The sequence below is a fragment of the Diospyros lotus genome, chromosome 12, assembly GCF_014633365.1.
Source record: "Diospyros lotus cultivar Yz01 chromosome 12, ASM1463336v1, whole genome shotgun sequence".
Lineage (NCBI taxonomy): Eukaryota > Viridiplantae > Streptophyta > Magnoliopsida > Ericales > Ebenaceae > Diospyros > Diospyros lotus.
Genome location: NC_068349.1, coordinates 35,510,293 through 35,647,740, shown reverse-complemented (window position 1 = coordinate 35,647,740; position 137,448 = coordinate 35,510,293). Strand labels below are relative to the sequence as shown.

Genomic DNA, 137,448 nt, shown 5'->3' with positions numbered 1-137,448 from the left:
CTGAAAAGGAAATACATTCAGTGAAAAACGAAGAAGAATTTAATGTTTTAGTGATATAGTAATTAAATTAGCCAACCCCACCTAGTGGGATTAAGGCTTGATATGTTCTTGTTGTTGGCAACGGTAATTAAAGAAAGGTAGAGAACAAATCACCAGAAAGTATATGAGGAAGGAAGAAAATGAGAGGAAGGCATAAAAGGAACCGAACCGCCATCCATTGCATAGTCTCATTTGTAAGGAATTCCTTTTGAGATCAGCTAACTGAGCAAGATTTGTGAAGATAAACCAGTCACCAATAATGAAATGTATAAGCTTTTTCCTTTCTGCTACTAATAGTATTATGCTGGATATATTGACTGCGGAGCAAAGATATAGACAAACCACACATGTTAATAAAATATCTACCACAAGATTATCAACTCATGTCATGTATAAAATGCCAGAGGACAGGGGCGGATCCACGTGTGAGCTGCCCTGGGCTGAATTCCAGGGCAGCCCACAGCAAAAATTAATTGGTAGGGGTAAAATTTTTGATTATTTAGTTTTAGCCCAGCCCAAACTGAGTCCAGCCCACCCTAATTTTCCCAGCCCAGCCCAGCCCACTTGCCTGCAAACCCTTCTCATCTTCTTCCTCTGTCGAACTCGTTCTCGCTCTCGCTCTCGCTCACGGCTCACCCTTCGCTGCCTCTTGCTCTCTGCCTCCTCTTCTCTTGCTCGTCCGCTCGTGCTTGGCCTCGCTCTCTGGGCTCTCTCTTGCTCTCGCTCGCCCTCGCTGGCGCTCTCTCTTGCTCTTCGCTCGGGCTCGCCTCGGCCCTCTTGCTCTTGCTCGCCCTCGCTGCTTCTCGCCCTCGCTCTCTGCCCTCTCTTGCTCTCGCTCGGCCTCGGCGCTTCTCGCTTGCCTCTCGCCCTCCGCTCTCTGCCTCTCTTGCTTTCGCTCGCCTCGGCTCTCGCCCTCGCTCTCTGCCTCTCTCGCTCTCGCTCGGGCTCGGCCTCGGCCTTCTGGCTGCCTCTCGCCCTTCGCTCGCTCTGCCTCTCTCGCTGCCCTCGCTCTCTGCCTCTCGCTCCGCCCTCCCGCCCCGCGCCCCCTCGCTCGCTCGGCCGGTCGGGTTCGCCTTCTTGCTCCCCTCGCTGCCCTCTGATTCAGGTCTTCGCTTTCACCCCCCACCCCACCCCCCCCCCCCCCCCCCCCAAACCCAGATTTGCTTCATTTTTTTCCAGGTATGTTTTATCTCTTTCAGTTCCCCCAAACCCCCTCGCTGCCCTCTCTTGTTTTTTCCAGGTATGTTTTATCTCTTTCAGTTCCTTATTTGTGCTTGATTTGTTGTTGAAGTCTCAGCATTTTTCAACATCTTTTAAGTGATTTTCTGCTAATTTTGTGTTTGTTTGCCTATTTTACTACTGCATTTAGTTAGGAACTTAGGAATTGGCATGGCTGGAAGCCTGGAATTTGTTATTATGAATCTGTTATTGAATATTTGAATTGAATATTTGCATCGACCATACTTTTGTCTTCTCTTGTTTAAACTCTAGAAATACAGTTGTATTGCCTTGCATTTGACTCAAATTTTGAGTTAAATATTTTAATTGTTCAATTATTGAATTGTGCTATTTTTTGTTTATGTATCTTAAATTTAAGACGAAACAATAACTTTCTACGAAGAAAGGAAAAACATTGTTAGAATTTAGGACGACACAACAACATTGTACTAATTTTTTGGTTACATAAAATTTTTATTACATTAACTTTTAAATTTCAGCCCCCCCCAACCTAAATTCCTGGATCCGCCCCTGATGCCAGAGGACAGGGTGAGATCTTGAATGCAACAACCTCAACTGAATAATTTGGGTCTCTTTATCAATGGGAGTGAAGGGAAGCATAAAATACTCTGCTATTTTTTAAGCATGCACATATCTGAGTGCAATTACAATTATATGCGCACAACATGAAAACAACAATAACAACAGAAATACGTAGGTTACTCCTCACTTCCTCATTCTTTCTGTAGGCCAAATCATTCACCTCTTCTCCTCTGTAATTCAAACCAGTACTTCAGCCATCAACATTTTCATCGAATTTCACAAACTTCCCAAATTTATAGACACCTCCGATCCAAATTAACCTTCAATACATTTATCTCTCTAATTACTCTTCAAAACCTAAGAAGTAGAAGTATCGTTGATGACAGAACTGGAGTAACGATTTCAATTGAGCGTCAAACAATACAGGTTGTTCAAGAAACAAAATCGTTGAATCCTAGCTTCAACGTTAATTTGGGAGCACAGATCGGCAATCCTGCCGAGGAGGATATCAGAGAAATCAAATTACCTTCCGGAGCTTGATGAACTCGGCAATGGCGACTCTACCGGCGGCGTGAATCAACTGGAAACCAGATAGGAAAAACCAGAAAATCTACGGAAAGAAACACAAATGAAGCAGGGATTCAGGGAAGAAGAGAAAAAAGCAGCAAAAAAGGGCGGGCTGTTTTTTCACCTTTGAGTTGGCGTTGAGCTGCTTGATTTTTCCTTTCTTCCTGAAATTGTTCAACCCTTGTTGTCACCCGCACTATGAATCTCCTTTTTCCACTTCCTTTCTGTTATTCAAAGCTTGCTTATATTTTTCTGTTTGGTTTGATCTGCTAACCTAACCATGAAGAAAGAACAGACTTATTGAACCTTCTTCTCTTGGGAAATTTGCAAAAATAGGACTGCCGGCAAAAAACTTTGCAGACTCTTAATTTTTTTTTGCAAAACTAGGACTTTTGAAAGTTGAATGGACTAAAATGCCCCCGATTTAAATCAGCCTACGATCCCCTTCGTCTTCTTCCTCTCGCACGCACATCCCCAATCGCCCGCCGACCAAACATCTCTCTCGCTCGTCCTCTTCGTCATCTCTCTCGCTCATCCTCTGTTCTAAGCATCTAGGGTTGCTGCTTCTTCGTCGGTCTTCGCCTTCAAAGGCATTGCAGGTAATTTCAGAGTGTTTTACCCTCTTCGATGCATTTTTTGTAATGACTACGTAATGGGTATGTAAATGAACATCGCTCTGGTTCTGCATTCTAAAGCTCGATTGAGCGAAGGTTCAACCAGAAGCACCCCCAAAAATGTTTTATATCCGGTCGGTTTATATATCGGTACCCAAAAATGTTATGTACCGGCATCATGTATCGGTATGATTGTCTCAGTTTTAATTTAATTTAAACCGATACATAGTAACCGATATACTTCCTATTTCAACTACTATATCGGTATAACTGTATCGGATGTAATTTTACATCTACCGATATATAATGTATACCGATATATAATATATACGAATGATATGTCGGTATATCCGATTCAAATTTAATGTATACCGATACATATTAACCGATTTACAACCAATAACAAATAATATATTGATGTCGGTTAACTATATCGGTTTAATTTTACGTAAACCGATATATAATAACCGACATATCTTTGCGCGACCGATATTGTGAAACCGATATAACCGATGATAACTAACTTTTTTTACTTACATCCAACCGATGTTATTTTTTTTCTAATTTACAGAGCTCATGTGTGTATGGAGGTCGGTGGGAATATAATGCTGATAGAGGCGCATATAAGTACTTGACCGATAAAGAGTAATGTCGTATTATACACAAACTTCATATTTATACACAAATAACATTACAGAAGGACTAACAAATCATTAATTCAATAAAAATAAATAAAAAAAATTTGTCTCTCTCTATTGCAGGTCCCTCTTCTACAGAGTCGGCCTTCTCGGATGCTAGCGCAGGTTCATTCACAAACAGTGATTGCTCTGACCATTCTGGATCATTCAACCTCCCAAATACATTGCCAAAGTATTGCCTTAGCAATTGGAGGTTGAAGGACCTAGAAAGGTTAGAGCAATCACTAACCTTATCCAAGTTGATCTCCAACGTCTTCAGAGTGAAACAGAAGGCAGAAGGCTAATGGTTGGGAGACTGAAACAGAAGCCAGAAAATATATCGCTTTTGTCGGGCTTCTCAGATGCTAGCGCAGGTTCATTCACAAACAGTGATCGCTCTGACCATTCTGGATTATTCAACTCCCAATACATTGCCAAAGTATTACCTTGGCAATGTATTTGGAGGTTGAAGAATCCAGAATGGTCAGAGCAATCACTAACTGTTTGTTAATGAACCTGGCTCTAGCTTCCGAGAAGCCCGAAGAAAGCGATTATTTCCATGGCTTCTGTTTCAGATCATTGGGGAACAACGTCTTTAAGGTGATCTCCAAAGTCTTCAAAGGTTTGCCGTTTTCCCGAATTCTCGATTTTGTTCTTCTCAAACGTGATAAGAGCCATATTTATAGAGCAGTCCGTCCTATCGGTGCTGACATCAGGAAGTTCAATGGACAAATATTTAAAAAATCGTCGTTAAACATTTAAATATCGGTGTCTAAATATCGGTTAAGTTACCGATATACTCGCACTGATAGTAACATGTACGAAGGAGGTCGGTTAAACAATATCGGTTTATAATCAATACATGTTGCCGACATCATTCTATATTGTCGTATCGGTGACCGATATTTATAGACCAGACATGTACAATCGGTGCTGACATTGGGAAGTGCAACGGACATATATTTAATTTTTTCGTCATAACCATTTAAATATCGGTGTATACATATTGGTTAAGTAACCGAACATAGTGACCGATATACATCAACTAATATATTGGTTACTTTGTATTGGTTTAAATCCGATACAAGTAACCGATATTATATTGGTTATATATTATGTATTGGGAAGTCTGCAACGGACATCATTATTGATATCTGTTGAGTATAGATAGGAATGCATTTAATTCCAGTCGCCAACGTGTCCTATCGGTGTAGACATTGGGAAGTGAACCGTTTTAATATTAAATTCACTTAAATATTTCAATATCGGTTAAACCACATCGGTTTGTAATCGATAAACGTTGCCGACATCGCTGGACTTTGTGATATCGGCGTAACGATATCGGCGACATACATTGATTTTTACCAATATATCGTAACCGATATCCTAATAGCCACATCGGTTTATATTATATCGGTAAAGATGGTTCGGTTTGGATATCGATACGATTTATCGATATCAATAAAAAATTTGAATTTTTTCCGACATATGCACTGACCGATACACCCATCGATTGGACTATTTTTTTACTGGACACAAATGCCCTTCCCGCTAAAACGGGACTCTTCATCATCTTGGTTGCACTTCGACTGCTCCAACATCGACGTCGCTCTTGCTTCCCATTTGCGCCTGATATTGAAGTTCTGAAGAGGTTACATCGACAAGGATCATTGCTATTATTTGCTTCTGATGGCGCGCTCACGTCGTGTGTCGTTTGAGAGAGAAGAACAGTGATAAGATGGAAACTTCGGCGAATAACACGGAGAAGAAGACGGCAAGGGATAAGGACTTGGAGGTCAACAAGTATTTCACCGCCAGAGTCACGCGAAATGATCATTTTGAAGGCACCGTTGATGGCATTCGGACTATACTGAAGCAGAATCCTCGCCTGGAGGAACAGTTTAAGGCATCTGCTTTTGGCCAGATTGTATATGGGGTACATGGAATAACTTGGAGCATTCAGTTAGTCCACAGGCTATTGTTAAGCCTGTTGCAAAAGACAGACGAGGAAGGATCATTGTTCTTCAGGGTCAGAGGTCAGGAAATAAAATTTTGGAGGGAGGAGTTTGCGCTGATCACGGGGTTGAAGTTTGGCAACAGCGAAGCAGCGAAGCGAAAAATCATGTTGAAGGAGCCCCCACAAATATTTGCCAGGTTTTTCCCCGATTACAACCAAAAGATTGGGGTTTCAGGGTCGAGGTTAATGAAGGTGTTTCATCAGAATATTGTTAGCGGAAAGGTGGAGTGTTCTGATGACGAGCTCCTATCCATATCATATCTGATGATGATGTGGGAAATAAATTCCAAGGCTCATGCCACGAAGGTGGATATCAGGTATTTTCACCTGGCCACTCATTGGGATGAGTTGAACCGATTCCCTTGGACAACCGACTCCTTTATCACAACTACAGAGAGTGCCAGAAAAGGCATATTGAATGGGTTCAAACAGAACGCTAAGAAGAAGACGTATTCCATTGGAGGTTTCCCACTTACCATACAGGTATTGATTTATTATGTGATATAGAGATATAGAGATTTAGTGTCATTGTGAACCGATATGTCTGTTATTAACCGATATGGACTAACCGATATATCGGTGGAACACCGATCTGTACTAACCGATACGAAGGTAGATACCGATTATACTATATCTGTAATTGTCCGATTCTTTTAACCGATATGTCCTTGGTTAACCGATATTTATAATATATATGTATATACTGTCGAGAACCGATGTGGACTAACCGATACAAATGTGGATATCGGTTATGAAATATCGGTAATTGACCGATTTATTTAACCGATATGTATGTTATTAACCGATATTTATAACCGATGTGTCTAATTTAAATCGTTCTTTTTTTTCAATTGCAGATCTTTTTGTTTGAGGTCATGCCACATTTGGTTGACTTGAAAATTGTGAAAAGAATAAGAGAAGGCCCTCAAGCTCAAAGAATAAAGAAATGGAAACTTTATCCTTCGAAGATCTCCCAAGAAGATATTACGAAGCTTGGAATTTTTAAAAAAATGTTATCCATATGGTGCCAACAGAAGAGGAGATGCGTGCAGATTATTTTTACAACGCACATGATGTGGAGGTTGAAGAAGAAGAAGAAGCTGAAGAAGAAGAAGGGGAGGAGGAGAAAATATCGTTGAAGGAGAAGGAATGGGTGAAAATGTGGTTTGAAGCAGAAGAAAAAGAAGAACGAAGTGGTGAATTAAAGAAAATGCTTGTGGAGCCGAAGAAAATAAAAACTTTAAAGAACTATTTACAATGTATAAAGAATGAAATTGGGGAAGTTAGTGGGGAAGTTCAGGATTTGAAAATGGAGATCAGAATGATGAAAATGGAGGTGAATAGAGAGATTGGAATGATGAAGATGGAGGTGAAGAGGGATATAGGTAACATTATGGATTTGTTAAAAATATTCCGGGGGAAGGTGAGATTATGGGGGAGAGGAAAAATGGGGATGGGGAGGGGAATGAAATGGAGGTGGAGAAGGTGGGGGATGGGGGGAAGGTGGAGGAGGGGAAGGATGTGGAGGTGGGGCTGGAAATGGAGGGGCCGAAGGTGGAGAAGGTGGAGGGTTGGAGAAGGTGGAGGTGGGGAAGGATGTGGAGGCAGGGCTGGAAATGGAGGGGCCGAAGGTGGAGGAGGTGAAGGTGGGGAAGGAGGTGGAGGTGGGGCTGGAAATGGAGGGGCCGAACGTGGAGAAGGTGGAGGAGGGGGATAAGGTGGAGATGGGGAAGGATGTGGAGACGGAGAAGGTGGAGAATGAGAAGGAGACGGAGAATGTAGAGGAGAAAAAGGAGGGTATGACGGATGTGTCCTTAGAAGTAGTCAGTCCAACAAGTCTTATTAAGGCGACGTATAAAAAGAGACGTACGCAGAAGGGGCAGAAAAGAAAAAGGCTAATTGAATCAATATTGAAGCCCGATGCTGAAACGGAGGACAAAGAACCACCCACATACACCTCCAAGCTTGACAAGCTGAGCCCCCTAGACATAAGTGCTCCAACTGGTATTATTTGGGAGTCCTTTGAAAAATATATGAAAAAGCCAAATAGTTGGACATCAACTATAATCGCAACCTGCTGTTCAATGAATAAGGACTTTTTTGAAACATTCACCAGACCGGACAAGTGGCTCCAATCTGAGGTAAGTAATTCTCTAATTGTGTAGTAATTCTGCTATTGGTATTCATATATCGGTGTGTGACCGATATATGTTACCAACGTCTGTATTGCTATGTATATATCGGTTATGACACCTTTATCGACATTCATATATCGGTTAATGACCGATATATGTTACCGACGTCTGTATTGCTATGTATATATCGGTTATGACACCTTTATCGACATTCATATATCGGTATTCATATATCGGTTAATGACCGATATATGTTACCGACGGATGTATTGTACTTATATATCGGTATTCGATATCTGTTACGATCATTTATTTATAAACGATATGTGTTTATGATATTATGTTTAAATCCTTGCCCTTGCAGCACATGGACGCCTACGTGTACATGCTGAACAAGAGAATGAAGGAATCACATACTTACAATAAAGAGTTAACATTGGTTGATACAACATTTGTCGTAAGTTATACAAAAATCAATATATATCCCAATATTTATATGGAATTAACTGTTTATTTTGGAAATTAACCATTTATCGTTTTGACCTCTCACAGCAAGCCTTGAAAAGTGATTGGGATCTTTATAAGACTGGCAAATGGAAGACGTGGGGTGATCACGACCTCCCTGTTGTATTTTTTTGGGCGATGAGACAGGTTACTCCAACCCTTTTTTGAACGCTGATAACGTGCTCTGCCCTGCAAACATCGATAATAATCACTGGGTTCTGGTTAGGGTTGATTTGGGCGCTCAACGTGTTCATGTTTACTCCTCTACCAAACCTATTGGTTATGAAAATAAGTTTCAATATATGGTAGAGATGATACCAAAACTTCTAACAAAATGTGGATACGGAGATTTGAAACCTGGATTTATTCTGAAGGATAAATGGGAATTAAAGATTGAGGACGCTCCGCAGCAAACTGGGTAAGCAACATTAATTTAATTTTATTATTTAAAATTGTTTTGATTGTGATGCCTATTGATTTTTGTAACTTGATTACAATTGGCAGGGGTGGTGATTGTGGGATTTTTGTTCTGAAGTGGATGGAATTAATGGCCCACAACAAACCAATTGTAGAAATGACCCAGTCAAATGCTTCAAAATTCAGAACTCGAATGGCTTGGGAGCTTTATACGTTTGCAATATTGGATGCAAGGGATTTTGCAGCCAAGATTGCAGATAAAACAGACAAAAAGAGAAATAAAAACTTAACAATTATATTTGTACTTGTAAATTTACATTCTTTGCATAGTACATATTGTGTACAGGTTATTGGAATAGTTGCAATGATTGTTGTCATTCGTTGAACATAGTTGTATTATAACTGTAAATTTACCTTATTGTAATAAAAATTTAAATTTAATATAAACTATAAATGCATATAGATTATTGTAATATGATTGGAGAATTTAAATATACATGCACTGATATCGGTTATGAAACCTAAGTAGGTAATAAATAGCTATACCGATATCGGTTCAACATATCGACCAAATACCGATGTAAATGACCGATATCTTTTTTATTCTATTTCATCGGTACATACGTCGGTTATATGAACCGATCCTAATGCAAAGGTTATTCGTTTGCAAAATATCGGCCGATGATCGATTCAAACAAACCAAACCGATATCCTCCTCATTCATCATAATCGGTTATCGTTCGTCGGTAACGTGACCGATACATAAGAACCAATACCCTATTACATAATTTTGCATGTCTGTATATAACCGATATCGGTTTTTAATTATAAATTAAACGTGTTCCTTGTTAGATCGGTGTCTTAAAATCGATAGTGTTAGGACATGGATGTGTCGGTTAATATAGATCGGATATTAATGCTAATATATCGGATTCCATATATATTGTGTCGGTTACCGATGGTCGGATTCCATACAGAATTTTGTTTCATCGGTTTACATAAATGGTGATGATAACGATATGTCAGAACCGATATCGATCACCATAGAATTTCTTTTTAAATACTGCAATGATACATGCTCCATGGTTGTTAAATATTTGAATGTATATTTAAATATTTATTACAACATTGGTGAAAGAAGCAAATATATGGGTTCAATACAAGCATATGTGTCAGACGAGTCAAACGTGATCCACTCTTGCACCTTTACTGCTGCCTTCCTTTTTTTCATCCAGACTTATTGGATTTGAGCAAGTTTGGCGATTGTGGCCAATTTGACCACAACGACCACATTTTACCCTCCTCTTCTCTTCGCCAGCGGAAGGAATTCGGCATGTCTTGCGTCTTCCACATGGGCGTCTAGTTGCCGGAGGTAGTAAATTAACAGATGCACTTTTGTCCGGTACGATCCAATCGGCCTGACTGCCCACCGGCATAATCGGATCGGCATAGGCACACAACAGAGCCTTTGTTTGGTAGTATGCGGACAACAAAGTGTATGGGTCAATATTACGTGAACGTGCAGCAGCCAGGGCATGTCCGCATGGCAATTTGTCGAATTTAAACACCCGACATGTGCAAGTTTTCGCCTTCAAGTCTACTATGCCACCGGAGTTACCATCTTTGACATTGAATCTATACATATCAATCGGTTCTGACAGCCAATATTGGGATAATGCAAATCTTTTGGCTATTTGTCCTTCAGCCCAAGAGGTGAGATGTCCATCCTTCTTACTAGCATGACCCCGTCTCTCATAAAACCATTGTTGCAGCATATTCCTAATATACTCCATCAAACATTAAATAAGCAATTTACGTGCATCCGCCAAAGCTGCATTGAGGCATTCTGCAATGTTTGTCGTCATTATATCAAACCGCTTCCCATCCGAATAGGCACGTGCCCAACGACTAAAGCCGGCCTCTCTTAGATAGGTGCCGACGGTTGGATCATATCGCTCGAGCTCGTTAAACAATTCATGGAATTCTGATTCTCGATAAGCCTTCGCTGCCTTGTAGAACAAAGCATGCACATTTTCATGCTTGAATTTAGCTTTAACGTTCTGGCCAATGTGATATATACAATGTACGTGTAGTGCATTAGGGAAAACCATCAGTACCGCCTTACTGATGCTTTTATGCCTGTCAGACACAAATACCAAATCAGGTATCTCATGGCCAATTGCTGATCGCAATTTTGTGAAGAACCATTCCCATGAGGCATCATTCTCGGAATCTCCTACTCCCCATGCTATAGGATATACATTGTTGTTACCGTCTTTGCATGTGGCAACAAACAAACTACCAAGATATTTACCCTTCAGAAAGCAAGCATCAACCGCAATTACGGGCCGCATTTGGCTACGAAATCCGGCAAGACATGCACCAATTGCCATAAATAGGTACTTGAATCTGCTCTCACTGTCACTCTCGATTTCAGCAATCGTCCTAGGGTTTTTCAACTTCAACATGTACAGATAAGATGGCAGCAACTGGAATGATTCCTCTGCACCCCCCCGGATCATGTCCAAAGCCTTTTCCCGCGATCGCCATGCCTTTGAATAACTTATGTTCACCCCAAATTCCTTGCGAATATCGTTGATAATGTTCTTAGGCTTATGAATACGCTTCACATCCATGTAATAGGGTTTTACATGAGAACCAATTACTCTGCTCTTCGCTTGGCAATGACCACGCCGCATTATTGAAGATGAACATGAATGAGTATTTACATATTTCCTGACTACCCAACCAAAAGAAGTGCCAAGCGTTGTTGCCCCTCAACCGCCATTGACACTGATCGTGCTTACACTTCATGTACAATACCTTCATAGTTGACTTTACCACCTTGTATTCATAATTATTTCTCAATGCCAACAAACTCATCCTTTGATGCAATTCAGATTTTGAAGCAAAAATTTGGTTTTAACTCAACTTCTGACACCTGAGACGATGTTCCCGAACTAACCCTTGATAATCTCGAAGATGGGAGAAAAGTAGGCTGCTCAGCGCCATCACCAACTTGTACATCGATATGGACCAATTTTTCAACATCAATCCCATTGAAAACTTCTAATTCTCCAGACCCTGCTCTTGCATCATCACAATTAAAAACATCTTCAGCACCATGTCCACCATCATAACAATTGACTTCTTCGAGCCCATTCTCATCCACAGGATCATCACAATTAACATCGTGGTGAAAACCATCCATATTCATGTTCCTTGTGGCCTCTTTGTTCGACCATATTGGACTATCGCTGCCCAACCGTATCACCGGCAAATTAGTGCATCCTTGATTCTCTGCAACCTCTTCATTCGGCTGTGTACTCGGTTTTAATTTGTCCACAAAATCAACACACAATGAGCTTCTGGATTCTATCCGAGAGCATTCAACTATAAAGCACTCAACATCCATATCACTTTGAATCTGCATTGGTGGTGCCGATATATCTAGAGTCCTAAACTTGTACTTCATCACAAACCGACTTCTCAGCAGGACTAAAATTGAACCTTCTATATACGGAACTTACCAAATTGGTCGAATGTGAAGCCTAGATGCACACGTATTACACAACAACATTTATCGGTCACGTACTTATATTCCCCTCTATCAACATCCCACCGACCTCCATACATCACAGGTACAAATATTGGTCTATGAGCCGCCTTTCCTGTAAATTAGAAAAAAAAATAACATCGGTTGGATGTAAGTAGAAAAAGTTAGTTATCATCGGTTATATCGGTTTCACAATATCGGTCGCGCAAAGATATGTCGGTTATTATATATCGGTTTACGTAAAATTAAACCGATATAGTTAACCGACATCAATATATTATTTGTTATTGGTTGTAAATCAGTTAATATGTATCGGTATACATTAAATTTGAATCGGATATACCGACATATCATTCGTATATATTATATATTGGTATACATTATATATCGGTAGATGTAAAATTACATCCGATACAGTTATACCGATATAGTAGTTGAAATAGGAAGTATATCGGTTACTATGTATCGGTTTAAATTAAATTAAAACTGATACAATCATACCGATACATGATGCCGGTACATAACATTTTTGGGTACCGATATATAAAACCGACCGGATATAAAACATTTTTGGGGGTGCTTCTGGTTTGAACCTTCGCTCAATCGAGCTTTAGAATGCAGAACCAGAGCGATGTTCATTTGGGCTGGACTCAGTTTGGGCTGGGCTAAGACTAAATAATCAAAAATTTTACCCTACAATTTAATTTTTGCTGTGGGCTGCCCTGGGCTTCAGCCCAGGGCAGCTCACACGTGGATCCGCCCCTGTCCTCTGGCATTTTATACATGACATGAGTTGATTATCTTGTGGTAGATATTTTATTAACATGTGTGGTTTGTCTATATCTTTGCTCCGCAGTCAATATATCCAGCATAATACTATTAGTAGCAGAAAGGAATAAGCTTATACATTTCATTATTGGTGACTGGTTTATCTTCACAAATCTTGCTCAGTTAGCTGATCTCAAAAGGAATTCCTTACAAATGAGACTATGCAATGGATGGCGTCGGTTCCTTTTATGCCTTCCTCTCATTTTCTTCCTTCCTCATATACTTTCTGGTGATTGTTCTCTACCTTTCTTTAATTACCGTGCCAACAACAAGAACATATCAAGCCTTAATCCCACTAGGTGGGGTTGGCTAATTTAATTACTATATCACTAAACATTAAATTCTTCTTCGTTTTTCACTGAATGTATTTCCTTTTCAGCCTCTGTCTGATGCCTAACATAAAGTAATCTTCTTTCTCAGTTTTTGAATTGCACCAAGATTCAACTATAGAAAATCTGCACAAAAGACAAACCAAGAAATTTGATCATCTTGTTCTTGGACCTGCTGCTGGTGAAGGTTTGCAAGATCGTCTGCAATGCCAAGGTTTTTCTCAATCTCATTTAGGAAATTTCTTCTTATAATAATGATAATACAGTTTGCATATATATTAATGGAATTAAGTAACCTATCCTAAAGTGATGTCTTTCTTCTGCTGTGAATATTCAAGCATTTTGTTTTTCTTTTGAAACAATTTTCTGCTTATATGAGTTTGAAGTAATTGGCTTCAGGGTGTACTTGGCTATTAGTTTCCCTCTTCTGTACCTTATGGTTTATCCCTGTGACCTATCACATTTTCCCTTTTGGTTATCTTTCTTATGCCCAGTCCATTTTGACTTGCAAGTAGCAACGAACATTTTTATATGAGCATTCAGTTTATGTTCCTATTCATGGTTATTATTTCTATGTTTCATAGTTAAAATGTCTTTATATATCATATAGCCATTGATAGCCTGATTCTTCACTGTAAAATGATTAATTATTGCTCTAAATTCTAATATAGTTGTTATGCTCTTTCATACCTTATATCTGAGAATTGGTCATGCCATGTTTATTAGGCTTCCGGAGTTGCATCCAAATCTTGGATCCGAGTCCTGTTTCTGTCACTTATTTTTTCATGAATTTTCCCTTCATATCTCTTGTTTTTAATTGATTGCAGGCATCAAAGCTCTTAATAGAACACATTATTCAGCTTCCTCTGAGCATTCTAATTTGGGAGAGAGCATTGCTTTTGTTACAGTCTTTGCCGCTTATGGTTCCAACACTGATAGGCTGTTGAGTGGTGGATCAGAACATTTGGTTACTGTTGGAAACGTTTCATATAATAAAGTGGAAAGGTCAATGGCCATCTTGAACGTCTTTATTAACTTCATACAGGTAATTCTTAATGAAAGTTCCTTGCAATAAGCAGGAATGTAATCATATTCCGTATTTTATATAGTGAGGAAGCACAAGTAGGAACTGCAGTAGCATTTCTAGAAACATTTATTGGAATATAAAATCTCAGATCCCTACTGGCAGCCATTTCATTCAATACCTAACTTAATAAGGTACAGCTGATATGCTGCAGCTACAAAAGGAAAAGTGAGAGAGAGAGAGAGAGAGAGCAGTGCTTAGCCAAAAAAAAGAAAGAGACTAGTGGTCAATTTTAGGCGTTCTTTTTACTTTTTTTTACCATATTCATCTGTAAGATCTTGTAGAAAGTCAGTCAAGTTTTGAAACATTTGTCATCTTTTCTTTATTTTCTTTTATTCTGGTTGTTTTACGTTTGAGGAATCAGAAACTCTTGAAAACTTAGTTGGCCCAGTGCTTTGCTCAACTGTGTTTTCTTCTTCTGCTGGGTTTAACATATAACATACTGTGATTTTCCACAAGGAAAGGATTTGCTCCTGCTTCAAAATGCCTTGGTTGAAAATTTTCAGACGTGTGATGTTAGGGTACATAATCCTAAAAGTACTTCTGCTTTTCTTTTCTTTTCTTTTCTTTTGTACATAGTTATGTTGTATATATGATATAGATTTGTGCAGTAACATTAGTTCTTTGATCTAAGTCAAAGTTGGAAGATTACTGTTCTACGTTTCTCTTGGTTAGATAACACTGCATCACTCCACGTTTAAGGTTTCAACATGATTCAATTTTCCAGCTATTCTTTTGTGCTAGTAGAAGAAATTATTGTATTTTTAGTACGTATGCACAACAAGTTGGTTTAGGAGAAGAGATAAAGACAAATTTTGGGTGGTTTTAGAGGGGTTAGTGCAAGGAATAGGAGAAAATCATTATAGGAAGTGGCAGTTATGTTGGTAGAGAAGTGAATGGGTATGGAGATGTACATGGAGGATGTGGATCTGGAGAAAGAAATAACGTGAAAAGAAGCTATTTTGTATTTTGCCACATCATATGAGCTAATCATGGCTAATACTAGGTTCAAGAAACAGGATGAACTCCTGGTCACATATAAAAATGGCTTCTCAACCGCTCAAATATACTACTTTCTTATGAGACAAGATGACAACTTATATTGTAAAACTGTAAAGTTATACCAGGAGAATGCCTAACCTCTCAACATAGACTTATGGTTTTTGACACATATAAAAAAAAAATTGAGGAAAACTAATACAAAAAATGAAGCCCAGGAATTAGATGGTGGGATAGGTAAAAAGTAATATATTTTCAGGGAAAAAGTATGTGGAAAAAGAAGATATTGGTCTGCAGAAAGAGATGCTAACAAATGTGGATTAAATGGCTCTTGCTATTTGAAATAAAAAAATGATTCTAGGAGAGTCAAAGAGAAACCTCCAAGCCAGAAAGAAGCTTGGTGGTGGAATGAAATGGTACAAGAAAAAAATTAAAACTTAGAGAGCTTGCTGCAGACTTTACATGCATGTCATAAAGAAGAAAGTCTAAATAGGTACTTTAGCAAAAAAGGGAAACAAAGAAGGTTGTTAGTAAAGTCAAGTCAAAAGCTTATGAAAATTTATATCAATAACTCGACTCATAAGATATATAAAATATATATATATATGTATATTGAAAAACTAGTTAAAGCAAGAGAAAGGAAAATAAGGATCTACACTGGTATTTATAGGCTTGGGAAAAGCCTATGACAGAGCCCCTAGAGAAGTCCTTAGCTCGAATTGCTTATATACAAGTTATAAAGGACATATCATCACCCTTAGACATCACATAGGATATAATGGCCTTATAGAGAATATGACCATGGGTAGAGATGGATGAAAGTCTAGAATTCATGTAGCTGACCTAGTTGGGATTAAGGCTTGTGGTTGTTGTTGTTGCTTTTGTAGCTGTTCTTTTGTATTTTTTTTTTTTTGTTCCTTCTCTATATGCTTATTGGCACATGCTTTCACTTTCTTGTCTTAGGTTGAGGATCTTCTTGGGGGTTCTTTGTCCTCTCACCTAACACATGCACCAACACACATAAAGAAGAAAAGGATTTGGACCAGTATGAGAAAGTTTAGCTTCTTTTCAGCCTCCTACACAATTTTAAACAGAAAGTTTCTAATGTGATTATGGACAGCCATAAGAACTTATTCAATACAAAAACTAATAAAAATAATAATAGCAGCAGCAGCTGCAGTTGTAGTTTCTTCTCTTGTACTTGGGATATATGAAACTTGCTAGTTTGTCTGGTTAGCTGGCTCATGAAACCTCTAAAGCATCATATAAAATGACAACCGCATGAAATTACTATAAAAGTTTCAAAATGTCTCTACCAATAATTACACAATAAAACAAACTTTACAATAATAAATTGTATATACGTCAATTACGTTCTGAAAGATTACCCTGTCTGTGCTGCGAACTTGACTCCCATTCTGAGTAATTCATGGCTTACAACTTGCTTTTCCCACATAATGTGGGTGCTTTGGGGATCATCTGTATGGTGGCATTTTCAGCTTCATTTGTGTGAAAATTATTCATTATCTCCCCTTTCTCTTTTAGCTGTGCTTAAGTAATTTACATCTTCTGGTTTGCTGTGCCATATATGCAGTGCTTTACATGTTCATCAGTAAGGTAGCATTTGTGCACCTTTTATAGCCCGAGTAAATGTCAATAATCTGTTTAGCATGAGAAAATATCAATAGTCTGTTTTCCCTGATTTCCTTATATTATAAGTTTCATGATTTAGCTGCAATTGCAATTATTTATAAGGATTGTTCCATTTTACATGGAAACTACAACATGTCTATAAAATAAGAGCAATAATCCGTGACATCTAGCCAGTAGCCACTGCAAAGTATTTCTTGGTAACAACCAAAGTGAAAATGGAATTCAACGGCATTAGTACCGAGGTTCTTTCTGTGGATGTATAAACTTTTTTAGTTGCAATCTCAAGTAACTGGGGCTCTTACAACATTGTGTACTCTTGCCATTTGCAGGTGACAATGCCCCAAAGCAACATAATAATTCTTACAGATCCAGCATCTAAGCTTCCAGTGCACAGAAACAGGGTCACTGTTTATCCAATTAAAGGTGAATATTCGCGAGACAAGTTGATGCTTCAAAGAATCAGATCATACATTGTAAGAACACATTGCATTGGTTAATGGGTTAAACATTCTTTGGTTCTTTATACATGGCTATCGTATTTTATATATGTTATCCATGGTTTTGTTTCTAATTTGTTATTAAACAAGTGTTAATAAATATCTCAGTTAAAATTTTCCTTTCACTCTTATTTAGATAACCTGCTGAGACTCGAGACTTTCTTGATTTTAGTTTAAGAATTTTGATTTCAGATTTCTTGGTCTTTTAAGTGCTTTGAAGTGATAAGCTACACCCTTTTCCCTTTTGTTCATCAGTTTTAGGCTTCTGCAAGGATACATAGATTAGTGAAACAAGTAGTTCAGAGCATCCTCATGGTTTGGAACTCAAATTTCACAATGTGGCAGGTTTTTCTTGAAGCAAGGCTTAAAGAGCAGTCCCAGAGGCAGGGTCGTATTAATCACTACATCTTTACTGACTCAGATGTAGCAGTAGTTGATGACCTTGGGCAAATTTTTAGTAACTACCCAAATTTTGATGTGGCACTCACTTTTCGGAATAACAAAGATCAACCTCTAAATTCAGGATTTATTGCAGTGAGGGGCACCTCTTACGGAATTCAAAGGTGCATGTTGTGCAAGTTCATATTGAGTTTTGTCTATGCTTGAGTTTGTTGCAACAGAAACATGCAAGAATCTCTGTGAGTTTGGTTGCTGGGTTAACAAAACCCATATGTACAATGAATTCTTGGTTTTTGACCAATTTTTCCCCTTCTTACTCTATTTGGTTGGCAGTCCTACTCTTGAGGAAGAAAACCAAGTCCTGCTAATACCAACAAGCGGAGAAAGTGGAATACCTAATAGCCACCACTACCACCCCGAAACATCTTGTCCTTTAGTTGCATTTATCACCCACCACCTTCCATCCATAAATTTTTCCTTCCGCACTGCCTGTGTGGATCTCAATTGGTATCCATTGTCCCACTGGCACACAAGTGAGTAAAAGAATCCAACCCACAGGGAACAAGAACATGTGACAATGGGGAATCATTTTCTCGTTTCACTTTCCCTTTTTCTGCCTTGTGAATGAGCAATTATTCCACTATGTGCTTGTCTACTTCCTTACTTATCGGGAATTCTACAGTAACCTTCAAAAATATCATTTTCTTTTCTGAAGCAATAATGATGTTAATATGGCTGCAGGGCAATGGTTTTCTTACAAGAAGTACTCAAGGTATACATTTCCAAGTACATGAAAGCCTCTAGAATGCTTGGAGATCAATTAGCCCTTGCCTGGATTGTGAAATCCCACCCTTCCGTTGATGCAAAAAGGTTCACTAGGCCACGAGCTTTTCTAGAAGAAATTGGTGGTGTTTCAGTGCTTTTCTTACCATGTACCCTTTACAATTGGACACCACCAGAAGGTGCTGGTCAATTTCACGGGATGCCTTTAGATGTAAAGGTACATTTTGATAGATAACTAAATATGCAGTTCCTATGACAAACTTTATAGACAAATGTGTTCGAGAGATGGTTTTACCTCACCTGGGTTTCGTTCTAATTGTTTTAAGGGGTGTATTCTGAACTCATGCAGGTTGTTCATTTCAAGGGATCTAGGAAACGTCTGATGCTAGAGTCCTGGAACTTTCTGAGTTCCTCTCCTTCTGGCATTTCCGATATGTTATGCCTTATCTTGAGTAGTGGAAGGACAAAGTATGATTTTTAATTCAACTCGATTAGGTGAATTCGGTAGAAGAAGGAACTGCGCGAGCCATTCAAAGAGGGGTATAGCCGGCACGCCATTGTTTGATATGGTCAGTTTTATGTGTCGATTTCTAATCCTGTTGCCATTAATTTCCTTACCTTATATTAGGCATATCACTACCACTACCCTACCTACCAGTGGACATTAATTTTCTCATGGAATTAACAAGAGAAACTCAAAATAGTTTTTACAGGTCATGGATTTTGGTTTAGTTTCCACTGGATAAGCAAAAAGGAGAAAAGGAGTTGGGATTTGGATTGGTTTTTATAACTGTAAGCCTTTCTTTGACCATGTTTTCTTTTATTCTTGTTGATCTTCTTCGCTTTTTGTAGCGTGTTGGTGGACGGACAGTGGTGCAACATTTTTGTAAGAATCTATACTTTTCCTCTGCCATTCTCTGTCCAGATTGAGATGCCTAAATGCCAGAACAATATCTGGCTGATATTCCTTGTAAGTTACACTACTGCTCATTCTTGTTCTCTGTTAAAGGAGCCTTCTTTCGCACTTTGATTTTCCCTCTAAGCACGGGCCTTCTATTCTTAGTGTGATTTTAACTCAAAATCATGAGGAAGCAGTTGAATTGAATAGAGAGCCCATGTAGTAGTGAAAGTGGGGCCTACGCAATTGATTAGAGGTGTTTAAACTCAGTTTCTAAAATGGGCCGAACCCAAAACCCAATTCAATTCTCTTTGTTTAGCATTGTGTAAGATATATTTAATATAATTAAGAATTCTAATACTATGCTAAAGGGTTAAACTTGGATTTGTCTTCAAAGTTCAGTTCAAGTTTTTGGATCGGTTTGATTTCTTAACACCCTAAATCGAGCTTGAACTGAATTTCAATTTTTGTCAAATAATGAACCAGCATCAAACTGAATCCGATCTTCCAGTTTCATTAATCTGACTTCACACCCTTATAATTAATGATTGAAATCACAGTCAATAATCACTTTTATCTACTACATAAACTCTCCTCCAACCCGATTTAGGTTAGCTTGGTTTGGTTTTGGCTTCAGTAGCCTATCACCATCAATGGAGCCCTTTGTTACCAATTGAAACATCACCGTGAAATTGAAACGGCCATGGAATTTACCATCACCCGTGAAGTTGAAATGATCATACAATTGAATTGCTCTCTCGATTTTCTTCTTAGTGTAGTGTAATATTTTCCGATTATAATAATGTTTTACATCCAAATGAATAGATCTAAACACCCCCCCCCCCCCCCCCCCTAAAAGACAAGAAATACTTGCTTTATGATGCAAGCATATGGCTCCAACTCTAAAATCTGACATGATAATCTCTATCATGAAGAAAGGCAGAGGCAGCCAGTTAAGTCTGAATCTGAATCTAAATGATAAAATTTACACATTGAGAATAAGATGGTCTACTCCTTTTAAGGATAAAGTTTGGGGATTTTAATGGGTTACAAACTCAATTTAGTAAATTATTTTGGTTAAGTTTCAGTAAATTACTAAGTTGAGAATCCACCGAGTAACTCAATCATTGTTCCTTCTATAAGTTAATTGGGCATCACCATAAATACATATATATATATATATCAACTGGAAATCTGAACACAATTAACATTTAGCAGTTAATATTTAATATCTAACTTTTATTATTTATTGAACCAATAAAAATTTGACACCTCAATTGGATTAGAAAACCCACTAGGTTTCCTAATCATTGTCCTTCTTCCTATGATTTAAGTCAGCTTGAGAAGAACCAAAACAAGTTAATGGGGCATCACCATGGAGACATGGGAATACAGTTGGAATCACATCTTCTCTGTTAGCAATTAGTTTTAACATCAGAAATAAGTTAAGAATGGCCGAGGCACAATAGAGAGCTAGAATTCACCTACCCAGCCAATCGCACATAATGGGATAAAACCTTAGTATGATATGTTATTGTACAAGGAGAGTAGTGTAGGTTTCATCGGTCTCCAACACTACTGTACACAAACAAAACTAGACAGACCTACAAAAGACACCAAACAGAAGATCTAGTAAATGAACGTTTAAAGAGCTTATGAACCCAAATAACAGCAAAGGTTCTTTCAATCTGTAAATCCAATATAGAAGCAGCATTCCCCGGAAGATATTAAATATCTTCCATAGAAACACAAAGAGAGTCAAGTACTGCAGAAGATGGATAAGGGAATCTAAAACTATTGCTTGCTATTTTATTGGAATTCCATAGAGAAATGTTACAGGTCCAACAATCAGCAAATGCTCTCAGTCAGTCGTGAATTCTACAATGATAAAAGCTACACCAAGTACATTGTTTGGGAATTTGAATTTGACGATGGTTCTGGTTGGTTGGTGGGTCTCTTAGGACAGCTTAAAATTGGCAGAAAACGATGATGCCTAACAACCTCAAAAACTTAAAAAAAAAAAAAAAAAACTTCTTCTTCTTCTTCTTCATCATGGACATGGAATTGGAATTTCATGCCCCCCCCTTGTAATGGCTATGGCATCACTAGGAAATTACATGGAAGCAAAGAACAGAGGCAGGTCAAAAACAATCATATGAATCAAAATGAACAAGAACCCGAAACATCCTACCGCACAATTAATTGAATGGAAGTCTGTCTTGTCTTACTGGGAGCTCTCCTTGCCAGAAGCATAGTAACGGATGTACCACTGCACAAACTTCTTCAAACCTGTCTGCAGATCAGTGGCGGGCTTGTACCCAAGCTCCCGTTGAGCCGAGCTTATGTTGGCGTGCGTGAACTGCACATCCCCATTCCTAGGCAACTTCATGATCATCCTCTTGGCCTTCACCTTCAACAGCCTCTCCAAGATGCTCACAAGATCCGAAACGGGCACAGGGGAAGTATTCCCCAAGTTATAAACCCTCAACTGCGCAGGCCCCCTCTTCTTCCCCCCACTACCGGTACTCTTCTCCGCGGTGTCCAGTGCCGCCAAACAACCTTTCACAATATCATCAATGTAGGTGAAATCCCTGGCCACCTGGCCATGATTAGGTGCCTCAAAGATGGGTATTGGCTTCCCCCTCAGAATGTCCTTCGTGAAGAAGAAATAGGCCATGTCTGGCCTTCCCCAAGGGCCATAAACAGTGAAGAATCTCAATCCAGTTAGGGAAAGTCCATATATATGGTTATAGGTATGTGCAATTTCTTCCCCAGCCTTCTTGGTTGCAGCATATAGACTTGCAGGCTGGTCTGTTCTATCCCTCTCTGAGAAGGGCACTTTTGTGTTCAATCCATACACAGAACTTGAAGATGCCCACACAATTGCAGGCTGTGGATTTGCAGATTTACAGACCTCAAGAACGCTAACAAGCCCGGCAATATTACTATGAACATAAGAGCTAGGGTTTTCCATGGCATACCTAACTCCGGCTTGAGCAGCCAAATGCATGACATGGGTAAACGCCACGACCTCAAAAAGCTTATTCAAAAGGGCTGAATCGTTGATATCTCCTTCCACAATGAAGATGCCAGAGCGCTCCAGGAGGGCCTGCCGGGCCCTCTTCAGGGTCGGGTCATAGTACTCGTTGAAATTGTCGAGGCCCAGGACGCCGTCGCCGCGCCGTTTCAGGGCTGCGGAGACATGGGTTCCGACGAACCCGGCGGCGCCGGTGACCAGCACGGAGATGCCGTTGTGGGACCGGACCCGGGCCGAGGACCGGACCCGCTTCTCCCAGGCCGGGCCGCCCCAGGAGTAGGTGCTGAGCGAGCGCCGGGAGAGATCGGCGGCCGTCGGGGAAGTCGACGACGGTGACCGGAAGAAGAAGACAAAGATCAAGCCCAAGAAGACAAAGGACCAGAAGGTGAGCTTGGCAATGGACGATTGCCACCTCCCTCTGTGAATGCACGCCGATTTCTCCATCTTGAATTTTCCCGGGGTTGACGGGATGTTGTCAACGTGGGACATTTGCCCCATTTTCCTGGAAAAAATTTCTCGGCTGGGAAAATCTGGGGGCCTCTTCTTCTTCTTCTTCTTCCTCTCCTTCTCGTCCCTCTAAGTCTGCGGCTCCTTCTTCTTCTCGGTCTGTGGGTTTTCTTCTCGATGAGGTCTGGGAAGTTTCCCTTTATTTCTCAGGAGATTGGTTTGGTTGAGCTGTGAATCGAAAGAATGAGGAAGATAAGGAAGAAAGCAAGAAAGTGATAGTTGGTGTTCTACTTTATTTTCTTTCTCTCTCTCAGTGGAATCTTCTGGTTTCTTGGAAGAAACTACTTCTTTTCTGGATTTTGGTCACTTGGGTGGGTTTGCATCCGAGAAAAGATGCAGACTTGGATGATTGGAGAGGAAGAAGACTGGATTTGAAGGTCAAATAGAGAGAGAAAGAGAGCGATAGAGAGATTGATTGATTGATTTGAAGAAAGTGGAGTCAATAGAGGTGTAAAAAACACTAGGCTTTCCACATCTTTAACTTTGGGGAGGAACAACAAGAAGAAAAAAAGAAAAAAAAAATCAAACCTTAATCAATGAAAGGAATTTGAATGGTAGAAGAAGGAAAAGGGTATCTAAATCTACTCATTGGGTTCTTTCTTTCTTTCTATTTTTTTCCTCTTATTATTCAGTTGGATTGATTGGGTTGGTTGGGGGCCCTTGAATTCAGGCCTCCATGAAATAATTAAGCTCTCCCTCTGGGTGGAAGATCTATATTTGGGATTGATGCTCCAAAAGGTTTTTCTTTTTTCTTCTCCCCAAAGTTGAAGTTTTTGGGAGGTTTGTTGGGAATGGAGCCAAGGTGTGGAGCAAACTTAGGCTAATTATGAGGGCTCCCTAAATTCCACCATTAGTGGAAGTGTTGAGAGATTTTGGGGATTTCAATTTTTTTTAGTTTCCAAATGATGCGTCTCAAATCATTTTAGTTTTGAGAACAAAAAAAAAAAAAAATTATATTGCAGATATATAATTAAGATTTGAGCTTTTAACTCATTACATTTTTAAAGTGTTTAAGTTTGGTTTGTTAGCGAGCCAACTCTTCAAATTATTTGAATTTCATTCAATTTTTTATTGAATAAATTTCCGTATTTGAACTCGATTTGTTTTAATTTAAATTTATTTATACATAAGAGATAAATTTATTTGGGAACCATCTTATTTATGAGTAAAAAGAAGAGGATCATAAATAATTAATGAGCTCATTGTTAAGTGGATAAAATTTTATATATATATATATATATCTTTTTAAACTAACAATGAATTATTTTTAATTGAATTATAAATAAACTTATATATAAGTGAAATGAACTTATTTATGAATAATTGAGTTGAATAAATTATATTTGAGCTAGATTTGTATTATTCTTTTTTGTGTAATATAATCGTATTTATTCTCACTATCATTTGTACAACTATCACTATTACCATTATGTTGTTGTCTGGTATGAGGTAACTTTTCTTCTTCTTATTTATTTTTATTTCTCTCTTAATTTTTAACGATTGAACCCTATTAGGGTTTGATTAGAACCTAGATGCAAAAGGTCTAATTCAAACCTTATTGAACCTCTACATCTAGATTGGAGTCAAAGCCAAATGAACTCGGCTAAGTTCTCTTGAGTTCTTAATCGAACTTAGATGCAAAAGGGTTTGATTTGAGAACTCATAAATTCATCGAAGTTTGATCAAACCCAAATGTAAAAGGGATTAGAATCCAAAAGTCATTGACAACCAAAAGATTAAATTGTTAAATTTCAAAGATAATTATTACAATTTACCCTTAAATATATTAACCTTAATCCCTTTTATTCACATTGTCTTCTAATGTGCATTTTTTATTTTTATTTTTATTTTGAAAACAAATTACCAATCAATATTCAGTCTAGTCTTCGGTTCACATTTTTACTGTAATTGATTTTTGGTCCAATCCGTTCCCAAATCAAAAACCACTTTAAAATAAATAATATCATTTATTAATAATATATTATACATATAATATATTGTTAAACTGTAAACTAGTTAATAATATTTTTTTAATTTTTATATTAAAAAACAAGAAAAAAAATTCAAAATCAATTAGCACCAATTCGGTTCAAACCCTTAGACTGCGTTCTCTTTACTTTTCAATTTTCAGTTTTGAGTTTTGAATTCGTTTTCAGTTTTCTGTTTTGGTAGTCTATTTTTAAAAAATTGAAAATACGTTCTTTTTTTCATTTTGAAAAACTATTTCTCAAAATAGAAAATTAGAAAACGTGTCTCTTTGAAATTTTGAAAATAATTTTTTAATAATATTTTATTCAATAAATTTGATTATTCAGTAAATTATAAATATTTAATGTTAATATATTATTAAAAAATATATACATTTTAAATTTAATGAATTTTGTAATATTTTTTTCCATTACAATAATAAAATATGAATAAATAAATAAATGTGTTTTGAGTTTAGAGTTTGTTTTAGATGAAAATATTCAAAACAACTTTTTGTTGTTTTGAGTTTTCTTTACAATTTTTTTTTTATTTCCAAAAATATATTTTTAAAAATAACAAAGAGAATAGATTTTCATTATTTTAAAAAATTAAAAATTAAAAATAACTTAAAAATAATAATAATGAGAATGGAACCTAACTAATCCAAAATTCTTTCAAATCTCAATCTTCGTATGGAATTGACCCAATCTGATTTAGTCGGGACCAAATGAACACACGTGTCAAGGTCACACAGGAATTTGTACCCATTGATTTCTTATGTTTATGAATTTACTCAATTCATACCTAAAAGGTAATGATTTTTTGGACAATAAGCAAAGAATATGCAAATGTATTTTTATACAATTTTATTATTTTGATTCATACATGGCTTTTATCAAATTTAGAATATTTTCTATACCCAACTTGGAGTGACTTCAAGGAAATGTTTAAATTGAGTGAATAATTAAATGTGTGTAAATAATTGGTTTAGTTACTGAAATGACCGAAATCTCTAAATCGATTAAATTGAATTGACTTATGAATTCGAAAAATCAAACTAACCGATAATCGAAAAAATCGAATTTAAACCATATAAACTGAATTAAATTCATTAGATTGAAAAATACAAAAAAAAAAAAGAGAGAGAGAAAAAAACTAAATTAACCAGTAGACTAATGTCATTTTAAGCTGAATTAATCGGTAGAAAAGCAAAAAAAAAATTACATTTTAAAATTTAGTCAGTTCGGTTACTCTGACCAAAAAAATCAAATCAAAAATTGAAAATTAAACTTTTGAGAAAAATTAATCGAACCGAATCGGTGCAAGAAAAAAATCGAACCAAACCAACAAGTTCAGTCGGTTCGATTAAGTTAATTTAGGTAAATTGAACTTTTACTCTTCCTCATGAATAATTTTTTTTTTAAGTTATGGATTTGTATTAAACCAAGATTTCATTGATTTTTCTAGTAAAATATAATTAAATTTTCACCTTTTTTATATAAAAACATATTATTAAAATGACACTACAATAATGCTTTTATAATTGGAAATTAATTTATAGACATATTTCTTACCAATGAAGAATTATCCATAAGTCCTTCCAACTGACTTAATCACATTATTTCAAATAATTTTTTATGAGATAATACATATTTTAACTTTATGTATCTATACATTTTTTTCATTTACACTTAATTTTTTTGTTATTTCAAACACACTTTTGAACTGTGCAATTTCCAATTTATTGTATTTTTTAAATTTTTTGTTGTTTCAATTACACGTCTGAACTATATAATTTCGAGTCAATTGCACACATTGACAAATTTGTTAAAAATAATAAATTTAGAATATAATTGATAATAAAAAGTTCAGCGATGTGATTGATTTGAAATTGTAAGTTTAGGGATATTTTTGAGACAATAAAAAATTTAAGTATCTAAATAAACAAAACATATAAATATAAAAATTAAAATATGTATTTCACCCTATTTCTATCTACTTATTAAACTCATCAACAATTCTAATCTTATTATCTCTTTCAAGTGAAAGAACCTTTCCAACTTATTAGAGAGAGAGATTTAGGTGGTTGCCCTCCACCTAATTATGTATGTAGGTGGCCTTACCAGTGTTAATGTACACCAATTACATGCACCCTCCCATACCCTAATGATAGAAAATAGGCCATGTCCACAAGACGTAGCATGAATGGTTTTTAGGGTAACAGATTATACTCAAATATGCAAGTTCGAGTCATGATAGTTGGAAAGTGGGAGTTTCACTCTTTTGTGGGATAGCTCCTTGTGGACATCATATACTGTGACTCATGCCTTGGAGGCTGCTGTGTATCGTGATTAATCTCTTTCACGTACATGAAACAATGTATAAAGAGCCTTTAAGGTGACGAATTTCACTGAAACCAAGAAAATAGGCCAAATCTTTTTTGGGTCCTTAAAATTAACGAAACAAATAATTCAATGGACAATTATTTACTGCAAACAGATGTAAGATCTGAGTTAGACAAATAATGAATTTGGGTGAGCTGCCACATTCCACCACGTGAGAGTCCGATAAGTTGGCAAGCCAAACATATGTAAGTACTGTCTCTTCCCTTCCTTACCATCATGTCCCAATCCCAATGCCCTTAAGATCAGACTAAAGGGCACTATGCTTTGAATATGGATGTTTAAAAGTATAATATAATAATAGCCAGCGTACTGTAAAAGCAAGGAATAAGGGTATAATATAAACACATTGCACTGAGGGTGGGACACCGGTGCTCTGGGAGGGATATCCTAAAATTGTCCTTCAAACAATGAATGAATTCTAGGAATTGGGATGGTAAAGTGATTCACTTTTAATAAGTTAGGATTGTGAAAATATCTTTTTATTAGAATAATGATAAGTGAATGTAGATGAATTAAATAGACACAAAGATACAAATCCTGAAAATATTCTTTTTAAAATATAATAAAGGGTGAAATCCATTCCAATCACTCTCAGACAGTGACCGCCCAAACCTCAGGGAAGGGAATTTGAGTGCATTTTACTCTAAAATAAACAAACTTGCTTAAACTATACAGGCTCGGGTTGTGACAACAGCCCCTCTCTCTCTCTCTGGAATAAGGGTAAATTAAATGAATCTGCATGAACTAGAATGCCCTTCAAATGATTGACAAACTACACCCTATGTTATGCTGTTATATTCACTATAAGTATTGCATTAGATATCATTTTCCCGGAAAATTGCTGATGGGAAAACATGAGAAAGAGTTGTCCAGAGTCTCCCTTGCTTTTGCCATAGCACGGAGATCAAGCTGAGATCCAAGTAAATACACTTCTCCTCTACAGGACTGCATTAGTGCATTATTAATCACAAGATCACTAGAAACCAAGAAAATGATCTTCAGATCAATATAATTATGTCATTTATTGAACTAATGAGCATCCATAGACTTGGGATCAATCAAAAACAGCTTAATTACACTCACTCCTTAGGGGGAACTCCAGATTTAAGCAACAAAATCTCTGACCACGACAGGAATTATATGTCTTAAGCAATAACAAGGCAAATTGAAAGGGGGTAAAAGGCTTGCCTTGGTCTCTATTCTACATTTCCAGGGGACCATGGTATTCGAAGCATCATCGGTGGAACCTCTTGATTTTCCTTCAATTTTGTTGCGAACGTTGATGGGCTGCTCAATGTTTTGCGAACCTCTCCAGGACTTCAAAGTAGTCGGGGAAAGTTTTGCGAGTGCAACCGGGGTCCTTGATGGTGACGGGAACCTCTGCACAGGCGGCAAGAGAGAATGCCATGGCCATTCTGTGGTCATCATAGGTATCTATGGCTATAACATTTAACTTCTCCGGTGGGGTGATCACACAATAATCTGGCCCTTCCTCAACTGTTGCTCCCAACTGCATTTAAACCCGTAGCATTGTTAAAGATCAAAATGTCATAGTATTAGACAACAAAAACTTTTTAACATTTAGAATGCGCTAGACTCCAACCTTCCTCAGTTCAGTGCAAATCGCTATCATCCGTTCAGTTTCCTTTACTCTCCAGCTAGCCACTGGTAGCAAAGACACCAAGCATCAAAAGATCAGTTTGAACTGTTAATTCTTCAGACAGCGATAGTCTACCTAATTATCTAACCAGAGAGAGAGGAATGTGCTAAGATTTGGGGACCTACAAAAATTGTAGCCATTGACTTAATGGTTTCTTGTGTGTTGGGTAGAAATTATGAACTAGAGAACCAATAACTGGAAAGTTTTATCACACTTGTGCATTAGATTAGTTGCTTTTAGCTATCAGTTTCCAAAACCAAGAGGGTAATCATACCGTCTCTTATGGCAGTAGGACCATCAGCGAAAAGAGCAACGACAGCAAGAGTCATGGCAACATCAGGCATCTTGTTCATATTAACGTCAATGGCACGCAAGTGTTTCCTTCCAAAAGGATTCCGGGGTGGCCCTGTGACTGTCACACTGTTATCCGTCCAAGTAACTGTTGCTCCCATTTTCTCAAGAACCTCAGCAAACTTAACATCTCCCTAGTTGACCAGAAGAGGAAAAATGAAGGTCAAATGACTAACCTAAAAAACATGATAAAGATACATATAATAGACTAGAAATATATCTGAAAAAATAGTCGAACCATGAAATTGGGTACTCATTTGTAGTAGATAAAGTATCAAGTTGGTACAACTAAAAAAGTTGAAATTTAAATACAAAATAAATTCCTGTCAGATAAAAGAACCCTATTTTGACTCGAAGAATTACTCAGAGGAAAAAAACCATAGTAAATGATATTTGGATATCCTTTACATGGCAGAATTTCCAAATGTTTTGCTAGACAATGGGCTTGGAACCCCAAGTACATATCATAGTAACCCAAGACTATCTTGGGGTCAAAGCCCCAGTTACTTTAACAAATTAGAAATTAACAAACTAAAATTTTGTGCTGAAGCAGATTTCAGAACTACTATCACAGGAAGCTAACAACACCAAAAGATGGTATGCCAGTGTGAGTAATACCTGCAAGCTGGTTGTGCCACATCCTTCAACAGTGATGGTGCCTCCAGTGACAGCTGCACCAGCTAGAAAGTAACTGGCACTTGAAGCATCGCCTTCCACATAAGCATTTCCAGGTGACCTGATGAATTTTGCATTTGATTACTCCAAATGTAACATTGGTCTTCACAAGTTGTGTAAAATGTTCGATGAAGGTGTGCAAAGAGGCTTACTTGTACTTTTGACCACCTCGGATCAAGAACCTATCCCAGTTATCAGTGTACTCCACATCAACTCCAAAGCGTTTCATCAACTTCAGAGTCATCTCAACATAAGGTACAGAAATAAGTTTATCAATAATCTCAATCTCCACATCTCCAAGAGCCAATGGAGCTGCCATGAGCAAAGCAGTCAAGTATTGACTACTAACTGATCCAGAGAGCTTGACCTACAAAAGACTCCACAAATGGAGAATTAGTGAACAAGATCGAAAGAGACTCAACAACATTCTCTTAATAGCCTAGAGATGAAATTTATGTAGATGTAGAGCTTAACATAGGTTAATAAGACAGAGTAAAGCATCAGATGACAAACAGATTTTATACAAAAAATTAAGGCTCTAAATAAGAATGTACAAGCAACATACTTGGCTATCAAGAATAATTCCTGATTAATAAAAGACACAGGTCATTTATTCTCAGCCCAATATCGTGTAATTTACAAGTTCAAAAATGTTTAAGCATCCATATTCATATGGCTAATGGCGATACTTCATATATGAGGAAGCTAAAACTCTAAATGAACCACATATACCTCAGCAAGACTTCTGTAGAAATGTCCAATATCGAAATGCCAATGCTGAGCGAATGAAAGTTTACCTTTCCACCAGGAAGACCTCCCTTTCCAACTACACGAACAGGAGGACAGTTTGTCCCAAGAAAACAATCCACATCTGCACCAAGTTGCTTAAGTCCAGTAACTAAATCACCTATTGGTCTCTCTCGCATTCGAGGAACCCCATCAAGTACGTAGCTGAAATCAATTTAAATATTATGAAGGCATTAGTTTTATTTTTAAAAGTTGTAAAAGCAAAAGCTAAATATTAACACTCATCCCCCAGAGACATGCTGCATGATCCATTACTAGGTAGCATTGGTCAAGTGACAATCTACAGCTCAGACAAACTGGTCACTGTGTGTCAGAAATAACAAAAAAGTATGGTGATTATAAAAATTTTATATACCGACAAAGTAAGGAAATTTGGGGCATATTCACTTTTTTGACGGGTTATATTTTGATATCTATCATGGCCAATCTATACTAAATGTTGGGCCCAAAATCATGAACCAATAATGTGTACAGAAAGCTGAGTGGTTTGACCCACCTACAGAATGGTAAAATAAACATCAATAAGCTCATATTGCACCACACATTCACCTTAAATAAGGATATGACTTCAAAATAAAACTGAATGGAGAAAATTGGATCCACATAGTTCACCAAAAAAATTGGGTTAAAGACTAGAAACAATGCAAATGATCTTAGAGGTATAAGACAAAGGGCATCATTATTTGTCACCTAAATAGCCATGGTTTCAGTAGCAAGCTAACTTTCTTTAGAAAGAAGTTAGACAGACCTCGAATTTCCACCAGCAGCAGTAACTGCAGCTGTCAATGGCCGCATTGCTGTTCCTGCATTACCCAGGAAAAGTGGAATTTCATCCTTTGATTCTTTACCCACAGGAAACATGCCGCCGCATCCTCCTACAATGGCTCGCTTGTTTTCACTATCCTCTTCCACATGTAGCCCAAGGGTCCTCAAAGCACCGAGCATGTAATGGACATCTTCACTGTTCAGCAAGTTGTCGACAATGGTTGTTCCCTGCAAAGTTATTAAAAGTAAAGCTTTCTGTCCATTCAGATTGTTCACAAGGTGCAGCATACATACAAACAGAACAAACTAAGAAATGCAATTGAGACCCTAAGAAAGCAAAACATAAATATCTATACACATAAAGGTTGTATAAAAAAAGGGCCTGAAATTAGTTAGCAGAAATCCCAAGGAAAAAAGACTTCCTATTACCTGATGAAAGAAAGAAAGAAAGAAGAAGGGGGTTGACCTAAAATCAAATAATGATGACTTCCAGAAATAACAAAGTAAGCAATGCTCCAATTCTTCAAGAACAAGAACACGTCAAATGAAGTGACAATGTTCTAAGTAATATAGCAAATGGGAGAATATGCACTTTCTATAAAGTAAAGATTTGTGTAACTCCTGCAAACATTACTTGGCACATCTTGAAGTTAGCACCTGCTCAATTTGTTTGTTTCATTTTTGGATCATCTAGGCTGTTTCCTAGAATTATGCTGTGTCAGATTCAAACAGACCTGTGCAGTTTGTTATCCTTGTTTGTATAATTTTTCAATATCTTGTATTTGTAGCCAAGGATTTTTGTTGAATAAGAAGCAAGCAGATAAGAGCAAAATATTTAAACTACACAAGGAAGGTAGCCTTGGAGCTGCGACCTTGGAATCATACATTCAAATAACAACCTTAGCAAACAACTTACACTGGACAACCATTCAGTCCTTGTTGCTCCTTCCCTACCTTGACTACTTCCTACTCAGTAAGCATTTGCAATTTGTGTATCTAAGATGAAATATACCAAGTTCCAAAAATATATAATTTACACTTTAATTCCATCACATTTGTGAGCTCCAGATCATTTGGAAAGGCCAATATACTTTCAAAATTTCAGCTTTTGTGTAACCAACAGTAAGGCATTCTAAATTTTCCATAACACCCTAAGAACCTACCAGTAATACCAAATTCAATCTTACTCGTCCAAATATGCATGATATCCTTTTCCAAGAACTAGAAACACAATTTCCACACTTTCTGAGGTTTTCATACTGACTCATGTTCTTACAGATACTTCCTGAGAACCAATTAAGCTCTGTCCCAAATCTAAATTTGACTAGTACCAAATCTCAAGTAACACAGACTCAAATTCACAAACAACCCAGGTTCCCTAGGAGGGTCATTTAATTTAAATCCCAAACCATAATCATGAACACTAAAAAACACTCTAGAGCAATACCAAATTAAATTGTACTAAACAAATCTGCACGATCATCATTTTCAGTTACCAAAAAACACAATTTTCAACCTCGTGTGGGACCTCTACGATTTGTGCTCCCTTCTTGCTGCGTACAGAAGGTTCTCTCAAAACCAAATCTTAAGCAATGTCAATGATCAAATTTAGGCGAAAAAAGAGGGGGGGGGGGGAAGGAATCCCAAATGAGCAATTCAATTTACTTCAATCGCAAACACCAAAAGGAAACAAAAAAAGGCAAAAGAATTAAAGTACAACAGCATAGAATTTCAACCTCATGGGTCACGTTTATAACCGCATTTGTGTTCTTTCAACGTAAAGAGAGTTGTCACTAACCAATTAACTTCAATATCCCAAATTTAAATTCTACAAGCACCAAGTTGCAACGAAACCAATCATCAAACTTAGGCAAGACCTAGAACCCAATTTCATTTCGATCCCACAGAATCGTGCACACCAAAAAGACGGGGGGAAATGGAAACTCTTAAGAGTAATTACCTCGGAAAGAGCAGAAAGAAGGAGAATCCGGTTGGAGAGCGACTTAGAACCGGGCAACCTGACGGTGCCAGAGATCTCTCTGATGGGCTGCAACATGATCTCCGGCGCGGCGGAAGGCTTCTCGGCGGTGGCAATCGAAGCTGCCGAAGTCCTAAATCTCACAGAAGAGTGGTTCAAAGCCCTTTCGTGGCTCAAACACAGAGAACGCTCCCAACCACCCTTGAGTTTCGATCCCAAAAAGGAACAACCCAGAAGAGGTTTCTGATTCCGGGGCTTGGGCAGAATGCCGTTGCAATTATTGCACTGGATGGCAACAGAGAGCTTGCTAACTTGAGCCATTCTATTGCTTTTTCTCTGGAAATTTGTTTCAGGAATTTCTTTTCTATCTGTCTAGAAATTGATGTTCGTTCGATGGGGTAGAAGAGAAAGTGGCTATTTGAGAGAGAGAGAGAGAGAGAGAGAGGGAGGGGCCCAACAACCAAACTCTTGCCCCCAGAGAAGGCAGGAAGAAACCCAGCTGGGGTTGGGGTTGGGTTGGGTTTGGGGTTGGTAGGGAGGAGAGTGAAAGCAAGTTTAGACAACCCCTTCTTTTTTCTTTCCATTCTTTTTTCTTTTTGTCTTAAGAAAATGATAGTAAATGAAATTTTTAGCTTATCTTTGGAAAGGTGTCGAGTTTAAAATTTAGGTTTAGGGTTTGAATTAACCAATAAAATAAAAGAATAAAAGAGTGATGTAAATTTTATTATATTCTTATTATTTAAAATATATAAAATGTAAATGAATTTTTTAAAATTCTCTGACGTGATTCTTATCTTATCGTAATATTGGAATTATTTAATATAAGTTTACACTTAATTGATTATGTGCAAAAAGCATTTCCTACGTGAATTCTTAAGAGCCTAAGTCTAAGTATTTGTTAATCAAGATAAGAGGAGAAAAGAGTCAGATATGTAAAGCATTCCGAATATTTGATAATTTTAATGTGTTTGTTAAATTTATCTAGTGATCATTAGAAAAGAAGTCACGTGACTTCTTATCTTGATTTTATAAGATATGTTTATCTCTCCCCTCTCAAGATAAGCATATATTGGTGTTTATAGATAAGAAAAAAATGATTTTTATGTCCTCTAATATATTTTAAAAAATTTAATAAATAATTTGATAAAAATCTTGAAATATTTTCTAATTTTATATTAACTATTTCATATTTTGGTACGGAAAGCATTTCGACTTTATCTTGATATTCTCTTATCTTGTTCATTTTAATAAACGCTACCTTAGATTACATGAAAATGGAAAATAGATAAGATACAAAATAGAAAATCAATATTTAAAAAAAAAACAAAAATGCAAGAGAAAAGCATCAATAAAAAAAAATATAGGGGTATTTCTATAAATATAATTTTTAATATAAAAAATAATTATTCAATCTAAAAATAAATATAATCATAATATATTAAAACAAATATAAACATGTATAACTATCACAAAATATAAGGGCCTGTTCTCTTTGGCGTTTTCGGGTCGTTTTCTGTTTTCAATTTTTCAAAACATCAAAATGTGTTCTCTTTGTTATTTTCAAAAACGCGTTTTCAAAAACAAGGAAAAAAATTGTGAAGGAAATGGAAAACGGCAAAAAAATGTTTTGGCTGTTTACAGCCAAAATACAGTAAAAATTGAAAACGCGAAAAACTCACGCATTCCATCTGCCTTCTCCCTTCCAAGCTCCACTCTCTTTTCCAACAAGCAACACAGATCTTCCACCACCACTGCCATCGCCCTCCACGCCACCGCTCACCACCGACATCATCGCCACAACTGCAATTGCCCTCCACGCCAAGATCCGCCATCGACACCACCGCCACTGTCCTCCACGCCAAGATCCGCATCCTCCACCGCCATCGCCATCGCCGTCGCTCGCCACCGACACCACCGCTACTCCCAAATCCGCCACCATCGCCATCGTTATCGCCCGCCACTGCCCTCCACTCCCAGATCCGCCACCGCCATCATCGCCACTGCCATTGTCCCGCCACCGCCCTCCACGCCCAAATCTGCCATCACCATCGCCACCGCCAGTCGTCTCTTCTGCCCTTTGCCATTTCTTCCGGTTTCAGCCATTTATTCCTTGCCATTTCTTCCTTCAGCTTCGGCCATTCTTCCCTGCCATTTCTTCTGCCTCCACGCCCAAAACATGTATTATGATTTATGTATTATGGTTTTTGTTATTAATTTTTCTTTTCAATAATATTTTTAAAATTTTAGATAAACTTTCTCTTTTGCTATTTTATGATTTATAAATTTTTTTAATATTTATGTTGCGGGTAATCTAAATTTTAAAATTAATGTCAAATTTTAATTTGTAAGTAAAAATAATTTTATTATAAAATTATTAGTTGAGTCAAATTAAAAATAATTTTAAAAAATATTTTGTAATTTTAATACATTATTATATATGATTAAATCATTAGTTATTTTTGGTATTATATTTTAAATTCTTTAAATTAAAATTATAATTTATTAATAAATATTTATAATTTACTTTGAATCAAATTTATTAAATAAAATATCATAAAATATTTTTTCTCAAAATCTCAAAGAGAACGCATTTTCTAATTTTTAGTTTTGAGAAATATTTTTTCAGAATGACAAAAAGAACGCATTTTCAATAATCTCAAAACAAACACTCAAAACACAAAACTAAAAATGAATTCAAAACTCAAAACTTAAAATTAAAATACAAAGAGAACACCACCTAATTTCTTTAACAGTCAATACTTTATAATTATTATATACATTTATTATTACATACACAATTATTATAAGTATTATATATGGAAACGTATTTCTAAATTAGAAAGGTGTTTATGATATTTTTAACTTATTAGAAATAAGTCTAAATATTTTTAAAATAATAAAAATAATCTGAATTTTTTTTAATATTTTTTTAATTTAAAAAATATAAAACATTTAAAAATATCAAAATAGCGCATCCGCTCAAATTTTGTGCATCACAAGTGGTTATTAGCTATGTTACACGGAAACGAAAACGGAAAATGAGAAATGTTTTCAATAGGAAACGGAAACGTGGAAACGAATATTTTTTTTAAAAATATATATATAAATAGAATCCGAAACAGAAATAGAAAATGTTTCGAAACGAAAAAACGACTCATATGTATTTCATGTAACATAGGTTACTAGCCTTTTCTTACTAGCAATGGATATTTGGTGGGCTCATGTGAATGGGACAGTTTACTAGATTCATAAAAATTAGTTAAGTTGAATGGTTCAATTCCTTATGAGAAAATGTAACCACCACCAAATTAGTCAATAACTTAAGCAAAATTCGATTTATATTTAAATCACATACCAAATTAATCTCTAATTTATCTTTATATCATGAAAGCAAAAAATCTATAAAAAAAAATTGAAATTTTTATTGAATCTTTTTTTTTTGTTCGTAAATACATTTTTATTGATTTTTTAAATATGCAATTCTTTTATTTTTTTTCCTTAATAAAATACAATTTTTAATTGAAATTTCAATTACCATTTGTGCTTGTAATTTCAGAAATTAAAAATTACTTTGTTTTCGGGATTCAAAGATAAATTTGAGACTATTTTTTTCTATAGTTTAAAAATAAATTGAATTTCATTTAAATTACGGATTAATTAGTTTTTGCATTTAGAGACAAAATAAGATTTTATATGGATTTAATGACTAAATAAGATTAGTGGTTGCCTTTTCCCACTTTTCCTTTTTTTTTATTTTTCCTTTTCAAATCATTAATAGCATTACTCTCCTTCACTTAAAGTTAAATATTTGTATTTTAAATTAATTTGTAATAATAGAATCGTGTGTAATTATTTAAGATTAATTAGAACATTAAGGTTTTTTTTTTTTGGCATGTAAATTTAATTTTTGTTAGTTAAAAAATGGTATCAAAAACAGTTCTCAATGAAAAAATAAAAGGTCAAGTGTTTCAAATTATAAACTTTAAGAAAATTTAACAGATTTTAGCCTCAATAATATTACTAACAAAATAGGATATTCGGATACTCCAAGACAAAATGCAAAGTCTCTAAATCCCTTATACACTAAACTATTATTTGGAAAGTAGTCGGATGTCTTTATTACAAATATTAAATTTGACGCAAATGTACCTCATATTTTACTTATGAATATAAAAGGAATTGACGATTGCATAAAGTTTATGTTATCTCTTTGTATTTTTAAGTGAGTAACTCAGTATTTTCATCATAAATGTCGACATTCACATTAAAAGTCTTTAAATGATTAGGAAGAATTTATCTGACTCTTATATATAGTTGTATGTAGTTTTTATTCTTTATATTGTTTGGAGGAATGTTCTTTATTTGCTACTTTAGTCTTATTATTTTATCATTTTCGTAAGACTCGGAGTATGCCATAACTTTAAGCTACATATACTTATGATTTTTTGCAATGAAATTCTTATTTATAAAAAAATAAAAAATAAAAAATTGAGTCAATTTTCTACTATTTTAAAAGATGTTTTGCATGAATAACTTTTTTTTATCGGATAAATAAACTCGTATATATATATATATATTCTCTAACTTTAAATGATCTTATTATCCTATTGAAACTCAATTAACAAAAAAGAAAAATAAAAAGTTTTACATTATTAATAACTTAACATTTTTTTATATAATAACCCCTATATTTTTTATTATTATTATGCTTTAACCAACCCCCCCCCCCCCCCAAAAAATATATATATATATATATATATATTCAAATGATTCACATCCAACTAGTTAAGTAAGATCTGGGTGGTTAGAGCATGTACACAAATGGACCCACAAAGGTAGTTGAAACTTAACACATGATGGAGAAGGCAACACCATCTTCCCCACCAACCACAGCCCTATGGGGTTGGTAGCTGCACCATTGCCAGACCAACCATGGAGCAGCCCTATGGGGTTGGTGGCTGCACCATTGCCAGACCAACCATGGAGTTTGTTTCCTTTCTTTGTAAGGTGGGTCACTTGGCTGGCTGCCATCTTACTTCCCCTTTTGACTAAATTAAGTACTGATGATGCCACCAGAAACTGGCCTGTTGTTGCTTGTTTGAAAAACTCTAGGGCTGTGTTTGATTGAAAAGAGATGAAAAAGAAAAATATTTTCTAATTTTATGGAAAATAATTCCCACCTCTCCTAGTTGTAATTTTTTATGGAAAATAGACCAAAACATGTGTTGTACCATGAAAATTTTTCATGAAAATTGTTAAAAGCAATCAAACATACAAATATGAAAAAAATTTCATTGATATGACATTTCTATAGAAAATAATTCCAATCAAACACACCCTAAGTTTCATCTAATCTATTATCTATCTATTATTTGAGTAATACCGAAAAATATTAATACTAATAGTTTTTATAGTGTTGAGATTAAAAATATCATAATTTTATATGTTTGAGTATGATGATTAATGATTGTTTAAATAATTGTCTGTTATATAATTTAAGATTGTAAGGAAAATAAAACATAATAATATTATTTTAAATTACTTTGTGGGGTCACTTCGCCCTTCATTAACTAAGAATAAAAAATTATACGTGTAGTGTAATCTACATTTGTCACCTACCTACTTGTGTGACTTAACTAACCAAAAAAAACAGTTATAATCAAGATCTTTTGTTTTCTCTCAAATGGTTATTTAGCTTAAAAAGGATCTAGCAAAAAATATCGACAAACATTTAAACTCATTAACTATTTTAGATTGTCAATTATCTTTATTTACCACAATATCTTATAGGGTAAGCTCGTAATGCTGCAAATATCAAATTGGATTTCTTTCTTGAGGATCGAAGTCTATGTGGTTGGTGGGAAGAGAAGCAAGAGGTGATTTATGCTAGGTGTAAAACCAAAACTCTCACAGAGAGAGAGAGAGAGAGAGAGAATGTGCTGGATTTCCAAAACTTATTCTTGACCAAAATGGGTCCCACTCACTCTTACCAAACTCTTCAACCACCACAAAGAATGACCTAAGAAAGGGCAGGGCAGGGCAGGGCAGGGGAGAGACTCTTAACAGATGAATAATTGAAAGGGAGAGGGGAAGAGAAGTAGAAGACAATGTGGATAGGCAGGTTGAGAGGGCAGCTTAAACAAACCTCACAGCCATCAACAGGTCAACATCTCTCCCATTGCCTTCTCTCTGGTGAGCCCCCATCATCCTCAACAATTTATCCTCAAGCCATGGCTCCGACAGCATCTCAAGGTAGGACCACCATCTTCAATGGCTTCACCTTCACTCCACCACCCAATCCAAATGCACTCCAAATTGAAGCAAAGCCAATCCCAAATCCCATTGCAAAATATATATTGAAGGGGGTTGTGAAAGTGAAACCTCATTGACAAATTAACCACAAAATGTTACAAAACTCAGGACAGATCCAATAGTTGGTACAGATTACAACATAAAATCCCTCTCTTTTTGATACCGGTTCAGTCTCCAGACTTCGCTACTCTACTGACGAAGATCGAAGCAAGAAAACCCCTTGTTTTATTGTGAAATGTTACGAGGCCATATGATGCACTGAGACAGATCTCTTTAAGAATGGCTTTTGAACTATAAATCTCCAAACCCGGAACCCTAAGGCAGAAATTTAGATGTGACAACCAGCAACCAAGAACCCCGTGTCGAGGAATCTAGGAAATTGTTTTAGCTGCAGCAACAACGGCCTCCGCTGATATGCCAAACTCCTTGTAGATTTTCCCCGCTGGAGCACTGGCCCCAAACTGGTCGATTCCAATAGCCTTACCTTTGCTTCCAACAATCTTCTCCCAACCAAATGTTGATCCAGCTTCAATGCTAACCCTGGCAGTTACAGCTGCTGGCAGAACGCTTTCCTTGTAAGCATCTGATTGTTCGTCAAATAGCTCCCAGGAAACAAAGGAAACAACTCTTACAGCCTTCCCTTCCTTTCTGAGTTCATCAGCTGCCTTGGCAGCGATTTCCAATTCTGAACCAGTACCCATCAAGATAACATCCGGCTTGTTGCCAGAAGAATTATCTGATAGGATATATCCACCTTTCTCAACTCCCTCAATCGAAGTTCCAGCAAGTTGGGGCAGCTTCTGCCGGGAGAGAGCAAGGATAGACGGTCTCTTCCTGTTCAGGACAGCAACCTTGTATGCCCCGGCTGTCTCATTTCCATCAGCTGGACGGAGCATCAAAATATTGGGCATTGCACGGAAGCTTGCCAAGTGTTCAATCGGCTGATGTGTCGGCCCATCTTCTCCTAGTCCAATTGAATCATGAGTCATAACATAGATAACTCCAGCTTCACTTAAGGCAGAAATCCTGATGGCTGCTCTCATGTAATCGGTGAAAACAAAGAAAGTTGCGCAGTAGGGAATGAGTCCAGGGCTGTGATGGGCAATCCCATTGCAGATGGCTCCCATCCCATGCTCACGAACACCAAACCTGAGATTACGTTCTTCCGGCGTGTTTTTTTGGAAGTCCCCAAACATTTTCAGCAGGGTCATGTTGGAGGAAGCAAGATCAGCACTGCCGCCAAGGAATCCAGGGATAACCTTTGCAAGGGCATTCAGGCATTGTTGAGAGAGATTCCGGGTAGCATCTGCTGGGCTCTCTGGAGTGTACGTCTGCAAGAAACAAGGATAAAATGGTCTTAAAATATAAATACATGATATATATGACTCTACTGATGTATACCAAGAATTCCACAATAACCCGTATGATGAAAGAACATGATAGAATATCTCTAAACGTGTAACAAGAAATTCAACGATGATCCATATGACAAAAGAACTACTTCACAATCAAAGAAGTGAACTTGACTCTGCCGAGTTGTCCAACGGCTGTTTGTCTACCGTGCGTGCAAAAGTGCTTCTGTTTTCTGACAAAAAAGATTTTAGCTTCATTTAATTCTACCATGAAATTTTGGGAAATTTGCTGCCATTTTCAAATGATCCAATAGTGACTACTATCTAGACATACCCCCACAGAGAAGATAAAGAGTGATGGACATTAATAACACCCTACTCACCGGAAGTGCTTTCTCCCAACCAGCTGGTAGTTTGCCACTGATAATAGACTTCAGCTCCGCAGCTTCCTCCTTATATTTCTTCTCATATTGAGCAAATTTGGCATTCCATTCAGCTTCAAGAGCAGCACCCCCAGGGACATGGCGGCTCCAGTGACTATACAAGAGAAATGCAAGTATATTCTTAATAAAACTAGCCAAACAATCAAATCATTCCCTTTTGTTTTTTCAATAATATAGTAATATCAATGAGACACCCAGGTGTTATGTGGCATAGCAGAAACTTCCTTACTTCTTCACATCCTCAGGAACATGGAAAGGCTCATAGGGCCATCGAAGGTTCTTCCTTGTGGCATCAACTTCCTTGGCACCCAGTGCACTACCATGTACACTGTACGAATTTGCCTTGTTAGGAGAGCCACAACCAATGGTGGTGGTCACCTGTATGGAAGATAAAAATCAGTATTGGAACAGAATGGAACCTAAAAATTTAAGAATGTTGTGAGAATCAACATAATTGAGCACCCAATTCATTTTCAAACTGTTACTTTGCATTTATGTTTCTTCATCTTCATATCCAGGGAGCTACTTTTAACTCCTGAACAATGAGTAAAATGTAAATACTAACTTTAAAAGATTGTTTGAATAGGTTATTTCCACTGCATACTTGATCCTTCAATCATCTTACTAACCCAAAGTAAAACAGACATTAATGCATGCAGCTAAAATTTTACCTTGATCAATGTGGGTTTGTCTTTAACAGCCTTTGCTTCCTTAATGGCAGCACGGATGTCATCATAACCTGTGTTCCCATTCTTCACCCAGATAACGTGCCATCCAAGTCCCTCAAAACGAGTGTCAACACTCTCAGTAAAAGCAATCTCCGTGTCGCCATCAATAGAGATATGGTTGTCATCATAGAAAGCAATAAGCTTTCCAAGTCCCCAGTGACCAGCAAGAGAACAAGCTTCATTTGCAATCCCCTCCATTTGACATCCATCCCCCAATATCACATAACTAAAAAAAGGAATACCGATTACAGACCATCAACCAGATTACAATTTGAAAAAAGGAAAAGAAAAGGAGATAGTGAGACAAATAAGATCTTTACGTGTAGTGATCGACAATCTCATTGTCTGGTTTGTTAAAACGAGCAGCCAAATGCTTCTCTGCAAGGGCCAGACCAACTGCATTGGCTATACCCTGACCAAGAGGGCCTACAAACAAATTAAGGGAAGAATAGATAGAGGTCAATAGCAAGAGCTGTAGTGAACTCTTTTAAGCAAAAGAACAAAATAATCAGACACATCTTCTCACCAGTTGTGACTTCAATACCAGGAGTCTCAAAGTTCTCTGGGTGACCTGGGGTTCTGCTTCCCCATTGACGGAATTCTTTCAAGTCCTCTTCCTGATAGAAAGACCAATCATGAAAACTTTAGCCAACGATCCTTCCAGCATAAAGTGAGTCCATTCATGGCAGATGCAGATTGACATTTTATTTCCCATAAATAAAAGGATAAAAGAACAATATTTGACCCCAAATATTCGCTTAAACCACTGGCCAGTTACAGAAAGAACCAATTGTTAAGAAACGTTAAAAAGATACAACAAAAAAGATAAAACAAAATATGTTAGGGAAATCCAACATGCTTTGCCAAAAACAGGTAAATAAACTCAAGTTGAACAAGTCCAGCTGATTCGTGGAAACAAGAACTACAACCAAACCCAATTAGTCCGTAAATTAATGTGAACATGGTTTGTACCTAAATCATGCCTAGTCAAGTAAAACAATGAACAAACCAAGTCAAAGAAGCAATTACGAATCAATGCTAAGTGCTAATGGGGCCTGAAATGTGATTCATTCTGCTTCAAAGGAGAATTGCCCAGATCAGAATTTGATTCAAATAAGAAAATTCTCCCTTGGCAATACTCAGATCCAAACGCATGTACATATTGGGTATACATACAACATAATTACCCATTCAAATACCCAGATCCAGAGCAAACTATATACACACTAGAGTATAATCATAAGCTTAATTCAATGTTTGGAACAAAAATATTCACCCCATGGTTGGCCTGGTGGCAAGTACTAAAGTAACGGTTCAAATCTCTCTGAGACGAATCAACACTCAGATTTCTTATTGTTTACGGACGTGATTTTGTGAAGTACAAAGATAGCAGTTAGGGGTTCTCGTTAAGGAAACAAGAGTACCTTGATACTGTCGTAGCCAGCGAGGTGAAGCAAGGCGTACTGGAGCATGCAACCGTGGCCGGCGGAGAGAACGAAGCGATCCCGATTGAACCAGTACGGGTTCTTCGGATTGTACCTCATCACCTCGTCGTACAGAATATGGCCCATCGGAGCACAGCCCATGGGCAGGCCAGGGTGGCCGGAGTTAGCCTTCTCGACGGCGTCGATAGCCAGGAACCGAATGGTGTTGACCGATTTCTCCAACAGGGCGGTCTCCGTCTTCTCGACGGTCTCCACGGTGGCGCATGCCCGGATTGCCGGGCGGCCGGAGGTCTGACGGCGGTGGCTCGCGGCGGATACGGCGGGGGAGACCGAGGTGGAGGAGGACTTCAGACCGGAGAAGGTGGGGAGAAAGAGGGCGGGCACGATGGTTGGTGGGTTGTAGCCATGGCGGCGGTGGAGGTTGGTGTTTCTGGCGAGGATAGCTTGTGATAGGGTCAGAGATGAAGCAGTGGCCATGGCTCTGTGAGAGAGGGAGAGACAGAGAGAGATTGGAATTGGGAGAGAAAACAAAGAAAGCTTTGATCTTTTGTAGAGAGAGAGAGAGAGAGAGAGAGGGAGGGAGAGAGCGAGCTGTGGGCTCAAGAGTCAGGCTTGCTGTTTGGTAGTTTGTTGAATTTCAGAAATCACTTTATTTTTTAATTCATCTATTATTTTTTTTATATAATTTATATAAAAATTAATAAATATGTATTTTTTATTTTTAAATAAGATGTATTTATTATATCTTAAATTTATTTTTTAAATAATTTTATCAATCGCCAATAAAATTATTTAAAATACATTTATTACACCTTATCTATTAACATTATTATCCTTTAAGTAATATTTGTTAAAATAATTAAAATAAAATTATATTAAAATAAAATTAAAATAATTTTTTGACCCAAATATAGAATGATCAAAATAAATCCTAAAAGCATTCTAAGATTTTTATTAAATTATTTTTTAAATTTTTTGAAATATACAAAAAGATATATGTGTTATTTTTTCTTATCTATAATGTCCAATATATGTTTATTTTGAGAAGAGATAAATAAACATATCTAAAAATATCAGATAAAAAATCACGTGATTTCTTTTTCAATAATAGTAAGATAAATTTAACAAACACATTATAAATGAAAAAAAATTGTAATGTTTTATATATTTTATTTTTTTTATTTATATCTTGATTAATAAGCATTATCTTAAAAAATAACAAAATTACACTTTTAGAATCACTCAATTTGGGATAAAGTATAAATAGTCCTATATTGATTAAATGATAAGAGGTTTGAAATATGATTAATATCCCAAAAGAATGATTGAATAGAATTCAAAAAATCAAAATTATTAAATTTAAAAATTGAACTGAACCAACCTACAATTTAAATCAAACCGAATCAACAATTTCAATCTGTTCAATTTAATTTAATATGACATTTAGCAATCATCGTTAGTAACCGTTGCCACAGACCTAGTGGTGGAAAAATCTCTCGTTGGATTTTTTTCTTATTATTCGAAAATCGTTATGTTTTTTTATCGTTCATTTTTATTGTTTTTATCTTTATTATCTTTATTTTCTATATCTGGACGGTAATAATTTTTAATAAAGTGTGACACAATTTCTAAAGACATATTAAATTATAATAAGATAAAGAATTTAATGAATATTATAATATAAATTGAAATATAAAGACTATTTTGCAGTTTTCATTGGATTGTCCCCAGTACCAGTAGGGGATGTGGACATAACCGGAGAGGCACGGCCTTGGCCGTTGGATCTGGGGAAGCAGATCAGGACCGTTGACTATGGGTAGGAAATGAATGCTTTTGAATTCTCTTGGAGAAATCGTTATTCCTTGTCTCATTCCCCTATGTTTCATTGATTTATCCGAATAATCTGCTTTTTTATAAAGAGAAAAGTTTTACCCATAAATAATTTTAGAGCAATAATGTGTTGATCACGTATGGCGCGAGTTAGTAGGGGTGGCTATGTGGGTCCCACCTTCAATGAGTCCATGCCTTCATTTCTCAATTTATCTATGTCGGATAAATATTATGTTACTCAACGTGGATAATATAATAAATCTAAATAATTTTATTAGACTTTTATATATCATGATGATATATATAAATTTATAATAATTTTATTATGAATTTGTATGTGCCACCTTATTTATCAAATTTATTTGTAGGTATAGTATTTTCCTTAGTAGGATATTATTGGTACACTTAATTGTGATATTTGCACATTAAAATATATTATAAACTCAACCCTTAAAAATAGGATAGACGATCTGCTACACGCATTTAGGAGGTTAAGATACTTCAAGATCGTGGATTAGATTCTACTTTTGTGTAAGATTGTGTAATCACATACATTTATTTTAAGGGCTAGGTCTTGGAATTCAGCTCGTGGTAAACTTGTCCATACATTTAGACCAAGTCAAGGTGTATCGTGAGTTTTAGAAATTATAAGACGATTTGAGAGAAAAAAATATCTATAATCGAATCTCTTTATTTATATCTATATATATATATTATACATTCTAGTATAATATATTAATGTACGAGTGTTACGATTAAGTGTCTAAATAATATTTTTGTAAATATTATAAAAATTGTTTGTTTTGGTATTTTAAAATTTTACTTTTAGTGTACTTATATTTATTTTTTTATATGAAGTCCATTTATTTTTCTTAACTAAAATTAAGTTTTTTACACCGTCTATAATTTTGTTACTATTTGGATAGTATAATGTTATATAATTTACAAATTTAAGTATTTATGATGTGTAAAATAATAAAAACTATATAAGATGATGTCATATTGTTTTATTTTTTATAAAAAAAAAAATATTTTAATTGGTCTAAAATGACATCCATTAGGTGATTATTCCAATGGATATTCTGATGGCATGATAGGCTCCTCCTTTAGAAATATCCAAGAATGCTCCTTTTGTGGTGATTGAAAGATCTATAGGAATTATGGCCTCTAATTTATTTATTTATTTAATAAAAGTTTTATATAATACACATTTTATAACAAAAAAAATTAAAGATGAAATTTTGACTTTTGATGATCACCTTCGACACTTTTAGATAATGGAGTGGGATATATCGATAATGGACCTACTTTTTTGGGTAGCAAATAAACGAGTAGGCCACATGTTGCATTTTGACAATCAAAACAAGTGGCATGCTATTATTGGTGGGATTGAATTGATTGATTTGGAAATAATTTTATTTCGTATTTTAATCTTTATTTTACGATAAAATCTTTGAAAAACTACTAAAGTCCACTTTTATCTACAATTTTTTTTTTTCAATTCGTAAGCATACTCAAACAAACCATAATTAAACAAATTATATCGGATTTTAATCTTATTTCTTACATTGATACGATGCTCGATTTTGAAGTTGGGATTCTTATATTCACTTGCATAGTGAAACTAAGGCTATATTAAAACTCAAACCCGTTATAAATCTTCATATGTTTTTAACGGGTTTCATTTTTATTAACAAAATAAAAAAAGACACATATAACAGTACAAAAATATCAAATAACAAATAAGCGATGTCTTACTACAAGACCAATTATTTGAAACTTAGTCTAGATAAGTAAATATTTGATTTTGGATTGGAGCAAATCTAATTAGATAGCTCAAATCGAGTTGAATCTATACCCAATTTTGATGATATTTGAATACGTGTCATCTCTAAATAATTTGAAAAATGGGTATTTTTGTAATTTTTTCAAAACTCGAAAATATTCTCACCAAAAAAGTGTCTCAAAATATGAAAGTACAATCATAGATCATTTAAGTAATTAATTATATTAACTATGTTATTTTGTAATTACTTTTTTATTTTTTATTTTTTGGGTAAGTGACTTTGAAAATTAGCTCAAGAACTTGTAGTAGTTACACATGAACTTTGAGAGAAAATATGAGGGGGTTGTTGTCATCCAAGCTTCAACCTTTCACCAGTTCTTCCACCATGCAACTTAAATAATCAACTTTGTGGGTGCAAGGGGAATAATTGCAAAAGATGGGGTAATAATGATAAATGTGCTAAATTATTATTATTTGTTCCTTTATTAGGTTAATTATAAGAGAATGATGGGCATTATAAAAAAGCTTGTAATAGTATAAATTTGAGATTGAGTCTCCATTTAAAAATGATTAACGAGTTTGATTTATCTCAAAATTTAGTATCAGACAACCCAAACTTGCATCGAGGTAGGTCACGCCCCAAGATTATGCCTATAATTAGTCTATTTAGCTTATCTAGATGATCATAATTAGTCGATTATATAGACTTATTCAAATCTTTTTTATTATAATCTACCCATAAAGAAACAATGTCAAAATATTCAAGTGCAATATTTATTATAATTTTAGTATCGAATGATTTATTAGGAGATTAAATCTCACTATTCTTAATTGTAACAGAAGTCGACATCACATGTTGGGTGATTTTTTTTTTAAGTTTTTGTGACATTCCACCCCACTTGAAAATGAACTCACATTCAAAAATAATTCTTATTAAGCTTAATTGATTAAAAAAATTTACATATTTCATCTCCAATAAAGACGTGGGTTCATAATAAAATAAAATCAATAAAAAGTCTATATGTGTCACTCTCTTATTATGGTTATAGGTTTTATATTTGATTAAAGATACGTATTGATTAAGATGGAATTTGATAAAAATAAAATGCTAGTCAAATTTAGATAAAATCATTGCCTAATACATCAATTATAGAGTGACATATGTTCTTATTAAAAATGTGTCATACGTCACCCATACCTTTTCAAAAGGGATAATCTTGAAATTAATCTAAAATCATGATCTGATTAGCACTCGAAAACAAATCAAAAAATTATATCATAAAAAAAGTCTTAGGGATAATCACGCTCGAGTCATTTCAAATCAAATTATATAAACACTAATATCTTTGAAAGATAAGGAAGTTATATGAACATATATTTATTACTCTATTTTTTTTTACTTTTTAAGTATTGAGTATTAATTTTCTTGTTAAAAAATAATTTAATTGATAAAAGTCTTTTACTTTTAAGAGTATAACGTATAGTGTTTAAGGTGAAGTATTGTCAAGATGAAATGTATAATTAATTAAAAAAGTGGAATATATTTTAAATTCAAAATTTAAATAAAATTTCTTTAAATAATTTTTATAATTATCAAATTATAATTGATGCCATTTGAGATTTGACTTTGTTTTGATATGATCCAATTGGAAAACCCGGATGGGCAGAAGGAGAACCACCTGGAACCGGGTCCTGGAAGCCTGGAAAGTTCTGAAACCTTCGAGCGTCAGCCATGTCCAAGAATCTCAAGACGTCAATCAACCGGACCAGGCATTCCATTGAAAGATGCTTGCAACGTAAATGAAGCTCTAGACAATGCCATCAATCTTTCATGCCAGGCTACCCCTCTGTCCTCACCGCCTCACACTGCCTTGCGCCACCGCCCTCCGCCGTGCCACCGCCACCACCATGTCCTTGTCGTCATCACCGTCGCCTTCTACAGGCCTGGATTCCGACCAGCAAAGGGCGTTGCTGGAGCGGGCGATGAAGTACCACAACCAGACGAAGCACTCGTTCACCAACTACGCCAGAGGCCCGCACGGCCTCGACTGGGCCAATCAGCCAAATCCTTTTCGCCGCTACGTCTCGGCGCCTTTGGTTCCTCTTCTTCACTTTCCCACAGAGTCGGGAAATTCGTCGAACACCGAGGCTCCATTATACTCTTCTGTGTTCCAGTCTCTTCCCTCTCCGAAACCCATCTCTAAGTCTTCTATTTCTCAGCTGTTCTATGATTCTCTCGCTTTATCGGGGTGGAAAAGTACTGGGCTCTCGACCTGGTCGCTCCGGGTGAACCCTAGCAGCGGCAATCTCCATCCGACAGAAGGTTACATCATTGCCCCTGCAGTCGATTCGCTCTCGGACTCGCCTTTTGTGGCTCATTACGCCCCAAAAGAGCATTCTCTGGAGATTAGGACCCATATCCCGTCTGGGTTTTTCCCCAAATTCTTCCCGGAAGGGTCTTTCCTTATTGGGTTTTCGTCAATTTTCTGGCGGGAGGCCTGGAAGTACGGCGAGAGGGCGTTTCGGTATTGCAATCACGATTTGGGGCATGCCATTGCCGCGGTTTCTATGGCTGCGGCTGGTCTTGGTTGGGATGTGAAGATTCTCGACGGTTTAGGTTATGAGGATCTGGATAAGCTTTTTGGGCTTGAATTCTTCCCGGAATTCGAAATCCCGGCTAGGCCTATGAAAGGAAAATTACCTGCGATTGAATATGAGCACCCTGATTGTGTGCTCGTTGTTTTCCCAAATGGGGTTGGTGAATTTGGCGTGAACTATAAGGAATTGAGTTCAGCTATATCTGAGTTTTCAAAATTGGACTGGAAAGGAAAACCTAATTTGCTCAGTAAAGAGCATGTGTGTTGGGATATAATATATAGAACAGCTGAAGCTGTTAAGAAGCGATTAGAGGTAGGAAATAAATTATTGGTTGAGCCTTTTCGGGGAAGTGGACTGTGCAGTGAAAGGTCATATAAAGGTTTTTCACTGAGGGAAATTGTTAGGAAGCGGAGGAGTGCAGTGGATATGGATGGAGTTACTGTAATGGACAGGGAGACGTTTTATCAGATTCTCTTACATTGCCTTCCTTCAGGTTCTCGAGATGGAGGGAAACAAAGTAGACAATTGGCATTGCCATATAGGACTCTTGCTTGGGATTCTGAGGTGCATGCTGCTTTATTCGTTCATCGTGTTTCAGGGTTGCCAAAAGGTTTATATTTATTGGTGAGGAATGAAAACCATTTTGATGATCTTAAGAAGGCTACAAGGTCCGAGTTTAAGTGGGAGAAGCCAGAAGGATGCCCTGATGATCTCCCTCTATATGAACTTGCTAGAGGTGATTGTAGAAAGCTTTCCAAACAGCTTTCTTGCCATCAGGTATGTGACTTTTAAGAGATTTTAGTTTCTCAGGCTATCTAGACTGATCTAATATTGAACAGAGATGGGCATGATTCTTGCAACGCGTTATTCACATTTACTTCATAAATTCGTGTTGTGTGTAAGCTAATGCTTCTTTTAAGTCAAGCATGTATAATAGAAACACTAAAACTGTTTGAACTCCAATGATGTGATATTTGTTCTTGTCTCCCTTTTGCCAGTACGACATGTTAGTCTTCTATATGTTTCTAGCATGTTCGATACATCCTGTGCACATATCACTTCATATTGTCACTTCTCTTCGTGAGTTTGAACCCATAACTCAGTGTTGGTTATAAAGTTCAGTATAACTAACAAACCAAGAATTACATTGTTCTTATGTTTCCAACAATCAAAATTGGGGTATCCTGGGATTCAATAATTTTACAGATCTTTATATATATATATATATTATATTTTTTTCTTATATCATTAGAAAACTTTGATTTAAATGGCAAAAAAATTTAGCTCTTTCAGAAGGTCTTCTGTTGATGTCAAATTTCCTTGCATTACCATCAAAGTCATCAAAGTTAGGAATTTGATCTATAATTTATGATGTTCTTCAACTGTATCACATATATCATTATTTTCAAATCTATAAGAGGAAGTTTGGAATTTCAAGTTATTGAATTGCTATCACTCAATTACCTAGTTTGATACTTTTGTTAAACTTTTGAGAATCACTATGCCCTTCCCCCAGAACATAATAATACGAAAGTGGGCTGCACACCATTGAAGTCCTAACTCGTTACCAATTTTTTGTTATCTATTGCAGGATATTGCTAGTGACGGCTGCTTCAGTCTAGGCATGGTGGCCCATTTTGAACCTACCTTGCGTTCAAAGGGTGTGTGGATGTATCCTCGGTTATTTTGGGAGACTGGTGTTCTTGGTCAGGTGTTGTACCTTGAAGCTCATGCAGTTGGCATATCAGCTACTGGGATTGGTTGCTTCTTTGATGACCCTGGTATGAGTTTATGTTTTTCATTTCATGGTTGTTATTATAATTCCCACATTCAATCGCTTTTAGCTCGTAGTTGTCATATGGACACAAGTTGAAAATATAGGCTGGTTTCTGTTTTATGCGACAATCAGGATTGGTGCAAATTTGACTCCTTAAGGCCATGTTTGGAACTTGTATTTATATGGGAAAATAAAAGCAAAGAAACTAACATTATTTCCCTGCATGTAGAAACATGTGCATAACAATTAGCTAAAAAAGAAGAAACATGTGCATAACCAGATATCAAGCGGGTGGAGGATGTAATGGTCACATCTAAGTAGGATTCTTAGCACTGGATGCACCTCTTAACCTTTTTCTACTCAGCCACAAAAAAGGTTGCTCATAAATATTTTTATTTCCCTTTCATTTTTCTCTCCTTTAGTAAATCATATTCCAAATAAAGTGCAAAAGTGGTGGACTTTCATTTTAGTTTCTGCATATTTGGGTACATATGAACAGAAAGGGGAAAGGAAAAGGATGACTTTGAATTAGCGAAGAACCCTTGAAATGGTACTTTCTGCAATTTGAGTTGCACACTTTAAATGCCTTTTGAGTGAAGGTGTTCAGACAAAATTATGTTAAAGAAATAATAAAACTGGAACAAGGAATCTGTATCTGTTTTGTTAATGGGTGAAAATATGAATGGGTTGAACATATTAAAGCATCAATTCATAACAAGAAGTTGATAGGTCAGGTAAATTTCAATGGGACAATAAAATGAGGTTCTGTGTCTTTGACTGATCCACCTAGGAGACAGAAAATTCCACATGCATCGTGATAATGTCCTCTCGTTAAGTCATCTTTAGTAGCAAAATATAACTCATGAAAATACTAAAAAACTATATCAGGTAAAGGTTAACAAGTGTGGGCATGAATGCACTAACTACATTAGACAATTATCATCATGATAGAAGAAATTGTGGTTCATGTCAATTTCCACATGCAAGGATGATCCTGGAGTTTCATTGTAGGGTTGCCTTCATGTTTCTTGTCAAGATCCTTCTGATGACACAATTTGACATGCATCATATCATCTTTCTCTCTTTGACTCTAGTGCTCACATAGAAAGAAATCAAACAATCCAATCTTGTGCCATGACCAAAATACAATCAAATGTGTATTATTACTTAAAAAAAAAAGTTGAATGTGAACAAAGGAGCAATGCAGGCTGATCAAGTGACAAGAACCAAAATATATTCAAACGGAGACAAATAGCACGCTGATTTGACCTGTGAGCTTATAAAAAGGGAGATGACTGATTTTTATTATTGTCTTTTTTATTTATTAAATGAATACACACAGGTGATCTCTTATAGAGAATACAAAGACTATAAAAGTAAACAAAAGAAATAGGAAAGTGTCACGACCCAGGCGTGACAATGGCTTGATTTCCAATCCGGTTAGGATTGGAATAGGTATTGCTCAGAACAGAGCCGAAACAGAAACGATTTTGAGAAGTAGAAGGAGAGAGAGAGAGTAGAATTCAGTCGTTTCTCATTTAATGCTATCCATAGCCATATAACTGACTATATATAGGCTGCCCAAGGGCAGATTCCCAGCCCGGCCGTTGCAACAAACAGCCAGCTGGCCCCTGCGTAGGAATATTCCATTTGTCCACTTGACTAATAAGGAATTACTGAAATAAAATTACAGCAGTGTAACTAATGTAAGAAAATTAAATTGGCAGTAAAATATGTAGTGTTAGAGCTGGTGGCGCGTGACAATTCCCCCCTCGTTAGCTCTTTCTTGTCCTCAAGAAAGGTTGAGGAGGCTGGCTTATCTGGGAAACTGTTGCATCAATTGTGGTAGGTACTCCCCTGTGCTCTCTTCCTCTCTTGCTCCCTCCTGCCATTTAACCAACACTTGTATGATAGGTGCCCCTTGCTTGTAGATGACTCAGTGATCCAATATCACCTCGGGCTCAACTATTCTCCTAACCTCTTTAGGCAATTGTGGCAGCATAGGACTCACCAGCTGTGCTCCTGCTAACTTCTTCAATAGTGAGACATGGAATACAAGGTGGATGCAGGACTCCTCAGGGAGTTTCAGCTGGTAAGCCACTCGACCAGCCTTGGCAATTATAGGGAATGACCCGAAATACCTTGGGCTAAGCTTGGATACAGGACCAGACGAAATAGACTTAAGATGAGGATACCGTAGCCTTAAGTAAGCTTCCTCGCCCCCACATCAAACTCTCGATCACTTCTTCTACGGTCAGCGATTTGTTTCATCCTATTTTGAGCTGATGCCAACTTCTTTTTTAATTGCTGCAATACCCGTTTCCTTTGCTGCAAATAATTTTCCACTTTAGCCACTGTTGAGTAGTTTCCCACAGTCGGTATTAAGGGAGGTAGGTAACCAAAAAGAGCCTCAAATGGTGACATTTTGAGTGATGAATGGTGGTTAGAATTGTACCACCATTATGCCATTGGCTGCCACTTATGCCACTCTTTAGGGTGCAGAAAGCTCATGCATCTCAGATAAGATTCCAAGCTTTGATTCACTCTCTCGGTTTGACCATCCGTTTGAGGGTGATAGGCTGTGGACATGTTCAACCTCGTTCCCAAGGCCTTCATGAGCTCTTGCCATAGAAGACTGGTAAAGACTTTGTCCCGGTCGAAAATAATAGTCTTTGGAACCTCGTGCACCTTAATCACCTGATCCAAGAACACCCGAGCCACATCTTGGGTTGTAAAAGGATGTGTCAATCGTATGAAGTATGCAAACTTTGTGAGCCTGTCAACAACTACCAAAATACTATCCTTTCCCTTAGATTTCGGTAGCCCTTCAATGAAGTCCATAGAGATGCTTTCCCAAGCTTGGTCTTGAATCGGTAAGGGTTGTAGAAGCCCTGGATAGGCTACCGTCTCACTCTTGCACCGTTTGCACACCTCACAGGCCATAACAAATTTCTTCACCTCTGCTTTAAGACTTTGCCAGTAAAACAATTGTTTTACCCTTAGGTAGGTGTTTTGCACTCCTGAATGCCCCCCTAAGGCTGACTCATGAAGGGATCGCAGTATCCTCTCCTTGAGACCATCATCATCTCCAACCACTATCCTTCCTTGGTATCTCAGCACTCCTCCACCTAAGCTGTGTCCATCCTCCTCTTTGCTGCCCGTAGCAACTCTTTCCAGTATTTGCTTAATCTTTGCATTCCGTTCATAGCTATTAGTAATTTCCTTGCACCAATCAGGGACTACCGTAGATATAAGGGCCATTTCCCCAACCTCATGACACTTGGACAAAGCATCAACAACCACATTTTCTTTCCCTTTTCGGTACTGGATCACATGGTCCAACCCCATAAGCTTGGACATCCCATTCTTTTGCAGCTGGGTGTGCAATTTCTGTTGTAATAAAAACTTCAAGCTTTCATGGTTGGTTTTGATTATAAACCTCCCTCCTTCAAAATAATGCCTCAATTTATCAACAACCATTAACACAGCCAAGAACTCCTTCTCGTATATGCTTAACCCTACATGCTTGGGCCCTAGTGCACGGCTAAGAAAGGCCAGCGGTCTCCCTTCTTGCATCAACACTGCCCCAATACCAGTTGCACAAGCATCGGTCTCCAATACAAAAGGTTTGCCAAAATCAAGTAGCCCCAAAATGGGTACTCTATTCACTGCCTCCTTTATCCTTTCAAAGGCCAAATCAGCCTCCTCACCCCATTTAAACCCTTCCTTCTTCAAAAGTCCCGTTAAGGGCTTATTAATAACCCCATATCCTTTGACAAATTTGTGGTAGTAGCTGTTAGTGTAGGTGCTCTAGACCCAATCAGATTGGGCATGTTGTACACTGACAATTGTAATCATGTTTATTATTTGAATAAGGAGTTGTTCAAATTTACAAGAAGTCATTCTATTAGTTTCTTGTTATTATTGTAATAACCGAATGAAACTAGATAGAAGTCTATATGATGTATACTGTGAATAATCTATAAAGATGTGAGATGATGCATCACAGTTTCTAGACATCATTAAACGTCCCAAGTCGTAGCAATGTCAAGAATGGACATTGACAATTGCGGTAAGACTTGTATGTGCTATGTTTTTGCTATGTGATAGCAATGGGGGTCTCACACTCATAGGCATGTGGATGCTTAGACAAGTATATAGGTGACCAATGTTGGAGAACGTGTCACTGGACATGACTCGTCATGAGAATTCATTTTGGTTATATGTTGATGGTATTCTCATACGAGATGGGTGTAACTAATCATTGGACCTGAGGTTGTCACGGTCATCTTATAAGAAGACCGGCATGCTTTGACATCGTTTCGATGGGCCTAGACAAAGACTGCATGTGGGCGATTGTTGGGTATATCGTGAGGCTTATGGAGATGGGTGCATAGCCAAGATAGGACTTGTCTATCCCTTGATAGAGGATGATGTATCTAAGGCGCCTTCGGTGGATATTCACTTTAAATCCATGGCCATAGTGAAAGATATCAATAAGGAGTTATTGATTTACTTTTTATTAAGTGAAGATATCCGGAAGACTGAAGAAAACTCATGTGATCGTTGTCAAGCAACACATCGCCATACTTGAGATCACATAAGATACATTGACGAGAGGATCGAATTACACGGTAACCATGCTCGTGAAAGGTTATTTGCGGATTATGAATCCTTTTGAATAATTGGGTAGGCATGATGCCTTGCTAGAGGCCAATCTTGTCTTATGTGTTCGTACCGACACATTGCCAATATATTCGAAAGCCTAATGAGTCATATGCAATAGGCACGGTCCCTGGCTTAAACTAGGAGAGTGGACGTATAGTTAAGTGGGACACTTTAGCAAGAAGTTGTGCCGTGGTAGGCTCTCACAGAAAAAGAACAAATAGACGTAATGACGTCGATATGACGAGGAGTCGTCATAATGGAAAGAGTTTACTAAAATGACAATTAATTAAATTAGTAAGGAGTTTCTAATTTAATAATTTTCTATTTGTTGGAGTGGTAAATAGGAAATAAAATATATTTGGGGTTAAGTTAATATTTGGACTAAATTGGATTTGGGCCAAATATTAAAATAAATATTATATTTGGGCTAAATATTAAATATTATATTTGGGCTTGAATTAGATTTGGGCCAAAATATTTTATTTAAACCTATAAAAGGATTTGAGCCATTTAATTATATTTCTAGTTGGACTAGAATAAGCCCACTTAATATTCTAATTAAATTAGAATTAATGGGCTAGCCCAATCCATTAGGGTTTTAGAAACCCTAGGATATTTCACTATAAATATCCCTTTATGGGTTGCCCAAAATAATAGAGTTTTTGGTGTCGTTTTTCAAGAGTTGAAAAACGTATTGCCGTTCACCCTTCCCCTTTTTTTTTTTTTTTGCATCAATACGAAACGAGGGCATTCTTTTACCGTCCATACACAAGCCGCGCAAAGGAGAAGGAGCTAGCACTCCTATTCCGCTCTCCTTGCCAACGGACGCGTGCCGCGTATCACGAGTTAGAGGCCAGACGCTTGGACGGCTTGAATTCGCGAACGACTCGATAATCTAAAGGTTAGATTTATTTATTTGTTTGTGAATGATTCAATTTTGACGTTGATCCAATCGCCGGGATCGGGGTAAGTTCAAAAATTTTGAACTACGCTGTTTACCCCGTAGCGATCATGGTTTATTTTCAGTAGCTTGTGAGGCCCAAGAATCCTCTTAAAGCTCGGACTGATTTGGGTTTTGGCCAATTCAACATTGCCTCTATCGTACTTTGGTCGGTGCTGACCCCATTTTCCGAGATCACATGCCCTAGGTACTCCACTTGGCTTTGATTAAAAGCACATTTAGACTTCTTGATATAGAGTTGATTGGATTTAAGGATCTCAAAGGCAGTTTTAAGGTGTTTTAGGTGAGTTTCAAAGGAGGGATTATAGATAAGTATGTCATTGAAGAAAACCAATATAAATTTTCTTAGGTAAGGCTCAAAGATTTGGTTCATTAGTGATTGGAAAGTGGCAGGGGCATTAGTGAGCCCAAAGGGCATTACTAGGAACTCAAAATGCCCATGATGGGTTCTAAAGGCTGTTTTAGGAGTGTCTTCGGGTTTCATCCTAATTTGATAATAACCCGAACGAAGATCAAATTTAGAAAAGAATTTGGCTTTACTTAGTTCATCCAAGAGATCTTCCACCAAGGGTATAGGGAACTTGTCTTTGATATTTATGGCGTTAAGTTGGCGATAATCCACACAAAAGCGCCATGTACCATCCTTTTTTCTTACCAATAAAATCGGGGAAGCAAAGGGGCTATGGCTGGGTTTCCCCTAACCATGGTTTCTATAACCGATTTCTGCATGGGGGGGTATCTGTAGGATCTCACATTGATAGGCGCTCTGAGTTGGGTTTAAGATGAATAACATGGTCAAACTCTCGGTTGGGGGGTAGGGCTTTTGGTTCTTGGAATAGATCATTAAATTCAATCAGCAATTTATCAAGTAGAGCAGTGTTTTGTACCTATCCAACAGTGGAGTTCGGTGTCTTGATGCTGAAATAGGCCTCTCTTGGCCTTGCATTGCCTGGCCCCTCCTCTACTGACACAATTGAAAACAATTGTGTTAAACCGCCCCCACTTGTTCTTAAACACCTTTTGGAGCCTTTTTCCAGTTATCATCTTGCATACTCCCGCTTCCCTTCCTCCAGACAGAGTCGGTCTTCTATCTCATTTCTCAAAGGAAACTTCCATCCTATTAAAATCAAAACTAATAGGACTAACTTCTTTCATCCAATCTATGCCCAAAACGACATCACAACCCCCTAAGCCCAACAGTCTCAAGTCTGCCTCAAATGGTTCTCCCTGCATCTCCCAGCAGAATCCTTGGCAAGTTGACTTGCTTATTACCCTGCTCTCGTTGGCAACAGTTACACTCAGTGGTAGTGTACTGGCCAACTTGCACTTAAGTTTCCTCGCCATTCCTTCATCAAGGAAGCTATGAGTGCTTCTACTATCAATCAAGATCATTAAGCTGCAATCCCTTACCTTCCCTTCAATCTTAATTGTTTTGTTGTTAGGGACTCCCTTGAGAGCATGTATGGAAATCTCTCCATCATGTTCCCCTTCACACTCTTCTTCTTCAGTTCCTTCTTTGCCTTCATGCACTCCTTCCTCATCGCCTTCTAACAGCAAGATTTGTCTCTTACATTGGTGTCCAGGAAAATACTTATCCCCACACCTATAACACAGCCCATAAAGTCTCCTTTGATCTCCCAATTGACCACCATAGGATGGGAACCCTTCTCCAGTCACATTTTTTGTCCCAACACCCTCTTTGGCTGCCTCTCTGTTGGGGTTTCTACCTCCCGGAGGAAACAACCCCAATCCCATGCTCTTCTGTTGCTGCTTCTGCTTCTTCACCAGAGCTTCAACCACCATCTCTTGTAGTCGCGCGCTTTCTGACGCTTGCTTGATCGTTCTGGGCTTCAAAACTTTTACCATTGGTCTTAATTCATCATTCAACCCGCTTAAATAACTAGACACAAAATAAGCTTCCGCAAGGTGAGGATTATGGTGGATTATAAGTGACTTAAGCTCCTCAAACCGTTTTTGATAGGATTCTACACTTTCAACCTGCTTCAGCTTATTAAACACTTCTACCACGTCCACCATGCTTCTGTCCTCGAAGCGTTCATTCAATTTTTCTGCAAATTCTTCCCAAGTATGGATCCTTCCCACTCCCACACATCCTTGATACCACGCATCCACCACCTCGTTAAAATAGGCCAAAGCCAAAGTTACCCTCTGCCTTTCGGGTATTTTATACCATTCAAACACTCTCTCGCACCTCCTGATCCACCACCTGGGGTTGGCTCCTTCGAACGTTGGTACCTCCATTCGGGGCATAGGAAACCCAGGTGGTTGGTGATTAACTTGGTCGTCTCCTCTTCTCCTCACGAATCCTTCCATTTCCTCTTCTGGATCAATCTCATTTTCCCGATGGTCATTTCCTTGGTTCATTACATTCTCTCCTAGAATGGGTTCAGTTCTTCCTTGGGAAAGAAAGTCAGGCGAGAGTCTTACCGCATGTTGCCGGGTGAACATCAGCATAAATCGTTGTATCTGAGCTCCTAACTCCTCCTGCACCCTCTCAATGGAGTTATCCAGCCTGCGTTCCATTCCTTCCATAGAGCTCTCGACCTTGCGGTCCTATGCTATGATTGCTTCATGCTCCCTTGTAGCTCCCAACTCCAACTGATCGACTTGGTTGTGAAAATCGACCAGTGACGAGCTAACTTGCTGCAGTTGCGTCTCTAATCCCTTCATCCTAGTTTCGTCCGCCATTGGTTTAGTGTTTTTTTTTTTTTGCCGAGATCCGGAGTTCTGATACCAAGTTGTCATGACCTAGGCGTAACAATGGCTTGATTTCCAATCCGGTTAGGATTGGAATAGGTATTGCTCAGAACAGAGCCAAAACATAAACGATTTTGAGAAGTAGAAGGAGGGAGAGAGAGAGAGAGAGAGAGGGAAGATCGATAGAAAGAGTAGAATTCAGTCGTTTCTCATTTCATGCTATCCATAGCCATATAAACTATATATAGGCTGCCCAAGGGCAGATTCCCAGCCCGGCCGTTGCAACAAACAGCCAGCTGGCCCCTGCGTAGGAATATTCCGTTTGTCCACTTGACTAATAAGGAATTACTGAAATAAAATTACAGCAGTGTAACTAATGCAAGAAAATTAAATTGGCAGTAAAATATGTAGTGTTAGAGCTGGTGGCGCGTGACAGAAAGCTAATAACTATATAAAGCTATGCATATTCTATTTCCTATAATACAAAGATTGACTAAGCTATATTCAGTAACAAAAATAAAAGCAAATAAGACAGCTAAGGATTCGGTAATATTGACAGCCAAATCTTCCTAATTTTCCACACGCCCCTTCAAGCTAGTCTAAAGATATCTTCCATGCAGCTTGCTTATCAGCTTGTTGAATTGCCTTCTATGCAGCCATTTTGTAAGCATGTTAGCAATTTGATTGCTAGTTGGGATATAGGGCATACAAATCGGCTGCTTGTCAAGCTTTTATTTGATGAAGTGTTTGTCAACTTTCACATGTTTTGTTCTGTCATGAAAAACCGGGTTGTGGGCAATGGAAATTGCAGCTTTGTTGTCACAATATACTTTCATAGGAGTAGAGTCAGATACTTTCAATTCTTCCAACAACCTTTTGATTCACATACCCTCACAAATTCCATGAGGCCTTGAACTTGGCTTATGCACTACTTCTTGCTACTACAATTTGCTTTTTACTTTGCCAAGTAACAAGATTTTATCCGAGAAAAGCACAATAACCTAAAGTAGATCTTTTGTTGGTAATACTAACAGCCCAATCAACATCTGTGTAGACTTCAATCTGTAGATGTCCGTGTTTTTTCAACAATTGCCCTCTTCCAAGAGTCCCTTTCAAGTGCTTGAGACCTGGTGAATGCATAAATTGGCTCACCATGCTCATAGGTCACAACAAAGGCAATGTCAAGTCGCGTATGTGACAAGTAAATCAGCCTTCCAACTAGATGCTGATATTTTTCCCTGTTGACCACTTTTTTTGCCTTAACTGGTTGTAACTTGAGATTGGCTTCAATCGGAGTTTCGGCTACTTTGCAACCTAGTAAACCTGTTTCACCAAGTAAATCAAGGATGTATTTGTGTTGGTAAACAAAAATATCTTCTTTTGATCTAGCTAACTCCATCCCGAGAAAGTACTTTAACCTGTCCAAGTCCTTGATTTCAAAGTCACCAGCAAGTTTTTTCTTTAACTTTTTCAATTCAACTTCATCATTACCAGTCAAAATTATATCATCTACATAAACAATTAAGATTGTAATTTTACCTTCACTTGAATGCTTATAGAACATGGTATGGTTTGCTTGACTTTGGCAATAACCGTGACTTTTTACAGCATTTCCAAAGCATTCGAACCATGCTCTGGGTGATTGTTTGAGGCCATATAAGAACTTTCTTAACTTGCTGACCTTCCTGTTGCCAAATCTCTCTTCAAATCCAGGAGGTAAATTCATAAAGATTTCCTCCTCAAAGTCTCAATTCAAGAAGGCATTTTAACGTCCAATTGATGTAGGGACCAATTGAAATTCACAGCCAGAGAAAGAAGGACTTGGATTGAATTTAGAAAGTCTTTTGATAATCAATTCTATAAGTCTGTGTAAAATCCTTGGCCACTAGTCTTGCCTTATATCTATCTATGCTCCCATCTGCATTGCACTTCATAGTAAAATCCCATTTCCATCCCACAATTTTCTTGTCCCTTGGTTGACTTTGCCAAATACCTTTTTTCCTTAGAGCATTCATCTCTTCCAAAACTGCAGATTTCCAATTCTTATCGTCTAGAGCTTCCTATATGCTTCTTCGAACAATAGGGTGAGAGATCTTAGAGGTAAAGGCTTTATGGTTATTAGAGAGATTTTCATAGGACAAGTATTTTGAAATGGGATGATTGGTACAAGAACGAACGCCTTTTCTAAGAGCTATTGAGATACCAAGATCTAAAGTCTCATTAGGAGTGGAATTAGGAATTGAAGAAACGGGAGTTGGGATTAAGGAAATACCTGGAAGATTCTTGATCCCATCACTCTGAGAGTTGAATTGTCCTTGTGCTAGTGTGATAGGCAAGTCCCTTTCTTTTGTATGATTTTTTCTCCTAGTATAAACTTGAAGCTCAGAATTCAAATTTCTTTGTTGTAGTGTTTCTCCCCTTGAATATGAATCAATTATGCTCGTCAAAGTTGGACTAGGGTTGCTTTGTTTTTCATTATCTAAAATTGGATTTGATGAAGTTTGTTCTAAAATTGTGTTGGGTAGAGGCACTTCATTCCAAAAATTATCTTCCTCTCTCTTTCTCCCCCTGAAGAGAATTTTTTAAAAAACGATTCATTTTCAACAAAGGTCACATCTATGTTAACATGCATTTTCTTTTTGTTTTTGGATTGTAGCATTTGTATCATTTTTTATTTGGTGCATATCCTGTTAAAACACAATTTTCTACCTTAGGTCTAGTTTGGAGCTGAATTTAGCAAGTATGTGTACAAAAATCGTGCATCCAAATACCTTAAGTAGGAGACCCTCTTGTATTCTAGATTCTAGAAAGGAGTTTTTTAAACAGTCCAATGGTGTTATGTATTTCAAGACGTGAGTAGGCGTCCTATTAATCAAGTAAGATGCTGTCAAAACAGCCTCACCCCATAAGTATTTTGGAACATTTGTTGAAAACATAATGGCACAAGCAACTTCAAGTAAATTCTTGTTTTTCTGTTGAACAATTCCATTTTGTTTTGGGGTATCTCGGCAAATGGATTGATGTTGGATTCCTTTTTTTCTTTAAAAAATTTCCCAATCCTTCATTGAAATATTTAGTTCCATTATCAGAACGAAGTATTCCCATTTTTGTTTGGAATTGATTTTCAATCATGTTAAAAAAATCTTTAAATAACTTTGTTACTTCAGATTTTTCACTCATCAAGTAAAGCCAGCCAACATATTACAAATGTTGCAAATTATTTTTTCCCAGTTAAAGTGGTGAATTTAGAAGGTCCCCAAACATCACTATGAACCAAATAAAATGGTTTTGAAGCACAATATGATTTTGCAACATAAGTAGTACGATGACTTTTAGACAAATAACAACTTTTGCATTGGAATGATGAAACATTCATATTTTTTAACTTACTTGGAATTAAGTGTTTTAAGATACTGAAAACTAGGATGTCCTAATCTATGGTGCCAATGTATTATTTGATCATAAATAGGGATAGAACTAACACTACTCAAACTTTGAGCTTTTTTATTACTAAAGAGATTGTCATCAAAGTAGTAGAGACCATTTATCATCCTAGCACTGCCAATCTGCATCCCAGAGCTTTGGTACTAGAATTCACAATGAGATTTGTAAAAAACAACATAACAATTAGAATTTTCAGATAGTTTGCTCACAGATAAAACATCACAGACAAGTTTAGGCACATGGAGAACATATTTAAGATTAATATTTTTTGAAATTTTCATTGAGCCTTTTCCAACAATTGGTGAGAAACTTTCGTCAACAATTTTGACTTTTTCATTTCCAGGATACGAAGAATAAGTATATAAAATAAGTCGAATTCTTAAAAGCTTACTTAAAAATTTATTGAATCAGAAGGGAGATATTTATACAAGGTAAAATATCTATTCTATCTCTTAAAAAGAGTAGTAAATTCAAATTTAGATAACAATAACTAATATTTAAAACATGCTGGCCTTTATCTTCTAGTTTCAAGCTTGAATCTTTCCCTTGAATCTTGGACCTTTATCCTATCTTTCAGGCTTTCTTATCTTTTAAATCTTTATTTTATCCAACCATCTTATCTTTCCTTTTTAAACTTGAACACCCAATCTCGTCCAACACTCCCCCTCAAGCTGGAAAATAGAAACTTGTCATTCCTAGCTTGCCAATTAGCATTTCAGAACTTAGTCTTACCATGGCTTTTGTAAACACATCAACCACTTGACTTGTTGTAGGAATATAGGATATATTAATTCCTCATTCCTCAATTTCCCTCTTTATAAAGCTTTAGTCTATTCTCACATGTTTCATGCAATCATGCTGAACTGGATTTTTAACAATACTAATCGTTGATTTACTATCATTGTACACCTTTGTTTGTTATGACAAAGGAATATGTAAGTCTTCCATCGACCTTTCTAAGCAAATCACTTCACAAATTCCTTGAGCTCATAATTCTGCCTTGGCACTGTTATGGGCAACAACTGATTGCTTCTTACTTCTTCATGTAACCACATTTCTCCATACTTTGGTACAATAACCTGAAGTTGACCGGCCATCTTCAATAGACCCTGCCCAATCTGCATCAACAAAGCCCTCAATTAACAACATTGAAATTCCCAAAACTATCCAACGTACTATGAATGATCCTAAGTGGAAGACTGTTGTTCTAGAAGAAATGAAAGCCCTGGTTGAAATAATACATGGGATATAGTGGAATTGCCCTCAAATAAGAAGGTAGTTGGGTGTAAGTGAGTATTTACAGTAAAACATCATGCAAATGAGAGTGTTGAAAGATATATGGTTCAATTGGTGGCCCAAGGGTTCGCACAAACCTATGAGATCTACTATGAAGAGACATTTGCTCCCGTGGGTAAGCTGAATTCTATCAGGGTATTACTCTTTATTGCTATTAATTTAGAGTGACCTTTATTTTAATTTGATGTTAAAAATGCCTTTCTTAATGGAGATTTGGATGAGGAGATATATATGCGGGTTTCTTTTGGTTTTGAGCATGAAGTTGACAATGGAAAGGTTTGTAAATTTACGAGGTCTCCATATGGGTTAGAGCAATTACCAAGAGTCTGGTTCAAGAAGTTTAGCATGACCCTAAATCGGTTAGGGTATAAACAGGGGCAAACAGACCATATTTTGTTCATAAAACACACAACAAATGGAAGGAAGGCTATCTTAATTGTCTATGTGGATGATATTATAGTGACATGAGATGACATACAAGAAATAGAGAGCTTGAAGAAGCAATTGAGAGCTGAATTTGAAGACAAAGATCTAGGAACAATGAGGTATTTCCTAGAAATGGAGGTGGCTTGGAGTAAAGAAGGTCTGCTCATCTCATAGAGAAAATATAAACTGGATTTATTGAAAGAAACATGAATGTTAGGGTATAGATCTAGTGGAACACCCCTAGAAAAGAATTGAAAATCTGGAGAAATCAATGATGATGCCCCTAGTAGAAAAGGAAAGATACCAATAGTTGGTCGGAAAATTAATCTATTTGTCCCTTACAAGGCCTGATATAGCCTATGCAGTGAGTGTGATAAGTTAATATATGCATTCTCCCACTCAAACACATATGAATGCTATTTTTCATGTCCTTAGGTATCTAAAAGGGGCACATGGAAAAGGATTACTATTTCAGAAAACAGAGGAGAGGGGAATTGAGGGCTTTGTTGATGTAGATTGGGCATGGTCTAGTGAAGATGGCTAATCAACTTCAAGTTATTGTACCAATGGGGAAATGTGGTTACATGGAGAAGTAAGAAGCAGTCGGTTGTTTTACAAGAGTACACTGCTCACATTTAAAAGATTGTTCTTTATTAATGAAAAGGTGAGGATGCAAGGATTTTAGATATGAGAAACTATGGTGTCCTAGGCGTTTATGCCACAACAGAACATTGGTATTAACTATTACAGTAAAGACATCTTTATTGGTTGAAGAACTCGGAACATCTTTTGTCATATAGTAAAGGCTATCTCTATCCTTAACACTACCAATCATCATCCCCAAAGCCCGGTCTTGAAATATACAGTAGGATGGGAAAAAAGTTACACTATAATTCATATCTCTTGTAAGGTTACTAACTAGTAGTAAATTGTACTGCAATCTCGGTACATGAAGAACATATTTCAACTTTAGTTTTAATAAACACATTGTTCCAAACCCCAAGGTAGGAGAGGTTGTGTCATCAGCCATAGAAATATCAATAGTTGTGTTACAAGGTGTATAATCTATCATAGACTTAGCTAAACTTGACATATGATTTGATGCACCAGTATTCACTATCCAAACATGTTTAGGGAGCTTTCGTGAGACTAGTAAGTAATGAGGAATACCTTGTAGGGCTATTGAAGTTGTTGGCTTAGGAGTAGGAGGACTTGAGGGGTTTATACCTTGATTTAGCATCCTGTACAAGGTTTGAACTTGCTCTACTGATGGGTTTAGATTCGAGTTGTTCTCAGATTCAGTAGAGACTTCGTCAGCATAGGTTGATTTGGCTGTTTCCCTCTTGTTTTGCCATGAATCTTCTAACGTGTTCCTTGTGTATGGTAGGGTTTGTTACAGTGTGCTTGCCCTTCTCTTGATTTCTTGACAAAGTATCCACCTGTTTGATAGTAGTACGACCAAAGTTTTAATGACTTAAAATGGAGTCTGTATGTTGGGTAAACATCACCTTACGCTTGCTTTCCTCTCTCCTTAGCTCAGTAAATGATTAGTGGTTAATTTTGTAAAAATTTTGTTATAATTATACCCTTCTTTTGATCTTAAAAATGGTTTAAATTAGATATTAATATATATTTTATGGTTATATGCAAGTTTAAATTGAAAAATGAATGAAATGAAATTTTAAAGTAAAATTTAATAATAATAATAATAATAATATATAAAATTATATATAATACATATACATCATTATATGCATGCATGTAATATATATATATAATATAATCTAATATATATATATGTGTGCCATGTGTAATACATATATATAATATATAATTTATTAATAACATTAAATTATTTTTTTTTTAGGCATGAAGAATTCAAGCCCATGAAGATTTAAAGTCCATGAAGACATCAAATCCATGAAGAAATCAAACCCATGAAGAAATTAAGCCCATGAAGATTTAAAGTCCATGAAGACATCAAATCCATGAAGAATTCAAGCCCATGAAGAATTAAGGCCCAATTTGAGCAACCCATGGAAGATATTATTTGGAGAAGGCCCAAGGATTATTTTTAATCCTAATAAAGATTAAAAAACCAATTTATAGAAATCTATTTTTATTTTTTATGTGAGAGCTTTATTAGGTATGTTTTTTAGCTAAAATCCATTTAACTATTAGGTGGATATTATAGCTAAAATCCATTTAACTTTATGAGTGCTTTATTAGGTATGTATTTTAGCTAAAATCCATTTAATATTAGGTGTGTATTATAGCTAAAATCCATTTAACTTTAAGTGTGTGAGTGCCCATTAGATATAATTATGTCTAATTGAATAATTGAAATTGTGTGGTTTGTATTGCATCTTGTGGCCTATAAATAGCTCACTTGATTGCATTTGTAAGTGTGATTATTATTCTTGAATCAAAGTTTAGTTATTTCCTTAGAATTCTCTCTTTGAGAATTGCTTTTGTTCTCTCTCATTTTCTTTAGTATTTTCTCTTGTGATCTTACTTTCTTCCTTTCTTCCTTTCTTCTTTTAAATTCTTATGTCATTTATTATTACTTTATTATTCACCGCCTAAATGGACGGTTAGTTTATGCCTTTAAATTCTTGCAATTTTAATTCTTGTCATTTAATTGTTCACCGCCTAAATGGACGGTTAGTTTATGCCTTTAAATTCTTGCAATTTTAATTCTTGTATTTTAATTATCTACCGCCTAAATGGCCGGTTAGTTTCTTCTATTTTAATTCCTGTCATTTAAATTCTGTTATTTAAATTATGTCATTTAAATTATTGTCAATTAATTTAATAGAGATGAGTAGCTAAATCTAATCTTGGGTTAAGGCCAGGACAGTGTCTAACGCCAATGATTCCCAAAGAAAGCTACGCTTTAAATGAGTAACATTGGTTTAAACTTCAATATGAGTTTGTTTTGATTATTGAAAAATCACTAGGTTTGGATTGGAGCGTAAACCTAACTTAGAGCTTTCATGTCACGCATGAGAGTTACTAGAACTGGAAACGCTATCATACCCAAACCCGGATGATTAATTTAGTTGTTTTGTGTATTAATTGTAATTAAATTTATGGTAGTTTTTTAAATTAGAATCCCGCATATCATGTATGGGGATTGCTTAAACTAAAGCTATCATTATCTTTAATTGCATTTAATAACAAATCCTCATATATGAAATTAAATTAATGTTGCTAATCTTTTATGCTAATATTTGGGAATCAACGGGTTGGCACTGAAATTGTCTTAACTCAAGTACTTTCCAATTTCATATTCTCACGTTTAGTATTTATTTCAACTTCTATCTTGCTTTATTTTCTAGTATTTGTTATCTAAAAAATTATAAAAAATCATGTTATCAATCCATCTAAATGCGTGTGCGTGTGTGTGACATTCTTTTTTTTCTTTTGCCATAAATAAATCTCTCAGTGGACGACCTGGACTTATCCAGAAAGTATAAATTTAAATTTGAACTACAACTGCACTCGTACACTGACGAGTATAAACCTCTCGCCTAAATAAATAAAAAAATATAAAATTTTTATTGTGTTTTGTTTTGTGTTTTAATTGCAGGGTGAGAGTGCAGTCAAATTTTGGCGCCGTTGCCGGGGAGATTGAGGCAAAAACAAAAAGGAAAAACAAAATATAAGAATAAGCATCTCCTGATAAATTCGGTAACTCTGTTTCTTTTTACTTTATTTTTATTTTTGCATAGTGTATGATACTTAGGTCAGGTAAAACTGTAGAAAATCAGTCACTCATGTCTCAACACAATGAGAACATGCCACTTCCACAGAACATGTCTGCACGTGGTAGTGACCACGGTGACCCTGATCCCATTGATCAGGAGATGATCAGACCCCTTAGGGAGTATCTTCATCCTCCTAGGCAGACAACCCCCTCATGCATTATTCTTCCCATCAACCATCATAGGTTTAACTTCAAACCTGGCACAATCCAATTGTTACCAACTTTTCATGGCATGGATTCTGAAAATCCATATACTCATATGAAAGAATTTGAGGAAGTATGTAGCACTTGCATGGACCATACAGCAAATGAGGATGTCATAAGATTAAAACTCTTTCCATTCTCACTGAAAGATAAGGCAAAAATATGGTTAAGCACTCTCCCACCTAGATCTATAGGAACTTGGAGAGAAATGCAAACAACTTTCTTAAAAAAATACTTCCCTGCCAACAGAACTGCTACTCTTCAAAGACAAATCATGAACTTTGCCTGTAAACCAAATGAGAATTTTGCTCAAGCGTGGGAAAGGTTTAAAGACCTTCTTCACACTTGTCCGCACCATGCTTTTGAGCAATGGAGAGTGGTCAGTTTCTTTCATGATTCACTCACTCCCCAATTGAAAATGCTAGTTTCTACAATGTGCAATGGAGAATTCTATGAGAAGACTCCAGAAGAAGCTTTCCACTTCTTTGACACATTGGCTGAGAATACAAGGAACTGGGAAGTTGGTCCAACATCTGCTCTTGATTCAAGAGAAAATCCACAACCTAGAGGGAGATACCAACTGAGTGAGAGTGACGATTTAAATGCAAGACTAACTGCTTTAACAAAGAAAGTTGAAAACATGCAACCCAAAAAGGTGCAATCTGTTAATCAAGTGGAAGTAAAGTGTGCTGTGTGTGATGCAATAGATCATTCAACTGAAGAATGTCCTACCCTACCTGCTTTCAAGGAGGTATTGTATGGGCAGACTAATAACAATCATTCACACAACTTTGAGGGGAGACAAAATCAAAATCAGAGTGGAGCCTATTATGGGAATAATCAGAACTACAATTCATACCATCCCAATAATAGAAATCACCCCAATTTTTCTTGGAGAAATGATTTTGGAAATCATTCTCAACCTCCCTTCCCTGCACAACAGCACACTTTCCAACAAAATCAAGGTTCTTCATCCAATACTTATCAACCTCCTCATAGGAGATCTTTGGAAGATACCTTGCACCAGTTCATCCAAAGTCAAACAGGTATCAATAATCAGGTTGCTCAGCTTGTCAAAAATCAAGACCAAACAAATAGAGCTGTAGAAGACATTAGGAGCCAGTTGACCAAGATAACACAAACATTGAGTGTGAGAGAACCCGGGAGGTTTCCATCCCAAACTAATCCTAACCCAATTAGGCAAACCAACCAGGTAGAAGCTTCAAATAGTGAAACCAACACTCATGAACAAGTGCAAGCAGTGACTGCCCTAAGAAGTGGAAGAATAATTGAGAAACCAACTGATCCTAGGATAAACCAACATGTTGATGAAGAAAAAGAACCAAAAGATCATGAATCCACCGTGGAAAAAAATGAAAAAAATGAGAAAAATGAAAAAAATGAGAAAAATGAAAAAAATGAAAAAAATGAAAAACAAAAAGAAGATGAGAAAGAAATTCAATACAGGCCCAAACCACCTTTTCCACAAAGGTTGAATCATTTGAAAAAAGAGCAACAAAATGCAGATATATATGAAGTGTTTAAGCAAGTGAGAATCAACATCCCGCTGTTGGATGCAATCAAACAAACACCTTCATATGCAAAGTTTTTGAAAGATCTGTGCACTGTCAAAAGGAAAACAAATGTGCATGAAAAGGCATTCTTGACTGAACAAGTCAGCGCCATTCTCCAATTGAAAACTCCTCCCAAATACAAAGATCCAGGCTGTCCAACCATTACATGCATCATAGGAAGTCAAAAGGTTGATCGGGCACTCTTGGATTTAGGAGCTAGTGTCAATTTGTTGCCATACAGCGTGTATCAACAGTTGGGATTAGGTGAGCTTAAACCCACTAGAGTGACCCTTCAGCTGGCTGATCGATCAGTCAAAGTTCCACGAGGAATTGTGGAGGATGTTCTGGTACAAATCGATAAGTTCTACTTTCCAGTGGACTTCATCGTTTTGGACACCCAGCCGCATCAGGGGCCTCAACCTCCTGTGCCAGTCATCTTAGGTCGACCATTCCTTGCCACATCAAATGCCATCATCAACTGTAGGAATGGTGTGTTAAAGCTATCTTTTGGGAACATGACTGTAGAAATGAATATCTTTAGGGTAGCCAAACATCAGGACACTGAGAGTGAAGTGGAGGAGGTAGACTTGATCCAAACACTGACCAATGACTGTTTTGAAGAGTTCATGAGAAGACCCAAAGAAGGAAATCAAGATCTTGAAGAAATAAAAGAAGTGGAAGTCATAAGCAAAGAAAGTGAGAAGCCTACATGGATGCCTGGTTTAGAGCCATTAAGGAACTTGGACAGTAAGCTCATGGCTCCTGATAGCCATCAGTCCACGCCTGAGAGAAAGCCATTGCCCAGTGATTTGAAGTATGTCTTTCTAGGAGAAGGGGAAGCATTCCCAGTAGTGATCTCTTCAAGTTTGACACCTCAGCAAGAGCAACAACTGATAAAAGTTCTAAAAGCACACAGGAAGTCATTAGGATGGACCATTTCAGATTTGCAAGGTATTAGCCCTTTGATCTGTACTCATAAGATATTCTTGGAAGAAGGAGCAAAACCAGTTAGGCAAATGCAAAGGAGATTAAATCCCAACATGAAAGAAGTTGTCAGAAAAGAAGTGCTGAAGCTATTGGATGCTGGAATAATTTACCCAATCTCTGATTCTAAGTGGGTAAGTCCAACACAAGTAGTACCCAAAAAGTCTGGAGTCACTGTTGTAAAAAATGAGAACAATGAACTGATTCCCACACGCATCCAGACAGGATGGCGTATGTGCATTGATTATAGAAAGCTCAATTCTGTGACAAGGAAAGATCATTTTCCTTTGCCTTTCTTGGATCAAGTTCTGGAGAGAATAGCAGGCCAAGCCTACTATTGTTTCTTAGATGGGTACTCAGGGTACAATCAGATAGAAATTGCACTAGAAGATCAAGAGAAGACAACTTTCACATGTCCATTTGGGACATTTGCATACAGGCGCATGCCATTTGGGTTATGCAATGCTCCAGCCACCTTTCAAAGGTGTATGATGAGCATTTTCAGTGAAATGGTTGAGCAAATTGTTGAAGTGTTTATGGATGACTTTTCTGTTTATGGAAGTAACTTTGAGGCCTGTTTGGAGAATTTGAAAAAGGTTTTAGCAAGATGTGAGGAAACAAATCTGATACTCAATTGGGAAAAATGTCACTTCATGGTGAAACAGGGCATAGTCTTGGGGCACATCGTTTCATCTAGGGGGATGGAGGTAGACAGATCAAAAATTGAAACAATTCAAAAACTCCCCATCCCTAGGAATGTGAAAGACATCAGAAGTTTTTTGGGACATGCAGGGTTTTATAGGAGATTCATTGCTTCCTTTAGCACCATAACAAGACCCTTGTGCCATTTGTTGTCTCAAGATGTTCCGTTTGAATGGAGTCCTGCCTGTCAAAATGCTTTTGATAAATTGAAAGATGCACTCATTTCAGCACCTATCATTCAGTCCCCTGATTGGTCCCTCCCGTTTGAACTTATGTGCGATGCTAGTGATTACGCGGTAGGAGCTGTGTTAGGGCAGAGGAAGGATAAGAAACCTCATGTGATATACTATGCTAGCAAAACTCTTAATGAGGCACAAAAGAATTACACCACTACAGAGAAAGAGTTACTAGCAGTTGTCTTTGCCCTGGACAAGTTCCGATCTTACCTCGTAGGGTCACTAGTGATCATTTTTACTGATCACGCTGCTCTGAAGTATTTGTTCACAAAGCAAGATGCAAAACCCCGTCTGCTCCGATGGATCTTACTCCTGCAAGAGTTCAACATTGAAATCAGAGACAAGAAGGGAGTAGAAAATGTGGTGGCTGACCATTTGTCAAGGATTCCAAGTCAAGATCTCACACAATTTGATGAACCAATTCATGACAATTTCCCTGATGAGCAACTGTTTGAAGTGAATGTTATTCGTGCATCATCTGTTGTCCCTTGGTATGCTGACATTGCGAACTACCTGGCAACTGGTCTGATCCCAGACCATTGGAGTAAGCAAGATAGGCATAAATTCTTCAGAAAAGTCAGAACCTTCTTTTGGGATGAGCCCTACCTCTTCAAGTATTGTCCTGACCAAATCATCCGTAGATGCATACCCGATCATGAGCAACAAAGTGTTATCAATTTCAGTCATACTCTTGCATGTGGAGGCCATTTTTCTGTCAAGAAAACAGTTGCAAAAATTTTTCAGAGTGGATTTTATTGGCCGACACTGTTCAAGGATGTGTACAAGTTCTGTTCAAATTGTGATCGATGTCAAAGGTTAGGAAGTCTGTCAAGGAGAAACATGATGCCATTACATCCGATCCAAGTGTTAGAAGTTTTTGACTGTTGGGGTATGGATTTTATGGGCCCATTTGTCAATTCATTTGGTCATGAATACATCTTACTTGCTGTTGACTATGTGTCCAAATGGGTAGAAGCAATCCCGGCCAGAACAAATGACCATAGGACTGTCGTGAAATTTTTGAAAGAAAATATATTCAGTCGATTTGGGATGCCACGAGCAATCATCAGTGATGGGGGTTCCCATTTTTGTAATAAAGTTGTGGCAGGATTAATGAAGAAATATGGTGTACTGCATAAGGTTGCAACACCATACCATCCCCAAACCAATGGTCAAGCCGAGCTAGCCAATAGGGAGATTAAGCGCATATTGGAAAAGACTGTTGCTGCTAATCGTAAGGATTGGTCCTTAAGACTAGTAGACGCTCTTTGGGCGTACAGGACAGCTTACAAAACAATTTTGGGAATGTCTCCCTATAGGCTAGTATACGGTAAATCTTGTCATCTGCCGGTGGAAATTGAGCATAAAGCATATTGGGCAATTCATAAGATCAACAAGAGTCTAACTGAAGCAGGCTTATCCAGGAAGCTCCAATTGAATGAACTTGAAGAAATTCGGAATGAAGCATTTGAAAATGCAAGATTGGCCAAGGTTCGCATGAAAGAGTTACATGATCGGCACATCATTCGAAAAAGCTTTCAGGTAGGGCAACGGGTACTCTTGTATGATTCTCGATTGCATCTATTCCCAGGAAAATTGAAGTCTCGATGGGTCGGCCCCTTTGTAATCAAGTCCATCTCAGGATATGGGGCATTTGAGATAGAAAATCTGGAGTCAGGACAGCTTCTAACAGTCAATGGTCATAGGTTGAAACCATACCAGGGTAGTGTTGAGGAGAATGAAGGAGTTGTGGATTTGGATGATCCACCATCATCTGATGAATAAGGGAAGTTTCATGTCGTCTGGGAATCTGACGTTAAAAGACCACCTTTCCATTTAGGTTAAATGGATGTTTATAGATCTGAAAAAAAAAAAAAAATAAAAAATAAAAAAAAAAAATAATAATAATAATAAAGAAGTATATATATAAGTTGTTCATTTTCTGCATTACTTAATTAACTTTGATTCAAATAGTGTTTCTCTGTATGCAGTCTAAATAAAAATTTTTCCATACGAGTTCATGTATTGAAGACCGTCAGGTATGCCTATCTTCTATCCTTTTATTGCCGATTGAGGACAATGCGCAATTTAAAGTTGGGGGGTAAGGTGTACTTATTGATTTATTAGTGAAATAATTTTGATTGACTTGATAATATTGTCTTGTGTGATATATATGATTTTGTTGGGCCCCTACTAAAAAAAAATAAAAATAAAAAAAAATAATAAAAATTTACCAAAAAAAAAAAAAATTAAAAAAAAAAAAAAAAAAATTTGAATTGAGAGAGACAGAATTGACGCTGGTGGTAGCTATCTTTTCTTGGGCAGTGCAATCACACTGCCCTATAAAGGATAAGGCACACTGCCAAATGTTGAAAAATGAGGCACCAAGCGTTGAAAAAGAGACGCCAAGCCTGACCCTGTAATTGTGACATGTCTCGACTCGAGTGTAGAATAGTGATGACCGTTGCTCTATAAGAGACTCCATATCTGTATGAGGCAAGTCACCCTTCTTGAGCTCAATCTTCTCTCCTTTGTGTTATCCTCCGATCAGGTACTCTCATCCCTTTTGTAAAGTTTATAGTTCTTTACTTTCTTCTTAGTATAGTTTAAAAAAAAAAAAAAAAAAAAAAATGGATCTTTATCTCTCAAAAATTCACAAGTACTATCCATCTCTCCCGCAGAATGATTTGAAAAAAATTTATGTTGCTAGGTGTGAAAGACTTAGGTTGTTGATGCTTAATAACATCCCTGAAGATATTCGTTGGCTGATCGAAGCAAAAGTTCGATTAGCTGGTGAAACTTCACCGAGTTTTAAGCACTTTCCAGGTTTAGGGAAGAGTAGTTTTTCGAAGAAAAGAAGAGCGAAAAGAGTGAATGGTTGTTACAAATGTGCTCGATGGACCTGTAACACACGATGCAAATCTGTGGGGTTTACGTCCATAAATCGAGAAGATAAAATTAGTTTCATAAAGGATGGACTGAGTAAGGAGTCTTTGGATGATATCCGATTGACTCTTGAGACGCATCCATGTGGAATAGTGCAAAGAGAACTTCTTGCTTTATGGACCCAGTTCAGAAGTGACCACCAACGCTATAGTCTTGGGAATCTGACTAAAAACGACCCTGTTTGCCAATCTATAAGAAAATTGGATGGGAAGCTTATCCCCGCTTCATAGAAAGTGTTTAAGCCGTTTCTGGACGTAAAACCAGAGGAAGATGTGAGCCACAATCACAACTACTTATACATACGCATGATTTTTGTTTGTATTTATTTCTTGTTGAATTGTTGTATAGCTACTTTTGATCGCTAAATCTCTTTCCAGGGCATACAAAAGGAACAAACATGGAAGGTCAGTTAGTTCGTCGAATCAAAACCATATGTGTACTTTGTGGCTCTCAACTTGGGAGTGATATTTGTTACGCACTTGCAGCAAGCGAACTAGGCAAAAAATTAGGAGAGAAAAAAATTAATTTGGTATATGGAGGGGGAAGTCGTGGATTGAATGGTTATGTTTCACAAGCTGTACATCTTGGAAATTCATCTGTGGTAGGTGTAATGCCATTCCCTTTAGCTGAACCACATATTTCTGGGATTACACGCGGTCAACTTATAGAAACGACTTCTATGTCTGAGCGTATGGCTTGTAAGATTTATCAGTCAGACGCCTTCATTGCTTTACCAGGAGGTTTTGGAACACTTGAAGAAATGTTTTGTATAATCTCCTGGGCCAAGAGTAATCTCCATACCAAACCCATTGGACTTTTAAATGTTAACCATTTTTTTGATGGGTTGCTCTCTTTTCTTGATCAGGCTGTGGATCAAAAGTTCATTTCTCTTTCAGCAAGAAAGATTCTCATTTCCGCATCCACCATTGATGAGCTGCTAGAAAAATTACACACTTATGTTCCACAGCACGATCCTTATGAGCCTTGGATAGACTGGTCTAAGGCAATTAGTAACAAGCGCCAAAGGGGTCCGATTAATTTAGATTTATCACTGTGAGAAATGCTCTTTATTAAGATGGCTGAGTAAGGAGTACTTTTTGTACTCTTGAGACGCATTTTAAGTATTGAACAACTTGCAGGATTTTTCTTGGTTGTGTTCTTAAAAAAAAAAAAAAAAAAAAAAAAAAAAACTGTGGAATGTTGTTAGGCAAAGTCTTTGATAAGATGGCTGAGTAAGGAGTACTTTTTGTACTCTTGAGACGCATTTTTTTTATCTTATGACTTGCATGGAATTTTTATTTTGGTGTGAAAATATAAATATATATATATATGGTATGCTCATTTGTTGTTTAAGTTTTAACAGTTCACAGCAAATCTATGGACTTGTGGAGTTACAGGTATTCCTAACAACCCTAGTTTATTACTGCAATTCAAGTTGGGGGGTGTAAGGTCTAATTATGAATTATCTGGTTCATATTTAACTGTGAGTTTGCTATTGCTAGTTTGTAGTATTGTGTGATTTTGATTATCTTTATCTGCTCTTATTAAAAAAATAAAAAATAATAAAAAAAAAAAAATAAAAAAAAAAAATTATGTGTTTTAAATAATGCTATTCCTAAAGCTTGAAGTTATGCACTGATAGCCGGTTAAGTTTGCAATACAAAACATGAATGCATTGATTTCTTATTTGAAAACGTATATGCATTAGAATAAGTAATTTGCATTCATCGGGGATTCAAAATTTAAAAATTAGTTATCGGTCATAAAGTCAAAGGTAACAGTAATTAGCTGATTAGTACACTGTATGATCTCTCAACAAAAGTGGAGACTATTACCCAAGTGAGTGTTTGAGCCTAATAACCGTTAATTCTGAGTGAAATAACACTTACTCTAAATATGCTTTATTGTTTATCTTATCTTTTCAATGGCTTCAAAACATCAATTCGCATTGAATGTCTAGTATGATAACGGATAAGTTTGACTGGTTTCAAACTCTGAATTAGATGACTGAGTATCATCGTTTTGTAGAAGCATGATAGGGGGATCAATTTCTTTCATTTTGAGCTTATTAAACCTTTTTCTTTCTTTAAATTAACCTCCTTTGGTAGCCCTTTTGAGCCATTTGTAGTACAACTTTCTTCGCTACCTTCGTTTTACCCAAAACAATATGAATTTTGACCAACCTGGTGTGTTTTTGGGAATTAATCTGTCTATCTATTTTCATATTTAAAGAGAAAGAAAAAGAGAAAAAGAAAAAAAAAAAAAAAAAAAAAAGAGAGAAAAAAAAAAGAAAAAAAAAAAAGTGAAAAAAAAATGGGACAACTTCTCTTAGCTATTCAGCATAACTGCTTAAAAAAAAAAAAAAAAAAAAAATCCCGACACACACACTTTCCATAATCTACCTTTTCTTTGACAACCCGTATTAACCTCATAGCCCCATTACAACCCAGTCTGGTCCCATTTTATGCTATAAATCATGTGATCTCAGAATTCGAGTTTGGAGTAGGGAATCATGTTTAAATTCAGAAGTTACTCATCTAGAGCATTATTCCAATCATGAAGCTATGTCAATTTCCTGGTTCTTTCATGAAAATACGTTCCTTGTATTTGGGATGACACTGAGTTTTGAACTTGTTCTGCATTTACTCTTATAACGGTGCACCCCCTTGTGTGTACACCTGAGAAATCCTTTTTATTGGAGGGAAAATCCATAGTGAGATTTGAGTCAAAACTTCAAGAGAGTAAGTCTGTGTGTTGGTCATCCTAATTGCTATTCCTGAGATTGTATGATCTTTAACCAAAAATCTGATTTAGAATGCTAAATTATTTATTCAATTTTATGCATTTCGATTTCAAATTTGAAATTTTTACATTCATACAGTTATTAAAACTTGGCATGTGTATAGTCTGATTGCTAAGGGACTAGCAATGTTTAAGTTGGGGGGTATGATTAGTGGTTAATTTTGTAAAAATTTTGTTATAATTATACCCTTCTTTTGATCTTAAAAATGGTTTAAATTAGATATTAATATATATTTTATGGTTATATGCAAGTTTAAATTGAAAAATGAATGAAATGAAATTTTAAAGTAAAATTTAATAATAATAATAATAATAATATATAAAATTATATATAATACATATACATCATTATATGCATGCATGTAATATATATATATAATATAATCTAATATATATATATGTGTGCCATGTGTAATACATATATATAATATATAATTTATTAATAACATTAAATTATTTTTTTTTTAGGCATGAAGAATTCAAGCCCATGAAGATTTAAAGTCCATGAAGACATCAAATCCATGAAGAAATCAAACCCATGAAGAAATTAAGCCCATGAAGATTTAAAGTCCATGAAGACATCAAATCCATGAAGAATTCAAGCCCATGAAGAATTAAGGCCCAATTTGAGCAACCCATGGAAGATATTATTTGGAGAAGGCCCAAGGATTATTTTTAATCCTAATAAAGATTAAAAAACCAATTTATAGAAATCTATTTTTATTTTTTATGTGAGAGCTTTATTAGGTATGTTTTTTAGCTAAAATCCATTTAACTATTAGGTGGATATTATAGCTAAAATCCATTTAACTTTATGAGTGCTTTATTAGGTATGTATTTTAGCTAAAATCCATTTAATATTAGGTGTGTATTATAGCTAAAATCCATTTAACTTTAAGTGTGTGAGTGCCCATTAGATATAATTATGTCTAATTGAATAATTGAAATTGTGTGGTTTGTATTGCATCTTGTGGCCTATAAATAGCTCACTTGATTGCATTTGTAAGTGTGATTATTATTCTTGAATCAAAGTTTAGTTATTTCCTTAGAATTCTCTCTTTGAGAATTGCTTTTGTTCTCTCTCATTTTCTTTAGTATTTTCTCTTGTGATCTTACTTTCTTCCTTTCTTCCTTTCTTCTTTTAAATTCTTATGTCATTTATTATTACTTTATTATTCACCGCCTAAATGGACGGTTAGTTTATGCCTTTAAATTCTTGCAATTTTAATTCTTGTCATTTAATTGTTCACCGCCTAAATGGACGGTTAGTTTATGCCTTTAAATTCTTGCAATTTTAATTCTTGTATTTTAATTATCTACCGCCTAAATGGCCGGTTAGTTTCTTCTATTTTAATTCCTGTCATTTAAATTCTGTTATTTAAATTATGTCATTTAAATTATTGTCAATTAATTTAATAGAGATGAGTAGCTAAATCTAATCTTGGGTTAAGGCCAGGACAGTGTCTAACGCCAATGATTCCCAAAGAAAGCTACGCTTTAAATGAGTAACATTGGTTTAAACTTCAATATGAGTTTGTTTTGATTATTGAAAAATCACTAGGTTTGGATTGGAGCGTAAACCTAACTTAGAGCTTTCATGTCACGCATGAGAGTTACTAGAACTGGAAACGCTATCATACCCAAACCCGGATGATTAATTTAGTTGTTTTGTGTATTAATTGTAATTAAATTTATGGTAGTTTTTTAAATTAGAATCCCGCATATCATGTATGGGGATTGCTTAAACTAAAGCTATCATTATCTTTAATTGCATTTAATAACAAATCCTCATATATGAAATTAAATTAATGTTGCTAATCTTTTATGCTAATATTTGGGAATCAACGGGTTGGCACTGAAATTGTCTTAACTCAAGTACTTTCCAATTTCATATTCTCACGTTTAGTATTTATTTCAACTTCTATCTTGCTTTATTTTCTAGTATTTGTTATCTAAAAAATTATAAAAAATCATGTTATCAATCCATCTAAATGCGTGTGCGTGTGTGTGACATTCTTTTTTTTCTTTTGCCATAAATAAATCTCTCAGTGGACGACCTGGACTTATCCAGAAAGTATAAATTTAAATTTGAACTACAACTGCACTCGTACACTGACGAGTATAAACCTCTCGCCTAAATAAATAAAAAAATATAAAATTTTTATTGTGTTTTGTTTTGTGTTTTAATTGCAGGGTGAGAGTGCAGTCAGTAAACACTTCTCTAAATGTAGGTAAGGGTTTAGTACCCAATAATCTTCCACGAACTTCATCCAAATCAGAGTTAAGATTGTGGAGAAAATCAAAAACACGATTTTTTTTTTAAACATTTTATTGTATTTTGTACTATTAACTGAACACTCTCAATTAATAGTATAGAATAAATCCAGCTCGTGCCATAACTCAACCAAAATGTTATAGTATTTTGTAACATTTGGATTACCTTGTCTGGTTGTACGAATGGTTGACATGATTTCAAAACATTGAGAGATATTCTTCAAATCTGAGTACATTTCTTGGACTGCATCCCAAATCTCCTCCGCCATCTTGTAGAAGAGATAGGTTCTCGCGATCCTTGGCTCCATTGAGTTGATAAGTCATGCCATAATAGTTAAGTTTTCTGCTTCCCAGGTGCCATAATTGGCTATTGTGGTTAGTGGAGTAGGAACTACTCCTATCAAGTATCTATCTTTTCCTTTCCCTTTGATTACAAGCAATGCCGATTGAGACCATTCTCTAAATTACTCCCATTTAGCATATGTTGAGTAATCTATAGAGGATGGTTATCAATAGGATTTGTAGAAAATTTTTGCGAAGAATGAGGATTAGGAGACTCATGTTCCAGGCTTTGGTTTTGGTTGGGTTTGGTAGAGTTTCGGCCATGATTTTGTAAGCAGCCTAGACCTTAAGATCTAGGTGACCAATATTTGGCTCTGATACCGTGAAATAAGCTGAATTCTTGAAAGTTTACTTTAAGAATTTAATGAATCCGAAGAGAGATATTTATACAAGGCAAAATATCTACTCTTATCTCTTAGAAAATAGGAGCAAATTCAAATTTAGATAACATTAACTAATATTCAAAACATGCTTGTCTTTATCTTCTGGTTTCAAGGTTGAATCTCTTCCTTGAATCTTAGAGCTTTATCCTATCTTCTAGGCTTCCTTATCATTTAAATCTTTATCTTATCCAATCATCTTATCTTTCCTTTTTAAACTTGAACACCCAATCTTGTCTAACAACAACAACAGCAGCATATCCAGCCGTTATCCCACTATGTGGGGTTGGCTACATGAATTCTAGACTTCTATGTGGGTTACATTCCAACAAATAGTTTGTCTAGAATTCATATTTGGATCCGACTAGGTTTTACGCTGGTTATCGGCTACCTAACGCAACCCTCCTCCTTTATTCGGGCTTAGGAGTGGCAGCGAATAATATCTCCTAGCGGAGTAATGATGAAATGAAGTTTCAACACCATCTTCATATGGAGAAGTTTTATGAGATAGTGGTGAATGAAGATAATTGATATAGTTGTGTTCCATCACTTAGTTGATATGGTGAAACCAACAAGTACATTATGCAAACACAACACAATAATCTTGTCCAACAATATCAAATAAATAGGAGGGACTAGTCTTATTATCGGATGCACCTGAATCTATGATCCAAGGGGCAGAATTTGAAATACAAGATAGAGCAATGGAATCACTACTTGTTTGGGCAATTGACACACTGGGGATACTACTAGATGAGGAATTGGATTTCAACAACTTCAGAAGGTGATCCATATGTTTCTTGGTAAATGGACTGGTTTTGGCTTAGGATAAGTGCAACCAGATTTCTTACTGTTCTTGGGTTTCCAGTTTTCTGGTTTATCGTGAATGACCCAACAAGTCTCCCGTGTATGACGGGGTTTGTTACAGTAATCACACCAAACTAAGGGTTTCTCCTGTTGGCTTATTTTACTCACATTAGCATCAACCACAACCATTGCTAAAGTCTCAGTATGCTTATTCCCAGCCTTTTTCCTGAGTATGACATTCCTACGACTCTCTTCCTTCCTAACATCAGGGAAAACTTCACCAAGAAAAGGAACAGGTTGCCTACTGATTATCCTCCCCTTGACTTTATCAAACTCGATGTTGACTTCAGCCAAGAACGTGAAAATTCGATGATTCTCCACCATCTTCTTCTTGTGGTTGCAGACTGCAGTCATTAGGGGACTTCCATTCGTAGTCGCTAAACAAATTGAGGTCTTGCCACAACTGCTTCAATGAATTGAAATACTTAGTGACATTGTCTCCTCCTTGCTGAATGTTACCAAGCTTGAGTGTCAATGCATATACTTGGGACTGATTTCCCAAATCTGAGTATATTTGGTTGATGTTGTCCAATAGTTCCTCTGTCATTTCCTAGCACATATAATTGGAGCTGATTTCTTCTTCCATCAAATTCACAACCCATGTTCTGACCATGGAGTTTTCAGCATCCCACTTAGTGTAGGCTGGGTCCTTCTCATTCGGTGCCTTTGTGTCTCCAGTTTACTATCCATTTTTGCAGTGCCCACCTATATACATCTGAACAGATTGAGACCAGCGCAGGAAATTATCACCATTCAACTAGATAGTGGTGATTTGGACAGGACTGGACTGGGTTTCGGTAGTTTTACATGGGTTTGGGACTGGAGTAGGAACACTAGACCCAGATGAAATTTCAGACATGTGAAAGGATAGGGCTTCGGGTGAACAGCTAGGATTCTTTAGGGAAGCTCTGATACCATATAAAAAGGGAGAGGACTGATTTTTATTATTGTCTTTTTTTATTTATCAAATGAATACACACAGGTGATCTCTTATAGAGAATACAAAGATTAGAAAAGGAAACAAAAGAAATAGGAAAGCTAATAACTATATACAGCTATGCATATTCTATTTCCTATAATACAAAGTTTGACCAAGTGATATTCAGTAACAAAAATAAAAACAAATAAGACAGCTAAGGATTCGGTAATATTGATAGCTGAATCTTCCTGATTTTCCATAGAGCTGGATCTGATTTTATATAAGTTCACTGTCTTTATTTTTTTCTGGATGTGCAAAGGTCGAGTGAAGAATTTGGTCACAAGATCATCATATATATGGTAGTTAATTTGTAAGTATGGTGCATCAATTTCTTGTCCATCAGACTCGTGAATTGCTATATAAGTCTTATCTCTCATTGCACATCTTGTAAATTCTACCCAGTTGCACCGACACATTTATTTTATATGAAGCTTCTAGCTCTTTTCCTCTGAAAGTCAAGAGGCATGTGAACATGCAACATTTGAACTCCAGGTTCTGATTCAGCAGTATCCTTTGTGGTTTTCTTGAACACAAGATGGCATTAGGAGGAGGAAAGTGAAGAAGATCCTGTGTATATAATTCTCTATATCTTTTAAAATTATTGCCCTTGATAGGCCAAAATATCAAAAGAAGCATTCATGAATAGAGTTGAAATGCATCTATATCAACTTTAGCGTGCTTGGTACATTCTTATAGCTACTATCTTTTTGTTCCTTTACTTTTTGTCTAAGCAAATAAAGTATTCATCAATGATTATCACTCGAAAGCATCAAATAGGAACTGAAGACAATTCCCCCTCTGAAACTAGTGCAAACTGTCACCTGTCTTGTTACACCAATATGAATAGGGCAGGAAATGCATTAAGTTCAAAGAAGTAATGTATTGGTATATACATCCGAGTTATCTGGAATTTAAGAGTGATGAGGCCCCGAGAACATATTGGTGAAAAACAAATGATGTAGAGTAGGGCTCTTGCTGCTAAGATTGCTTAGTTTGTGCCTGAAATGATTAGAAGGTGCATGTTATACAAGCTACCGACTACCCTGAAGCAGGAAAGATTGTAGATTTAATGTACCTTTTTATTTAGCATCCTTTTTGTTTCAAAAGGTGGCGATTTGCAAATACTGAACCTTCTATCAATCCAAGGAAGCCCCATAGTTTTGAAACATAATCATAGCATCTGAAGTTCAACGCCAAGCCATTTGTCATGTCCTGAAGATTCAGAATAAAGATTCCAGCATTAGTGCTTTGAATTGTATTCTGAATGTTAGTTCAGATATGTTTCTGTCTTTGATTGGTCATTGAATCAAGTTTGTTTGCTCGTATTCTGCAGTACATGAAGTTCTCGGGTTGAGAGGATCGAACTACCAGAGCCTTTATCATTTCACAGTCGGGGGACCAGTCGTGGACAAGCGAATCGTGAGCCTACCTGCATATCCAGGTCCTGGTGTTGATGCATGAACATTGCAAGATCAGCTTGTTCAAGGTAACCAAAACAAAAGAGGGCAGGTCCATGACTGGAAGGAATAAATCCTCAACTCAAAGCTGCAAATGCTGCTTGCCCTGTGTATATGTTTCACAGCATTAACAGAGCTTCAGCTTGAAGCTCTGATCAACAACCAAATCAAAAGAGGATGAATATTAACTCTTGGTGATACAATGATATTCTTTTAACCACACTGTATACCTACAAGATGAAGATTTGATTAGTATAATTCTGTGTATAGTAAGTGGATTAGCAAGAAGTTGATTATATGTTAAAGCTCTCTCTCTCTCTCTCTCCCTGAAAATTTGCTTGATGATGAATGTATTGTGGTGGCTTGAAGATTACAAGATCTTGCACTTAATTTGGGTGACAAGCTTGGATTTGTTCATGAGTAGGTGCTACAGTATTTTTTAATAATAAATATGCCCGTTGCTTACTACTATAGTAACGAATTATTGTTAATTTTGAGTATACAAAGTTATATGTTCACTACAATGATATATATATTAGTATTAATATATGTATACATTAATAACTCACTTATTGGGTTATTAAAATCACACACTTGTTAGGCTTAGTTGCCTTTTTTTTTTTTTTCTCTTACCCGCAACCACCAACTTCACTACTATGCACGTGTAAATAAAAAATAAAATATTTTAATTAAAATTTTATTAGGTGACAATTGTAGTTGTGATTTAATTTATACATTATTTTAGGGTAAAGTTAAAAGAAAGATTAAAGTTAACAAAGTAATAAAATTAAATATTTTATATTTACAAGGTAGGAAATCAAATCTTATTGATTAAATTCTATTTTTATTTATTTAAACAAAAAGTATAAAACATATTTTAAGAATTTATTTTATAAACACAGGGTAATAATACTAAAATGTCATATTTATTTATATATATTCGTATGAATCGGCTCACAAGCATACAATTTTTTTAAAAATTAAAATTTAATTTTACACATAAATAGTATTGACTAATTTTTAAGACTATACATATCATTTTATACATATTTGAAAGTTTAAAATATCATAAGATTATAGATTTAATTTTATCTTTGTACCTGACTGTACAATCATTTGTGTCTATTCTAAGGGTTAGTTTTTGGTTTGTAGCGAATTTTTTTATATATTTATGATGAATTCATACAAATTATGAATTTTAGAGAGAATGAGATGATCTGGATTAAAGACCGTTTATGATTATGAATTTTTTGCGTTTCTTGTGTTATAAAAAAAAAAATTGATCACCTTTCTAATTTAAAAAAAAATATTTTTTTAAGTAATTCTTAAAAATAATTTAGTGTTTAGGATTTAGAATAATTTATTAATTGATAAAATTAAAGTTTTCGAACAAATAATTATAAAATAATAATAATAAAAGAAAGCCTTTTGCATTGGCTTCCTGTGAGGTTTCATTTTGTCGAGACACCAAACTAAAATCTGAAACTTGAAAGTAAAGTCATCTCTCTCTCTCACTCGCTCTTGACAGCTCCGCATCTCGGAATGTAATTTCCTACTTTTCCGGCGACTCCCGGCGAGATCTCCGATCAGGTACTTCCAGAAACTATCACTGCCACCCTCTTGTACTTTTTATTTTCCATTTCCGCGTTCCTTAGTTTACTCGGTTGTTGCTTTGTTGGAAGAAAATCTCTGAATCAAATGCTGTAATTTCTAGGGTTTAAGTATGGTTTCCTTGATTTTTCTGTGCTGGACTGAGATTATGCACTCAGATATAGATGGATGCTGATTATGCCTAACTTTGTGTTTGATCATACTTCCGGGCATAAAGTACGTCTCTTGGACTGGATTCGTTAATAGGACATGGGATTCCTCGAAAACAAGAAACTAAGGAGTGGGTTGCCTATGACTGGTAGTGGTGTTTTGTTCTTTTACCTTTGTCTGAAGTTTTAACTTCAATTTCCCCCTCCGTCGAAAAGGTAGAAGGGCAAGGTTTTTAGTTTTCTTAGACAGATGGGTTTGGATACTGCAAAAGCATTATAATTTTTCTTTGCGTTGTTGATATGGTGCTGTGATGAGAGGGATCGGTGAATATAGAGAAATCTAGTGGTGGGGTGATGGTTTAGGCCCTTAGGGTCCATAATAATATGAGGAATATGGTTTATGGTTTTGATGAGGTGTTGAGGGCATGACAGGGCTGGAGGGACTGGTGGCTGTTGTATTAGTTAGGGACATTTCCTTAAGTGGGAAAACTATATTTTGCTTTGACTATAGGTTTGTACTTTAGGCATTTATGTTGCCTTGATCTCCTTACATGAGGTAAGGTTCCCCGTTAGGCACTGACCTTTTCCTTGAGATGCACTTGATTTTTCACTTACCAGAAAAGCACTATGATTTGGTCCATGTGGGATGATTGCATTGGGAAGGCGCTTTTTTGAACTTGTAGATTTTTCTTTATCCTTGTCGCGGTTAATTTTTTTCATCACCAATTTTTTAAGGTTATATCTTGTAACAATGGTGTTACTCTTGTGAAATTAATACATTTTGGAATCTTGAATTGCTTGTATAAATCTTATATATCAAAAACTCATGGACAGTTCTCACTTTGAATGTACTAGCTTAAGGTTCTTGCTCAATCATCCGTTGCAGTGTATGGTATAAACAGTCATCTATTTGTGCTTTGATTACCAGGTTGGAGGTGCCCACATCATTCAGTGAAGCTTTCTGCACGTGGTTAATTTTGCTTTGATATAGAAGATGACTTTCTTTTAGGCATTTGATAACTTGCGTAGAGGGAGGGTATTGGTAGAAATGGTAAGGTTGTTCATTTGTAACTAGTAGATCACAAGTTTAATTTGTAGAAACCACTTTTACTGTAAAGGTAGGGTTGCGTACTAAAATGACCCTCCTTGACCCTCGCAAAGCGAGGAGTCTCATGCACTGGGGTTTCCCTTTTGATAACTTGCGTAGAAAGTTGTTTTTGCCCCAACTTTCGTAAACCAAGCTGTTTAGTGGTATAATCCATGATTACTACAATTGGATGTTACAATGGCAATATTATCATTGAATATGATAGGTATTTTGACAAAAATTCTTCAAGCTAATGGAAGTTGAAAACAACTCATATGACAAAAAAATGGGGTTAACTATTCATTGCCATTGCAAGCTTAAACAATTTCTTCAATAAATGGTAGGTACATAATGGTAGCATTTAGCTGTAAAGAACTAGATATAATTCTGGTAGACATATACTGGATATCATTGGAGAGCATGGTTACAAAGTTCCCCCTACCTCCTGGGAACCACATTCCAGTTTGCGCATAGTGGAACATGGTCCTTTGGTGTCTTGGAACGCCTTAGAATGCGTTCTAGTTTGCCTAGATTGGAGACCCAGATTAAAGAAAATGGCAGAGAAAGATGTCACAGTGATAGGTCTCTCTGTGTTGTCTTCAACCTTTGATTTTTTCAATGATGGGTAATGCTTCTTCAAGCTGAGTGCCATCCCAGCTAAACAATAAATATCAAAATAGGAAGAGAGAGATGTCGATATAAGAAGAAAGAAAGGGATGCAGGGGAAAAGAGAAAAGAAAAAGGGTGTGGAAGGGAGAATAATGACCCAAAAGAGAAAAGGAATGTGGGGGGGGGGGGGGGGGGGGGGCATGGAAGGTGGCAATTGCAAGAGGGAGGGTTTTAACCCTTCCCTTTAAGGTCTCAGTCATTATGGGTGACAGGTCAGCCTATTTGGCTGGCCTTTCCTTTTTTAAGGCGCAAAATCTTGGTGGGATTTACACTTGGCCTTCAATAATATTTTATGAATAAAAATATTATATGTTTTGGAGGAGTTTCACTTTGGCCAACCAAAGAAGCTTGTCCCTCCATACCACGCTCCAGGAAAAGTGGAATACCATGTCCCTGTACCGTGTTCCTTGAACTGGGGGCCTTTATTCTAGAGACATGAACTTTTTGAATCCACAAGAATATAATGCAAAGGTTCAATAAATCACAAAATAATATTAAAATTTTCACCTTTTCTGTATATAGATTACAACTTTTTATATAGAATTGGAATACAAAATTTTTTCAAGAAGGAAAAGAGCAGAACAATGAGGTTGCTTTTTTTATGATTGAAAGGTTATGATTGACTGTGTACAAAAATGATTTTCTTCTGCCCTTACAACGTGGGGAATTTCATGCATCAGGAACCACCCATTCAACCTTCCAGAAAATAGGAAAATTACCGAAAAGGAAAATATTGAATCTAAGGCCGGATCTATATTCTAGAAGTTAAAACAAATCTGGGGGAAAAGTCTAGCTAAAATGAAATTTTTTTAGAGCAAGAAATTCTTAAAATAAGAATGACCAAACATAAAAGTTTTCTTCCTATTTTGGGGCCCTCAGTGATGGAATTTTTCCACAATAAAGCATTCTCACTACTAAAGAAGTGAGTGAATGACCTTTAGAATTTCACATGATTTCGAGAATATTTGCCAAATAACTATGTTGCCTTGGTTCAGTTTGAAATTGGTTGGCCTGGCCTCAATTGCACTGTTTTGAAAACCCAATCTCCTAGCTGGCCCACATCAACAAGGCAGGTCAACTGGCAAGATTGCAGCATAAGCAAACAAACACCCTGCTAACCAGTGATTTAAATTGACATATTGCAAATGGTACTTACAATAATCTTCTCTGGCTTTACCTTGAATTACCATGTATGTTATCACCCACTGTACCCAATCTTATGGATGTATGGCAACAGTTAACCTCTGTTGATCACTAAACATTTATTTGCAGAAAAATAGACATAAATGGTACCAATAATAGAAAGAAGCCAAAGTATTGGCTTGTCATTCTTTATGCAATATCTAGCAGTGACCTCCCCAACATTGAAACATTGGTCAATGATGCAGTTGGCAACTCCTGCCTCTAAACTGTATAAACCGCAAAGGTGCTTAACCTATTTGAAAAAACCTGATGAGATTCAAGATAGTAGATAGGATTCCAATGAAATAGGATAGTTTCTGCTGTATTTCAACTCCAAATTACAAGGAAAAAATGTAAACAAGCAACAAGATTGGGCATTCGAGAGGCCCAGGTCTCTCCTGCAAGAATACTCCAAATTCTTCACCCCTTTCTCTCTCTTCTAATCCCCCTTTATGGGTTATTATCCCCCCTCCATAACCATATTTGGTTATGCACATGCTGGTTTGTTACACAAACCAGCCAAGTTCCCACTCTACCTTTGGCGCACATGTTGGCTATTACGCCATCCAGCTGTGTCACCATCTTTCCTTTGATTCTCGTATCACCTTTGGTAGGTCCGCAGCACCGGAGGCCTAGCATTACTCCCCTCCCCAACTTTCACCTTGTCCTCAAGGTGAAAAGTGGGAAATTGCTGCTGAATTAGGCTATAAGGCTCCCAAGTAGCTTCCAAAGGCGGTAACCTCTTCCGTTGAAGTAGAACATCCAATCCACATAAATCACTTCTCGTTTCTGGCCTGACCCCCAACACCGCTTCTTGTTTGACCAACATCTCCAAATCTGCACTTAACTGATTGGGAATCTCCACAGTGGCTTGCAACACGCCCTTGGCTTCACGTAGCTGGGACACATGGAAGACGGGGTAAATATTGCAGTGTGATGGCAGCTTTAACTTGTAGGCTACATGCCTTATTTCTTTTTCAATTACAAATGGACCATAGAATCTAGGAGCCAATTTCTCATTTGAATGACCAACCAATGTTTTTCTACGATAGGGTCTTAGTTTCAAGTAAACTAAGTCCCCTACCTTAAACTTCACTGCTCTTCTTTTCATATCTGCCCCTTTCTTCATTACCGCTTGGGCTCTTAGTAGTTTAAGTTCCTCCAAAATGTGATCTCTTTCGACCAGCTGTTGCTCAACCACCGAAACATGAGTGGATTCCCTTTCAACCCTCAATATTGCTGGTGGTTCTCACCTATACACTGCCTGGAATGGTGTCATTCTCGAGGTTGTGTTGTATAAAGTGTTGTACCATAGTTCAGCCCAAGGCAGCCACACAAACCAAGCTTTAGGTTTAGAGGAAGCAAAACAGGGAAGGTATGTTTCCAAGGTCCTATTAAGCACCTCTGTTTGACCATCCGTTTGTGGATGGTAAGCTGTGCTGCGGTGGAGCTTGGTGCCTTGGAGGCGAAACAATTCCTCCCAAAATCTGCTCTTGAAAATCTTGTCCCTATCGGATACAATGGATCGTGGTAAACCATGAAGCCTCACAACTTCCTTGATGAAAATCCCTGCCACCTCTCCCGCTGTAAAAGGGTGGTTAAGCCCAATAAAATGCCCATACTTACTGAGTCTATCCACCACCACCAAAATAGAATCCATTTTGCCCGACCTTGGTAAGCCTTCAATGAAGTCCCTAGCAATGTCATCTCAAATTTGATTTGGGATAGGAAGGGGCTGCAAGAGCCCTCCGGGCTTTAGGGCTAGCACTTTGTTTTGCTGGCAAACAACACAATTACTCACATACCGGTGGATGTCTCGCTTCATTCCCGGCCAATATACATTAGCTACAATCCTCTTGTAGGTTTTCAAAAATCCCGAGTGTCTTCCCACATTCCCATCATGTCCCTCATGTAATAGCAGAGAAATGAGAGAAGAGCCCTTTGGTAGGTACAACCTACCCTTGTAGAGGAGGTGGTTGTCCACCAATTGGAAATTGGGTCTGGAGGTAGGATCAAGCTGGAGATCCTTGACAACACCTTGCAGCCACTTATGCTTCTTATGTTCTTTATCCCTCTCCCGATCTTTGTCCTTGTGCTTTTTATGCTTTTTTTCCTTGTCTTTGGACTTGTTTTTAGATTTTCCCACAATAGTAGGGATCCCTTTCTCTGCTGGAGGCAGATCAACCAGAGTAGTCTCCTTGAGTTGAAATGCTTCTCCAAGGGCATCTAAGTCAAAAGGCTGTATCCGAGCATTTGTTTCTTTTGAGTAAGATATTTCTTGAATGAGTTGATCCAGTTGCATCCCTTCGCCTTTCCTAATTTCAGTGTCTCCCACCACATTGTGAAGGTAGTGTGTGTCTGAAACTAATAAAGGAAGTGACCTCTTGCAGAAGAACTCATGGTGAGGCAACAATTTATAGTGACTTATAAGATCCACTGCCCCTATAAGTTCTCTTGGCCCTCTTCCAAACTTTTTGCCTTCAGGATCCATGAATCAATGTCTAACAAAGGGGTGGACCATTATCACCTGGTCGTAGTGAGAGATCCACGGCGCAGAGTCCTCCGATGAGAAGTACAAAATCACGCCTCCCCACTCCGTGATTCGACAGAGCGAGGCAATGAATCGAGTGGAGAAGAGGCTTCCCAGGTCTTGGCTTCTTCGCTGGAGGAAGGCCCAGCCCCAACTTCTCTTCGTCTTCTCCGAACGGTAATAAAACCCTAACGCCTACTAGAAGGAAGAAAGGCAGTTGCGCTTGCAATTGAAAACTGACCTTCTCCTTCTCCATTCTCCTTGAAGGCCTTCATCATAGCCTTCAAGGATACGAAGCTTTTACTCAAGGTGGGATCTCCTTGCAAGGTCACGGCCAATCCCCCAACCTGAAACTTCATTGTTGTTAAAGCCTTCCAATCCACTCTCATCTTCCCCACTGCTGCCAACCACTTCATCCCAAGGATTACATCAGAACTACCCAACTCCAAGGGCAGAAAATCCTCCACGATTTGTAGGTTTTGTAGGTGCAATTTCACCCCCTTGCAAATGCCGTCCCCTTGCACCGCCATTCCCGTCCCCATAATCACCCCATACTTGGCCATTTCTGTTCTTGGCAGCCCCAACCGTTGCACTAGCTCGGCTGCTATAAAATTGTGTGTCGTCCCTCCATCAATAAGTACTACCACTGGCTGCCCTTCAATATCCCCTTGCAGCTTCATTGTTTGCGGCGTTGTCAATCCAACCACTGAATTCATTGAGAGTTCAATGACCTCGCTGCCTTGCCCCACTTCTTCTTCCCTTCCTTCCCCTACTTCCACCTCGACTCCTTCCTCTTCCATCTCTTCATCATAAATCGTCATAACGTCCAGCTCCTTGTTCTTACACCGGTGGCCAACAGAATATTTCTCATCACAATGAAAACATAAACCCTTCTCCCTTTTGGCTTTCCACTCGGCCTCACTGAGTCGTTTAAAAGGGACATTGCTGCCACTCCCAGCCACTGACAGCTTGTTGCTCACCTGACTAAAAACTCTCGAATGAGGAGTGAGGCTTCTTGATTGTATAGGAGGGGGTCGAATGACATTGGTTGTAGAGTGGGTAGGGGAATTACTCCTCGTTGGTCCGAACGTCCTACTACAGCTGAGCATGACTGTATTTTTATCCTCGATACATTGAGCCATTGTCATGATCCGATCCAACCCCCTAGGTTGCAGTACCCTGATCTCAGCCCTTATTTCTGGCTTAAGGCCATTGATGAAATGGCCTTCCAAGAATGCCTCAAAGACTTCTGACACTGGCATGACCAAAGTCTCAAACATCAGCCTGTAATCCTTGATAGTCCCTTCTTGTTGGAGAGCCAGGAACCTCTCCTCTAGCGACCCCTCTTGAGTTGGACGGCATCGGTTGAGAATACCTTGCTTGAGCCCCTCCCAACTGCGGATCCCCCTACGCCTAGACTCTCATTGGAACCAAGCGAGGGCCCCTGCCTCGAAGCACAACGCAATGGACTCGATCTTCTCATCATCGGACAACTGGTTGATCGCGAAGTACCTTTCCGCCATGAAAATCCAATCGTCCGGATTGTCTCCCTCAAAGGTTGGCATCTCCAATCGCCAACCTCTCCCTTCCTGTCGCCATCCTGTGTTCATGCCACCCTCCATTCTCCGGTTCATGCTGACCCCTGGGGTCACGTCGGAATCTTGGGTAAATTTCGTTGGCCATTCGCCCCCATGGGTCTTAGCCTTCCTCTCCCGTTCCTGTTCGTCCCACCTTGTTCGCATGATGTTGAATTGTTCGAGCATCTCTGCTACGTTCCGATCTATGGTTTGAATCTCTCCCCTCATCGTGTCGACCTTCTCCTCTAGGTCCCCCACTCTCTCGGTTAAATTTACCATGGTGATCGAAAAATGCTCTGATACCAAAATTGATGAGATTCAAGACAGTAGATAGGATTCCAATGAAATAGGATAGTTTATGCTGTATTTCAACTCCAAATTACAAGGAAAAAATGTAAACAAGCAACAAGATTGGGCATTCGAGAGGCCCAGGTCTCTCCTGCAATAATACTCCAAATTCTTCACCCTTTTCTCTCTCTCTTCTAATCCCCCTTTATAGGTTGTTATCCCCCCTCCATAACCGTATTTGGTTATGCGCATGCTGGTTTGTTACACAAACCAGCCAAGTTCCCACTCTATCCTTGGCGCACATGTTGGCTGTTACGCCATCCAGCTGTGTCACCATCCTTCCTTTGATTCTTGTATCGCCTTTGGTAGGTCCGCAACACCGAAGGCCTAATAGGACCTTTCACAACAACAACAATCACTGGATTTAATCCTACAAGATGTGTTTTCTTACATGAACTGTAGTTCTCCAACCATAGTTCTCCAACCATTTTTATCTATAGTTGTATCTTCGGTAAAGATATTATATCCGATATTATTTGAAGGAACCTTTATAGCACCAAAAGATTTTTGGTACCTGCCACTCTCTCCGTGTTAGCCATGGATTACATAGCAACTTTTTTTGATAAGTGATGGTGCATATTTAACATGAGAGCTACTATTTCTTTTTCACTAGTTTTAACTCTACTAACCTAGAAGATCCTCAAGTTGGGTAGAGGACGCTGACCAATTGCAAATCCAAAGGACAAACAAAATTTTCTAGATTGTGTTTGCTCCTTGCCCCCTAGGATTGTGATCGGGATTGTGGTTCTTTGTGGCCTTGGATTCCAAGGAACACAATTTGGATCCCCAAGAATGGGCGTCTGAATCTATGTATGAACTCAGTGAAAACAATTTAAAACTAGTGAAGAAACTTGGAGTCAGAATAATTTTGAAACTTGAAAGAAAATAAGGAAACAAAGCTTGCCTACCTCATTTTCTTGTATATTCTATTGCATTTTTTGAATTATATTTAAACCTGACTTTAATTTGTGTAAGGATTCTTCAATAATAAGGCTAGAAAGGAATATGGGACTCCACAGATAGCTTTCTGATCAAAACATGGATATTGAATAAAAGAAATTTCTTATGTAGTTGAATTGGATTCATTCAAAGATTGATTTTGGTGGGCTCTTCGCATACGCTGGTGAAATCAAAGAGATAACAAACAACTGAAGTCTTATTCTATTAAGTTTTTATTATTTTACAGAAGTAGTTTTGTTTTGTAACTTTTGAGCTAGTTCCTATGAATGAAATATGAATTTCATAACATCTATGACGCTACAGAATGCCAACTAAATGTTCAATGCATAAGTTGTACAAGAACACAGGTATTAATCCATTTAATTCAACTTGGGTGCAACTATAAAACGTACTGTCCAAAATAATAAATCAATTAAGCGTACCCCTGCCGAACCACAAAATTAGCATATTATAGAATGCCAACTAAATGTTCAATGCATAAGTTGTACAATAACATAGGTATTAATCCATCTAATTCAACTTGAGTATAACTATAAAATGCACTACCTGAAATAATGAATTAATTAAGCATACCCCCGCTGAAACACAAAATTAGCATATGCTAAAGTACCCCATACCATGAGCCGGGACTTGACACATCTCTGGTAACTGTGGGTATGCATGGAGTTCATGATGTAACCTGGTGCATAATGGTGGTTGAATATCTATAATTGGCTCTGTAAACTCAAAGAGTAATTTATTTGTATGCAATTGATGATAATTTTTGTATGACTTGCTCATTCAAACCTATCATTAAATAAAAAACCTAAAATTTGCAAGCTTAACAAAATTGGAATAAATTTTATCAAAATTTGAGAAAGTCGATCATGGTTTAACATAAGATAAATAAAATCCTATATTTTGTCTTCCAAAGGAATATAAAGTGAGCATTGAAATTAATTAAGGAATTATAGAAATTATGCAAGCCACCAAATATTGTGAACATAAAAATGAGGGGAAAGTAGTTGTTAGATGTTATTTGTGCAAGGGAGATAGTGAGAATGTGGATCATTTACTTTTGTATTGGTACAATTCATGAGATTTGGGGTTTAGTTTTCACATTTTTTATTTCAATGGGTGATACTTGCATTAGTGAAGGAGATCTCCTTGGCTTGGGACTTCATTGCCTCACTTCAAAGTTTTTTTTTTTGGCTTCTTATTCTTTTTTATCTCATGTGGCACTTTTGGAGAGAGAGGAATAGTAGGCCTTTGAGGAGGTGGAACATTCCATTTACTACGTTAAGGGTCTCTTCTTGTTTACGTTTTTGTTTGGGATGCTAATTTGATTCCTTTTTTCTTGGTCTCTCTTGCTTATTTTCTTGTTGAGCCTTTTTAGCCTTCTGCTTTATTTTTGGCATGTTTCTTTGGGGTTCTTCCCTCTTTGTTTATAACTTTTTGGCTTTTGTTATTTATCGAAAGAAAAGAAAAGTTCATCACCATTTTTTGCAACCTAGACAAGCAAAAATTCATGTACAAATTAAGATCTACACATGAAACAATGAAAATCAAGCTTTTACTATACATGCTAAGGATGACAAATATATGTTTGAGATGGAGAAATAGAAAACATGGGAGAAAGAAAAAAGATGAGCAAGAGTCAACTAAGAACCTTTCCTTTGCTGCTTAAGCCAAATATTTGAAAAAAGATTGAGGATGCTACTCATACAATTAAGGCAAGATGGCTAAAGTGGAGAATGGCATCTAGTATTTTATGCAATTGTAAAATCCCTTTAAAGCTAAAAGGTAAGTTTTACTAAACAACTATAAAATCACCTTAGTTATATGACTTAGAAACATGTCCAAAATATGAGTATAGCTAAGATGAGAATGTTACGATGGATCTACATGCTAGGCTCATTAATACACCTAGGTATTGCCTTTTTAATTGTCATAGCTGTCTTAACACTTCAAGCTTATCCCATTTCACTTATATCTATTTTTAACTTTTGTTTAAAAAACTTATGTGCTGGTGCCCTTTTGCCTTAATTTTAGAAAGATATGTATATATGTATACCACTAGAGTTGTAGCCTAATGGTAGGTAGTAGTGCTAATGAGTTCGAGAGTTAAAGTTTGGGTCTTGTGAGCCTCAATTGCTCTCCAACTAGATCTTGAGTGGTATAATCTTATCAAAAAAACATGTATACGTATATCATTTTGAACCTTGGTCGAGTATTTATTAGTGTATTTTATCAATTATTATCATCATTGACTACATGCCTTCCTAACCAAGTTAGGGTTAGTGGCTTGGTCGAGTATTTATTAGTGTATTTTATCAATTATTATCATCATTGACTACATGCCTTCCTAACCAAGTTAGGGTTAGTGGCATGACATTCATATTGTCAATTGACATTTTTAAAAGTCACATTGACAATATAAATTTATGCTAAAGAACAATGTGGCCAAATTTCATTAGCATGCTCTTACTGATGCAACCCTCTAGCAAGGAAATTATTAGTGGATTTTGTTATAAATTGGGAGCACTGGCAGCCTTTAATCCTCTCAAGAAACCAATCAAATATCACCCAACACACTCTCAATCACTCTCAACTCACCGGCCAACACACCGCAACACAAACAAATAATAAAGAACAGAATTTAAACAAGAACAGAACAAGAAAGAAACATTCAAACCACATGAGAAGACAAAATTTTATCCTGGTTCATGCTAATTGAATTGGCACTACGTCCAGCCTTGAAACCACCACTGAGCAGCCTTCTTTATTGATGAAAACAGTACAAAACTTCCCTCTTCTCTCTCTCACGATACAAGCCTTTCCAAAAGTGTACAAGATTACAGTTTTCTCACTCTTTAGGCTCTTGCAAAATTAGAAGAGAACATGCGGTCAAGACCCTCAGCCCCCCCGCCCTATTTATAGAAAAATAGGATGATATTTCCTAGGACTGATTGTTGTATTTCCGGTTTTGTCCCCCACTAATAATTAATATTACAAGAGAGCCACCCACCTATTAACTAACCCTTAACCGCATATAAACTGCATATAAACCTATCACTAACTTTAGATAATCTTTAACAGATTTTATTATAATTATTATTTATTATTTATTTTTTGTTCTTATTATTTTTATTCTTTTTTCATTTATATATTTTATATTCATTATTATCTGTTTTTGTACAATATTCTTTCTTTAGGGGTTCTACAGTTCATACGTATTTACTATAAAAAAAAAGGTAAGAATGAAACTTATGGAAGTGGAAGTTGTGAGACATTAAAGATGCTCATTTAAGGATGCATCTGGATTTTCAGCACCTGTTTAGCAGTCTTCCTCGACCCTGAAGTGAATATTTCTGAAAAGTATTTACTTAAATATTATTAAACATCATTTGTAGACCCAGATAAAATTAATGAATTTCAAAGACCTACATATGAGTTGGTACCTGTATAAAAGGGACTACTTTTTCCTTTTTCTTGAATAACTTATGTGTAATACTTAACTTTGCTTTGAGTAAGCAGCTCAAATACCTAAATTATCAGTTAGGTGAGTTGTGAAATATACATATATTTCGGGCCATGTTCCCTGAAATTTGTTAATTGTTGTTGGACCTCAATATATTTACATGACAAGTATCTACTATATTTATTTTTTTTTTTGGTTTATTGGTTGAAGGGTATTATGCATGCTATGTGCATCCCATACCTGTATGTGGTTTTTGTAGGTAGGCTGGTCAATAAGCTTGGTCTTTCCTTTCTTCAATAGTGCACTATGGTTCATTCTATTGGCTCCTTTTATTATATATGAAGTGGCAGGTTGTTGATACTTTGGTGTTACTTTTGATTGTAAACTAGTTGAAATGTTGAACTTCCATTTATCCAGAAAATGTTATTCTTTGAGTAGCATTTTAGGTCTCAATAAGTGCTCCCCACCTAATCTAATCATTATATGTAGGATTGATTCTGTCATACGTTGTTTTGATTTATTCTTATATTACATTTGGATGCAGCTTTTTAAAAAAAAAAAAAACTGAGAAAAATAATTGCATGGCTTCAAACCAAACATTGTGTGTGTGTGTGTGTGTGTGAGAGAGAGAGAGAGAGAGAGAGAGAGGAGTATCTTTCAGGCAATGATTTTTTTTTTTTTTTTTGGGGGGGGGGGGGGAGGGAACGTTCTTAAATCCGGGGATGTATTTTCCTGGGAGTCATATAGTATACCATGGAGCCAATAATATTTTCGGTTGGAGTTATGAAGGTTTGGAATTCATCTCTGAGGCTATGTCTGTGCAAATGGACCAGTTGGTTTTTATGGATTTAAGTTGATTTATTGTTATGTAGGAATAGGGAGGTATAACTAATGCAATAATTTTTCGCACTCCATTCTTTGGTTATCAATGTGGTGATGTGGGAACAAACCAACCATGAATATTCACACGTTTCTGGGCAGTTCAAAATTTAAGAATCTGATGAAGCTATAAAATGGAATCTTCATTTTGAAGAGAGAAGAGAAAAGATGGACTAGACCTATTTACCTATTTTAGATAGAATCTACCAGCATTTTAGAGAAAAGAAGATGCATCCTAGATAATATGGGTCCCTTGGGAGAGTGGGGGTGGGGGATGGCAGATGGGAAGTAAATGTGTTGCATGGTCTCTCCTATGCCTTTGATGTATCCATGTCTACTAGAAATGATAGGAGGTATGAGATATGTGTTACACCAGTACCCAAATTGGATAATTGTATCCCCTAATATTTGTGATAGTTTCATGGAAAACATGCCTACTTCTGATAGATAAGAGAGGGTAATCTCATTTTTTTAACAAGTTTCATTTAATTTTAAATTATAATTATAAATGATAATAGCTATTGCACTTCACCCTATATTTGTGTTGTAAATGATTAAATCTAGAACTTACAAAAAAAATACATTCTTCTGTGCAGTCAATTGTTCTTTTATCTTTGGGATAGTCAATAGTTCTGTTATGTTTCTCAAAACATTTTTATTTATGTCAACTGTTTAAGGTCATAGATTGAAATGATTGGCAAGCTAGAATTCATGTAGCCAACCCACATAGTTGGATGAGGGCTTGGTATGTTGTTGTATGTCACACGCTTTCAATAAAATCATCTGTTTTTGCAAATATAGGAAAATTTCATTAATGCAGGTAAGATGGATGAAATATAATGTTTCTTTTAGCCTTCATGATCAAGTAATCCCTCACTTTGGAATGGTTATGGCAAATTTCCACGAAATGTGTCCATTGGATTCCACATTTTACTATTCTGCTGCTTCAAGTACTTAAGAGCATCCTAAACCTGAGTTGTAGGCTATGCACCCTGCTCTGCCATGCATGCCTACTTCCGATCATCTGTTCTTTGTTTCTGGTCTTTGATATTCTAATGAGAATTTTTCTTTTTTCATGTTGACTGTAATTATAAGCCCTCATCTGACTTTTTATGAAGCTTGGATATCATATTCCAATTTTTTTTTAAAATACTTGTAGAGGTAATTTTCATATAAATGGCAAAAGTGACAAGTTAGATGCAGGTTTCACTGTTGGAATAACAGTATGGGTGACTTCATTTCGTCAGAGGAAAAGTACTAGGCTCTACTGCCTGTGTCAAATAAAGAGCTTTACCCATGAATGCCATTTTTTTTAATTTTATTATATTCCCATAAAGATGGTGAACCTCAGAAGCTGTGGTAAGGTTGCTGTTTTCTAAATGAAAGTCATGAGTTTGAGTTATGAAAACTGTGAAGCTTAGAGAGAAAGAGAACCCTAGCTGTGTGTATATTTGATTAATTAAAACTCATAGACTATACACCTACATATATACAAAATACTATCGGGCCATGGGCCATGGGCTCTAACATAAGATTAACCCTAGGTGAACTATATAAACATAACCATATAACTCAACACTCCCCCTCAAGCTGGAGCATATATATCATATGCACCAAATTTGCTACAAATATATTCAATTCGAGAACTCCTGAGAGACTTAGTGAAGACATCTGCTAACTGGTTATTGGAATTGAAAAAATTTGTGGTAATACAGTCAGATAAAATCTTCTCTTGGATGAAGTGGCAATCTATCTTGATATGTTTGGTCCTCTCATGAAAGACTAGATTGGAGGCAATATATAATGCAGCTTGATTGTCCCAAATTAATATCATCTGTGATATCTCCCAAAACTTGAGCTCTTGAAGCAATTGTTTTAACCAAATAAATTCATACGTTGCCAAAGCCATAACACGATATTCTGCTTTTGCACTCGACCTTGTAACAACCTCCTACTTCTTACTTTTCCAAGATACTAGGTTTTCTCCAACTAGAACACAATATCTTGAAGTAAACCATCTATCAGAGGGAGAACTTGTCCAATCAGCGTCAGAATATCAGACTATCTGAGTATGACCTCTGTCCTCATACAATAGTCCTCTACTTGGGGCTTCCTTAATATACCTGAGAATCCGGACTACCGCATCCCAGTGGCTATCGCAAGGAGACTGTAAAAACTGATTGACAACACTGACTGAGAAAGAAATGTCAGACTGAGTGATAGTGAGATAATTAAGTTTTTTGACTAGCCCGCGGTATCTCTCAAGATCTACAAGAGGCTCCCCCTATCCTGGTAAGAGCTTTACATTAGGGTCCATAAGAGAATCTATAAGTTTATAATCAAGCATCCCAGTTTCTTCCAGAATGTCTAACACATACCTTTGTTGAGAGATAACAACACCAAAACTGGACTGAGCAACTTCTATGCCAAGAAAGTACTTAAGTAATCCCAAATCCTTAGTCTAAAAATGATGGAAGAGATGTTTCTTCAACTGAACAATATCATCCTGATCATCAGCTGTAATAACAATATCATCCACATAGACAACCAAGTATATACACCTCCCCTGTGACGTGTGTTTGTAAAACATTGAATGATCAGACTCACTACAAGTCATACCAAAGTCCCTGAATGACAGAACTGAAGCGACCAAACTAGGCTCGAGGAGACTGTTTCAACCCATATAGTGAGTGACGGAGTTTACAAACCAGTCCAGACTCCCCTTGAGCAACAAACCCAAGGAGGTTGCTCCATATAAATCTCCTTTTGAAACTCATCATGTAAGAAAACATTCTTAATGTCTAGCTGATACAACAGCTAGTGGCGCATAACTACTATAGAGAAAAACAAATGTACAGAGGACATCTTAGCAACAAGGGAAAATGTGTCACCATAGTCAAGACCATAAGCCTGAGTATGTCCCTTGGCAACCAAATGGGCCTTAAGGCAATCAACCTGCCCATCGGGACCCACCTTAACAATATAGATCCACCGATAGCCAACTAGAGATTTCCCTGGGGGTAAAGGAACGAAATCCCATGTACCATTGGAATGCAAAGCAGTCATCTCATCGACCATTACTTGTTGCCACCCCGGATTAGAAAGTGCCTCACTAACAGTCTTAGGTACAGAAATAGAGGATAAGACACAAAAGCACAAAAAGGAGACGGGGGATGGTGATAGCTACAAGATCAATAGATCTGAGACAAAAAGGGGTTAAATAAGCCAAAAAGAAAGGCTGAATGATCCAGAAACAACACAGAGAATGAAGAGGTGGAGGCGCGCTGGAGCGACAACGGATGGCGATGAAACCATCGGGACTGGGATGAACTGAAGGAGGTGAGTCCAACAGTGAAGACGACGTTGCAATCGGAGCACTAGAGAGAGAGATTAGAGCAAGAACAACTCCGTGAACAGTGCGAGAAAGGTAGTGCGTGGCGGCGACAACAGCGATGAGCCTCTGGAGGTTTGATAGATCAGAGGCCAACGAACGTAACAGCACTAGCTGTGTGCGTGATTGGTGGTCGGACGATGGAGAACCACTGCAGACTAGTAGTGCGAGCAGCGGGAACGCAATGGGTGACAGCGGTGATGACACGGCAGGCTGCGGCGGTCGATGGCGACAAGACCGACGGTGGTCATCAGTGATGTGGGCGGCGGCGGCTAGGGTTTGCATGGCGACGGCTAGGGTTTGTTTGTATTTTGGCTCTGATATCATGTGAAGCTTAGAGAGAAAGAGAACCCTAGCCGTGTGTATATTTGATTAATTAAAACTCATAGACTATACACCTACATATATACAAAGTACTAACGGGCCATGGGACATGGGCTCTAACATAAGATTAACCCTAAGTGTACTATATAAACATAACCATACAACTCAACAAAAACACTCTCTTTGCAAAACAATGATGAGACCTTGTATTAAACGATTCTCCCCCATCCCTTTCAAAGCAGGGAGCCATGTGCATTAGGGATGTACTTTCTATTCTCCTTTAGCATTTCCATCATGTATTTTCATCGCATGAGTGGAGGTCTACTTTACACTTTCTTTGAGCCAACTACCTTTCTGACAAAATTTATCTACATTTTTCCTGTGGGTTTGCAGGTTATGTCATAGCACTTTTTCCTTTGAAGGAAACCCTTCATACTGCTCCACCACTGGAAGAAGCTATGCAAGCCAGTGGAGCTAGAGACACCCAACTCCGTGACAGCAATAGCCAGAAAGTCCACCCTCAACCAATGGAAGAAGGGGCGAATCAAAATCCTGAGGCAGTGGAAGCCTTGATATCAAAGATTTTTACAAACATCTCTTCCCTGAAATCTGCCTACATAGAGCTCCAAACTGCTCATACTCCTTATGACCCTGATAAAATCCAAGCTGCTGATAAACTTGTGATTTCAGAACTAAAGACTCTCTCTGAACTCAAGCATTTCTACAGGGAGAACTTCCCAAAACCTGTATGTGTTTCTCCTCAAGACTCACGTTTGGCTGCAGAGATCCAAGAACAACAGAGCCTGTTGAAAACCTATGAGGTCATGGTGAAGAAATTCCAGTCCGAAATTCAAAATAAAGATACTGAGATTCTTCAGTTGCAGCAAAAGATTCAAGAGGCAAACCAGAAGCGGGAGAAACTGGAAAAGAATCTGAAACTTAGGGGATTGTCCTCTAAAGAATCAGAAAGCTCAGGCAACGAAAATGAATGTCTTCCTGCTGATTTAACTCCCAATCTTTTCATATCAGCCGTTGAAGCTGCTTACAAAGCCATTCATGATTTTTCCAAGCCCTTGATCAACATGATGAAAGCAGCTGGCTGGGACCTTGACGAGGCAGCAAACTCCATTGAACCTGACATTGTTTATGCAAAAAGAGCTCACAAGAAATATGCATTTGAGTCTCACATCTGCCAGAAAATGTTTGTTGGGTTCCAACATGAAAGCTTCTCCATCAAGCAAGAGAATTCTCGGATTCCTGAGGAAAGTTTCTTTTCCCAATATCTTGCCCTAAGGGAGATGGATCCTCTGGATGCCGTGGGTCAAAATCCAGATTCCAGTTTTGGGAAATTTTGCAGGAGCAGGTACTTGGTAGTTGTTCACCCAAAGATGGAGGCTTCATTTTTTGGCAACTTAGATCAACGGAACTACATTATGGGAGGTGGGCATCCCAGGACAGCTTTCTATCAGGTTTTTCTGAAACTGGCCAAATCAATCTGGCTTTTGCACAGGTTGGCATATTCTTTTGATCCACCAGTTAAGGTCTTCCGGGTTGAGAGAGGAAGTGAGTTCTCGGAGGTCCATATGGAAAGTGTGGTCAAAAGTTTGGTTATGGATGATGATCAAAAAGCTGCAGTTGGGCTAATGGTTATGCCTGGTTTCTGGATTGGAGGCAGTTTGATCCAGTCCCGTGTTTATTTAACAGGCGTGAAGGTTGCTGAATGACTTGTATTTCCTTGGATCAGAATTCTTGCTCAAAATATGTATGTATCTGTTGTCTTGATACACTATATTACTTTAGAGTATGATAATTTCTGCTGTTGTATGTGTCGTTAAATGCTGGTTTGAAATGGTATGTGGTGTTCTGCTCATTTGCCGTTCTTTGCAAGATGTTTTGTGTTCTGTGTGATGGTATTCGATGTTCTGCTCATTTGCCCTTCTTTGCAATGTGTTCTGTGTGCTCTGTGATGGTATTCCCATTGTTGGAGATTCATTGCTTTGGATCTGTTTCCTACTTTGGTTTCATAAAAACTACATTTGATTTGGACTACTGTTGTTAATTATTGTTACCCTGTATTGATCGCCTTGCCATGGGGTCCTTGCTCAAGGGTTAACTACTAAATATTTTTGGTACATGTCCCTTGCTTTTGTCTGTTTTATTACACACGAAAGAAGGTTAGTACATTGAGTCCGATGATATATAGGGTGGACTTGAAAATCTTTTAATCACATATTCTTGTGTCGGGAAGAGAGAACCCTGTTAGTAAATGACTTGAAAATTTTTTGTCAACGTATTTCTTGATTTAGGAACAGATAACCATCTAAGTTTTGCTATGTTAGGCACTTAGGATTAGTTCCAAGATTGAACCAGAAGGTATATTGCCTAAAACTTCCATGGAACAAGATTATCCGAATAACCCAACTAGCTTGAACAACAATACGAGGAAGAAGAGAAAGAAACTTTAATCAGTCACCACATCATCCTATACTAGATTTTATAGATAAGCTTGGGAGACACGAAATTACCTTGAAATAATCTGTACAAGTTCGAGCTTATGGTTTGGTGAAGATTTTATGTATAATTCCCATAGGACTGAGTTCATACCCTGTGAGAATTGAACATGAAACTTCCAAAATCTACTCTCTGGTGGAGATTTTATGTTCAACTCCCTTACCACTGATTCCCCCTTGTTAAAATCAGATTGCAGAAAGAATTAAGATTGAAGGGCTGAAATTGAAGAAAAGGAAATGCAAAGGTCAATTGCAATGTCAAGATGTCATTATGGCCCCATTAGCTTGACGGGGTCACCATAATGGGAATCAAATTCCTTGGGAGTATGTATAGTAGTAGTTCCAAAGTGCAAGATTATAAGACTTGGGAGAGGCTGAGCCTCGGCAACAATGATAATTTTGCTCCTTTGTAACTGAAAAATATGGGTTCTAGTTATAAAAGTGAAAGCAATCCCTTTGCAAAGAAGGGTAAGAGCACATATAAAAACAACTCTTGTAAAAAGGCAATATATTAGTCCGAGCATTTACGAAAATATTTGGTAAAAAATCTGCAGACCCCCCTCTTGAACCTAATATATAGCATTACGAATTTAGATGCCCATTTTTAACCTGAATTAGTTTTAATGTGCTCAAGTTGACATTCTCGTTCTCTCTAGAAGGCAAATTATATGCTAAATTAGTAAGTTGCCCCCATCTATGGCATAACAATGGGTTCTCTTTGAGGAGAATGGAGATTAGGATGACATGTCTAGATTAGAACCAACTTCTCTTTTTGGCGCCAAAATGTTTCACAATGGATGAAAAGTAGAACTAGTTTCACGAGAATATTTCAACAACCATAAGGTGTCCTTTTGCAATCCATTTCTTTGAGAAAGAAACCAACCATTTGTCCCCCTTTGTTGTCATTAACCTGCATGGATGAGACCATAAACAGTTCATTTAGTACACCGGACTTCTTCTAAGATTATATGTTTATAGTCTTGTTTTATTGAGATTGAAGACTGGATAGTTGAATCTTACCGGCGGCTTTGCGACAAACCGAGAGAAGAACAATGATAACAGCGATGCCAGCCAAAGCACCCACTATTATGGCGACTGTTTTCCCAGTATCGTCTTCATTGGAAGAATCTATACAACCATCAGACGCAAAACACCAATCGGAAATTAGTACTGTGGGTAAAAGATAGATAGATTGGAGAGTTGGCAAAGCTACCACAACCTAGCCAAGTTGATCCTCAAGAGACTTCTTTCTCTTCCTTTTAGAAATGAGAGATCATGTTTGTGTGCCAAATCTCTCAAAGTTAATCCTTTCTAGATCTTTTTATTGAAGTGGGTGTTTGGTTGATGAGAATACAAGGTCAGGAATGATTCCTGTACTACTCTGTTTTATTTTTTCATTTCCATGAATTTTCTCGGCCATTAAATGTAGCTTAAGGACAAATCGTTGCCCGCAAAATGGAAGCACTAGCAACATTGTTTAAAGTGTGGAATTGACCTTGTTAAGCATTTAACTAGTAGAAGTTTGATCATTACTATCCATCAAAACCCAATCTAGATATTAAAAAAATGAGTATAAGAAACAAAAAAGGAAGGGTTAGCAAAAGAAAGTGATAAAATTGAACTCTTGGAATGAGAACAATATGGTAGAAAGCAACAAAGTGCCAAATACCCTCAGTGCTTTACTTTATAAAAGGATTAGCTGTTGACCCTTGGTCTTGGACACTTTTGAACTGCTCTCAAGGTTGTCGGTTTAGCTCCAGGAACTTTTACCAAATCATGGTATTTCAAAGTGCCAAACAATGATAAGTTTTATTCATCATCTTTATCTTGAAAAGGGAAAAAAAATTCTATGGAGATCCATGGATAATAAGAGATGTAGATTACTAGTATAGTTTACCTCTGGAGGTGTCATAGTAGCCAGATGCCCAGTACCTAGCATAACACTGCCCCAGAAACACATCTGCAGCCTGAGCGGATCCACACAAGCTCTTCAACTTAACAACAGCATCTGAAAGGCAGGCAGAGCAATCTGCAGAGCTCAAATCACCTAAACACTGAGCAAAGCCTTCAACCATGCCCGAGGTACTAACACGGAAGCCTATTGCAGTCTGTAGGTCTGCGAGAACATCGTCTCTACGCCTAAAGAACTCAACATCGTTGCTTGTACTTTTGCTGCACTTCTTGAACTTAAGACTTGTGTCCAACTTTCCCAGAAAGTCACCATGCTCATACCTTAGGAAACAAGTATCTAGTTGCAGGCCAGCCCCATAAGTGTTGGGACACACCAAACCAATTTGGCTAACCACACTCTGGATGCACTGTGAGCAGTCTGGCATCTTCAGATCACCCCTGCACTGGTACAAGCTGTAGACGGCACCTTCCGGGGATGCAGAGGAATCATTTCCAATGGCAAAGCTGTTGTAGGATGCCCGAGAGGATGAACTAACAACTGAGGATAGCAAGGAGTTGAGGTTGGTTTGAAAGGGTGAGTTGGGTTGGTATTTTTCTTGGGAGCAGCCTGCATAGATGAAGATGTTGGCTGTGGCATGGCTGCAAAGGGAAGAAAGGAGAAAGAGAAGATAAGAGAGTAGTGTAAGAGGAGAGAGGGGTTTGAGTGTGGAGTGTAGGCGAAGGGTTCTCAACATTGTTTTGTTTTGTTTTGTTCCCTTCTCTCTTCAAATCATCAATTTTGTCATCCTCTCATTTGTTCTTGTTTTTGATGCTTTGTTTTGGTGCTGTGAGTGTGATTGAGTGGGCAATAGTTTGCCCTCTTTTTGGGCATTTAATGAATTCTAAAGTGGAGCCACCAGCCTCCCCAAGTTTTCTTTTCTTTAATTGGTACAATATCAGAATCATAATTGTCTAAAATCCATTGGCCATTTGGAATATATTCTAAATGGTATAATTAAGACTGCAGCCTTCATCCAAAAAGAATCAATTACTTTATATTACAAATTGTCTAGGCCTTAAGCCTTTCCCTTTTTAAGTACCCATGGCCTCATTGGAACTACAAAACTGTCAGATTCTTTGGTTTAAGTCACTCTAGGTCTAGGGGTAAGAATGGAAATACTAAGTGTTAGATAAATTATTCTCTTAGTCTTTAAATTTTTAATTTTATAAATAATTATCTCTTATATTTTAATTTTTATTGTCATAGTTATTAAGCTTTAGTTTTTGTTAAAATTTAATTACTTTTTATTTTTATCAAATTTTATTAACAAAAATTAACGTGGTGCATTAATGTGAACCCAAAAATTACTTGATGCTAAAATTAATTAAAACCCCACAAGTGAGTAATTTTAGGATTTATATTGATGTATGTTAATTAATTTTTGTTAACAAAATTTGATTGAAAATAGAAAAATGGAACTAAATTCTAACAAAAATTAAAATTTAGTGATTAAGTTACGTCGATTGCCCTTGTATTTTTAAAAATTGTGTCATTCTCCCTTGACGTTGATTACTGTGAAATGCATGCCCATCTACTATTAATTAATAGTAGTTAATTTTTTAAAAATACCATCTTTTCTATGCTCTCTTCAAAAATTATAAAAAATAATAAATAAATAAATAATGGGATCACTGTCTACGATTACCCATTGCTTACCACCAGAGAAAGAGAATAAATTAGGGTTCAAATCGTTTGAACCTAGATTGATGGGTTTATTTGTATCTAAAAGATAGAGCTATTAAAATAGAGACGGATGGACAAAATGTGCATACATGAGAAAGAGAGACAGAGCAAGACTTGTTGATGTAGCAATTTTTAGAGATTTATCAATGGTGCGATTTCCATCTAGATTAAAGAAGAATGGAGAGAGATGATAAGAAAAATTAATGTGGGTTATTTGAAAAGGTGTTTCAAATTTAAAAATATTGAGTTTGAATTTGGGCATGCTAGCAATTATTTTGCTTTGCACCCATCGTCGAAAGGTGTTTTGCTTTGCTTTGCACCTATTGTCGAAAGGTTGTAAACGAGAGAGAGAGAGCTATCAAGGTTTACCCCAATCAAGCAGTATGAGTTTCTATAAAAACCCTAATTAGGCTCATTTATAAAGTAGATGAGCTCATTTTCTAACTTTTTTATAAGATTTGAGAGAGATGGGGGATATAAGTTATTTATGTATTTAATGAGATGATTGTTATAGAAAAGAAAAAGAATACTAGAGTGGCTACTGGACGATTTTCACCTACTCACAGAAGTGGTCGACCGGCAATGGCATGCTCTTGGTGAAAAAAATAAAAAGACCAAAGAAAAAGAAGAAAAAAAAAAAAAGAGAAGAGTGAAATATGTGAGAATTAATATACAAAAGCCAAAATGGTCATTATGCATAATGGAGGTTGGTATTAATCTAAAAAATTATATGAATAATCGGTGCGATTTAATCAAACTTTAGGAATAGTCTATGAAATTTACTCGAAACAAAATGATAAGTATATAGCCCCCTTTAAATTGATTATATTTTTTGGGGTACATGTGAGGATGTGTAATTCTACTGGACCCAGGCAAGCTGTAGCCTATAGGCTTGACGGCAGAGCCGAGCCCAGCTTACTGGGCCATGACCCACACATGTAATTGAATTAAAGTTGAATTGGGTATTGGGCTGCGGCCCATTCCCAATTTCCCATAGTTTGAATTTGTTCGAATTAGGTTTTTAAAAAGCTTCCCCTTTTATTATGGTCTAAGGCCTATTTGATTTTGTTGTTAGTTGTTATATGATTATTTTTTAATTTAAATTTTAATATTTTCATTTTTAATTAAAAAAAGTATAATCATAACCTCTAGTTGGATTTTTGCTTGCATCGAACAAATCAAAAACAAAAATATAAAATATATTTTTGATAAAAATGTTGTCTTAGCTACTTGCTAAGGCAAGCTCAAAAGATAAAACAGGAAGCCATGAATGATTGGGAGACTCTCTCGTCTACCTCTCTTAGAGACCGTCTCGATAACTCTCATTCGAGCATAGAGAAAATTCTTAAAGAGAGTGATAAGTCTTTAAAAGACTACTTCAATAACTCTCATCTCATCGTTAAGAGAAGACTCTCCGAAAGAGTGATAAGTCTCCCAAAAACCCTTTGAATGTGGTCTCGATCGAAGCATACGATCTTTAAAGTCTTTGCCTTAAATAACGAAACAAATGTTGATAATTTCAATTTTAAAATATGTGAATATTCTGCCACATGTTATCTAACTTCCTTATAAATAAAAAGGTAATTTCTCTTTTTAGGTATGACAAAAAAATTCTACAAAAATTTATTATGTATTCTTTTGGTTTTTGACCAAACTGACTTAATCATTGAAGATTTGTGCAAGAGACACTCCACGTCTTTTGTCTTGCAAGCTCCAAAGACTTAAAGATAATTTCTAATTATAAATTTTATTATTATATTTATTTTTTATAGCCACACATTTAGCATAACATTTCATTTCAGTTATGTTAATGTTGGACGCATGTTAGTACTTAATACCTAATATCCCAACACACAACAAAGATGTTTGATCTTCTCCACATTCTATAACACTTCTTGTTTAGATTTAAAGGAATTTTGTGATCACATAAAATATTTAATTATATATAAATATAAATTACACTCTTAGTTTTTAAAATTCATATTTTATAACAAATTAATTATTATATTTTAATTTTTATCGTCAAAACCCTTAAATTTTAATTTTTATTATAATTTAGTCTCTATTTTAATTTTTGCTCAAATTCTGGTTCAAACCCATATTTTCTCTCCCGAATTTACATGAAAAGCCTACCACTTCTTTAAGCGAATACTTAACATCTATAACTTACACATATTGACTATCTAACTTGCTTTAAAATAATATTTGAGTTATACGTGAGATGAGCTAGAAAGAAGAAAAACAAAAGAAACGAAGAACAAAAGAAGAACCGATCGAATTGATAATTCATTTTGCCTTCCCTTTCGCTTGTCTTTACTCTTCCTTCGATTGTCATCGTCTTGAATGATCTTGACCATTCTTCTTTGCTTCGATTGGCAACCCACAAGTTGCGTTCGACCCACCCTACCCTTTCTCTGACCGTCAACCCGCCCTTTACTTTCCTCTTTGCTCGACCTGACAACCCACGACCAGGGGCGGACCCAGCCCATGGGCAGGGGGGGCTCCAGCCCTCCCAATTTTTTTTTAAAAGTAGTCTTTTTTGTATTAAAAAATATTTTTTTAAGCCCACCCCAATTAGCCAGCCCAAATATTTTTTTTTTTTCAAATTTGCCAACCAACCAGCCCAAATATATTTCAACCCAAGCCCAAATACATTATCAACCCAAGGTCCCAAACCTAGAATAAATCCCTAAAATCTTTTAACTTTCAAATTTGAAAATTAAACCTAAGCTATTCTTTCAAATTGGCTCTTCTTGCAGCGATCTTCTTCTTCAATATTGCCTCAACAATTAGCTTTCTGCTTTCTCATCTTCTAGAATTAAAACTAATTTCCATATTCGTTTAGATCCGTTCGTGAGCCAATATCGAGCTCAGATCGTTTAAAATGGAATACTATCGACGAGTAACCAAGAACATAACTTTCATTCCATATGTTCCAAAATATTTACAAGAGATCTAAATCAAACCATAGAACTAATAATATTGCCGATACTTAGTGATGACGATGGGTCCTAACTCATCGATGTCGTCTCGAAGTGGCATTTAGCTACTACTAGTGTCATCGGGGTAAGGTAGAGAAGTGGCCTTAGGAAAACTAGGGAACGAGGCATTTTCTGGAATTATGGGAAGATCAGGGCTCTAGTTTGGGTTTGGATCAGGTTAGGGATGTGAAAATAGTGTACGAATAGTGAATCTTGCAATACAGCTCGATAAGTTTGCAGATCACTAACATGCTATTGAAGGGCAAGAATCTAAGATACATAACCATAGACGGGGTCCTAAAGCCGGGCTTGAGCTTCAAATAAGAGTGTCATAGCAGCTCTAAACAGGTCACTTTCCAGAAGATGGGCCAGAAGGATGGAGGCATTTCTTGCACCAAAAATGTGGTGGATTGCAGCAAAATAAGTAGATCCTTCCTCATGACAGAAATAAGGAGCAAAGATGCACAGTGGGGTACACCGTCTTCTCAAAACTCTACAGGCACCGCATCGAAACGGGTCGAACCTTGGCATGATAGATCTGAGTTCTGGCTAAATTTAAGCAAATCAGGTATGAGTCAGATCTAATTGGATGGGTTGAATTAGATATAGGTCAAATCTAATTGGATGGGTCAAATCAGATCTAATTGGATGGGTTGAATTAGATATGGGTCAGATCTAATTGGATGAGTTGAATCAAATATGAATAAGATCTAATTAGATGGGTCGAACCTGAATCAGGTCGGGTCGGGTCCGACAGCGGCGTTAATGGCCAGTGAAGGTGGCGATGGTCGTGATGCAGATCTGGAAGGTGCGCGGTGCAGATCAGAGCGATCGGTGGATCTGGACAGTGCGCGGTGAAGACCGATGGCTATTGGTGCAGATCTATGACGGTAGCCAATGATCGGTGGCTATCAGTCCAAATCTAGGATGCGCAGTGCAAATCAGGAGAGACCGATGGATTTGGACGGTGCGCAATGCAGATTGGTGGCTGTCGGTGCAGATTTATGATGGCAACCGGTGATTGGTGGCTGTTGATGGAAGGTGTTCGTGCGTGCAAGAGAAGTTCAAAGAAAATGGAAGAGGAAGAAGAAGAAGAAAGAAAGAAAGAAAGAAGGAAGAGGAGAAAAAAATTAAGGAAAAGAAATAAAAAGAAAAAGAAAATATTAAATAAATATTTTAAATAATTAATATTATTATATAATTAAAGTTATTATTAATTATTATATATTATATTATATATGTATATTATTATATATTATATATAATACACATTGATAAAGCTCGGTTAGAAAAAAAATTTTGAAGCCCCCCAAGTAAAAAATCCTAAGTCTGCCCTTGCCCACGACCAACCCACCATTCCTTGTTCTCTTTGTTTCGACAGGCGATCCATAACCTATCTATTGGTACATTTGTAATTTAGCAGTTGTTGGGCGTTGTATTTTGCTGGTTTTTTTTTTTTACATGTTCAATGTTGATTATATAATTAGGCAGTTAATAAGTGTAAATTATAAAAATTAAGTATTTAATAAGTTCAGATTTAAAGTTTAGAAGGTGATAAACTTTTTATGTAATATTAAGTCATTTTTTAATTTATATTAATGTATGTCACGAGATTTTTCGTTAATAAAATTTGATAAAAAAAATAAAATAAAATAAAGATTACAATTTAATAATTATAAAAAAATTAAATTAGAATAGTCAATTTATAAATCATTCAATCAGGTCACTTTCAACTTAATTATCAATCAAGCCGAGCTTTTAAGACTATTATTTGAATTGGTTCAATTTGCAAAACCAAGCTTAAACAACAACCACACATTGAACCCAACTCTCGTTTAGAGTTGTAATGAACACGAAACATAGATGCTTGAAGCACATGCTTTGATGTGAAATAAAAAGAGCTTCTACCCTATTGGAGTTTCTTTTCTTTTTTTAATAGGAAGGAAGGCTCCGAAATACTATGTTTAAGGACTTGATTCTGTGTGTTATGATGATGTTAAGGTGATGAATTCGTCTTTTTGACAATAACTATAACTCAAATCTAATATTCTTTAGCGATAAAAGAGATGTCATAATCATGTTGAGCAGAAATTATTATGCCGATTGCCTCTCGTTTCTTTTAATAGAAAAAACTTCATATGATTATCAATACTTTGAATTTTGTATTTTAATTTATTATAAAGATATAACATCCCTAAAACACTATTAAATGAAAATCCTTATAGTTGGAGACTAGTTCTTTTGACCTAGAAGAGGCTCGTTGAGAGGTCTCCTTAAGATTGCGTTCCTTGCACTCCAAAGAAGCTCGTCATAGGGTTTTCAAGAGCTTTTCTTTTTGACGACTTCTTGTGTTCGTTTTGAATTTGAGTCTGACCTATTTAGTTTTTGTATATTAAATTTAATATATATATATATAAATATAAAAGAGAAAAACTAGATAAGGTATAAGTAAAACACTACCAAAGGAAAATCCTTTAAACTTGTATATTATATAATAAAAAATAATGTAAATAATTTAATATGATCTTAAAACCGTACGATAGCAAAAGGGTCAAACACTTGATAAGGATATGACGTCGTTTTGGACTTGAAGGTCCCAATGAAAATCCATCTCAACTGCATGGATTTATCTTGAAAGAACGACCTGTAAACTCAAAACCATCATGTCTTTGAAATGGGTTTTGATTTTCTTGGAAGTATAAATAAATAAATAATGATGAAATAAAAATATTATTTTTAAAAAATTAAATAAATAAATTTATTCTTCTCACGCTGATTGAGAGCCAACTAGTTTATAGTAACGTGACTTAAACTATGAGTATACTTATAACTTTTGATTGATTATTTTTATGAGTGTCTTGAAATTTTAGATGACTAATGTCACAATAATATTTAGGGAAGTTGGATGAATTTGGAAAGCGATGTTAATGAAAATTTCTTTAGATATTTGTACATATTTTTCTTTTTATGGATTGTATATTTTTATTAGTTGATTCAATCTTTTGGTTGGATTTTTTGTTGTGATGTTCGGAATATATCCTAATTCAAAAAAGTAGATACTGTTTTGATATTTCAATAAATTTTTTATTTATAGAAAAAGAAAAAAAGAGAGGCATGTTTAGATATAATTGTTTTGATAAATTATCATCAAATTGTAAAACAAATCCATTATCGATGGTTCATTGTTGACTGACAAAGCCCATCACCGATGAACCATCAACAATTGTAATACACAGAGATTTGGGGTGGATGAACCATCGACAATTGTAAAATTATAATCTCTAGTTAAATTTTTGCTCGCATCGAAAAAATAAAAATATATTTTTGATAAAAATGTTGTCTTAGCTGCTTGCTAAGACAAGGTCAAAGGATAAAAGAGGAAGCCATGAATGGCTGAGACACTCTCTCGTCTAGCTTTCTTAGAGACCACCTCAATATCTCTCATTTGGGCGTTGAGAGAAAACTCTCAAAAAGAGCGATAAGTTTCTAAAAGATTATTTCGATAACTCTCATCCAGACATTAAGAGAAGACTCTTCGAGAGAGTGATAAGTCTCCCAAAAACCCTCCGAATGCGATCTCGATCGAAACATACAACCTTTAAAGTATTTGCCTTGAATAACGAAACAAATGTTGACAATTTCAATTTTAAAATATGTGAATATTCAACCACCTATTATCTAATTTCTTTATAAATAAAAGGTAATTTCTATTTTTTTAGATATGACAACTCTTTTGGTTTTCAACCAAGCTGACTTAATTATTGGAGGGCCTGTGCAAAAGACACTCCACGCCTTTTGTCTTGCAAGTTCCTGGAGACTTGAAGATGATTCCTAATTACAAATTTTATTATTATATTTATTTTGTATAGCCACACATTTAGCATAACATCTCATTTCAATTATGTTAATGTTGGAGGCAATTTTAGGACTTAATACCTAATATTCCAACATACAACAAAGATATTTGATTTTATCCACATTCTATAACACTTATTGTTTAGATTTAAAGGGATTTTGTGATCACATAAAATATTTACTTTTGTGTAAATACAAATTACACTCTTAGTTTTTAAAATTTATATTTTATAACAAATTAATTATTATATTTTAATTTTTATCTCCAAAACCCTTAAATTTTATTTTTTTTTACAATTTAGTCTCAATTTTAATTTTTGCTCAAATTATGGGCCAAACCCATATTTTCTCTTCTAAACTTTACATGCCTATCATCCCTTAAGTTTAAATTTGACCTATAAAACACTTAACATTTATAATTTACACATCTTGACTACCTAACTTGCTTTAAAATAATGTATGAGTTACACGCGATGTGAGCTGAAAAGAAGAAAACAGAAGAATAGAAGAAGAATCGATCCGAACTGATCCTTCGCCTTCTCTTTCACTTTCAGGCCTTGTCTTTACTCTCCTTTTGGTCGTCATCGTCTCGATTGATCTCAACCCTTATTTTTTGCTTTAACTGGCAACTTGCAAGTTGCGATAGACCTACCCTACCTTTTCTCTGACTGATAACTTACCCTTCATTTTCTTCTTTGCTTCGATCGATGACTCGCGACCAACCCACGCTTTCCCATTTTCTTTGCTTCTACAGGCAACCCACAATCTATCTATTGGTGTGTTTGTAATCCTATGGCCGTTGGGTGTGATGTTTTGCTTTTTTTTTCATGTGTTCAATGGCACATCTATCACATGCTCAATGTTGATTATATAACTAGGTAGTCAATAAGTATAAATTATAAAAATTAAGTATTTAATAGGTTCAAATTTAAAGTTCAGGGAATGATAAACTTTTTATGTAAAGTTCATGAGGGAAAATGTGTTTTGCCCAAATTATGTTAGCAAAAATTAACATGACATATATATTAATAAATCTCAAAATTACTCAAACGTGAGATTTTATGTTAATTTTAATATTAAGTTATTTTTTAATTTATATTAATGTATGTCAAGCTAATTTTTGTTAATAAAATTTGATAAAAAAAATAAAATAAAATAAATAAAATACAATTTAATAATTATAAAAATAAAAAAATTAAAGTAGAATAGTCAATTTATAAATCATTCAATCAGGTCACTTTCAACTTAATTATCAATCAAGCCAAGCTTTTAAGACTATTATTTGAATTCGTTCAATTTCTAAAACCAAGCTTAAACAATAACCACTCATTGAACCCAACTCTCGTTTAGAGTTGTAATTAACACGAAACATATATGTTCGAAGCAGATGGTTTGATGTGAAATAATTAAAAGAGCTTCTACCCTATTGGACTTCATTTTTTTCTTTTTTTTCTAGTAGGAAGGAAGCTTTCGGAATTCTCTCATGTTAAAAGACTTGTTTCTGTGTATTATGGTGACGTTAAGGTAATGAATTTGTCTTTTCGATAATAATTATAACTCAAATCTAACATTCTTTAGTGATAAAAGAGATGTCATGGTCACTCTTGGTAGAAATTATTATGAGGATTGCCTCGCATTCCTTTTAATAGAGAGAAAAAAAAATTCATATGATTATTGACATATTGAATTTTGATGCGGACAACAAAGTTTATTTGATGCAGACAAAATCAAATGGGGCGTGAGGTTGGGCATGGGCCCCACCCCCATACATGCTCGACGTAGACAACAAATTATTGCTAGATATAACATCCTTACATTTGGAGACTATTTCTCTTGGACCTATGAGAGACTTGTTAAAGAGTCTCTTAAAGATTACTTTCCTTGCACCCGAAAGAGGCTTGCCATAGGGTTTTTCGAGGCCTTCTTTTTTTTGACTTCTTCTTCTTGTGTTTGTCTTGATCTTGGGTTGGGCAAATTTAGCTTTGGTAGATTAAATTTAATATATATATATATATATATGCGAACAACTAGACAAGGTATCAGTAAAGAAAATCCTTTAAATTTGTATATTATATAATAAAAAATGATGTAAACCCTACGATAGCAAAAGGCTCAAACACTTGATAAGGATATGACGTCGTTTTGGACTTGAAGGTCCCAATGAAAATCCATCTCAACTGCATGGATTTATCTTGAAAGGACGACATGTAAACTCAAACCCATCATGTCTTTGAAATGGGTTTTGCTTTTCTTGAATCCGTTTACATGAACTTGGCTTGGCTTGGCTTCAACTATGAGTATATTTATATATTTTTATTAATTAATTATTTTTGTGAGTATCCTAAAATTAGTAATATAATTATTAATTTTAGATAATCAAAATCACCTTAATCTTTAGGAAAGTTAGATAGATTCAAAAGACGATGTTAATAAACATTTCTCTTGATATTTGTATATATATATTTTTTATATTAGGAGGACTATATATTTTTATTAGTTGTTTTGATCTTTTGGCTTGATCTTTTGTTGTGAGGTTCGAGTATGTCATAATTTAAAGCAGTAGATGATTTTTTGATTTTTAATAACATTTTTATTTATAAAAATGTTTAAGTGTAGTTGTTTCGATAAATTGTGATCAAATTTTCATTGTTGATGGTCGACTGACAAAGCGCATCACCGATAATGTAATACCCCGAGAGCTCAGAGAAGTTAGTATATATCAAGAATAGTGTAAGATAGGAAACAACACCAGCTAGATACCTTTTGGGCTGAATGTTGGCAAAGAACTCCCAAGTTAAGCGTGCTTGACCTGGGGTAATCCAAGGATGGGTGACCTCCCTGAAAGTTCGTGTAGACCCATCAGGGTAAGTTGTTCTGGTCCTTCCTATCGCTCGAACGGGATGTTACATGTGGTATCAGAGCCGATCCCCGAGCCTCTAAGCGCGATGATGGGGCAAACCTCAGCGAGGAGGCTAAGTCTCGAGGAGGGTGTGTGTAGGCCCCTATGGGGGGTGCGTATAGGCACCTTAGGCGAATCCCACATCGGCCATGCAATGGGGGAGATCTGGGACCGGTTGTAAGGTCGCATGACGAGAACGTCATGTGCTTAAGGGGGGGAGAATGTAATACCCCGAGAGTCCAGAGAAGTTAGTATATATCGATGATAGTGTAAGAAAGGAAACAACATCAACTGGATATCTTTTGGGCTGAATGTTGGCAAAGAACTCCCAAGTTAAGCGTGCTTGACCTGGGGTAATTCAAGGATGGGTGATTCCTCTGGAAAGTTCGAGTAGACTCATCAGGGTAAGTTGTTCTGGTCCTTTCTATCGCTCGAACGGAATGTTACAGATAAACTATTGACAATTGTAATACACATAGAGATTTGGGGAAAGAAGAAGAAGAATGTTTTTTTTTATTTTTTAAGATATAAAATTATTAATTAAATTTTTATATTTTAATTTAGAAAGTAAATTTTGTTCAATTGACAATATAATCAAATTACTTAAGTTTTCTTCTTATATAGTTGAACATAAATAAATTTTATTAATTTTAATTTTAAAAAACTTCTTTCTACTAAAACTAAAATAACAGGAATGGTTAATAATATTCTATAAATTATTCATGCATTTGAAAAAGAATTTAAATTTTTTTATAAAAGTTAATATCGCAAATGGTATTTTTATTTCTATTGTTATAATTTCTTTTAAACCTTTTAATTCTGAAAATATATCTAAATTATCAATATTAGAGAACATATTATATTTTAGAAAATCTTAAGATTTAAACATTTTTTCTTCAAATTATCATCATCAAGTAATTTTAACTTTTCTACATTATAAAAGAAACCAAAATTATCTTCGTAAATTTTAAATTATTCAAATCTATTTTTAAAAGAAAAATAGCATGATCAGCTAAATATGTAAAATAATTAATTCTAAAATATTCTTCAATAGATAATTTAATCTCCTCATTTTCATTCTTATCAAAATGTTTCTTTCTCCTTTTATTGTACATTTCTCATGCAACTTTGATTCTATATTTATTTGCTCTACAACCTCTTTAGCAGAAATCATAGAAAATTTAAGACTATTTTCTCTATAGTTTTTTTTTAAAAAAAAAAACACATTTCAAGTGATATATTATAATAGTAATGTCCATTTCTTTACATTATAAATATTTACTAACCGTATTAATAAAAAATAATATATCATACTAAATAATCATGCCTAACAGAAATTCAAAACTTTTAATCTCATATATAAATATTTACTAACCATATTAACAACAAATAACATATATATAAGTTTTGTTGTAATATTGTCAACTTTTCGATATACATTTAATATTAAAAATGATATTATTTTACAAACATGAAAATAAATAAAAACAAAAGAAAAAAAAACGTATGGGTTAAACCCCTTTCATGCAATTATTGCTTAGAGTATAAGTGACAAATTTATTAATTTAATTAAAAGCACTTTGTTAAGGCTCATTTGTCAAAGGGAATGGAAAACAAATGCAGCAAGTGTGAAGGCTAAAGCTAAGGAAAAAGTGAAGGCTGAAGCTGGGTAGAAATTTTTTAGGGCCCCTCATTTTTGGACTTTAGGCATAGGTTTTAGTGGCTCGTGACTTAAGTCGACTCTTGTAACTAATTTTTTTTTAAACCTATTGACCATCGAAGTAATACTACTTACATATCCAAGCTTACTCCTATATTAATACTTCATTAATTAATTACTAATATATTCTTCATTAAATCATTTAAGTTAGCATTTGTTAAAATGAGTAAGATAAAATTATATTAAGATAACTTATTTGTAGAGGTTAAGATAATTTATTTGAATAAGGGATAAATTTATCTGAAAAGTCTAAGATAACAAGTCACATGACTTCTTTTCTGATTAATTTAACAAACATAATAAAAAATAATTTTGTTTATGATACTTTTCATATCTCACTTTTTTCTATATATATTGATTAACAAACACTACCTAAGTGAGAAGTGTATTGGTAATTCATTAAAGTATCTATATTTATTGCTTTAATGAATTACCAATACAGCTCTCATTGGGATGCCCTTCCTCGCGAGGGCCCTCGCCGCAATACACCTCTTATTAAATCATTCAAGTAAGGGATGTATTGGTAATTAATTAATGGAGTTTCAACGTGAGTGTCAACCTAGATATGCAAATAGCATTACTTCAACCATCTATTGGTATATATTGTTAATAATTTAAGAATAATAAAAAGTGTTTAATTTTTTGAAAAATAATTAATAATTTAAAAATAAATATTATTAATTCTATGAACGTCAATCTCGCATTACCATATTACTAATTAGTATATATTCGAAGGGTTTAACGTTTAGGGTTTAAAATAGTGTAGTCAAGATTTATTTATAACATCATTAATTATTTATTTAAATCTATAAATTATTATTCCAAAGATAATGCATTTAGCCTAGATGTTTGGCATAATATGTTTTGGTCACTACTGGAGCCACCTTGGTGGTTGAAAGCACTCTTTATGATGTCACATTTAATTTGTGTTTTTATTATTTTTATCTTTTTAGTTTAAATAATAATAGCATTAATTAAAATTTGTAACTAATTAACTAATATTAATAGCCCATGGCTACTATTTTTTTGGATATAAAAATTTTCTTTTCCCTTTAGTCATATTGGGTATCTAAGAAGATTCTAGGACAAGATTGGATCGACAAATTCATCATCAATCCTAAGGGCCACCATCCTAGAGGTCCAATTTGCCATAAGTGACACATTTGCTTAACATGTTCATTATTTTAAAATACAATAATAAAATTTACAATTGAAAATTGTTTTCAAATATTCAGGAGTCTACAAGATTGAAGATAATCATACGACGTGAGGTGTCTTCCATATAAGCCATCTAGTGCTTAAATTAACTTTGCAAGAAACCAGAAGAGTATCCAAATGATTATTATAGAATTTTTAGTATATTTAGAGAAATGAGTCACCTCTTATTTATAAAGATGAAAATAATAGATAGCTAGAGCTCCATCTCTTTGTAGATTAAGGTTACCATTGTTTGTTTTAGCATTTAAGGGAAAAACTTCATAGGAGAGTTGATGCGTTCCTAACAAGATATGTGATTTGGCGGGACTCCGAGAGACTTTCGAGTCTCTCGAACAACAAGCTCACCAGGGACCTCTTCCTTTGGGAAAGTCACCTAAACCTTTTTTAGACTTATAATTTTTGGGATTTTGTATAGTCTCTTACACTTTTAGACTTGTCTTAAGTTTAGCTCTTTTGGGCCCAATTTATTTGGCACATCAAATAGGAGAGAGTAAAAGTTTGGTTTAACCAAACTAATTGAACTGAACCGATCAAACTTGTAGTTCGGTTTGATTTTTTTCTTACATTGATTCAGCTTGGTTAATCTTTCTTAAAAGTTCGATTTTCAATTTTTAGTTAGAAGAATTGAACCAATTAAACTTTAAAACGATGTTATTTTGATATTTATAAAATAATATTATTTTTTATGTATTATTTTAATTTTCTTCGATTTAATCGATTTGGTTTGATTTGTACGATTTGAGTTTGATTTTTTTATTATTAATTAGTTCGATTATTTGGATTAATCGGTCAGTATTGTTCAGTTTTGTTTCTCAATTCAATTTAATCGGTTAATAAATTTCAATCAGTTCTATAAGTGACGTAAGCATTTGCACATTTCTAAATCATCAGATATAAAAAATTCAACAAAAATTATATAGTTGCTAACTTTCCAATTTTTCACTCATTATAAAGCGAAAGTGCAGTGACTTAAAAATTTAAATCATTATGGTCACTTTGTTTTAGTGATATTTTATATATATATATATTAAATTTTAAACAAACATCACATCACATGCATTGTTTTAGTTAGTGGGAATATCTAAGCTCCCAATAATCATCATATTGAAGATCATCAATGTCACTCTCACAAATCCCAATGGGGCTTTTAAGGCCAATAATTGAGTATTTGAGGTGGCGTTCATACGGGACAGTACAAATACCTTTGAAAACTCTCCCCTTTTTGTGGATTTTTGGGTGGGTTTTGAAAGTCGCCACTTTGAGAATTAGGATAAAATCAAATATATGTGATAAGAATGAAGGAAGTGGCCGGATTGGTACGAAGCCTCTAAACTTAGGGTTGAATTTCGAACTATGTTCTCCAAACATGATGTAAGTTGAAAATCAGCAACTTAAAGTTAATGGGTCCAAACCCATTTCAAAGAGTGACGTGTGCTCTTCATCAGCATTGCGTTAACTGACTCACTTTGGTATTTAAAAGTAAATCTTAGATACCCCAAACTCTAAAACTCAAAATTCTTTTAAGGATTCGCTGCACAAGTTTTGGGCTCGCAGAGTTTAAGAAAATAAAGTTACACTTTTATTCTAAGTTATGAATTTTGATACGTGTTTTGGGTATTTTTTAGATTATTTTTTTATGGGTTGGACTCGACCCAGCAGACCGATCCAATCTCGCGAAACCCAATGAGCCCAAGATCGAGATCGTCAGAGTAAGATCGCACATCATTGAAACTCGAATTCAAACTGCGGAAGTAGGCGAGCTCCTAACGCTGTTGTCAGCTCGCTGACCAAACCATTCATCTCGCATAACAAAAAGACTGAGAAATAATCAGAAGTGATGTCCACTTGTCTTATCTGAGTCAAACCAGACCCCTGATAATGCAGAATTCATTCTCGATTTTATGGAATTGATAAAGACATCTTGTCTCCATTATATTATCCTCTTATTTTGAATTTTATGAAAATTGTAAATACCCCACGCTATAAATAGGGGTCAAAAACTATTGTATGGGAGGATGGACAATAATGATATACTATTACTCTAGCAGAATAACCAGAGAACAGTCGTGAACTAGGTATCATTATGGTCGAACCACGTAAAAATTTCTCTGTGTGATTTATCATTTATTTTATTTATTTCTTCTTTTTGCATTTGTGTTTATTTTCTCATTGCTGACCTACGAATCACGGTCGACCAACTTCAAATGTCAATAGTACGATAATGAATGCTTGATCCTAAGTATAACTGGTATCAGAATTAGGTTGCGTGTTCAAGCCGCCACATAAGCAATTAGGAAGAAAGGGTTGTTGGGTCTTTGAACCCATAATTTTTTGGGGGGCTCACCGTGAAAATTTTGCGTCGTCAGTATTTAAGGAAATAAAATTACGTCTTTAGCATGGTGATAAGTACTTGATTTTAGTACAACAATAACCTCAACCAATTAAAATTAATTTAGGTTGTTAGACTAGTAATCATAGTTGTTGTTGTCTTGTTGTTACCTTTGTAACAAGGCAATATTTATATTTGTAATAGATCGTTTCTTAAAAAAAAAATTGGACCACACCCACCAATTGGTGCCTGATGTGGCACATTGCAATGCATTTGGAAGGCATTTTGCCATAAATTTGCCAATTTAGTGGAAGTGTGGGACGCACTGTGTCCCTCAAAATGCATGGTGAAGCAATGGATTCTCCACCCACAAAGGTGACAAGGACGCTTATGGTGATGAACCAATTTGCTACAAAATTATCTAATTTGAACATTTTCCTACATGACAACAAATCAAATGTCGAGTTTGTGACTTGGAAGGAGAGAAATTGGGTGTTTGGGACGTGGGAAAGTAGGGGAGGATTTTCTTTCCTCCTTTCTCTCTATTTGCGTGGCCTCTAATTTGGGGAAGAAAATAAATGGTGACAATGGTTGGGATGGAGCTGTTGTCTTCTTCTAATTGCTATTGTTCTTAGTAATTTCGGTCTTTCTTCTCCGCTTTTTTTTCTTGTCACAATATTACTTTTTTTTTCAAGTTAAGATTATTTTATTCGTCGTATTATATAAACGAATCATTCAAACATAAATCATATTGTTATTCTCAAAGTATCGTTTTCACTACATCAAGTGCACAACAATAAATTGATCGACCCAATTGACTAACTAACGAAATTGGTCGAGTAATCATTATCTTATAAAAAATGAGAACGCGTCTGAGGACTAAATATACAGTATTAGAGTTTAATCATATATTGTATAACGTAAACTCTTATTTAATCTTATATTGTATCGCATAAATGGAAAAAAATTAATGTTGAAAATATAAAATACATCCAAAAAATAATAAAAATTATATATTAAAAATTTACAGATATACAATGTAAGTGTAAACGCAAAATGAGAAAAGGACAAGTCTCTTATGCATTGAGAAAAAGGGTCTAAACATCATAATTAATATCAACTACTCGTGATTATGATCTGCTGGGTCCTCATCATCTTCGCCAACGGCCATGATCAGCCCTTCGTCCACGTCAGCAACTTCCGGCGACGGCCTACGGCGGCGATCCGGGTCTGGACTTGCTCAAACTCGGCGACCCGGCAAGGGATGGTGATCCCACCCGGGTGGTTGTACCCGAACTCCTCTTCTGCCTCCCTCAGCAGCTCCGCAAATAGCGGGTGGTTGAAGTAAATCACCGGCACTAAGAACCGGTGGAATCCTCTTCCTCCTCCTCCTCCGCCGCCGCCGCCGCCTTTCTCGGCGACGTACACAGCCATGTGCCCCTTCGGCACCGCCACGGGCTTCTCCTTGCCTAACCGGGTGTAGCCCCGGCCCGGATTCGCCGAACAGAGGGACTTCGCCTTTGTCTTGAGGCAGCTCAACAGCCTGGAAATGGATCTCTCCTCTCGGACCGGCGGGTCCAGCCGCCCGTAGCCGGAAGCCCGCCTGAGTACGTAGCGGAAAAGTTTGGTGACCCGGCTTTTAAGCTTGAAGCCCCGGATTTTCTTCATGGGCTAAACTTCGAAGTTTTGTTTGGTAAGACAGAAAATTCACAAAAGGAGAGACAGAGAGAGAGTGTTTGGCAAGAGAGAAAGTGAAAGAAAATCGATTGTTGTTTTTAAGAAAAGGGCCAAGGGTCGGCGATGGACATGGCTAAGCGGAAGAGAGTGAGACAGACTTCGGAGAGGGAAGTGGGGATGTTCGACATCTTCCGCCGCTCCAAATTATAATCAGCCACGAGAGCAATAAATTTTCCCTCATTCAAAGACTCTTTCCTTACTTTTGTCTTTTCTCGCCTTTTCTCGGTATCCAAACGCTTGCCTTCCCCGTTCGCCTTCCTCTCTATTATAGCTAATCCCCAAACCCAAAACGTTTCTCTGCAAATTAAGAAATAGAGAGGAAGCTCAACAGAAGTACAACTCGGAAGCCTCTGAGAATGCTATTCAATATGCATCTCAAGAACAGAGCTCTATATATACAGAGACACAGAGTGAAGGTTCAATTGCATGAGCCGACGACGAGCTTGGCGGGGATGAAGAAAGCACGAAGGTGTTGCTGCACCCCAAATGTGGCGCTGTCTTATTGCCCCCAAGATCCAAGTGGAGCCCACGTGTTGAGTGCCTGGACGGGAAGGCTGAACAATCCGTGCACCCCGGGGTAGGTGCCATCGACGTGGCATCCCTTCTCGAACGGAACTTAACCCAACCTCCACTATTAAATATTAATTGCATTTTAAATATATATTAAATATTATTATTAGTTAAAATTAAAGTATAATAAATATATTATATTTGAGTTAATTTGATATTAAATAATAAGATAATTTTAATTATCGTATTAAGGTGCATCATTATATTTTATTCAATATTTTAAATTAAAATAAAATATAATTTATGTATTAAAAATATTCTCGGTAAATGGCTGAGCGTTGACGCCTTATTAGAACCGCTAGGGGTTTGTCCGGACGTCCGTACAGCACGGTTGCGTTCTGGAGGGAGGTGTGAGACCGTCCGATTTAGGGGACAGGACTAAGATTTGTGGGGTCGTGATTCTGCCACGTGGCGAGTGGCCCGGTCGGTGAAATTCGACCGAAGTGGCCGTCATATTCCTGGGCAGGGGGCCTCCCCGTCATTTTCCGTGCCCAAGCGGTCCTCCGAAAATCTTAAGTACCACCGTAAGACACACTCACCATATATTATATTGTATATTTAACTAACGTTGGTAATGCGTTACTTAGATATTTCAGTTTGATATTTATTGTAACATTCAATATTAGTGTCTCAATATTATGTGTTATATTAATTTAAGTATATAAAATATTTTTATAAAATGTTGCTGTGTTTAAGAAAATTGGCCCAAATTCAATATAAACCTAAAACGAATAGATTTAAGGAGGGAAGTTCGAGTGACTTTCTCAATAAAATAGTCTCTCAGAAAAATTCATTTTTGAGTACTTCTGATATATTCTCCTGAATCCAAGAGTACGTCAACTTACCTTAGATGTATTAGCTTGAAAATTTAAAATAGATAATTTTTAAATATGTGAATACTTGTCGACTTATCTCCTTTAATCTTTATAAATAAAGGAACGATTTTTCGATCAAGATGCGACTAAAACTTCACTTGAATTGTACTTCTCTTTGCTCTTATATATTTTTCTATAAAGACTAATTTAAATATCGAAGAACTCATGCAAGAGACACCTCATCTATCTAACTGTTTTATTTTTTACATATCTCATAATAGGGGAGAACAAAAGTTTGGTTTACTCGAATTAATCGAATCCAATCGATTGAACTTGTCGGTTCAGTTCGGTTTTATTTCTTGCAACAATTCGATTCAGTTAATTTTTTTCAAAAGTTAAATTTTTTGATTGAAAGAACCGAACCAACCAAATCAATCGAACTTTAAAACGATATTATTTTGATATTTATAAAATAACGTCATTTTCTTCAGTTTTGTGTGTTTTTTATCGGTTACTTTGGATTTCTTCATTTTTTTGTGTTTCTTTGATCTAATCGATTCGGTTTGATTTATATAGTTTGGGTTCGATTTTTTCAGTTATCGATTATTTTGATTTTTTGGGTTAATCAGTTGGTTCAGTTCAATTTTGTCCCTCAATTCAATTTAATTGATTTGTGAATTTTAATCGATTCAATAACCAAACCAACTGTTTGCACGTACCTATCTCTTGAGAACCAAAAGCTTAAGACAAGCACTCCCCCATAATTACAATTCTATTGTTATAACTCGACAACAACAAATATAAATAAAAATATTAAATTTAAATATTTAAATAATATTTTTAAAGCATTAAAGATAAGATTTGGAAACAAGCAAAGATTTGAAAGAATCAAATCTACATTTTTTTTTCTTTGTTTATATATTTATTTATTTCTCTTTCTTCCTATCACATAGGGAAGATTAAAAAGATGAAAATTTGGCCCCATCTATCATATTATCTTTTACCTAAATAAATAAAATAAGCAATCTATCCATTTAACCATGTGTTAAATGGAATTTTGTTAATACATAAATAATTATCTTATAATTATTCGACTAATTATAAAATTATATCACCAACTGATGGGACCTATTTTTAATGGGTTCAATCCGACCCATATAATAAAAGTTTATTAGGTAGCGTTTTACAGTTCTAGTTTATTTTTTAATTTTTATTTTAATTTTAAATAAAATAAATTTTAGTTCAGTGATAAATTATTTGAAAAATTAATTATTATTTAAAAATTATGGTCTAAATCTTTTTAACATAGTTAATTTTTATTTTTTTAACTAAAATACATAAACAAAAAAAATTTAAAAATACTTTGTTTACAAAATTTTGAAATACAAAATATAATTATAATAATATAGGTATAGCTTAGAAATATAAAAAAGGGTTAGAAATTAGTTACTTATTAGTTAATAGGAATGTTTCTCTTATCTATATTTATATTATTATATCAAAAAATATCGAATTTTAGTATTATGCAATCATACCAATAAATTGTCATTAATAAGATTTGAACTCATAATCTTTGAATAATGATGAATTTATTAGACAAATTATTATTTAACAAAATCTTATTTTGCTTAAAATTTTATTTTTTATTTATACGGCTATCACCCTTTTATATATTATTGTGTCATAAGCAAAAACTCATTAAAAGATAAAAAAAATCTTAAAACTCTAAAATAACTTTTTAAACTAAAAAGACATAATTTTTTCCTAATAAGGGGGTCCCACATAATGCACAGATTAGATAATTTCAATATTCAAAAATCATTTTGAGAGTCGGACAAAAAGCATAAAAATTATCCATAAAGAATTCTAATTCTAATTCAAATAAGAGCTCGGAATATAATGATAAATGTTATTTATAAGAATTTCAAAATGTCAAGATATATATTATCCACAAAAATTCTAATTTTAGGACATTTAGGAAAACTCCATGTTCTTTTATAAATAAATAGATATTCATTTTAGAAAAAAATATATCTCTAATATTAATTTCAATACGACATCTAAGTGTTTAGCATCTGACTTAATTATCTAAGTGTTTGCACATGAACTTGCCTATACTATTTGATTGTTCTCTTTTTCTAGACTCCAAGCAGCTTGATAACAATGTTTCCACTTGATAAATTTATTATTGTCATCGAGTCACAATATTTATATACATATATATATATTTTTATATAAAGGATTCTTTATGCGGATAAGATAGGATTGCAAAAGAAGAAACACATAATTAAAGTGAAAGTAATTTAATCTTTAGGTTTGGCCACACAGCACTATCATGCTTTTGCTTTAAGGAAAAGCCTCCCAGCCCACTTTGCAAGTTCTAATTTTTTCTTATAAAAAAATATAAATAAAAGAAGTTAAATAATTTTTTATAGTCATTTATCATAAGTAAGGTAAGAAAATAATACAAATGTAATATCTCAAGAACTCAGAAAAATGTAGTATATATCGAGAATAAGTAAATAAGAAACAACATCAACTATATACTTTTTGGACTGGACGTGGAAAAAGAGTTTTCGGGTTAAGTGTGCTTGAACTATTAGGGAAGCTAAAAAATGGGTGATCCTTGAAAAGTTCGCGTAGGTCTATTAAAATAAGTTAATCCGATCTTTCCTATCACTTGATTTGGGATGTTACAACAAATGTCACCTGATCATTTAGCTTGTTGGTATAAATTTTTTTTAATAATCATATAATTTAATTTGCTAGTTGTTGTTGAGTTAATTTGTTAGTTGTCTCGTCTTTATCTTATGATTCATAGCTTCAACTATTGAGTGGTGATGGTGGACTCTCCAATTCACAAGAAAAAAAAAAATTATAAGCCTAAAGGGTTAAACCTATTTGAAAACTTAGCTTAAGGGTACCCAAACAAGGAGTGTCAAAGAAGCCTTTGGTCTAAGCCTAGACCGTATAGTTAACTCTCTCCATCTAAATTTGACAATTTAAGTGATGTCGTTCGAATCCTTATTAACTCTTCAACATATCTATATAAGAACGTAATTTCTCAAGAGTCATATATAATATTTATTATTTATTTATGGTATTATAATTGCGTAATTTTTGAGAACAATGAGTAATGGTGAATATCGACGGATTCATTAAGGGATTGGTCTTGCCCTTTTTTTTTTTTTTGCAAGGAAAAACTAATTTAGATAAGTTTAAATTTGAAGATTATTAAGACTATCTCGAAATTGAAAAAAATACTAAAAAAGCACAACAATAGCACGTATCGAGGGGTGATCGCTCCCAAAACTCTCGAAAAAAAAAAAAAGAAAAAAGGAGGAGAAATCCTGCGCCAATAGTGTACTTCAAATGACTAAATAAAAACATACCAAAGGGCACACGCAACATTATAAACATAGTTAAAGAAATAATAAGATTATTGTGCCGGCAAGCTACAATACATCTCAACCACCATATATATATATTTTATCTGCAATTGTTATATATGAGTTCGCAATAGGTATTTGTAGCATTGTCATGTAATTTTAAATTGGGAGATTAACTATTTTATATATAAAGAGACAAAGTGTCAAAATTAACAAGGTCTAGAGTCAAATTACCTATTATATTTTGAAGGGAGTTAAATATGTGTTGGGTCCTTTAAGTCAAGAATTGGGATTTGTTTTAGTCATTTGCGATTACGTGCGATATCTTTAGTTGGGACAGAGTTGATATCGTTAATAGAATTAAAATACTATTGAAAAATGTTAAGGGTGTCTTTGATTAGAATTATTTTTCATGAAAAATGTCACATTAATGAAAAAAAATTCATGCTTGCATGTTTGATTGCTTAACATTTTTCATGAAAAATTTTCATAGTACAACACATTGAAGCATATTTTGACTCATTTTCCATAGAAAATTGCAACTAGGGGAGGTGGGAATTGTTTTATGTGGAATTGGAAAATATTTTCCTTTTCCATCTTTTTTTCAATCAAACACACTTTAAGGTATGTGATGGCATTTAGTTGGAAATGAAAGTATTTTTCAATTTTCATGGAAAACAAAAATCATCTGCCTCCTAGATGAAATTTTTCATGAAAAAAATACAAAAATATACTTTAATGATTGGATTATGAAATTCAATTCCATGAAAAATATAATGTGTCAAACACTAAAAATGGAATTCAATTCTTTGAATGTGACATTTTCTATGTATTTTTCATACTATTAAACACATCTTAAGATACATACACCTACTACAATAACTAATATAACCCCTTATTTAAGATGAAATTTTTTTTTATTGTTTGTGTCGGGTAATATAAAATTTACTTAACGTGGACCAATTGAGAAGAAGGCATGGCCCCATGGAAGGGTGGGACCCACACACCCGCCCCCTATAAGGCCGCGTCAGATAACATAACAAGTATTTATCTAAGATTGTAGTTATTTGTTTGTCAATTATTGAAGTATAGTGGCCAACTTGGCATTGAATATGAAATTACAATGACTTTTCTTCATTATTTTAATAAATATAGTTATTTGTTTGTCAATTTTTGAAGTATAGTGGTCAACTTGGCATTGAATATGAAATTCCAATGACTTTTCTTCACTATTTTAATAAATATATTAATCCAATTTGACTGTTAAATTATGTATAATAACTTATTTAATGCTTCACCATATATAGAAAAAAGAAAGTCAAGAGGATGAACACAATATCTCTTTCATACTACATGTAAGTTTTGTCTAATATAAATTTGTTCTCGATATTTTTTTTGGGTAAATTACACTTAGGGCGTGTTTGATAGTCAACTTTTTTCATGAAAAAAGTAAATTTTCTACCAAATTTCTAACTTGTGCATTGTTTGATAGCCATTTTTTTTTAGAAAATCATTTTCCTTGCAATGGTCACGTGAAGGCATTTTTCTTCAAATCATAAAAATCAAATTTCTTGGGGGAGAAGAGATGGAATTTTCTAGGCAATTGAAAGGAGGGTGTGGGTGGATGAGTGAGAAAGGCAAGTGGGTGGGGGGAGGATTTGTAAATTATTTATATTTTTTATTTTTAATAATTAATAAATATAAATATATAAAAAGAAAAAATAAAAAATATTCTATATAAATTATTTCTTTGGAAAACAAAAAAAATAATTTGTAGTTTTATTTCTTTGAGAAAATAATTTAATTAATTTAAAATATATTATTATTTTAATTTTTCTGTACAAAATTTAATATTTTTCAATACATTTTCACTATTGAATTCTATAAAAAATGACCAAATTCTATGAAAAATATTATCAATCAAACACCAAAAGATAGAAAATAATATCATTTTTCAAGTAAAAAATTATACTAATCAAACAGGTTAAACTTCTAATTTTCAAGAATTTATTTTTCCTTCAATTCAATTCCTTGAAATTCATTTTCTTTCCACTCAAATTCCACCCTTACAATCAAACGCACCCTTAGTATCACTTGAGATTTGGCAAAAGACAAAGATATCCTTGATATTTGAAAAATAATATAGACTTCTTTTTATTTTACAACTTTAGTTACACTTCATCCCTTATCATTGTTAAAAGTATTAATATGACAAAAATATATTCATATTTTCTCTCTTCCTCCCTTTATCCTCTTGATATGTCCAGCAAACTAATTGAAGTCCAATAATTTGTTGATCTATCTGGTTCTCCTTTTGGTTTGGCGATTGTTGAACCATTGTTGAATCAGAGATACCGATAAATAACCGGGTTCCAGCCAATTTGCCATGTTAAGAAAAGTAAAAGAGATAAAACGAGAAAATATTTTTGTTATATAAATTTTTTTAACATCAATGAAGTAATGGCAACTTTTGTCGAAAGTTATGTTGAGTGTAATTTATTTTCATTTTTAGAGGTTTTAAGCCTAACAACTTGGCTATAATTTTTTTAGTTTGCCAACTAATCTTTATGTTATCTTCGGATGCGTAAATTTTGTAGTGAAGATATTTAAAATTTAAAATTTAAATACAAGTAATGTTATTTGTTGGTCGTAATCATTAAATAATAATAAATGTATCTTATTTCAAAATTCATTTATTATATATTTTTTTAATATTTAAATAATTTTATTAATTGATGATAAATGTATTATATAGACGAAGATGAGAGAGGAGAGGAAGGAATAGACGAAGAAGGTAGCTGAGTTGGCGCCCCCTTTTATATTTAATATTTATAATTTATAATTTTTTAATTATATATTATATATAGCGGGCGGTTCGATTTTAAATCGAATCGTCGGTCTGCCAAACTGTGAACCACACGGTTTGACAGTTTTGCAAACCAAACTGAATCACCAATTCAAAAAATCGATCGATTCGATCCAATTCAGTTCGGTTCGATCGAAAACCGTAGTCTAGTGATTTTTTTGAACACTTCTAATAAAAAAGTTAAGTTCGTGATAGAATTGAAAAAAAGATAAAAGTTTATATTTGTTATGTAATTAAACCTTTAAGAATAATGATATTCATGTTCAGCTATTCGACCGAGCAAGCAGGTTATATCGGATGAAATGTCTAATTTGTCTTTACATTTATTTTAATAAACGTAAACTATTCTAACAAGAATAAGATTAGTATTTTTCCCAATCGACCCACTTTTTCGGCTTATTTTGTTGATTAATTTGTGGTTAATTTTTTTTATTTTCAAAAAAAATATTATTAAAGTTATATTACCTATCAAAAGATTACTTATTTTGATTATTTATATATAAAAAAGTGACATAATTCAATAATATTTACATTATTCTAACTGGGGATCATTGTGAACCATTTTGCATTTGCTTAGTTTGGATGTTTGAAAACTCATGTAGTATTAGGTTGTGCTAACCTTGTCATGGGCTTAATTGATTTGGGCTTGGGCCCAAACTATTACCTTATTAGTTAATGTGATTTCCAACATTGCAAGCCCAATTCAGAATTGCTAAATAACTGTTTTTTATTTACTTTTATATAAATTCTTGAGTATAATTGACGTTGTCGTGGGAGTCGATCACCACTAGCTTTTCTCAATCGTGAGATGTTTCTAATTGTACTTGATCTTGAGCTTGTCTAGAATTTGTTCGACCTACAAAAGAAAGGCAAAATTCTCTCCCTTGATATGTTTAATAATAAAATCGGTTATGAAATTTGAGATAGAGTGATGCAATAATAATGTAATTAATTCAATACTCGACTCTTGAAATTCACACCCTTGTATAGGCATATTGGGGTTCGTCTAGACCCATACCTCCTAAAATTTTTAATTATCAATTAAAGATAGATTAGACATAAAATAAGTTTTAACTAATATTATTTGTGTTAAAAATCAACCAAAATTAAGCGATGAGATGTAATAACAAAAAGAGGTCAATATAATAATAATAAAAGGTGTAGTATAAAAATAAGTGATGAAACATGAAAAGATATGAGAATGAAAAAACGAAATGTTATTTGAACATTCAAATGTAAATTTTTTTATGACATTTATGTATTAATATGTTGTATATTTATATTAATGTGACCCATAATTTAAATATTAATATAGAATGTCACAAAAAATATCATAATTAAAGGGGGTGTTTGGCCTTAAGTTTCGACCAAAGTTTAGTTGAGTTGAATTTGGAGTCAAACATCAAAATTTTGTATTTGGTACACTCTACTCTTCAAACTCGACCTAAAGTGTGGTGAGTTTAACAATATACTTTATTTTTTATATCTTCTAATTTGATTCTTTTATAATAATTAAAACAAATTTTTTAATTCCTCATATGCCCCAATAAAAACTTGTATATACAAGAGGGGGTGACTGGGGTATTTTAAAATATTTTCAAAATTAGTGAATTTTTTCACAAAATCTGTTTTGAGCTATATAACCACTTCAAATAATAATTGTGTAAATAAAATTTAAATACATTTATAACTTTGAAATTGTGCTATAAAGATAGATTGGAAATATCAGATTTTTAATTTCTTGAAAAACACGACTAAAACTGAAAAACTGCAAATGTTAAAAATTAAACTTTGCTAAAACGAAAGGAAAAAAATAAAGTAATGTAGCACATAAGATTTTACGGTAGTTAGGCCAAGTGCCTACATTCATTCTCTTAGGTCCTTACTAAGAATTTAAACAACTAACTGGGTAGCTCCCAAAATAGGGTCAGTTGCAAATCACTTTATACAGTTTTTTAATGATCAATCGAAACATTTATATCACATTTTCAAGGATTAGGCGTAATCACTATCTTTTAAAGGATCAAGCGTAATCATTATATTTTTATAGATAAGGTAACAACTCGTATAACAAAGGTATAAAGAAAATAGATGGCCGTTGAACAATAGCTCACAATAAAGTACAAACCACCATCAAGAATAAGACTGAAAGCACAAGAGGGGTTTAGAATTCCAGATCGAGAGAAATAAGATATGGGAAGAGAAGCACTTTACTCTCTCTCTCTCTTTCAGTATATGATAGTTTTGAGAACTTGAAGATAGATAAAAATATTACTTGACACTGAGTTCTTCTTTTTCATTCTCTTCTTTCTTATTCTCATCAAGAGAACATTTTCATTTTAGCTCAGTAACCTTTATCACTTGCTTGACTTGGGTTTATATAGATGATAGGTCTTCAAAACACTTAACAAATTTTTAATATAGAAATAAGTTAAACCTATAAATAATAAGAGAATATTCCCCTTTCTCTAAATCCAACCATTAGAATTTAATCTTGAATCTCAACATTGATAAATTTCACAAAGGATAATTCAAATAAATATTTGCAATGGCTATATTCTCTGAAAAGTAAAAACTATGCGTAATTAATGTTCTGAGTAACAATTAGATTTTTGAATTTTAACACAGTGATAGTCAATTATAATTTTAACTATTGCTTGATTATTCCTAGTAATACTCGAGTGTAAAGAAAATTCACTTGACTATGATTGAGAGCAGAATAGTTAATACTTGATTGAAAGTTTGAAATAATCAATTACTACTGCTGAAACAAATACCAAGTCTCCATTGGTTTAAATACACTCAACTAAGCTCATTTCTCACTCGATTAGAAACACCACTATGCAAGGATATTCCTCGATTATAATATCTATCTAGTCGACTAATATTTTAAATACAAAAACTATCACTTTGCTTAATGATTTTCTCTCTATTGGAGCACTAAAAACTCAATTGCAATCCTAAATTACTAGAGTAAAGATATATTTAGTTGATTAACATCTAGACCAAAGGTGAGTTTAACTCAATTACTCGATTTAAGCCATTTTGATATTTGACTATGATCATGATATTGTTTGAGTACAACTATATCATGATTGATTAACAATTTATCTTCATATTTGAATATTCAATAAGCTTTTTTTGATAATTGATATGAAAACATGCCATTGCTCGAGTGTAAAGCATCTTCTAGCCGATTTATAGAAGAGATACAGAGAATGAGAGAATCACTTTGATTAGTACAATCTCTTGACTACAATATTATGATACTTGATTGGAGATTTCTTTACTCAATTGCATAAGTAATATATTCGATTGATGAATTCTTTAAGTCAATTGATAATACAAGCATAAAAGCTTGATATTTTATCTCCACTCAATTTGTTATTGAGATACTTGATTGGACATCTTATAGAGAGATAATTGAGATTAATATGCAGATACTTGATTGAACCTTTCAATGCTTGTTTAGATACTCGTTTACAGTAAGTCCAAATATTGTATATTCGATTGCTAACATATAGACACTTAGTGATGATTTGAAGATT

General features: G+C 35.7%; 11 protein-coding genes across 22 annotated transcripts; 3 read left to right on the top strand and 8 right to left on the bottom strand.

Annotated features, from left to right (window-relative positions):
• The first annotated feature begins 1,185 nt into the window (after positions 1–1,185).
• On the top strand, positions 1,186–19,901 carry LOC127814185 (uncharacterized). Of its 11 annotated transcripts, none has more exons than XM_052355503.1 (11): positions 1,286–1,846; positions 3,626–4,280; positions 8,175–8,267; positions 8,363–8,732; positions 13,239–13,344; positions 13,536–13,658; positions 14,272–14,489; positions 17,510–17,653; positions 18,023–18,240; positions 18,818–19,076; positions 19,209–19,901. In XM_052355503.1, exons 5-11 carry the CDS (start codon positions 13,269–13,271, stop codon positions 19,338–19,340), a joined length of 1,170 nt encoding a protein of 389 aa, XP_052211463.1. In that variant the 5' UTR covers positions 1,286–1,846; positions 3,626–4,280; positions 8,175–8,267; positions 8,363–8,732; positions 13,239–13,268; the 3' UTR covers positions 19,341–19,901. The 11 variants fall into 11 exon arrangements, 6 of the variants coding, with proteins under 6 accessions (XP_052211467.1, XP_052211468.1, XP_052211465.1 ...); XM_052355502.1 differs by having other exon boundaries at positions 13,144–13,344; XM_052355507.1 differs by lacking the exons at positions 1,286–1,846; positions 3,626–4,280; positions 8,175–8,267; positions 8,363–8,732 and adding an exon at positions 1,186–1,218.
• Positions 9,913–10,524, bottom strand: LOC127787638 (uncharacterized). The gene has a single exon (XM_052315698.1). The coding sequence runs from the start codon at positions 10,522–10,524 to the stop codon at positions 9,913–9,915; it is 612 nt and encodes a 203-aa protein (XP_052171658.1).
• On the bottom strand, positions 10,531–11,430 carry LOC127787637 (uncharacterized). The gene has a single exon (XM_052315697.1). It carries the CDS (start codon positions 11,428–11,430, stop codon positions 10,531–10,533), a length of 900 nt encoding a protein of 299 aa, XP_052171657.1.
• A 1,995-nt stretch (positions 19,902–21,896) lies between the features above and the next one.
• On the bottom strand, positions 21,897–23,996 carry LOC127813864 (UDP-glucuronate 4-epimerase 3-like). Its single transcript, XM_052354960.1, has one exon. It carries the CDS (start codon positions 23,290–23,292, stop codon positions 21,982–21,984), a length of 1,311 nt encoding a protein of 436 aa, XP_052210920.1. The 5' UTR covers positions 23,293–23,996; the 3' UTR covers positions 21,897–21,981.
• A 4,659-nt stretch (positions 23,997–28,655) lies between these two features.
• LOC127787405 (3-phosphoshikimate 1-carboxyvinyltransferase 2) lies at positions 28,656–34,432 on the bottom strand. Its single transcript, XM_052315439.1, has 8 exons — positions 33,893–34,432; positions 31,916–32,160; positions 31,158–31,311; positions 30,513–30,727; positions 30,304–30,421; positions 29,609–29,819; positions 29,278–29,339; positions 28,656–29,184 (listed from the first exon to the last, which is right to left on the bottom strand). The coding sequence occupies exons 1-8, from the start codon at positions 34,229–34,231 to the stop codon at positions 28,966–28,968; spliced, it is 1,563 nt and encodes a 520-aa protein (XP_052171399.1). The 5' UTR covers positions 34,232–34,432; the 3' UTR covers positions 28,656–28,965.
• A 5,834-nt stretch (positions 34,433–40,266) lies between these two features.
• LOC127786989 (transketolase, chloroplastic) lies at positions 40,267–44,779 on the bottom strand. The gene is made up of 7 exons (XM_052314807.1): positions 44,170–44,779; positions 43,272–43,362; positions 43,066–43,171; positions 42,689–42,971; positions 42,247–42,395; positions 41,958–42,111; positions 40,267–41,553 (listed from the first exon to the last, which is right to left on the bottom strand). Exons 1-7 carry the CDS (start codon positions 44,665–44,667, stop codon positions 40,594–40,596), a joined length of 2,241 nt encoding a protein of 746 aa, XP_052170767.1. The 5' UTR covers positions 44,668–44,779; the 3' UTR covers positions 40,267–40,593.
• Positions 44,780–49,468: 4,689 nt separating this feature from the next.
• Positions 49,469–85,530, top strand: LOC127787080 (uncharacterized). Its single transcript, XM_052314937.1, has 3 exons — positions 49,469–51,181; positions 51,996–52,185; positions 85,087–85,530. The coding sequence occupies exons 1-3, from the start codon at positions 49,622–49,624 to the stop codon at positions 85,212–85,214; spliced, it is 1,878 nt and encodes a 625-aa protein (XP_052170897.1). The 5' UTR covers positions 49,469–49,621; the 3' UTR covers positions 85,215–85,530.
• A 1,123-nt stretch (positions 85,531–86,653) lies between these two features.
• LOC127786702 (protein GRAVITROPIC IN THE LIGHT 1) lies at positions 86,654–105,247 on the top strand. 2 transcript variants are annotated; one of them, XM_052314310.1, is made up of 3 exons: positions 86,660–86,800; positions 87,899–88,021; positions 103,771–105,247. In XM_052314310.1, the coding sequence occupies exon 3, from the start codon at positions 103,836–103,838 to the stop codon at positions 105,099–105,101; it is 1,266 nt and encodes a 421-aa protein (XP_052170270.1). In that variant the 5' UTR covers positions 86,660–86,800; positions 87,899–88,021; positions 103,771–103,835; the 3' UTR covers positions 105,102–105,247. The 2 variants fall into 2 exon arrangements, with proteins under 2 accessions (XP_052170269.1, XP_052170270.1); XM_052314309.1 differs by lacking the exon at positions 87,899–88,021 and having other exon boundaries at positions 86,654–86,800.
• Positions 91,094–92,425, bottom strand: LOC127786704 (probable mediator of RNA polymerase II transcription subunit 19b). The gene has a single exon (XM_052314312.1). The coding sequence runs from the start codon at positions 92,397–92,399 to the stop codon at positions 91,617–91,619; it is 783 nt and encodes a 260-aa protein (XP_052170272.1). The 5' UTR covers positions 92,400–92,425; the 3' UTR covers positions 91,094–91,616.
• Positions 105,248–106,636: 1,389 nt separating the features above from the next.
• On the bottom strand, positions 106,637–108,657 carry LOC127786703 (plasmodesmata-located protein 8). The gene is made up of 3 exons (XM_052314311.1): positions 107,785–108,657; positions 106,908–107,015; positions 106,637–106,797 (listed from the first exon to the last, which is right to left on the bottom strand). The coding sequence occupies exons 1-3, from the start codon at positions 108,530–108,532 to the stop codon at positions 106,793–106,795; spliced, it is 861 nt and encodes a 286-aa protein (XP_052170271.1). The 5' UTR covers positions 108,533–108,657; the 3' UTR covers positions 106,637–106,792.
• A 16,853-nt stretch (positions 108,658–125,510) lies between these two features.
• LOC127813962 (auxin-responsive protein SAUR27-like) lies at positions 125,511–126,724 on the bottom strand. The gene has a single exon (XM_052355119.1). The coding sequence runs from the start codon at positions 126,189–126,191 to the stop codon at positions 125,697–125,699; it is 495 nt and encodes a 164-aa protein (XP_052211079.1). The 5' UTR covers positions 126,192–126,724; the 3' UTR covers positions 125,511–125,696.
• Positions 126,725–137,448: the final 10,724 nt, after the last annotated feature.

Excerpts from the sequence above, each read along its gene's own strand:
- LOC127786989 (XM_052314807.1), bottom strand. The coding sequence starts at position 44,667 with ATGGCCACTGCTTCATCTCTGACCCTATCACAAGCTATCCTCGCCAGA. Across the intron at positions 42,972-43,065 it reads GAGATTGTCGATCACTACAC|TTATGTGATATTGGGGGATG; the intron begins GTAAAGATCTTA and ends TCCTTTTTTTAG. Across the intron at positions 41,554-41,957 it reads GTTGGGAGAAAGCACTTCCG|ACGTACACTCCAGAGAGCCC; the intron begins GTGAGTAGGGTG and ends TGTTTCTTGCAG.
- LOC127787638 (XM_052315698.1), bottom strand. The coding sequence starts at position 10,524 with ATGGAGTATATTAGGAATATGCTGCAACAATGGTTTTATGAGAGACGG.
- LOC127787405 (XM_052315439.1), bottom strand. The coding sequence starts at position 34,231 with ATGGCTCAAGTTAGCAAGCTCTCTGTTGCCATCCAGTGCAATAATTGC. Across the intron at positions 30,422-30,512 it reads CGAGGTGGTCAAAAGTACAA|GTCACCTGGAAATGCTTATG; the intron begins GTAAGCCTCTTT and ends AAAATTCATCAG. Across the intron at positions 29,340-29,608 it reads TCCTACTGCCATAAGAGACG|TGGCTAGCTGGAGAGTAAAG; the intron begins GTATGATTACCC and ends CTTTGCTACCAG.
- LOC127786702 (XM_052314309.1), top strand. The coding sequence starts at position 103,836 with ATGCAAGCCAGTGGAGCTAGAGACACCCAACTCCGTGACAGCAATAGC.
- LOC127814185 (XM_052355507.1), top strand. The coding sequence starts at position 13,269 with ATGAGACTATGCAATGGATGGCGTCGGTTCCTTTTATGCCTTCCTCTC. Across the intron at positions 13,659-14,271 it reads AGATCGTCTGCAATGCCAAG|GCATCAAAGCTCTTAATAGA; the intron begins GTTTTTCTCAAT and ends AATTGATTGCAG. Across the intron at positions 18,241-18,817 it reads ACCTCTTACGGAATTCAAAG|GGCAATGGTTTTCTTACAAG; the intron begins GTGCATGTTGTG and ends ATATGGCTGCAG.
- LOC127787637 (XM_052315697.1), bottom strand. The coding sequence starts at position 11,430 with ATGCGGCGTGGTCATTGCCAAGCGAAGAGCAGAGTAATTGGTTCTCAT.
- LOC127813962 (XM_052355119.1), bottom strand. The coding sequence starts at position 126,191 with ATGAAGAAAATCCGGGGCTTCAAGCTTAAAAGCCGGGTCACCAAACTT.
- LOC127786704 (XM_052314312.1), bottom strand. The coding sequence starts at position 92,399 with ATGGATCCTGAAGGCAAAAAGTTTGGAAGAGGGCCAAGAGAACTTATA.
- LOC127786703 (XM_052314311.1), bottom strand. The coding sequence starts at position 108,532 with ATGTTGAGAACCCTTCGCCTACACTCCACACTCAAACCCCTCTCTCCT. Across the intron at positions 107,016-107,784 it reads CTACTATGACACCTCCAGAG|ATTCTTCCAATGAAGACGAT; the intron begins GTAAACTATACT and ends ATGGTTGTATAG.
- LOC127787080 (XM_052314937.1), top strand. The coding sequence starts at position 49,622 with ATGCCATCAATCTTTCATGCCAGGCTACCCCTCTGTCCTCACCGCCTC. Across the intron at positions 51,182-51,995 it reads AACAGCTTTCTTGCCATCAG|GATATTGCTAGTGACGGCTG; the intron begins GTATGTGACTTT and ends TATCTATTGCAG. Across the intron at positions 52,186-85,086 it reads TTGCTTCTTTGATGACCCTG|TACATGAAGTTCTCGGGTTG; the intron begins GTATGAGTTTAT and ends CGTATTCTGCAG.
- LOC127813864 (XM_052354960.1), bottom strand. The coding sequence starts at position 23,292 with ATGGGGCAAATGTCCCACGTTGACAACATCCCGTCAACCCCGGGAAAA.